This window comes from Ischnura elegans, chromosome 1 (genome assembly GCF_921293095.1).
Source record: "Ischnura elegans chromosome 1, ioIscEleg1.1, whole genome shotgun sequence".
Lineage (NCBI taxonomy): Eukaryota > Metazoa > Arthropoda > Insecta > Odonata > Coenagrionidae > Ischnura > Ischnura elegans.
In genome coordinates this window covers 109,973,117-110,117,295 of record NC_060246.1, presented here as the reverse complement: position 1 = coordinate 110,117,295, position 144,179 = coordinate 109,973,117, and the positions used below count along the sequence as shown (strand labels likewise).

At 39.9% G+C, this 144,179-nt stretch overlaps 1 protein-coding gene across 1 annotated transcript; it reads left to right on the top strand.

Moving 5' to 3' along the window:
- Positions 1-41,248: 41,248 nt before the first annotated feature.
- Positions 41,249-131,834, top strand: LOC124167908. The gene is made up of 2 exons (XM_046545978.1): positions 41,249-43,711; positions 127,332-131,834. Exons 1-2 carry the CDS (start codon positions 43,633-43,635, stop codon positions 130,148-130,150), a joined length of 2,898 nt encoding a protein of 965 aa, XP_046401934.1. The 5' UTR covers positions 41,249-43,632; the 3' UTR covers positions 130,151-131,834.
- The last annotated feature ends 12,345 nt before the right edge of the window (positions 131,835-144,179 follow it).

Here is a 144,179-nt window from a genome sequence, read left to right as displayed (position 1 = left end):
CTTCACAAATTGATTTTTAACTAGATTTGTTTTGTACGTTCCATTCATTTACTTATTTAGGAATATCGCTATGTAAGGAGCCAAATAACTTAGTTTTTGTGAAAATAATAGTCGTATCTGGAAAAAAATTAAAATATAACTTGACAGGTTTAAATAAAATTCTTCTGCTTACTAATCTTCAATGTGAAACTTAAATTGGAAATGACCTTTTCTAGAATCAAAATGAATTAATTTTTTTGTTTTTCACACATTAACTTGGTCATTTTCTTGAATTTTAAAAAATTGGGATTTTAGAGTTTACACTGGGTAAGAGCAGTTTAGTACTTCCAGAGCAGTTATCTCCAACCTCCAACCTCAGTTGCTATCGAAATGATCCCCCGACAGAATATTTTGTGGGTAGGGTGGGGAATGGTGGGACAGGAGGGTTAGGGGGAGGGGAAGGGTTAAAAAGATCTGAAATCGGCGAAAGAGCAATTAGAGATGAAAGAGAGTTCAATGGAATATTCAGATGGGATGCCTATTAGGAGATCGCGGGCAAAAGATATTTTTTAAATGTGGTGGACCCTCAAGTTTCCACTCACATTATGCCTTGAAAACTTACACGTAGGTTCATGAGTGCATCATTCGTATAAAAAGTAATTTTCTGTGTATGCATAGCGTTCTCTTGATTCTGTTTGGTTGCTCTTATGCTCAAAGTAGTCTTGGTGTTTTGATGATCGAGTTCGTACAATGTAAGTAGTTAGTACTATTGCAAGAAAAAGCATTGTTATCAGAAGGAGACTAAATATATTGTATTAAAAACAATATATTTAGTCTCAAATCGATCGAAGTTGACCATTAATATAGTTCAAGAACCAATCTCATGTTCCGAGGTAAGAATTTGTTGTTCTTTCATTTTATATTGACTTTCTAAAAATTTTTGAATTTTTTGTCCCTAGCTGCATTTACTAATTATTGCAAAATACTTCAATAATAATTTCGGCACAAGGCAATTTATAATTGAAAATAAGCAAATTTTACGATGAAAATATTTATCAATATATGAAAGATTTTCAGTTTAAAGCTATTTTTGTAGGGGCTTTATAATAAGTCTTTAGCTATAAGATAGTAAGAAGAACATTGAGTGAGGCATTAAGCTTGCTTGAGTGCTACGTCGTACGTCTTGTATTAGTAATCTTTTATCAAGTCCCCACTCTCCACAGGTTTCAGTGGTTTGATGGGTTTGCATCCCTATCGCCGTTTTGCGGGTAAGCACAGGGTGACGAGAGCATGGCTTTAAATCTGGATGTAGGAGGACAGGGGGTCGGGGCCCCGGTGGGAGGGTCGAATGGGACAAGGGCAACCTTCACCCCCCGAGACTCAGGCGGTGAAGCGGACGGGGCACTTCCACGTAAGCAGGAAACACTAAATGTATGAATATGGACCCCTGTGCAACAGAATGGTAGGAAGGAAATTTAGTGGACTTCGCATCCCTTGACTGAATGGGAATGTGGTCAAGGGTCACCTCTGCGGTGCTCCTTCCGCCCTTCCTGTTCAGCCCTCCTTCGTTAAGTCTCCCGCCCATTGCCATGTTAACACTCCTGCCGTCCCAAAATTCCCCTTATGCCTCCCTTGAGTCTTTATACACACCTCACATTAAACAATATATTGGTTATGTCAGCTCCTCTGGATTGCTTATTGCAATTATAGCTTAAAAAGGCATATCATTTTATTTTATTGTCCTTGTAGTGGTTGTGAAGAATAATATACTAAAATATTGGGATGTTATCATGATGGGTGATTAGATTTTCCTTTATCATATAAACTAGAGAGGTATCAGAAACCAGCTTATTTTCCATTAAGGGTTGATATGTTAACGAAATACAATTAAAACACTAAATGATGACCTTGGGCTTGGGTAATTGAAAAAAACTAGAAAAATTGAAGGGAAAAAACATTTGTTAATAGAATTTACACTCAAGTTATGTCATTCAGCAAGAAATAGTATTCCATGGAAAATGTAATGTCTTATTCTATTGAAACTTTCAGCTTTGGGTACGCGCAGACGTACTTCAACCGTAAAATGTTCTGTTTTAAACAGGTATAAGCTAAAATTATAGTTCTCTCATCCATTTTCCTTCAAGCAGTTTGTCTCACCAAAGTTCCTATAAGTTAGTGAAGCATATTTTCACTGTTCCAGAGTGTTCAAAACTTTGCAACTCGATCTGAGTTTTCAGCTAAGTGAAGCACGGCATTCCCCTGATACAATTTTTTTCGTCTCAGAAAACAGGCAGTTGATTAAGGAATAGCTCTCTAAGTTTACCTACGAGTCACATAATTCAAGTTAGTTTGAGGGAAGTTAGTTTTGTCAGAGGAAGAAGGAACGGGATTGTGCGTCCCTAGACTGAGCGAGAATGTGGTCAAGGTTCACCGCTGCGGAGCTCCGTCTGCCTTTTGTGTTAACCTTCATTTAATCTCCCACCCGAATGGACATATTAACTCTCCTCCCTTCCAACAATTTCCCGAATGCCACCTTACAAAATACGACTTCATTAGAAGCTTACGTTGAACATTTTCCCTGTTCTGTTAACTTCCATGGATTGCGAACAGTGGTGATGTGAACTTTAAATTACTTGTCATCCATAATAATTTAATAGTATTTGAAGAATGTAATAATAAAATGTTTATTCTTCAATTTATGAGTTACTTCATTATTCTATAAAGTATAATCTGAAGGAGTATAAATTACATAAGTTTTCTGCTGAGTTGTTGAGATAATTGATTTATTTATGAAAATGAATCAAAACGGTGATGAAATCCTTGTATGTAAAAAATGTATCACCAACAATGTTGAGGTAAAGGTAAATAAAATGGGGGCTTCCAAAAACCAAAAATGCATTACAACAATCTCTGAGTATTGAAAGGAGGTGACAGCTAGTTGTGGGAAATTACGTTGGAGCAATTCAAAAAACTCCTAAGCTAGTCGATGCATTTTTATTTAAACTTATTCCTCACTTCCCATCAGAGTATTAAGCAGGAGATACGAGAGAACGTTCGAGAAAATGACTCGCAAGGCGGTGAGGCGGCAAGACGTGCCACCTGGGTGTTTGGTGGGTTTTCAAGGATAAAGGCAAGTTGGAGATAAACTGTGGGTGTTTCTCCAATTTGGCGGGTGCGAGGACGATGACCGTCTGAGAGACAGCGGGAACAGCTACGAGAGGCAATTCCGGAGACTCAAGGGCCAAGAAGATTTTAATGACCAAAGTTTCGCCGCCGTCACAATAGTCCTTATTTACCTACTCCCCAAAAATATTACGTGATATCAAATTACACTGGGCAATATATATATTATGATACTCAGGTAGGTCGAAGGGAAGAAGAGTCGAAACTTCGTGCTAAGAATTACAGTTCAGTTTGGGCTTAAAATAACTAAATTTGGCTCTATTTCAGCGCAAAATAAACTTAAAACTATCATTTACAATACATTTAATTTTTTAAAGCATAACGTTCACGAATTTCAACGCCGTAGTGTACCAAAATATTCTTTCGAACTTGTGCAGTAAAAATAAAAGATAGCTTCATTTTAAACATGTCATCGGAACAAATATGCAATATTCCAAGATTTTAAAAAATTCCCCAACACTATCACATGTCTTTAAATAGTTTTAATTTTAAATGAAATTTTTATTTTAAAAAATTGTCATTTTTCATTTAAATTTTAACCCGTACCGAGACAAACATTTTCAATCGCGAGGTATAATGGTCAATGTTTGTGCAATAAAAATACAAGATAGCTTCATTTCAAACATGACATCGGAAAAAATACGCAATATTCCTATGTTTAAAAAAATATGGCTTATTTTGAATAGTCATCTAACAATTGCGTATCAAAGATTTTTATATTGATGAAAGAACTTCACCAACTAGATTCAACTGCTACCTTGCGTCTATAACACTATATATTTTGTGAGGCTTTATTCTCCAATTTAAGATTTAATTAATCTTTCGTTCTGCACTGCCACATATATTGCTCCTCTTCCATAGTTGTTTATGTTATAGATAATACAAACGCGTGATCCATCAAATTATTTGTTCATCATTCATTGTGTCTGATCCATCAATTCATGTTTGTGATTTAAATTCTCTAAAGTACATAATGATGCCGAAAGCAATTCACCGATTCGACACCGGAAAGAGCTTCAGTCTACGCTAACTATTTAGAATATTGCATATATCTATATCTTTGTTTGATATTTTAAAACTTAGGGCGTGCTTTATCCATTCATGACAATGAAAAAAGATATGTTGTTTCTGATTTTGCTGGGAGTTAATTTTCCCTCTTGCGTGATATTTTTACGTTTCAATTAACCACCGAATTCATGTTTGTGATTTATTATTTTGTGGGTCATGCTATCACGAGTATTGGTTGCTTAAAGTGATTAGGCTTTAAGTTTGTTGGCTTTGGAACGTATAAATGCCGAGAAACTGAAATTTAGCCGTTGGAAACAGAAATATCAATTTTTTAAGCCATTTAAATCTATCTGAGAGTTTTTAAAAGGAAATAATAAAAAAATAAATACAAAAATCCTAAAACTAAATTAGTTTCAATGTTCCAAAGAAATCACTGACATATGTTTATGATATAAATGTGATATTTCATAAGAAGAACCTATTGCTAACTGTAACGTACCATTCCTTTCGCAGACTCCCTCCGCCAGCTCCGTTGTGGTTTTGATCAAGCCGTGAATCATTGCGACCCCACTTCCGCTAACCAACCATTCATTTCCTCCAACTCACACCATTTTTCCTTTGTGACTCCTCCCCATACCTCTCACTCGATTCCCCCACCCGCCGTTTTCCCCAGCGATGTCGATAAATAAAATTCACCACTCTCTCCCCCCTTCCTCCTTCCGAAGCATTTATCGGAGAAAAATATGCATATTGTTTGCTTATCCGCTCTATTTTTCCCTATGGCAACCACTTCGAGAGCTAAAATACCTCCCTATTTCATAACTAAAACTATGCGAACACAAGCGAGCTTCAACCCTATCACTTCTAGAATCATGCATTTTGAGTTTTCTTGGAATTTGGTACTCCACATTTTAACACTAATATTTGTTTTTAAGCCGATTAATGTTTTTCTACTTCTTATTATGCTTTATCCTGCATTTTATCAAGACAAAAATTGGCTGAAGAGTAATGTATTGGAGAATGCTACACAAGTTACTCTCCTCCTGGTGTCTTGTCGTATTATAGAGAAAAAATGAGGCAGCCATTCCCTATCTCTCTATCCTCACCACCGTTGGCTCGTATATTCCTTGCTCCCTACGGACCCTGAATACCCCAGTGGTGCAGTCGTCTGGAGAAAGAGTTGTTCGAAAGTTAGGGGTAAGATATCTTATACTGATTGATTTTTCTCTTAATTTGCCATTCGCAAATGAGTTTTATCTTCTTTAATTGCTTTCTTTTCTGTGGGCTATATCCTGCATGCTAACGGGCTAATATCTCAGGAAAGAGCATACTCTGAACTAAGCCACAGACGCGTGAATTACATAATTACCGTATAGATGGGCCAATTCCTTTCCCTCGACCGTCTCTTATTCCGATAATTTTGCTTTGGGAGTGTCCGAAGGCTTCAGTCGGGATTTGAACCCGCGACTCTTCGTAAATCAGCCAAGCGCTCAACCCACTAGGCTCCCACATTCCACTTTTATTACGCATATTTATTGTATGTATACTGCCACGCGGGATGTTTGGCTGGTCTGTGAAGCGTGGAAGCTCAGCGTGTTGCGTTTACTTTGGTGGTCGGGCGTAGTCGGACGGCACGGGAGAGATGGGTATGTCCGCATCCCGCTGCCAAGAGGCTGGAAGCTACAACAATCCTCCCCAAATATTTCGGTGGTTGGCAAAAGGATCCTTATATTTCTGAGGAATTGTAAAAACTTGGGAAAAAATAGTAAAGCTTGCAATTGACATTACTTTAATGGGAGACATTTTCCTGCACCGGTAAACGGCTAACATGTAATTCAGTCATGAATGGAACACCCAATAAAAGAAACATCTTTATATTACGAATACTATCGTAAGAATTATAAAATAAGTGGAAATATCTTTCAGTGTGTTATCACAAGCAGTAGTAGCATCATTATATCAGCAAAATATGGCATTTATGATAGAAAATACATATTAACACCTTCATCAGTAATCACCGTTTATATTGCCTCCAATATTTCATCAGAATCTTCATTATATCGACTTGGTAAGCACAAAAAAATGTTTGCTACCTAGTCTCATTTAACAAGATTATTTTTTCTGCCGCGAGTTTCAATGGTTAGTATAGCTTGTATTTCCGCATGTTTCAGTTGAAAATAATGACTCAGAAAGTTATAATAAGCGTTTTCTTTATGTCAAAAAATCTTCACACAAAATTTAGCGGAGTTCAGTTCAATTTCTTGCATATTAACTCGCAATTTTTGCGTTTTAAAATGCTGTCAATCCATCTTAGTTTTGTGCATGCAAACTTTTACATGCATGCTTCGTTGTTACTTAAACCATAAAAGTGAATATAAAAACGTAGCATGCATGTAAAATATATTGGAGGGAGTACAGGGCAGTGCATAAGCGTTCCCGAGGCTTTTGCTCGTCCACTCTTTCGCCTCAAACTCGCAATCATTTAAACGCTTGGATGACTGCGTTGAGGGGGAGGTTGATAAGCGGCAGTGAATGAGAAGAGGGTGGAGGTAGGGAGGGAGGAGTTGCAGCGGCCGAGTGCAGGGCTTTCCCTGGGCAGGAGGATCGGGATGACGGGTCGTAAGTAATGTTTAGGTCCCGCAGCGCGGCAGCATCGCAAGGGGCGGTGGAAGTCCCTCATCCCGTCGCCACTCGGGTGCGTCGTCCCATGAAAATATCGCACAGCGACTAGGTGGCGCCTTTATCGTCGGTGGACGCCATGACGCGACGTCGCCTCAATACCCCGCCCAATCCTTTCCTCTCTCCCAAATACCCAGTATTCCTGTCGAACGTCCAGTTTTAGCACCACCCACACTCTCGCCAGCTCCTTCCCAGCGGAGTAAAATTTTATGCTCCGATTCGCTCCATTTTAAGTGGTCAGAGCATAGGAAAAGAGTTAGGCAATACTTTAGGTAGAATTGAAGCTAAAATGTGAAAATAATTAGGAATTCCAGAAACATTCAACGGTCTATTTCCACAGTTGATAAAATAAACGCATCAATACTGGTCGACCGGTCAGTATTTCTTTTTTTGAAAAAGAAATTATAAAAAAAATTGATGGCGGAGAAGGAAGGCTTCTTTCAGCTTAATCCGGTAGCTATTTTTCACTACTAAAGATATTCAACAATTCAAAAACAAAATTGAAAATAGTTGTTACTCCACCTCACATACCATCTAGCCATCAAAAATTTGATATTGGGCGTACAAAACACAGTAGCATAAAAATATTGTAACTGGAAAAAGAAACATAAGAAGAATAAAAAAGAATGATATCAATGGAAATGTTTTTACCAATTCATGCCAACATAATTTAGCCTAACCTACAGTAATAGAGTTGATCTCATTTTTTTCTAAGATAAGTGCTCACATGCATCATAATCTTCTTGGCTGTGAGTAATAGCTGTAGATATTACATTTTCTATCAATGCATTTCGCATAATCTGGACCAGAACATCTAGTCCAACCACAAATTCTATATACAGAGCGTGTTTATAAAGATCAAATGGTGGACGACCAACATGCCTTTAATGTAAATTAAAAGAGAAAAATTAATGTGTTATCTCCTATTAATGTCAATTTTCTTATACATTCATAAGAATAGATTAACTACAATTACAAGAGTCTTTGCATAAGTTTTATTGAAAAATCGTTTTTTAATTTAATTTTTGTTTACCTTAGATTCCTATATTGTGTAAATGCGATACCCCACGATTTTGGATTGTACAACATATTCTTGAAACAAGTAGTCATCTATTAATACTAACCCAACCAACATACAAGCCTCTAAAACATTAAAATGCAAAGTTTCCATACATAATGACAATGAGAATGAATTTAGTATTAAGAGCATCATTTTTTACGATTGAGATGACGAAGCAAAAACGGTTTAAGAAACCCGGAATATCGAGCTGAAGGAGAAACAAACTCAACATTTCAAGAGCATACATAGGTATTAAATCCGTTCATAGACATATGCTAACATAGGGAATGAATTAAGAAAGTCAATATTGGCAATATTAAGATAATTTACATCATGATTATGAGCCGATGAAGCTGGTTGAAGTTATTTGAACTATTACTTCTTTTTTTTTTTAAGTTTCCTTATTACTGCTAACGGAGATGGTTTGGATTGTTAAAAGCATTGAAACGTATGCGAAAGAATGCAATAGCTCTAAAATAGAAATGTGAGAAGTACTCTTCCCTCTTGCGTAATTGGCACGTGAACACTCATCTTCTGCGTGAAGTATATTTTGTCCGGTTCAATTCGGTTCAAAGAACCATATATTGGATCGCTCGGCCGATCGTTTTTTGCGCCTTTCTGACAGTGGTCACTGTGTAGAGGCTTAAATGCGTTGGTTTTACTACAGAGATTTTGTAAATGTTGACTGCGTCATAAAAACTTATTTTTCTTCCAACATGGCCCTTGGTCGCTGCACCAAAGATTTTACGAGTGGAAAGTCTAGCTATAACCAGCGGCCATAAAAATTTTACTTGGTGATCAGGCAGCTCAAGCGTGTGATCCTTAGCCTAAAAATTTATTTAATGCCTCAATTAATGATCGATAACCTTCGATTCGTTTTTTATAGATCCCATACCCTTACGGATGAGAGAATTCGGATTGGATTTAACCCTTCCTAAAATTCTACTAAAAGTTACTTAATGACTTACATGAATCTCGTTCTTATGTTAAACTCAAAAATTTATTTAATACCGCAATTAATATGATTTGATTCGTTTTTTTTATATTCCATACCCCTGCGATATAAAGATCATTTACATCATAAAATTTACATTACCGCTCCCTGGTGCTGAAATTATGCATTAAAAATTGACTATACATTAAATGGTTAAAGCAAAATAAATTATACTCTCAAAATATGTTCCGGTATTAATTTTGGAAATAGATTTGCCGTACAAACGATTTGAAGTTCATGATTAAATTTAATATTATTCAATGCGCTCCAAATTAAAAGCAAAAATATTTAAAATGGGTATATCCAAATGGGCATTACTCTCTAAAACTGTCTCTAAAGAAAATTTTTAGCTAAGAATATTAAATATGCAAGTAGAATTAGATATTTTAAGAGTTCTAAATTATATTTTACTTGGGCTATTTGATTCAACAGAGGATATTTAGTTATATCTCTTGATTTTGCTATCTCTCCGCGAATAATTCTTGTGAATTCTAACAAGGCTCACTTCGTGGCAATTATTTCCTACACTTATATGTGGTATTAGGAATACGAGAGTTTATAAGATTGCATTTTGGAATACTTTAAAGATTTTTAATGATATACTGCTTCAATATTTGCCCAAGGTATTGATTTTTTGAAGAAATGCATGCATGAAATAGCTTTTCTTTGTGATAGCACTTATTCGGGAAATTTGGGAAAGGTTTAGGATAACCAACTGCCTCTCTAAGGAAGAGATTATACGAAAACATCCTTCGGGCCATTCAAGATAATAACGTTTGATGTGTTTAAACAATTATTGAAAAGAAATAATTTTTGGAAGTACCAACACTTCTTATTTTCTCATTGCAAAGGTAACGCATATAATAGTCTTATCTCGTGATAGTTTCTCCATGGCACAAATTTAGTTCGTAGATAACATATTGCTGGCCCATAAATTAGAAATGATAAAAACATTAAGGGCTCCTCGATATGGGTCCGAAGCATATCCGTAATTATCCACTCGATATTTTCAAGGGTGGTAAAAATCATCAATTAATAGTTTAAGCTATAATTTGACTCATATGCAAATGTAGTAACTCGCACCGAAGCTAAAATGCGTACATAATTATTAAATTATCTCAATAAAATATATGTTAATGAGTATTTTATCGTAGGCCACCGTTCCTACGAATCTCATATAATTTCTATCCTAAGAACTCGATGTGAATAAACTTTATCAACACTTTTTAAAGTGGAAATATATTTTATACACTTTTGTGAAAATTACAGGAATGCACTTATAAAATATGCAATCGCTTTTCACAAGGGGAAAATACAAAAACAAATTTCACTGAAACTAACAAAAACACTATGCATTGATTAAAATATGGCAAAATAATGAGGTTTTGAGGGATAGCATAGAGTGCCGTAGGGAATTTACTCAGTACGGCGAAACATTAAATTTTGTCTGTTGAATTATTTTAGTGAAAACATCGTTTGAGACGTTTAATGGTATAAGAAACTCGACAGTATGTATTTCTTCTACTATTTCTACTACTTATTCCATAATCATTGTCACTTGCAAGTCTGGAAATGTATTTCATAGTTCTCATAGGCATATATCTCAGTTCTCTGGCAGTACCTCAGGCAGTTCTCTGGAATTATCCATTCGTGTGACAGGGAGAAATAAAGATCTCAAAATGGGCCAACGTATGAATTTAGAAGAAAACAGAAAATTGTGAGAGTTAAATTTTCCCTCATTGCCTGCCAACGATAAATATTTCAACTTGCGTCGGACGTAACAAAGAAAAGTAATTGTGAAGGCGACTGCGATTTGGAAGGCTGCAGTGAGGTAAACAAGGTCATTTGATGGCAAAGAAAGCGCGTCAAAATACTCTCCCAGCTCATTCAATTCATTATTCGCAGGGAAGAAATGAATCCTTGTCAGACGATCTGTGGAGATAGTACAAATCGCTTTGGAGGGTGGCCCACCGCAGAGTGACATTTCAGAACATTAAAATTAGCTAAGGGCGGCAAAAATGTGGTGTGTTGTTCGTGTGCCTGGCAGTACTTTCGCACACTCTCAAAATTCCCAACCGGAGTGAGTCTGGGAGTAAAATTGCCTCAGCGTCCGTACAGAGATGAATTCATGCAGTTCTAGTGAGAGTAATTAGCCACCACAATGCTACGGACAAACATCTCAGTCACGGGGTTCATTACCAGCCATAAAAATGCCAACTTATCTGTCGATTAGGTTGAATGTTATGCCCTAATATATTGTATACCCTCTGTGAATAAATTCGGTGATACTACTATATTGTGACGTTAAATTAGAATTTATGTTTGTGCAAAGCGTGAGTAATTCTTTTAAGATATATTTCACTTACATTGTAAATGATACGTTTTGGAACATTATCTTTTTACTCCATATCCTTTCATAAATTAAGCAAATTATTAAAGTTATGCAAATGAATTGCATGTGTTGGCTAAAACTAAGACTTAAACTTATGAAACTGCATAAAAATGATCCAGGCGGAATATAATTTCAAAGCTGAACAATGCTGAAATATGTGAGATTAAACTCTGTAGGTACATCCCTTCTCTGTTATTGGGAATGCTGACCTGAAATTTCATTATTCTTTTAATATTAACCATGCTAATCAAAGCCGTCAATCTGTGAATCAAATTAAAAAGGGTTCCGATAAGGTTTTAAATTCGTCATTTGACCGTCATTCGTCAAAAAGCCGATGACATTCAGTGCTTATGGTTGACGAAATATGTATCAGTGATTTTTCAACTTTTTTCTCTGCCATCAACATTGGGATCCTAGAACACTGAGATTAATGACGGCAGTGAAAGAAATTATATCGGAAATCCCGGGGGAAAATTCTCTTCTTGAGTCCCTTCAAATGGGCGATAAAAATTTCCTCTCCCATTTTAGAGGGTCTCCGGCGAACTCCCTCCACTCGACGAGGTTGAATAGCATCCTTAAGACGACTTTCCCTTTCCCTTCTACAAGCAGTTGCCTCGGTGTCCCGTACCACGGGAGGAAGACTTCGGAAAGTGCTCTTTCTCCATTTTCCTCACTGCTCTCTCCCCCAATCTTCCTTCTCCTCCGCATCCCAACTTTTCAAGTCCTCCGTAGTGAACTGAATCCTAAAACATACCTCACATTTTCCAACCTCCTCTACCAACGCAAACCTCGCGCCATGTTCTTAGATTTTAGGGGTCGGTATGGCTTTTCTTTTCGATTCGAAATTTCGGCAAAATATTTTGACGTAGATCGAGATTCAAGTGATTTCAGAGGGAGGTGGGGAGACGTGTGACCGAGGAGGCCCCTAGCGGAGGGAGGGATTGTGTGGGAGGGATATAAACTATATTTATTCGAGGTATTGGTGCTTGATGAAGAATTAGTTGGTTGTGCGAGTTTTTTATTTCTTTCGGAGGATTTTGTGGTGGAAGAGGCGGAGACTTGGAGGTTGTTGCGGAGCGAGAAGTTGTGGTATAGATTTTCCGGACAGCGATGCGATTTCTTTGTAGCGTGTGTGTGTGTGTGCGTAGTGTATTGGGTTGCGTGTTAACCAGGGACAAAAAATGAAACTTGTTGGGCACGATAGCGTAGTTGCGAGGCAGGAAATGGAAATGTTTGGAAATTGATATTTTGCCCCTCCTCTCTCTATTTATTACTTTAGTAAATGCATAATATCTTCCCTAGACTAATTATTCCCCAATTAATGCAGTTGAAAAAAGATTATCGATTTCGGGAGAAGTATGATTATTTGATAAGGTTGATAAATATCTGCCTGACAATTTTTTATCTGTTTATTAATTGTGAGAGAATAAAACTCAATTTACATATGATAAATTTCTTTACATGTTAAATAAGTTTTTTTTCATGGAAGACAACCGAGAAAAGTCCCCCAAATGTGAAATAGCATTCTGAATTCCGATTATAGTTGTTCAGATAATGAAAGGAAAATGTACGCTGCTTCCGAGGAAGCAATTAGAGTGGAAATCAACCAACCAATGAAGATCTCTGTACTCTTCAAGAATATATTTCTTGTTGAATATTATGAAATAGTAATTTATGCTTGAAACTTTAAGCAGTAGTTCCCATTAATGAGATAATTAGCTCTGATAAAATGTACAAAGAACTAATTATCGCAATAATGGGTACCGTAACATGAATTTCCAAGCTTATACAGTAAATATTTTATACTTTATTGAGAATTCTAAATTTAAAGCTTTATTGAGAATGCTAAAAAGAACAGTTCACTCTTTGAAGCAGCTATCACGTATTGGTAATAAAAGTTCCGTTTTATTAAGAAAAAATAGCTGAAGAAAAAACAAAATGACTTTTTAAATTCGTGCTTGAGCCGTGGTTTTAATTTCACACCATTTTCAAATATTCACCTTTTGTATCACAAATATTTTTTTTTTAGATATATTTGTATCGTGGGTGCAAGGATGCTGAGTGTGGTGCTCATTGTTCGGGGGAAAAGCCTGTTTGACAATTTGACGGATTGCGTCCCTCAACTCCGTCGGAATTTCCTGGCTTAATGCATCGCAGTCATTTGTCTCTGTGTGTTGGCCAACGCTGTCGCGCCTTCTGCGGTTTCACCATCAGCGTGCGAGACTGGGAGGGTGCGGAATACTTGGCCTGATCGGCGAAAAATGAGAGGGAGGAGAAGTGCACAATGGGAGAGGCAGAGAGAGGAGAAGGGAAGTGCAGAGAAAGGATAGAGGAGGAAGAGGAAGGCAGAGAGCGATAGGGAGAATGCGCCAGCCTTCGTGTACGTATGTGGAAGGAGAATAAAAAGAGAGAAGAGAAGCGACATTGAGAGCGGAAGAAAAAGCGAAAAAAAAGGGCCAAGTGAATGGGGTGATAGGCGGGAGAGAGAGAGGGCCAAAGGGATAGGGAAACAAATGAAAACGTGGAAAGATGGGAAAAAAGGGAGGGAGGATCATGTCTCGTGACATACCCTATAAAAAATCATAGATATAATAAGAATCATTTGTGCTATAAATGTGGACGGTCATTTCCCATTGATCGATTAAAACATTAACAGGATGGTATGAAAATTATTATCGGACCAATACGGTAAAATTCATTGGCAATTATATCGCCAACGGCTATTATTTTTTCCCAAAACTTTTTTTTTCAGCGAGTAGAGTAGAGCTTTTCAGGAAATAAATGAAAGAGCAAGGAGAAAGTGAATGTTAGGAAGGGAATCAGGGATTGTACTCTCAGTTGTAGGAAGGGAGGATTACTGTCGACGGGGAGATGATAGCAGAGGTAGCGAAGGGATTGAGACGAATGTATGTGAAATTAGGAAGAGATGCATGAGAAGGTGCGTAGAGGTAGGGTAGGGGAAGAGAAAGGCTGCATACTTTACAGCGACAAAAAAGTCTTGGGTGAAAGGAGGAAAGAATGGGGCCCATTATTTTCTGGCTTAGGCCCCTTTTCGGTTTTCTTTTGGCCGTAGTGTACGAGTCATTCATAAGATTGGAGAGAGGCAAGGATGGAGCATGGGGGTTTTTCGCATGCACGATGACAAGAGAAAGGATGTAAAAGGGTAAAGAGGGATGGAAAACAGAGAGATGAGGGGGATAGTAATAAGAAAAAACGCCCTTGTAAAAAGGGGAGATATCATGCATAAATATGATGCGGGGGGGGGGGGGAATACCGGGGATAGGAAGAGAGCATGCGTAATTTGCGGGGTTGGTAGACGAGATGCGCATTCGTTGTTTGGGGGCGTATGGAGGTGCGTTGGCAGCGGTGAATCCACGCTGCCAGGGGATTATGAGCGGAAGGCGACGGCAAAAGCTCGTGCTCTCCAGCGAGAGAGTGATAAACAATAGAGACGATAGCGGAGGAAAGTGCACGGGAAAAATTTGAAGGGGATACGTAAAATCAAAGCTCGCAATAAAGAGGACGCAAAAGATTGCTGGAGGGCGGAGAGACACTAAAGCAATGACCAAAAGGAATAAAACGGAGGTTATATTGAAATTGACCCGGGGGAACTGATGATAAGATTTTTCTTCCTATTTATTGAGAAAGAGAGCCAATTATGTCGCCATATTCTTTCCTGAAGAAGTTCAAAATAGGTGTTACGTTTGCGGAATTTTAATGGGAGTGCCACCGGAGTTGGAAGGAAAGAGTATGATGACTTGAATTGGATCTTATCCCTCGCCCAACCCTTCTAATCATTCTCAAAATACACGGAATTCCGTCACCCCCCATACCCACCAAACTCGCAGCAGAGGGCAGGGCTTCCTTCATTGCGCCCCGGCCAGCGAGTGCCACACTCATCCTCACTTATTTTATCCCTCCCTCTAGCTTCCTTCAAATTCCTCAAGCCCACCCTAAGGCATACTTCAACTCTTTTCAATTTCCTGCTCATATATTATAAAATTTCCTCTCGGTAAACGTCAAGTCATCTTCATCCCATCCATCTTTAAGAGCAAGATTATGCCTTTATTTGAAAATTTTATGCATCGTTTCTGAGCAGAACACGTCTTAAAATGTATTTTCCTTGCTCTTACAGGCTACACTAGAGTATTGATAAACATTCATGCATTCCCTCAGTGACGGAGGGCACCTTATCTTTGAAGTCACCTTGAGTTAGGGGCGAGATCCTGGAGTGTATGAAGAGGACTCCCCTTTAATATACTCCACCTATGCTCTGGCACTCATCCACCCGATTGACAGCGTCGTATTGCGACAATCGCATCGTTTCTGCTCCGGCCCCAGTGCGCGCGTGTGAACCCGGTTGTGTGGCCCGAATCAAATTCTCCCTTGCACCGTTCGAGTCTCAACCGACTTGGGGACGTTCAGCTGGGTGCTTATGGTACATACAAGCAAGAGGAGAAGGAGCGAGTGAATGCTCTTTGGATTCCACAGTGTGCTTTGATATGAGCACAGATGATGATGCGATACATTCACCCACTAAACCGACTGGAATTCAATATCCACGACGCGACGGGGGTCGAACATTTGAAGGGCTGACCAGATCATGGGACTTAATGAGATTTTCGTCACTAGCATGCGTAGGCAATCAAGAACGAAGATATTTCCTGGTTCAGAGTTAGTTGAATCATGAACTATTGGAATGTGTAGAATAAAATAATCTGGATTTTTCTGCCAACAATAACTACGAAATTTTAATTTATGGATGGGAGTTCAAAAAGCTGTTAAATTTTTTAACAGTAATAATCGGAAAGTATCTATATTTTGTCATAATAATCTAGATAATTTTTATAACCAGAGGAATTGGTGCTGGAATGACTCATTTGCCTCTCGGAATTTAAATTCTCAACCTCTTGCATCTGTATCATTATGATAGATGTTTTCTCAAGCCTTAATGAATAATAAATCTGTAAACAATTACTTTTAGCTATCAACATGCTGTGGCAAAAGACTTATGTTTTACGAATGAAAACTTTATTTGAGTTAAATTTATTATATTAATAACATTCAGATGACATTATTATTAATTAAATGATGAACAAAAAAGTAATTACGACAGTGATACTACAGCAACAGTGTAGCATATCATCACGTTGGTGTGGACTTTTCACCTTATAGGTGACAAAATAAACGATTACGTTGTGCCATAAATACTACGAGAATATAAAGACGTGCCAAATCTATTTCGAGGAGTTTCCATGACCTTACCACCACGATGCGCGAGAAGTCTTTTGTTTTCTTTATTATTCTAACTTCGTTTCGCTTCCGCCTCAATTTTTTCCTCTGAGATGTTTTTGTGTCCCGCGGCTAATTGGATAATCTCCCGTGGTGTGAGACCGAATACATCAGTGTAAACAAACATAAGAGATCAAGCGGCGGGCTTAGTGGAGTCTCATTAACGAGGCACTAAAACATCATTCCTTGGTCTCTATCTCCTCAGCTTTGCCTCCCCGATTTCCACACTTCCCCCTTCCTCCTTCTCCTCTCTTTCTTTTACACTGTTCCTGTCCTCTTCCTCCCCTTAACTGTTTTTTTTACCCTCCCTCCCTCTCTTGGCTCGCCACCAAAGTGTCACCGCTTGGCGTCCCGCAAGAGTGTAGACGGCGCCACCCTGGATCCATTCGCCCCTCTCTCCATTTTTCGCCCCTCTTCCCCGTCTCCCATTAGTCTCTCCCTTTTGATTCCCGTCCTTTCCTCTCAGATTTATTTTCATCCCCATCCGCCTTCTTCCCTCCCCTCCTCAAGTGTAGTACGTTTGAAGGATGGGCCGTGTTGATTCCTCACTTTGGGCTAAGTTGACTCCTCTCTAAATCCCCTCCTTATAGCCAAGGGGACTGCTTTTGAAATATTCGTGCTCACAGCGGAGCGCATGATATCGGTCGATTAGCCTCGAGGTATAGCCCCGGCCAATTTCTCGAAATGCCTCAAGTTGTCTTATTTAAGTCTGCGCCTGTGTGGTTGGGGTGTTTTTTTTTCTATTGAGATAAATACTTGCAGTAAGATGCGTGATGGAAATGCTGATGAGACTTGAAATGATGTCTCCCAAGGAAACATCCATACTTGGCAAAGAAATCCAAAAAGTTTTCCTATATTCGTAGCAAGTATCCTAGATATTGAGGCAAATTTAGCTTCTTTTCGTAAATGAATTTTTCCTTTCGAAAATTAATGAAATTTTCAATTCGCTATCCAATAAAACAGTGACAAATGAGAAAGTGGTTTTGAAATTATATTAAAAGAAATATCTATCTCGCATACATATGCAACAGAATGAGTTTATTTCCGCTTAAATACCTTTTATTAGAGCAAAATTTACTACCATATTTTCCAATAGTGTTCATTATCTCCATTAATTATTTTCAGGGCAGTGCACAGCAGGGAATAGTTATTGCTAATTGGGATTGTGGGGAAGTTGACGGTTAACAACGGCGCACTGATCGAAATTGATTCCCTACACCTGTGAAAACCATATGAAGGATGTTGAATTAAAACTTTTGGGCTATGTCGCCGCGTCAGATTTTGGGTGGCCCCAACGTTTCCCGACCGATGCTGGTCGCTTTCTCAAGGGAATCAGATTCCCTTGAGAAAGCGACCAGCATCGGTCGGGAAACGTTGGGGCCACCCAAAATCTGACGCGGCGACATAGCCCAAAAGTTTTAATTCAACATGACGAGCACCCGCGAAAGTTTTAACGAAGCATATGAAGGATAGTTTTCAACCCAAAAATATGACCAAAGGTTGTAAAATAGATTCCATACTGAAAACATCAAAGGAAAATGGAATGATATTTCAGATACCTTACCTTACCTATGTGGCCACTCAAACCTCAGGAGGTTTTTGGCCTCACCAACAACATGTCGCCATCTATCTCTATCCGCCATCCATTCTGCATCTGCTCTCATCTTCCCTAAGTCCCTTTTCACTTGGTCCTGCCATCTTAGTCGGGGTCGCCCAAGCGGACGTTTTCCTCGGGGTTGATTTTCAGATACCATTCTTAGCATTGACTCATCTTTTCTCCTCTTTACATGACCGGCCCATCTTAATCTCCTGCTTTTTATTTGCGCTATTATATCCGGATCTGTATATAATTCTCTGAGCTCTTTGTTGGTTCTGATCCTCCATACTTCATCTTCATTAATAGGACCATATATTGTTCTGAGGATCTTGTTTTCAAAAACTATCAATTTCCTCTCCTGGTTTTTTGTTAAAGTCCAGGTTTCGGATCCGTAGAGTATTACTGGTTGTATTATTGTCTTGTACAGTTTTGATTTAGTTTTTCTTGACAGAAGTTTGCATTTTAGCAATGATTTAAGAGCCCAATAACAGTTGTTCCCGAGAAGTAACCTTGCATTTATCTCTACCTCCTCTTTATTTTCCTGTTCTATGGTTACTCCTAAGTATTTAAAATTTGTTGTCCTTTCAAAGGTATAATTTTGGACTTTTAAAGCCTCTGCTTCTATATTTTCTGCGTGTCGACCAACAATTAAGTATTTTGTTTTTTCTTCGCTAATTTCTAATCCTACTTTTTTGGTTTCTTTTATCAGAGACTCTGCAAGAGTTTTTAACCCATTTGCATCCTCCGCCAATAAGGTCACGTCATCTGCAAAAGCTAGCAGATTTATCTTTTTGCCGACTTCAATCCCCGGTTGTTGCTCCTTTACGACTTTAAGTGCATTTTCTAATGACAGGTTAAAAAGCAATGGTGAGAGTGCATCTCCTTGTCGTACCCCCGTGACTACATCAAAACCTTCTGAAAATTCATTATTTATCTGTACTTTGCAACTTGAGTTTTCTGTACATATCTGAGCCAGTTTGACTAGTTTGTTTGGGATTCCCATTCTCCTGAGATATTTCCACATTTGGTTTCTGTTGATACTGTCGTACGCCTTCTTAAAATCAATAAAGAGGAGATGCGCATCTCTATTGAACTCCCAATACTTTGATAAGATTTGTTTAATGATATAAATTTGATCAATCGTAGACATTTGTTTTCTAAAACCTGTCTGGTGCTCTCCTATAATTTCTTCCGAGTATTCCTGTATTCTGTTATACAGTATTTTGGACAGTACTTTGTAAGCCGTGTTTATTAAAGATATTCCCCGATAATTGCTGCATACTAACCTGTCTCCTTTTTTATGCAGCGGGACTATTATAGAGAGGTTCCATTCTTTTGGTATTTTTTCCTCGTTCCATATTTTCACTATTAGTGCATGCAGCTTTCTTAAGAGAGCATTTTCCCCGGCCTTGAGGAATTCTGCTGGTATACCATCCTCTCCAGGAGCTTTGTGGTTTTTTAGAGCTTTTATCACGTTGCATACTTCCTCCTCAGATGGATCTTGGATCTGTATTTGAGGATATATATATAATTCATCTTCTTCTTCTGCTGGGATCCTGCCCGCATTAAGGAGGTTGCTAAAGTAATCCTTCCATATATTAAGGATATCTTTTTGGTTACAGGTAATTTTACCATCTTTACCTTTGACCCCAAATGTTCTAGGTTTAAAACCCTGTTTGAAATATCTCACCGAACGGAAAAATTCTCTAGAATTGTTATTTGTTCTGTCTTCTTCCGCTTTCTTTAACTGATCTTTCACAAAATTTCTTTTAGCGGTCCTCAGTGTCTTGTTTGTCTTTCTATTAATTCTTAAATATTCTTCCCTTTTTTCATGGTTGTCATCTGTAAGTAGTCCTGCCTTGGCTTTTTTTCTCTCCTCTATCATTTGCCGACAGTCTTCATTGAACCAAGTTTTCTTGTTCTTTCTATTATTTTGGAACCCAACTACTTCCTTCCCTACTTCCTGAATTGAATCTCGAATAACTTTCCATTTTCCTTCTATAGAATCCTCTTCTTCCTTTTCTAAGGCTTGGAACCTGTTAGAAAGTTTAATCATGAACTCTTTCCTAATATTTGGGTTATCAAGTTTTTTGAGATCAAACTTTTGTTTTGTCTTTTGTATATCTCTTCTGTTTTTGCACACTTTTTGCCTTACTTTTATTATTATCAAGTAATGGTCCGTTCCACATTCTGCTCCCCTCTTGCTTCTAACGTCTGTGATGCAGCTTTTATGTCTATCCTCAGTCAAGACATGATCAATTTGGTTTTTTACTTGTCCATTTGGAGAGACCCATGTATACTTATGAATATCTTTTCTTGGGAAGGTGGTCGACATGATCTTGAGATTTTTTGCGCTTGCAAAGCTTATGAGCCTCATTCCATTTTCATTAGTTGTTTCGTGCAAACTGTTTCCTCCTGTATATTGTTTCCAGCTTGGTTCATTTCCTACTTTTGCATTTGCATCACCAAGTAGAATTTTCATATCATAGTCTGGTATACTTGTCATCAGCTGATCCAGATTGTCATAGAAAAAGTCTTTTACATCATCCTCTGCATCCTCTGTAGGTGCATAAAAGCAAATCACAGATATGTTCTGAAATTTCCCTTTCAGCCTTATGTAGCATAATCTTTCATTTACAGGTTCAAAGGTCATCACAGATTCTATAAATGTTTTTCTTACAGCAATTCCTACGCCTGCGTAGTGATTACCATCGTCACAGCCACTGTAAAAAAGGGTATGACTAGATGAATTCAGCTTGCCATTGAATGGCCATCTTGTCTCTTGGAGACCTACTAAATCTAGTTGGTAACTATCTAGTTCTTCCATGACTAGTTTAAATTTCCCTGGTAAAGCTAAGGTTCGTACATTCCATGATCCGAATCTCAAATCCTTAAAACGAAGCTTTGGTCTAATTCCTTGATGTCCGTCCTTTTCCGAGGCTTGTTGTTGGTGTTTCTGAACAAGATTTTTTTCTGGTGTAAGGTTGTCAGCCTTACGTCCAACCCCCAACCTGGGGGACCAGGAGTTTGTGATCGGAGTCCTCTTCTCCTAGACCGATTGATTTCACTGCAGCTTGAAGACCTTGGTCTGGCCTCGGTTTTACCTGGGAGTGTCCTTCTCCTAGCCTTTGGGTACCCAACCCTAACGTACAAGGCAGTACGGCTTTTATACCTACAGCCAGGTTCATACTGCAGCCGGTCCTCACATGGACAACAGACGCTGACCAGGATGTCGCCCAATGTGGGAGCACACGCCTGGATTTTGGTTTCCGTTTTGGTCCGCGGGTGGTATTTTATTTCCCACCTACCCTGCATATCTGCCGAGCATTCCCCTATCCGCCACCTGGGGACGCGCCCGATGGGGGACGGAAAACCCCACACGGGTTTTTCGGATAGGCATAATTAATGTGATTTTAGGATGCGAGACTCCAGAAAAAAAACATGCAGCTTGGATTTGGCTTCTCAACTCTCTCTGCCACCGGAAGGCGTTCCTTCTTGAGTATCACAAATCGTTACGGCCGCAAAGCCAGCGGGCGAGTTGAGAGAATTGGGGACCGGATACGGTGCGGATTGGTCCCTGAGGTACACCCACACATGGATTAATGCACCATCGATATGGAGACGTCCGTCCCGCGGATGACTGTCATTTTTCCACCTCCACACTTTTGTACTCCGGGGTTGCTTTCTGGATCGGAGATAATTTCTTTACCCCCTCTCACTCTCCTCCTTTTCGCTCCCTCCCCCCGGCAACCCCTTTTCAACTCCCCACCTCTCTCGGCTCGTTCTCACAGAGCCGAGAATCTCCAAAAAATTTCCATCCCTACGCTTAATCTCCATTCGTCCCTACTGTATCCCTAGGCGTTCCTCCCTTCTAATCCTCTCTTGCCGTTCCCTATAGAGTCTCCAAGGACGGAATCGCACGGAAGTTGGAGGAATGAGAGTGAAAACAGTGTATTTCATCTCTAATCGCAGAAAAGGTACCTGTAATCATTCAAAGGGGAATATATTTTTCTCTGACATTTTTCCTACTTCGCACTTTCGTTATGAAGGATAATTTTATCAAGGTTCGTCTATAACATGAATAATAATATTCTAAGAATCCTCCCCTTCGAATGGTTAGTTCCGACTCCCGCTGATACTCAATATTCTTATATTTAGACTATATTGTTAGGAAAAATAGGTTATCCCGGACTTGAATGCAAAAGTTTCCACTTTCAGAAATGAGACTCATTTTACTGTCGGTGTTTGTTTACTCCTGTGTGGTTAGTGTCAGTGAAACTTTCCACCACTTCTTCCTTCCTTACCCTATCACTTACCCAGGGCAGTCGCATCCCCTGGACCCATCAACAACCCCAACTATTCCTTCTTACCAAAGAAACCCTTTCCCCTCACTCCACAAATGGTATCAAAACTTTCCCACCCTCACCCCTCTTTGACACCGTCGTCAACCACGACTTCTCTGAACCCCTCATCCTTCATCCCTTCAACATTCTTCTTTCTCCCACGCCCTGCTGGACGCAACCCAAACGGACTCTCTTTGGCGAAGACCAGAATGGGGGGAGGATGACGCCGCTATTGTCCCGCCCTGAAATCTTCTCCTGTTCTGGTGAGAGTGGCGCCACCCCCAGCTGGATATCCTGGCCATGACTGCTCGACTTGTGTCATCAGATCCTGTATCAAAATGATAAAGCCGGAGAGAGAGATCAATGGAAAATTAAAGGGCAGTGTAGGCCTCATCTTTCTTTAATTCTTCCCAACACGATCTCTAAGCTCTCTGCAAAACGTAATTGACTTAAGGCAAATTTTGTCGCAAAGAGCTAAAACGGAATTTTTTCTGGAAAACATTTGAATTCGAATCCCTCTCTACCCAATTTAATTGTCACTTTTCTTCGCCAAAGAGGTGTAGGAATATGATTTCCCCGGTTGTAAATACTGCTGCTACGAGCCAAGATATTTTAACCTTGTATTCTCTATGGACGAGTGATATGGATTGGTACGCATTAGCGCATCGTGGGTGGATTTGGGAGAATACGAAAAGATGTGACCTTCCTAAGAGCCATCCCGCCGATTGGAGTACAAATGGTGGTTCTTTCACGTCTTCTACCCCACTCTCCATACCAACATTCCCGCATCGGCGGGAAGGCGCATTAGCCTCGCATCACCATAATATTGCGATACTCCTTTAATTGCCTCCTTCCTGCTTTAATTCTTTCTAGGGAGGATGTGTTTCATTCGGGGCGAGGAGAATCAAAGGGTAGGGTTGATATCCTCCCGAAATTAAAGGAAAAGACAGAAGCAGGCCCCCTAATTGTCTCCAGCTGTCAATGCGTAGGAATTGAAATTCGACCTCGAGGGCCATCAGGGTATGACTTTCTGGAATGCAGAATTTTGAAAACAATAAAATTAACTGATGTATGGTACTAAGAGAAAATAATGAATTCATTTATAAATATGTTCAAGGGGTTCGACCTTTACCTTAAAGTACATTGTATTTGATTAGCAAAACGCTCATTAATTACACGAGCAACGACGGGAAACAATTGTTTGAAAATAAACTCCGTGTAAATATCCCATGCTTTTGTGAAAAAAGTTCCAATAACAGTTGTTTATGGCTGGAGTTCATTTACCTCAATATTTATGAAACAAGAGAAGCGATAAAATAATTTGATAAGGTGAGCATGTCCCTTACGTGAAGGCATGTTAATATAAATGGAATATTTAGAGGTATAGAACAAATGCAATTCCTCGATTAGTTAACTGTCAGGTGCAATAGTCAATAATTTCAATGGCTGTGGACTATGGTATTCATACCTTATGTGGACTATTGTGAATTTTGTGATATTTTAAATTTATCGTGGAATAAACTTTTGCGAAACTTATGAGAGTGTAATTTTTCTTTATTTTTTAACAGGTAAGAATTTCAATAATGGCCGATTCAAAAACAAAATCCTTAATATAATAAACTAGCTGACCCGGCGAACTTCGTACCGCCTAACATTCAATGAACTTATAGTTTAGTTGCACCATTTATAAATAAAGAGCGGCTGTATCGTTTTAATCATATTTGATTTATTATAAATGAAATGAGAAAATATTGATGAAATAAAAATTATACGCATTCAGTTGTTGGCTATATGAGTTATTAACCGTAAAAAAATGTTTTTAGGTCTAAGTCCGTAGCGTAAACTTGGCTCGTTCACGGGGCAGGTTAACGCAACGCTAGACCGACGCTTGACTGATGCTCAAATTGTGTAAGAAAAGTCCCTATGAAGCAACATTCCTATCAAATGACTTTAGGCGCGCCAGTTATGGTATCACTGTTTGAAAAAAATGCACTGCGTAAACGTGCTGCATGCGTAAACGCACCACGGTGTGCCCTACACATTCGCGTTTAATGTCTTGCGTCAAGCGCCTTCTGATAAACAACAGTTTTTGTTTTGTTATCAGGCGCAAGATAAAGCGAATGAAGCTAAATAAAAATAGCGAAGCGAAGCAGGGACGCAGCGATTGGGGTTTTTGGTGGTTAAAACCCCCCCAAAAGCTCAGAGAATCTTTTTATAAAACATTTGGTTATTAATATTAGGGGGACGGATGAGTCACAAAATATTTAACTGTTCACACAGCCGCAAAACCTACCATTTTGAACCTTTTATCCAAAAAAATGTCTGAGGAGGGCCCCCACACCTCTCGCTTACCTTGGCGAGTTTTCTATACCCTAGAGACCCGCCAGTATTAGCTGCGCCTATCCTTAATTCCTAGCTGAGCCATTGAAGCGAAGGAAGGAATACAGCGGATGGTTTACCGACTCGTAAACATACCACATATTGTTTACCATGATAAAATCATGGGTTTTCACTGACACATGAGAACAAACATCACAAAAACTGAAAGACTGACCATGCGATTTGTTAATCGTTATCACGAATGCAACACGAATTGGAAATTGAATACGTTTAAGCTCAAAAGGGCATATAAGTTGGGATAATGGAATCTTCGGATTGAGAACTTCCTCATCTTTGAATTTTCCTTTGAGTATAGTGGCGTGAATCGCTTTCATTATCAGTTTTTTAAATAACCAAACACGTTCCGTTGGATAGTTTTGGTTGGTTTAGGTTTCGAAAGATCATGAACACAGAGCCTACCTTTAGCTGTAAATCGTGGCGTGGTAAGTCAGGTGCGTCCAAGGACTTTAAATATTCAGATAGATAGTTGGTGACTTCGTCTTCGACTATAACAAAGTTAAAAGATTTGAATTCATGCAGAGTACACGGACATTACTGATAATTAGCAATTGCTTGGAGATTTGTTTACACACACGGTAGTTATGTGTTTGCTGACAACTGAATTCGAGCTGAGCTTACCTCTAATTCAATTATTTTAATACTATTTTAATATTACTTTAATATTTTTAACATGTTTGAACATTTAAGTTTTTTTAATATTGTTAAGAAGATCAGTCAATACATTAGTAAAAACGAAAAAAATCTAATTTTTTTGACCGTCTTAACTATCAACTCCTAAAAACATATCTCTAGGATAAAGTTGAATTTTTTTGTGAACTTTTCCTATTTTTTAATGTCCTATATGTTATCCGGGGCTGAGACGAATCCAAAGAGCCTAATGTCACTAAAATCGGTGCAGCTCGTTCTCGAGTTATAAGTGTTCTAAATAGCACGATTTTTTACTTTCTTTTTTTATATATATAGAAGAAGAAGATTACACTCGTAATTTAGAAAATCCTGGAAGCAGTGAGAATGTTGAAGAGTTAAATGCTGAAATGCCTATTCTGCAAATTAAATTTGCCTGGGATTCAATATACCTTGGCAATCATTATCGATAGAACTTTAAAAGAATGTGGATGAAAACTATTTTAGTGATTAAATGCCATTTTTTTTCGTTGAATGATTGACATTCTACTGATCGTATTTTAATCTTTTCATTGTCACAATGTATGACCCAAACCGTTACAAATACGCATACAGCATAGTACCCGGGACTTTCCCCTATTAAGCATGTGCCGTAAATGCCTTAAATATGTTTTTTGTAAAAAAAGACGGCAAACTCATACCAAATTTACTAAAATTACATAAGCTGATAACAAAATTTCAACTATATCATATCATAATATGAAACTATAAAAATGGGATGATCGCGCTATCTTTTATACTTGCAAATGCGGACTTGGAAGCTGTAAGACTGCTACAGTATCCTCGACTACATATCCAATATTATAGGTTTCATACGAATTCAAAAATCAAGATGATATTTCATACCTGTGTAAGGCATCAGGTTGATGGAGGAGCACTAAGGTAAAAGAAGCACCACACACTGCCGAGGCATAATCCTAAATAAAGCTCCCAGAATGTACACGCAGAAAACCATATGGCGACTAATTGGATTAATATCGGGTAGGAAATCAAATTAGCTTTGTCGTGCTCCGCACCAAGGCACAATCCCAGGAGAAACCCCATTGTACTACATTCCTCAGATTGCGTACAAATTGTTAGGACATGGCCGCAACTAGCATCAGCCAATTAACGTTGAAGATCAGATAGTAATCGTAATGGAAGATGAGTTTGAATTTTTGCTAAATGCGATGGTGGTTGGCGTAACATGGTGAAACTCCTTCATGATCTACAAAGGTCAAGAAAAGACTTCGCTGTTTCACAAAATAAAATATATTTGCGACCGGTTTCGATACAGCGTATCATCATCTGGCGAGCATTATTGCTAAACGTGTGTATTGTGCTTGAAAATTCCATTACCTGATATTCTAACGTTTTACTTACTGAGGGCAAAGGGGGTTGTGGTGACAAAATGGCTGGGTGGGAAAGAAGATGAAATTTTCCTTTGGGTGTATACAGCGAAGAAATGCAGCAGACGATATGGCAGGAATGAATACGATTAAGAGAGGAGGGTTGTGGATCACAGACGGGGCAGGACGAAATATAAAGGCAAGGGCATCAGATGGCTTCCGCTCCCTTCGAGACTATTTACGGAGGGGAAGAGGGTCTAAATCAGAGAGGAATTCCCGTGAGAAATACCCCGGGCCACAACCTTGGAAAAAGCTCCTATTGCACCCGATGCCAGCAGAAAGCAGGTCTGCTTCATAGTAATTACGCTGATGGTATTCGTTATTGCTACTGAATTGAGATTCCTATTCCAAGAGCCGTTCCTACTGTAGTCACCGTAGTGGAATTATTTGAAGCACAACAAAGATGCCGTGTATCCTAGTTCAGTGAGGTAATCATCTCCATCCTTATGGAACTCGAGTTAAAAGATATCCAATAATTTTAATTATTAAAAGTGTATATTCATCATAAGTTGGAGGATTGATTATTTATTCGTGCATGTTATTATTGCTGAATGAATAAGATTCCGAAAGGCTATTTAAATAAGAAGAGATTATTTTTTTTAGGAAATAGCCCAAAATTAGCTGGGGATACAACTTACTTGATTCATTCATAGATGAGTGTTCACAAATAACAGTTTTCTCTTGGAGTTCAATGCATACAATATCTACGTAACTTACAATAATATAATTAACTTACCAAAATAACTAAAAATTTATTCTTGGATAATTTTTCCAATTTTAGGTGGATAAAATCCGTAAGTCCGTAATCCATGATAATCACTATTCTGAGATATTTAGCGGGCAGTTTCCACACCTTTTTCTATTGCTGTCATTACTTTTATAATAAGTGTAAGGCTCATTTATTGTATCTCTCCATTTCGTATGATTTCATATAAGTCCCATTCTTTTTCAATGTTATTTTCCCCATGCCCTACCAACTTATCATAAGTACTGATCCACTGTTTTTCTTCAGATTTTTCTCACGATTGTACCCTTCATCTCTTGTTCCACGCGTATATGCTGCTGAGGATCATTGTGTAGCCAACACACCGTCTTACTATCCAAAATATTAAAAAATATTGATTGATACCGAATATGTTTAATGAAAATAAGGAGTAAATTATAATAATATGACACAAAGGGTGAAAATACAATGAAGAAATAATTTGGCTTAGCCAGGGTAGGAACTCGGATCTCCTTTTTGCTGGTCTCTCATACCCTGGCTTTCCTGGTTATCCTGGTACAACAAAATGATTTTCTCATGGCGAATCTCATCCTTGGAGCAAAGCACCCGTGCGCGTTACTGCCTACACAGGTACTTATTTTGTGCAATGCTACAATTTAATTAAAATAAAAAGAAATGAGCTCTAATTGCATTCACCCTGTTTGCATATTTTCCCATTTTACAATGTACATTTCACTTATAATCACTTTATTTATATTTTACTATACATCCTTAACATTCTATCACATTTGACCGATGTACCCTCTCGAGTAGTCCCCGCCTGGAGATCCGAATGGGGGACTAATTTACCTCCGGAATATTTTACTCGAGAGAATTCCATCATCTCATGATATAAAGGAAGTGGAGTAGCTGCGACCCTCGGAATGATAATGTGGTGGTTTTCCCTTGCCTTCCACATCGCAGTACTACAGCCGTTAAAGTAAATGTTACCACGACCGTAGTGAAATGTGTGTCACTGTAACGACGAATAGGGTGTCCACGTTCGCACATATGCAGAAGATCTGCTGCCCTCTCCCTCGGGTGATGAGGGGCATAATTGTTGGCGGCCCCCAGTCGCCTAGTCACGGCATCTTCACAGGTTCCGGTATCATTTAAATGGTTTACATTACCCAAGGATAGAGCAATACCCCCTCAGAACACCGTCGCTTTTTGACCACGACTTCTAATTCGACGAGAGAATTCGAGTATCTCGCAGCTAACCTTTATACTTAAAGGTCGACCCGCCATCCGCAAAACGGTGGACTCACCCGATAGCTTTAAGCTCAGACGCGAGATTTTTCCTATATTAAATGAATTCGGATGAATAAATACGTCTTCCTCTTATATTTCTCTCAATGTTCAGTCGGTACTAGCCGTATTTGGTGAATAAAGTTAGCAACTATCACTATCAGAAGAATTTTATGCCTAAAATCTTTGTATCTTGTTTTTTTTACTTCAACTATTCCATGTTAAGTATTTTGGAGAAATGAGTCGTTTATAGCATCAGCTTCAAAGACAAAATTCAAACAGTTGAAATATGAATCATTGTACCATTAGATATTTTTAATGCTTTAAAATGGTTTTATTAGCTGAAGTTACCATTATATTTTACTCATTTATGTGAATGTAATACTTGGTATTACATGAAATGTTTCCAATACCTTGCGAAAAATCATGATTGCTATTGCTTTTCAAATTAAACAGACTATAAACCTAAAAGCATGAAAAAGAACTTGTGAATGGCTTCTGGAGGAAGAAAAATAAGACATGGCAAGGGGACATGTGATCAGAACAAAGAATACTATCTATAAGTTGGAAACTAATTAAAGATTCACTAAAATGCAAACATCTGCCAACGCCTTGGTGTGGCTGCAAACTGGATGGATTGAGAGGATTAATGCGAGGAGGGCGATGGAAGCTCGAGACACGGAGAACAAAAGAGGGGAAAAGAAAAATGTCTAATTTGAAAGTCAAGGAGTGTATGGGGCGGGCAGAATTTATAAGAATTTCCCTTTTCTCATAAGGTCTCTTTTATTTAACGCAATGAAATTTCCTCTAGGTGTCATTTGGTACCGATTTCAGGACAAAAATGAATAACTAGAGGGATGTTTCAGATGGCTAATTGGAGCTTTTAAATCCTTAGCAAGTAATTATATTCGTAGTTACATAAGTATTGAATGCGGAGAAATTGAGACATGGTTATTTAAGATATTCGGAAATTTTCTAGGATTTCCTTGAATAAATTTGAAGTAGACTATAGGGGAAAAAACCGATCGTCTCACATATAAAGATATACCACAGTATTCCAACCTTAAGTAGGAGTAACAAGTAATGTGAAATAGAATCTAATCGTCACTTCAGTCAAGAGTATTGCGTGAGTGTCCTCTCACTTACTCTAACTAACAAACAACGTTTCACCGATCTCTGGAGAAGACCGGCATTGGTTGCCCGTACGGAATTAAAATTTGCGATTAGGGAAGCATTCCGCTAATTTTGTGGAAAAAAGTTGCAGAATGAACGGGAGAGGAGCACGAAGAAGATTGGGAGAGGATTGAAGTGAACGGAAGCGCTAGAGAGCACGGGAGGTCGTCCGGTTGTGGATAGACGCAAAAAGATACGATCTGAGGATTCGGCGAATTGAGGAAGCCAATGTATTCATTTCCAAATCATTTCTTTGGTCAGATATTTTATGGGAATCACCAAGTCCTTTCGAAATGGAGATGAAATAAAGACCTCATATTTAGTCTGCCAACGAAACCCGCAAAGTGAACGCACCTATTGAAACATTTTCCTCTTAACATTCAGTCTGATTCAGAGCTTTGCCGTATTCATTTAGTTAAAAAATGAAATGCTACGACTATCAGGAGACTTACTTATCCGCCATCCGGTGGTCATTAATCTCACGAGATAAAGAGATCGCCGAGAACAAAAGGAGACGGAGAGAGCATTAGTTCCAGCATTATAAAAGGGAGATGCAAAACATGGGGACTCGAGGGTTTTCCCTCAATGCTTGCGCTACTTCTGTTTCATCTAAGCCGAGTGAGGTACATACAAGGTAATATGATACATGGAGGGATGGAACGAAATGAAATCATTCGAAGAATGAAGATTATTCGTCGAATATAAAAAATATAATTCATTAATTTTATTGCGCATGCACTGAATTGCAAGAATGAGCTTTGATAATAGGAATTTAGTAATACTTTTTTGAAGAGTAACAATATTGTCATGAATATTTGAATTTGCCATGTCACTTAAAGGAAAAATGAGTGGGCTTAAATAACATAAAGTAATGGAGGCGATAGATGTTGATTAGTTACGACACTATTCGGTACAAGGAGAGTCGACCGAAACATAATCGCGCTTACAATGAAGTTAATATCCTGTGAAACTTATGGAAAACTTTAGAAGATCAATAATTTTATAATGCATGCAGTGATTTGAAAGCATGATCTTTGATTAGTGGAATTTATTCGATTTCTTAACGTTCTCAAAATTTAATTTCATAAAAATTCAGCCTCCAGTTTTTGGAAAATTATTCTGTTCTATGAAAGAATAAATTATTCTATAATTTATTTGGTGCGTCTCAAAGACGAAACAGATTGACTTAAAGATGCACAAGTGTTGAAAACAGCAGTTAATTGGTTCTCATTGTGGTAGATATGCATGATCTTAGGGTGAAATTTGAGACAGGGAACAGCCACGCGCACGGCGGCACCACGGAAAGAAGGATTTAGCGACGAATATAACTGTGGAAATAAATCTCATTTAATTTGACACTGACTTGACCGATGATAAGGTGTTCACTGTCGTTATCAACAATTTAAAAAGGTAATTTACTACGTAGCCTTCCACTTTATTCTCTCACCCTCTATTTTAGGTTTTGTTTGTTACCAAATACCCTACTCAAGTCCAAGAGTGAGAAACGTTTCTAGTCGGTGAAAATTATTCTTTACTATTCATACGCCTGGTCTAGTTAATAATTAAATGTGGGATAGGAAAATTATACGAAAGATCAAAAAATTATTGAAAGTAATATGTACTAATATTTTTATAACTCAAACGACTTACACTTTGCATTCCACAAAAATGGCATAAATTACGAGATTTTTATGTTCCTGAAATCATTTTCCAAGGCAACCCTCAGGAGACAGCTTTCAGCTGGAAACTGAGAACTCTAAATACAAGTGACACTTAGCGTAGCGTAGCGGTTGCTTGGATTTTTCCAACTCCAGATCTTCACACAGCATTGATGACATTCGTCATTTTCGCAAGAATGATATCACTTTACCAGAGTTATTTCCACGTATTCGTCAATATCGCTCGTTCGAGAAAACTTTCCTGCAGATGAGCTATGCATCATTCCCTTGGGGCTTTGCCTTCTTTCACTCCACCTCTTATCATCCGCATGCTCGCATCTTCCCAAGAATTCCGTCTCTCGTTCCCTTTTTCTCTTATTCCCGTTCCTCGCCCTCCTCCACACTGCCTTGTGTTTCGCGTTTTTCTCATTACCACGTTTATCTTACATTCCATATCCTCTTCTCGTATCCCTCGACTGATCTCTCCATCCTAGGCACAAATATTTTACTCGACTTTCTTCTATTACCCTTCGCCATACAAAAGAAATTGCCTCACGAATTCTTTATTGCAAATACAACCTTTCATGAATCGCGCTGTGTAGGTTCTGTGGGCTACCACAATCTCCAATACCAGCAATACTTCAGAATTGCACCTATCTCAAATCATTAGTCATGTAAACGTAACGTGCCTTATTATAATATTAATTAAATAAAAATACAAAAACTCTAGCTGAAAGAGATGTTGTTAAACTAATTTTTCCAGATGACTCTGCAGATATCAGATTTACAAATGAAGAACAGTAGCAAATACGTTGCAATAGTAAAGTACGAACAGTAGCAAAATAACTGAACATGCGTAGAACTAGAATGTAATGGTTATGATTCATTCACTTACCATTCCATTTTCCTCGCCCACATCCATTCCTCAACAGATCGCTTCATTCAAGGCACAAATATTTCGCTCACCTTTCTTCTCTTATCCCCCACCAGCCCACACCACAGATTTCCCCCACGAATTCTTTAACGCGAATCAATTCTCTGATGAATCGTACGCTGACTTCTATTTTGCTATCCCCTCTTCCAGAAATAATTCGGAATTTAATCATTCTGAAATTAAATAGGAGATAAAACAGTACGGGCCTGTAAATAATATGAAAGGTTAAAAATAAAAAATAAGTACTAATTAATATCAAGCTAAAATCTTTTGAAAGCCTCTATTACACATCTGTTCACAAAAATTTGGAACAGTAGTAAATCCGTTAAATTCTGATGGATGTAAAAATATTACTCTTGCGGCAAATATCAAGATGAATACATACATACTGTGTTAGTAAGTATTCACTGTAAAATAAGATCAACTTTGGTTTGAGTTTAGCGTGAGATTTCATTGCATAAACAATTTTAATATAACTGAATCATTACTCTCAATAAAATGGGGAATATATTAATAAATATTCAATTTCATTACGTTAACTCGATAATCCAAAATACACCACAATCGTGAGAAACTGGGTATTTAAGGAAATGAGTTAAGCGCTTAATAAGATCAGTGTATGGTAACCTTCTTTTATATGCTTTTACATTATTTAGGCTTATCTATATCCACATTAGTCTTAATGTGGAAGGATTTTCCTTTCAAGTAAATTCTTATCCAATATATTTTCTGCAAATAAGGATGGTCTAAAATCGGAGAGAGTTGTACCTAAAGCAGACTATATTTTGCTAGGATAGTTCAATGAATCGTGCAACGAATCTCTCTGGGAAATATCTGAGTTCCTTAGACCACAACAGTTGTAGAAGAGAAAAAGCTAGTGGTTTACTTCTGGCACTAGATGCCTCTTTGGTGAGCATACACGAATGAATTAGGAATTATTCGAGCTTTTCTCTGCCCTAAACATACTCGTGAGAGTAAACTAATAAAGTGCTCTTTCTCTAAGGATCGCCGATGTCTCCAAGGGTGACGGCATGGTGCTTCTCCGACGGCAGTAAAGGTCAACGGGTAACACTTGTAGCCGATTCTAGGTAAAAGGATCCAGATCGGCTGTCCATTGCAAAAACTAAATACCTTTAATAACACTTTATTAACTTCATAAAGTATGGAGCTACTTCCACAAGAAAATCCATTTTTCTCCTCTCAGTTTGAAGAAAATGTCAGTCACTTGATTTTCTGTAAGAAAGAATGTTTTTCAAGTGAATAGAGCTTACGGCAAAAATGATTATGTTATGCGAGGGACGGTGTCCTAAGAACCATTTAGAGAATCTTTTTGGAGATGCTGAGCGCTCCTTTAACCTCATCAGTTAGAAAACAGTGATAGTTGGTGGTTAACTTTTGAAACTGGATTCCTATTTTGTGAGCATTCAACGTATTTCATAAAAATTTAAAAGAGGCTGGAACTTTTCCCACTTCAAAACAAACGCATGGAAATAAACTAAAGAATTGCGCCCTTCTGACAGTGTCGACGAAATTTCGGAGGTTGATGGTGTGAAGGTTGAGGGGTAACGGCCGTAGCAGATAGAGATATAAAAAATAAATGTGTCAAAAGACAGTTGGGAGGAGGGCCTTCGTCAAAGCCATTTTGATGCCCATACCACGAGGGGAGATGGAACAAAACAAGGAACGTCGGACGAGTGACGTCGCTTCGCCCTGACAGGGATTTATGGAAAACTCAACAGAAACTCGTCTCCTGCTCTCCAAACTGACAACCTCTGCCCGTCGCCTCGCTATGTGCTCATAATTCCTTGTATCTCTGAAAATGACTTATTTTGGTCAACCAGGATGGGTATCTTCCGCAACAAATACCACCGATATCAGTTTTAACATTGCCCGTATCATTTAACTAATACCTCCACCACTCAATGAGTTAATTTGAACCTTACATTGGCACCATTTGAAGACAATGCCAACACCTTTCCTTCCAGAATCTAATGAACGGTATCCACTCTTTGTCGGTTTTTGACATCATTTCCGTAGAGTGCACTGCTCTCTACCCTAGGATCTTTACAATGATTGGTTGTCTATCTGACGTGAAACATTTTGGATTTAATATTATTTTATAACCATTCACCCTCGTGAGTTAAATAATTTTGGCTATATAACCCCTTTGGAAAGTCATTCTAGAAATAATAATAAATTTCCAAAATTTTTGTCGTCTCTTTATTTGCCTGGTACGGAATAATTATGAGCAAAAGATTGATGACAGAAAAGTATCGCTCAAATCGAGTCATGGTAGAAATATTTATGATCTTTCATCTTTTTCGTCGATTCTACCAATAACATTTCTTATTGCTATTAAAAATCAATACGAAAATATTTTATTATTTTAGCCACACAAAACACCTGTACAAAAATTTATATTAGCGTTGCACAAGGCTTTAGCTTATATGGGATTTATGGCCGTGGTTCATAGACTTTATAACCCAATTTTCCGTTCACGTTTGAAACCTTTCATGCATAGCACATGGAGCCACTTTTAAATATCCAAAGAGGATTTAAGAAGTAAGTTAGGATAGCAATCAAGGACTAATCCGATGATCCACTATATTTGGGCGCCTTATAAGACCCAAAGTACGTATATCGCCAGCATATGAACTAATAGTTCAAATGCCTGGGTTCTGAAATATATGTCTTTACAGTAAAACGACATTTAGCCTTAAATTGGTGTTGCATGATTGTTTTACACAAGGCATAAATGGAAAAGGCTAATTATAAAAATGAATGATGTGGACTCTTTTCGGTAGCATACTAGGCATGGGCAAAAAATACCGATATTCGGTAGTACCGAGTACTATTTATTTTCTACTTCGGTAGTACCGGCCAGTATATTTTTAGCGGTACTACCGGAGTATCAGTACTAGAAATACCGGTATTTCGACGGCGCTGCCAACTTATGTGTTATCAATGAACTACCTACCCAGCTACTTAAATAATTGAGTGTTGATAATACATCAAGCGAAGAAGGCCATTTCCAAGAAATAAACACCAATTCACAATGACTTTGAGAAGAAGTGTTTATTTAATTAATGTCAAGGATATTTCTCAAGAAATCATAACAAGAGACAAGAAAATGTAGATGCAGACTTATGCAATAAGTGCACAACTTGTATTTAAGCTCACTAAAAATAATACCATCTGTTTATTTTAATTTAAACTGATGGTATACACACTGATACAGTTAATCAACGTAGGAAGAGACTGAAAAATAGTGATCATGATATAGGCTAAGCTTGTTTACAATATTCATAAACTTTTTAATGTATTAAAAATGTTCATCCGTTTCTCGTTTTTTTTTACATACAACCAATCAAGTGCACCGCCAAAAGAAGACCAAATTAATTTTGCTCCTTAATTATTAAGATGTGTCCTCCTTCCTTAGCTTATTTCTTGTTTTCTCGTCATTCAGCGGTACTTTTACAAAACTGTGAGTTCGAGACAAGTGTTATCATTATTGATATAGAAGATATTTATTTACTCAAATAAGGCAAGAAAAGTCAAAGTTATATCGAACTCCACGTATGTATTTCTTTATCTGAAATAAATGGAACAGCGACCTACACGTCAAATTTTATTCAATCGCAGTATTTTAGCCATAACTAACACCAATTCTTGTTGTGTAAAATCATAAAATTAAATGTCTTATCATTATAGGGGCTTTTTATAGGTAATCTCAGACTGAAACGTAAGCTCTGTAAATAAGAAGACTTTTCATCATAAGTTCTCGGCAGAAGACGTTCTAATGTTGGCCTCGAGTCCGAAAAAAACCGTTGGCTTTAGGAAAACAAGTCATCTGATTGAGTTCCCGAGAGAACTTTACACTTCATATACGCCAGGAAAACACCAAAATTTAATGGTATGCACCAAAATCATTGCCTTTAAAAACTTCATCGCTATCACCCTTCTCACTATTAGAGAATCTATCCTCCATGTATTTTTCCGATAAATTTTCGAAAAAAAATCCAGTTAATGATTTTTTTAGTGTATTCTTGCTGTATGCTACGCTAATTTGCCGAAATACCGGATAGTTACGGCCATGCAAACGTTAAATCTTGACTTATTAACATCTTTTATCTATTATGAAAGCACCGGTCGGGAGAGTACTATTATTGCTTTTTAATACTCATCACAAAAATACCGATACTTTTTCAAGTACTGCCCATGCCTATTCGGAAACCAAATCACCACTAGCGGCGCTGTCGTCGCTGACGTCATAATCCAAAATGGCCGTCAGTCCGGGTATACTTCTCGTGAATAACAACACATTTCAATTGCAATCTCCGTGATTCTCCTTATTGCTATGGATTCGATTGCGCATATCGGCACCGTTCTTCGTTTTCGGACTAAATTATATTCTAAGGAACATGAGTAGCAAAGTTTTTGTGACCTATTAAGAAATTGTGTGATATTTGGGTGGAAATTGCAGCCAACGAAATATCTTTGAAGGGGAGAGCGTTTTAAACGCGGGTTTGGTGATCACTGCGGGGCTTCACCAAGGAAATGGCTGTGAATTAAAAATAATGGCTCTTGTTCTTCAAACAAGTGGCCTTACCAAGGAACCACTTCAAATAAACGGTCTCATTAGCCTAACAATTGATGAAAAAATCGAGATCCGGAAGTTTGATTGTTCTCGCAAAGCGGGAATTGTTTAGGAATAGGTAGAAACCATTCGTAGACAACCCAGTTACATTAGTAGCTATTAATGGTTAATAATTTTATGCTACATTAATTTAACCTTTAGTATTCATGAATAATAATGCAAAAAATGCCAATCATTTATTACTAGTTTGTGGAAGTTGCAGTTTCCATCAAGTCAGTGGTAAGAGTAAAGCAATACAATAAGTAAAATATGCCCAAGTGGTGTAATATCCAACAGTTATAGTTATATCTTGGATGATTTACAATGTTCAAACTAGATTTAGATTTTAATAACAGCCAGTTTGCAAAATGGAATTAATGATATTTATCCTTCTTTATAAGGAAGGAAAAACAATGCAAAAAATACACTTGATATGGAAGTTTGTGGTACATTAATGAAGGCAGAATTACAAAATATATAATACAGTGCAATACAATAAGTAAAATATGTCCAAGTGGTGTAACTCCCCACAATTATACGATGGTAATATCTGGGCTGATTTACAATGTTCAAACTAGATTATGACTTCAATAACAGCCGAGTTACACCATGGAACTAATGTCATTCATCCCCCTTTTTAAGGAAGGCAAAACAATGCAAAAACAAATAAGTACTGTAAGTAAGTATGCAAGATTCAAAACAGTACTTGGCATTGGTAAAAAACAATAACACGGAAAAGATCCCTCACAGGAGAATGGTAAATGACAAATGTCCTCAGTGAAACTCTTTCCAAATCTCTATGAATTCGGGCAATTGAGACAACTAAAAAGATGAGGCCAAAACGAAAAATTTCCTGTTCCCCTTCCTCATTGTTTGAGGTAAATGACGCATTAGGGACTTTTAAGTATAAATTCCATAAAATTAATAAAAGCTTTCAATGATTATCATTTGTAAGTAAAACTGAGTTTGTTACTGTGAGACACATGAAATGATAACCATCTTTCAGTGCTGAATTTGGTAATACTTAGCAAAGATGGACCAAAGAAACGACTGAAGATTCTGTTCTGAAGATTTAGTTCTCTACAGTAATATGTAAAGTGATCTTTATCCAAATTATAAGAGATAAAACGATAATATAATATATGAAAACATTTTTTTAATCCGATAAGTTGATGCCATAGAAATTTGGCCAATAGGTAAACAACCAAGTGTATGGCCTTAGTGGAAACTTTATTTTTGAATAACCATAAATACCATAATTTCTTATTTTTCTAACAATTTCTCTAGTGTTACTCACGCAATTACTCAAGATTGACTGTTCCCATATTTATCTAAATTACATGCCTCTAGTTGAAAACCTAAAATATCTAAATATGGTGGTGGACTGCAAGATTTCAAATCCATATACATTTTTTTCAATAGCTGCATCACATCACGCTGATATAATGCAACCTTTTGCATGATGTATGCACTTTTATTTTTCGGCAACGTTTTTAAACATCTATAAAAAAATAGGGCTGCACTTCCAAGCCACAATTCATTCGAAAAAATCACAACTTATGTAGTGTCCCAATATACTACCACAACCACTAAATACGAGAAAGATAGCAAGTTCAGCACTCTATAACCAAAACAGCTAATAACCACTTCCTTGTTATTACTCAGTTAGACAGTTGGCCCACCTATGCTCGCATTAGTTTCAGCCTTAACTATGGTTGCTAATCAATGAATTTTGATTTTTAATATACGGCTGAAAACTACAAGATTAAATAATACATTCCTTTGAAATACCTAGCTTAATTGGCTCTCCTCGTCGTCCATGCCGTCTGTGTACTCAAACTGGAGATTTTTCTATCGACGATATTGGTAAATTCATAGACAGGACAGCACATCTCTTCAAAAATCGATGTCTTGCTGGAAAATCTATTGAGAAAGAACACGTTAAAACATAGATAACTACAAGGAGGTTAACATTCGCATCGACTTCACAACGTGATCTCAGCCACGTTGAAACAAATTAAGAGAAAAAAAGTGAAATAGAAAAATGTATACGTACCCGGTAATATATAATCGTTCTTTATGAAGTGCAAAGAACACACCAGCATGCTCTTCGTCACCTTTTTCCCGATTTTCAGCCGGTGGATCCACAAATTCCGTCGATCGACCTTCTCCATCTCACACCAATCATTCCTGCGATAGAAAACATCGCCTTGCTTTGGAAATTCGTGAAATCGAACTACGGTGTCCCTACAGGCCTTAAAGAACACTGTGACACACAGCAATTCTTGTTAGATTTCCCTTTTATTGGAGAAAAAGTCATCGGAATATTCTCCATCGCAAGCAAACGACACTACTTCTCCTCAGAAGAACCTTTTCTGAATGAGCCGTGCGCAAAAGTATACCCGGACCAGTGATTCTACTTTCGCCCGGTAGTTGGCTTGTAGTTGGCTGGAATCACGAATAGCATACTAATATTGATATCTCACAGAATTGTCCTTCAATATTTTACCTATCATATGCAATCGTATAATTTTCTAATAAAGTGTTATCGAACATACAATTTAATGTTAATAATAATACAACCATATAAAAGTGTCAGCAAAATATTAATCTTCTATATCAACATTTTAACTGCAATTGTGCAGACCATTGTTTGGAATCATTTACTAAGGAACATGTTTTTATGATAATATTACGCGTTAATCAACAAAGATTATATAATTAAAGTTTTGTTACGGAACTTTGAACCCAAAATTCAGTATTACCCTGAAGAGAACATTAAATTATCCAACAAGAAAAAATATAGACTTGTGTCGCCATCTATGAAGTGTATTTAATTATGTGAGATTATACGAGAATATCTCATATTTTTACTTGTTTTGCAAATTTTGAACCGTGGGTGAGAGGCTCACAGTTCGATAACGTAAAAAAGCTAGTGAGAGAGATAGAACATGCGCTCCTACCTACTGCAGAATCCTCCCTCGCTCCATCTCCTACCTCACTCCGTACTCCCTTTATCGCACACACACAAAGAATCCCCTCATTTCCCGAATCCAATATTGACATAGTCATGGACGTGTGGTAAAAAAAATAAAGAACGCGTGGCTTTAGTCCGTGCAAAGTCAACTGCAAGAAGAGAGACAGTGGATAAGGAGTAAAGCATATGAAAACACTGCAAGTGTATTTCACTCTAAATACATACTATTCCTGAAGCTATGGAACTTACTGCATTTCCGTATGTTTTGAGGCTTTGGGCTTCACTAGTCCGTTTAACCTTTTAGTTTTTTCAAGTTCTGCAAGTAGAATTGACCATAGAATGTATGTGACTCAATATATTCCTGTTTTATTGAATTATTCCTTAAGAAAGGAAAGTGGAGAGTGATGTAAAGAGAAGCTCTTCTGCAGCCAGCCTGCCCATTGATAATGCATCAGAGTAAACATAAGCATGAGGGTAATGCAGTAAAGAAAGTCTGAGTTCAAAATTGAAATCTACAACTGCTATAGTATAATGGGGAAGAGAAAATGTTATCTAAATAAATACAACCTGCCCCCACCTAAAAAAACTCGAAAGGCCTACCACCATTCCTTACCATCTTCCACCTGCTTTCTCCCTCCCTTTATCCCCTATACTCTTCAGTCCTGCCTCATTCCCCCTTGCACTGCACGAATATATATCGCCTGTCGCCTTTGTTGTGTGTTTAGGGCGCGTGCGCAAGGACGAAGGGGAACGTGAAGGAGGGGAAGAAGACGGAGGGGAAGGGAAGCGGGAGTGAGGGGAAATGGACCGACGGATGCCATGCTCCTTTCGGCTGGATCACTCGTTTAGTGTCGGCCGAGGAGAGCGGTGGCGCGCAGTCGAGTGAGGTAACACTCGTCTCACTCAAAGTCTTCTCGCGACGAGGTACTCACGTGAATCCAAGTAGGAGGAAACGACCTTCCCGCAGACAGCGGTACATCCTCTCTGCGATGATGCGGCTGGTTCGCGGGGGATGACAACCAGTTCAAACCTAAGAGAACATCCCTGTCTTAAAGTTCTGGACTACATTCACGAGTTTATGAGTGTAAAACTGTTTCCGTGGTGAAAACAAGAGTGTGACCTGAGTTGTATAAAAATCTTAAGAGGATGAGTGAAATCGCAACCTCTTTCTGCTTTTCTCTGTCCTATTACTTTTACTGAAGACGTTACTTCCAAGCGTGGCAATTTGCCCTTTTGAAAATCTCCTTACGGTTCCCCTTCTTCCTCCATCCTCTGGATATGGTTACAGCAAACTAAAGAAAGTGAAGAACTCGTCGTCATTCGCAGTTCGTACTAATCCGTGGTGTGATAAATGATGCAATGCTAAGGAAACATACCTGTCTTATAGTTCTGGACTACATTCTCGTGTTTATGTGTTTTAAATTGTTACTGAAGGGACAAAGTGTGGCACGGGTAGTTACAAACTCTGTTTACGCTAAGTGAAATCGCAACGTCCATCTTCACCCCCTTCCGTTAGTTTGCGAGAGGCATCACCTCAAAGAGTAACAACTCGCTCTTTCGGAGTTTCTTTATCTCTCTCGGTTTCCCTCCTTTCCATCCCCAGGACGTGATTACTTTGTGACTGAAGAAAGTGAGAAACACGCCGTCATGTACAGTGGTTGGCAAGCGAGAAATTGGAAGCGAAGGTGAAGGCACACCTCATTCGCACCGGGGACTCCCCTCTCTGCGGACCCGAGAGAACTGTCTCTCCTCCGGCAGCGATACGCTCCGCCGAGCTCCTGCCGAAGTTTCGCCTCGCCCGGCCGCCAACTGAGCGGAGCCGCTCTCGGCAAATTTAAAGGGAGGATGATGAGCGAGGGAGGTAACGCCGGGGACAAAACGCCCGCGCTATTATTACACTCTAGCCGTTTCGATTTACCTCGTGGGTCTTTCAGCGCCAAACGAAATCACGAGTCCTTCATATTTAGCGAAGTACACACAGATCCCCGCGCTGGAATGAACTACTCAAACTTCACAAAAAGACTGAGGCGTGCATAAAACGATGAATAAACATGGCAATGGTTTTTGGAGGGGGAAAAATATCTTCTGTACCGATCTCCGGTATGGTTAATTGTGACGAATGAACCACAAGTGGCTCTGAAAACAGGCACGGGAGTGTATAAAATATTCACCACGCTGAGGGTAGCGAGGTAAACAAACTGTCGCGACGGGGCTCGTTCCTGGCGCCGGCGATTCCCACGTGGCCGCCGGGCAGTGAACACCACAGCATCCCGACTATCCTTCATCACTTCTCCGCATCAGTCGTAGTGGTGAAGAGTAGAAAGGCTATTGTTATCCGGCGCGCGCGGAGACCAACGCCGCAGCAGAAGGGAAGAGGAGGACTTTTTGTGTTTTGTGGGATTGATAAAAAAATACGAAGGATTGTAAGAGAAAAAAAGTAATTTTGGACGACAGGCGGGAGACGGGGAAGTATGCGGGGTGTAATCACCAGAACCATACGACGGCACTGGTTGCGGAATTGGTTTTAAATGAGGTTTCTTGTGAACCATGGAATAACTAGGGACAGGAGGACCGAGGTGTTTGTTTGGCCAGGCACTCTTTCGCATGCAACCTATTGTTGATTCTCAATTCATCGCGTTTTGGCGTTTTGAGCGAAGCCTGGTTAGAACAATAGAATAGTGCACAGGGGATAAAGTAGGACGAGGAGAAACGACGGTGTGGTGTGATACTCTTTCGCGCGAAACTTGCTGTTTACTCGCCACGTCCGACAGTCGCCTGAGTGTTTGCGATCGCGTGAAGAGTTTTGCTGCAGCACCGCTCGTAAAAGGAGAGGATATCTCGCCAGTTAAACGTCGTTATACGACACATAAGCCATAGCTTTGAAGAGAAGGATGAGAAGGAAGAAGAGAGGCGAAGGATGGAGGGAACAGACTAAACTTTGGCGGTCAGTGTGGAGCGGTGAGCACTAATGGACTAGCTAAGTGACATGATTGAAGAAGTGTGCCGTGGATAGAAGACAGGAAGAGGGGGAATTCACCGTGTGTACTCCCGTCATGCTGGCGGCGATTGGTCGGGGTGCTCTGAGGAGAAGTCTCTTCGATCATCGGCAGGAGATAGTCTAGCCGGGTGGTGGAGAGTCACAGTGGGTCCTGTCCCTCTGCTAGTCCGGTCCGGCGAGAGTGAACGGTAGCCAGCAATTGGCCGTCGACCGCCGCCGAGCGCAGCTGCTACTCGGGTCCTCGCAATGGCTCGCCTAGACTCGGTGGACCTGTTGCTTCTGATGCTGCTCCTCACCGTCGGAGTGCGCCCCTCCACGGGAAGAGGTGAGTTAAATACCTCGATATCGGGTTTAGATGAGACCTCGCCCACGGAATCATGGGGCATACATTCCACTGACGTATTAGGTGGTTAATGATGATCTCAGAACCTAAATTTTGCAAAAGCACTCCTAAATAGGAAAAAAATCTTGACATTGAAACTTGGTTTTATTTTACTCAACGTTGCAAGATTAATTACGCATGTTAGCCCTTTTAAGTTAGAACAAAAAGTAATATTTACTTTCATTGCTGCCTACGGAAAGAAATTCCTATAAACGGTGCCGGAGACAGTTTCTTCTAGCAAATCATTATTTCTAAAAAATGTTCCAAGTTTTTTTTATTCTTTACCACCTTCTAAAAAGACAGAAATTAAATTGTTTTATTAACCTGTTGGCTAAAGAATCGCAGTTACCTTCGAGGAACGAGTGCTTTGTGAAGATTTGGCGTTACAAACTTAATGAAAGCGAGTGTAAGGTAATGGGGGTATATTCTATCTCAGTTTTCCGTTAACGTTAATTTTATACAAGGAAACAGTGTTGCTTTATCCACGTACTATCAGACACTTTTGAGTGTTTTTTACGGTAGGTAAAATAGTGAAGAGAGATAGAAACGCAAACGTCGTCCAATGATCACTTGCGCAAAAAACGGAATTCTTTTTGCTTTTATTTATGCAAGGTCTATTTTGGTTAAAATCAATATAACATGCGTCTTTCATCCGATTCTTAGCATATGTGCATTGCATCTCAATATTATAAATATTTAACTGAGGAATAAATGAATGCAAAACTTTTCCCAAAATGCGCAATGAAACAATAACTCAGAGAGCTCAGGAACTCCGTGCTGTATATGCAAAGAAGAATTTAAAACGTTACTAATCGGCCCCAACCACCTGCTTTTCCGTGCATGTGACACATTTGATTTTACCAGTTTTACAAATCATGAATGAAGACACAAATTCTTGTTTATAAGTGCTAAATTTATTATATCTGTTTTCCATTTTGCCCTCGCCCTTTCTTCTCTCTTCACATTTTTTCAACCGAGGCCCGACTTTTAGGATTTCTTATGTCAGCGATTAGTGAGTTTTTTACACGAATACCTTACTTCCAGCGAAACTCAGAGTTAACGCCCCTTTACGGTTGGGTACATTGATGCTGAATTTGCCCTTCAAAAACCTCACCCATGTCTCCATATGCTTCTCCCCAACACCTTACCATCAATGCCTCATCAACAGCGTTCCCATCACCTGTGTTGCCACTGATACTGGTCCCAAACTTGGAATATCTACTAGGCCCCTTTTTCATTCTACACGTTTACCTTTCCAATTCCTTCCTCTAGCCCCGCCAATACTGTCCTCCCCTCCCTCTACCCAATACCCGAACACCAAACACCCTCCCTCCAATTTTCAATCAACCTCACCCCTCATCTCTCTTCCCGAATCCCCCCCACCGGATTTCCTCCCCCTCCCCACAATACAATGTACACCCTTTCCGCTCTGTACGCTCTCCCCCACCGGAGCGAAAGAAATAATGATATTCCGGGAGCACAAACGTCCCCAGTCCCCAAAAGTCATCGATGCCACTATTTCCGAATTCTTTCTCTACCCCCGCTCCCCATGGAGGACTAACTTTGACTTTTTACCCGCCTTCCTAAAAATTTTCCCTTCTCTTCCCATTGAACGGAAAAATCTCCCCCTCCACCTCTCCTGGAATGTTGGCGCAAAACTGTAAAATTTTTGCGGGATGAGCAGTGGTCTCAGTAGAGGGGTTACCCCGGGAAACGTTTGAAATTAAAAAGGGAACGTGAAAACAAAAGCGTGCTTTGATATGAAAAATTAGGAAAATTGGTTTGTTGCGAAGGTAGGTAGGTAGGCGGTTGCAGTGTTTGTAGAGAGAAAGAAAGGCTGGAGAAGGGGTAACTCTGGGCATTCTTTTCATGTTCTCAGTTTTTTTTTCGTTTTGAAGGGAAAGAAGAGTATGGGAAGAAAAGGGAAATTAAAAAAAGCAAAAATTATGATTGATCTATCTCTTGGTCGCGAGAGCGAAGCTCGAATTTCTTTCACCTGGGGGAGTGGCAAAACCAGAGTTAATGGGTTTGCGAGCACAGCGCAGCCGGCTGACCGCTTTTTGCAAAATCAAATGTGGAATTGAGGCCGTATGCGCCTGGATACCGGTATCGATGGTGACCTTCTCGCGGCATTGTATGTATTTCTCCCAAAAAGGCACGTTCCGCCAATAAAAGCGATCTCCCCACCCCTATATTCCGGTCCCTATGAAAATTAATTTTGCGAAACAATCGCGTACCCTACCTTCAGGGGATACCCTGGAACCTACTGCTGACCCGAGGCTGTACATTTAGGGGTATTGATGGCCTCTGAATCATGGGAGTTAATTGGAAAACAACATTACAGCAAAGAACGCACACAGTACTATGCACAGTTTAATCGGGCTCCATAAACCTGTTGACAGTGCTATTAATTTATTCAAGGTCCTTAATAAACCAGGAGGAAAAATTGCTACCTATGTTACATGCTTTCTATATTAAGAAATATTCTTTTTTCGCACCTAGAAATCATTATTACAAACCATTAGATGATACAGTTGTGTGTTTATTTGGACGTAAAATATTATTTTTCATTTTTTTTGAAAGAATGTTTGTGATTAACGTTGCAACTATTATCTACATTCACATTCAACTCAGTTCGTTAATAATTTTAAATGCTTTAGAGTATTAATAAGTTACCTAAAATTAAAGTTTTCCTAGAAGAATTAATTTTATTACCAATCGTCAGAGCAGTTTCATCAATTTCTTGTGAAATCCACGCTGTAAAAAATGTCTTTAAAATTGTATTTTTTGCAGGAAAAGCTCGTCTGAGTAATAACCTCCTAGGCAGTGATGCTAGCCTATGCCTGAGATTTTAATATAAAAAGTGAATTTAGAGTTCGTAATTGACATTGAAGTAACCTCCTATCAGAAGTAGTAAAGTTTATTTTTCCCTGGTGGCCTTAAAATCATACTCTTTTTTAAAAGTAAATCTTCAAATATTCCTCGTTGAAATAATTCATACACCGGCCCGTGCGAAATGCTACTAATGCAGAGAAAAAACATAAAGAGAATGCATAACGTGTAAGAACTCCTCAGATAATGATTGCGGCCCCTTTCCAAGGTACTAAAATCAAAGCAAGAATATTTTCTTCTCAAGGAATAAGTAAAATGAAGTTTTTGTATCAAAAAATTAAAATAAATTACTTAAGTGATGAATTTGATTTATTTGCCAATATTAAAGGCTGTAACACGCCATTGGAGAGTAGATGTATCTGAGAGAGTAAACTTTAAATGCAACTCTTATATTTATTTATTCCCAAACCAACGAATACAACACATAATGGCCATTTTACATCAAGATGTTCGACAAAACGAATACACACGCTTGAACAACCATGCCCAGGGGCAATCTATACAGACGGGACTCGAGCCCGTGACCTCTTGTTTGGCAGTGGGCGGTTTTACCCCACCGCCCCCAATAATACTTACAAATTTGAAATCCAAAACTCTATCGATATATTCCTTCTGTTTTGATTTGGCTACTTTAAAGTTTTGGTAGGCAAATTAAAGATTAAAAAAAAACATTTATGGTGGTGGTTTCTAAAGCACACCATTGAATCTATGTAATCTATTATTCCATGACATCTCTTAAACAAAAAACATCCGTAAGACTGAATACAGAAAACACTGTATTAGCGTTCATACAAAGTTATAAAAACTGTAGCGCAAATGAGTAAATGCGGCGAAGGAGCACCATTGGATTCACTAATTAGAGAGCATTAGAAAGTCAATTCCAAACTTGGAAAACCAACGTGAGAAAAGTGTATTGAGCGAGGAAGCAGTTATTCAAGAAATAATCTTTTTCATGTGCACGAAGTAAATATTTTTTTTCGATAAAAATTATATTCTTGAAATAAACGGCGTGATTTTATGAACACATATGTCCATATATATGCATAAAATCACGCCGTTTCTTTCAGAAATACGTTCCATCAACACCCTGGGAGGATCATATTGTGTAATGAATACTCCGGGAGGCGGGTTTGCCCAGTGGGAAGCGAAAATGGAATTGGGATTTATAACGCAAGTTCGGATGTAAATTAGAAAGATTTAATCGCGTAAAAACATTCCATTTCGGTTTGCGCGTCCCAAAGGAAAACAAACAAACCGCATGTTTTATTATTCCCACCCACATCCCACCCTTCGAACGATCGGTTTTCCAATACCCCTTCACCCTCTTCATCCCCTTCCCACAATTCACAAATCGCCTCCCCGCATCGACGGAGCGCTCTCATTTTATCCACGGATCCTTTTTGGGCGTAGGATTTCCGATATATTTTTTCCGATACTCCTCTATACATTATTGCACCCACAACTGACATAGGAACCGCTGCGGAAGCGGGAGAAATGGAGACCACTCGCGTAGTGCTATTTTTTACATATTGTAATCGTCGAAGGACAGGTGGAAGGCAAGAATGGAAAAGGAAGACCTCGAACAAAATATATGGAACAAGTAAAGAGAGGTGTGAAAGAGAAGAAATACGTAGGAGTGAAAAGATTAGCTGATAGGAGAACTGAGTGGAGAGCTGCGTCAAACCAATCCTTGGATTGTTGACCAGTGATGATGATGATGAGTGTGTGAAGCACCCAAAATGTTTTCATTATCTTCTATAGCATTTGAACGAGAAAAGTCCACACACAAATTTTATTTTACGTTTCAGACGTTTATTTGATGAATGGGTGGATTAAAGGAATGGATGAACTGTCGTTATTTTACTGTTATGACTAGAGCATTCCTTCAAACGTGGGTTTCCCACAGCCCGTACTTGTATCTTTTCCCACTGTCTCCACTCTCTGTACGCCTGTTCCCACCCCATTCTTCAAAGATGTTAAATCCTCCCCAATCCCCTTCCTCAAAGGCATAAAGGTGATTTTCAAATGTTTTGCGGTGTCTTGTACCAGATGATGGCTCTGTGAGCCGAAACACATTGTACTCAGTAAAGATTTTGTGGAAAAGTGCTACGATCATTTATGTATCTAAAAATGAAGAAACTAATGAAATATATAGGAAATAATTTTCAGAAGGCTATGGATGGAAATCATCATACCCTTATTGAACAAAAATGGCGTTTACGCTTATCTTCATTCGTTGCTTCTCTCCTATCATTTTCAAAAACGCTTTTGAATACATACCTATAAACTTCAGAGAAATAGTGGCATAAGATATTTAGATACGAAGTTTTTATTGCGTTCTATTCACAGAGAATTTGGTAAGAGAAGACATTAAATTAGTGAGTGTAAGAATTTTAGGAGCGTCATTTAATTCTTGTTTCATTTATCCTGGAAGGAATTCATCAAAAGAAACTGATTGTGAGCAGAAAACTTATCCAACGGTATGGAAGTACAGTCTGGTCAAAACATGGCCCCTGAATGCGTAGAACTCTAGCAAGGGGAGGCGAAAATAGCTGTGGTATGGGAACTTGGGATTGAAAGCAAAGCGCTTTGGATTGCGTCAAGTGTAGACCTCGAATGGAGGTAAGACACAAAAAAAATGGCCATTTGAACCAACGCGCCTGTGTTACAATACTTTTTCAATATATACTCACTCATACCCAAAACTGACGTTGTCGAAGGGGGCACTAAGTTTAAAGGGGACTTTGGTTTACTGTATTCAAAGAGGTTAGAAATTTTATTTTAAATTCTTGACGTTACAGAGTATCCCTCGGTATAAATTTTAGGTTTGATTGAAATTTTCAGCTAATATGAGAGATAATATAAACAGAAGAGCTCCATCTACAAACATACGATGTTCTGCAATTAGATCTCGTAGTCTGACCAGGTTCAAATTAATAACGCATTACAAGTACAAATACTTTGAACTGGGACAGCTAACATGAATGCTAAACCTCATAATCAACTCAACTTGCGCACTTTTAACCAATATCAGCAAATGGATGTAAAAAACTGCTATATAAATGTAATTTGGACTCTTTTATCAATAATTTCTTTTAAATACGGGAGGTCCGATAATTTACTGCCGCATCTGGTTTCAAGTATCGATATGTCGATCCTCAACTTTGGATATTCGGGAAAATTATAATTCCGTCACCAGTCTGCAATCTATGATATTTACCAAGTTCCTACATTAAAAAGTAAATATCGATTATTGTGCTTAAAATTAATAGATTAAGAGAGAATGAGGTATACTTAGTAAGGAAGAAGAAAGGGACTAACAAGTTTTTTTAGGGAATGGGGTTTTAACAAAAACAGGGGATGAAGACCACAAAAAATAATTTTTTTGGCCCTCAGAAATTCGCTACCTCCTTAATTTTTTGAAGTAGCAAGTGGCCTTTGCGAATTGTGTGTGCTTCCTGCTTGCACCATTGGAATCTTTACTGCCGTACCAAATCAGATTTCATTAACCACTAAACCACTAAATTCGGCGGTGAAAACAAAATTTTAAGTGGAAAAGCAAAAAGTGTATTATATACATTTAAAAATAGATACAGGATCATAATTACTAGGATACTGGTCAATAAGTTACAAGTTACATTAAGTTACAAGAAAGCCGTTATCTTGCTCTAAAGTGGTTAACTTTAAGTATCTTTTGCTCTAATCAGAATAAAATCTAAAGTCTTTTCTACATTTAAACACACTTTATTATATGTAATTGAAGATTTTACCATTACAATTAGTATTTTTATCAAAACTTCTAAATTTACATTTCATAGAAACTTTCATTCAAACCCTTTTTAAATTCTCAGAAACGCTTTCCATCGGTTCCATCCATGTTTTCCTCCATAAATCTCAGTCCCCTCCTTAGATTCAGAACAGATAAATTCCCAGCCAAAAAAAGAAATTGGTGGTCTCGGGGAATTTTGGACGGACGATTCATTTTTTTTTGTTTTTGTTTAAGGTGGAAAGAAGAATAGATTGGAGGGGCAGGGTAGGTAGAGAGGGATTGGGATTCTGGCTGGAAACGTGGTGGAGTGGAATAGGAGTGGGGAAGTGGGAGGGGTCGTAAACAGTGTTCGATGGGCGAGGGAGGGAGAGGAGAGCGGAAGGTAGAGGTGCCTTGGAGTGGAAGCCACGGAGGAGATTGCCCGGAAGACGTTTAAGGGACAGTGCATAAGCCCCTGGAAAGTCAGAGTGTGCGAAAACAGGGCACAGTAGAGGGATACAGGGCGCAGGTGGACATCGGTGTAAGTCAATGTGGTTGCATTGGGAGGTAGGGTCACTGAGCTGAAATACCGCTGGGACGTACTCCGACCGTGTCCAGCGAGCAAGCGCAGGCGACCAGAATAATCTCCTCGCAACAAAATTTAACATAGACACAAGCCTCTGTTGCGCTTCGTTGCCGCTGCAGTAAATTTTCATGCTCCAGACTAGCTAACACTGGAGGGAGATTTTCTACTATGTTTAGCGTTTTACACACACGGTAGAAAAACGCAAGCGAGGAAAATGTAATTCACAACTCCATGAACGAGCATGAATTCTAAGCAAATTATTGCGTGTTATAATTACTTAAGCCGTTAGCGGGAATAATATTTTTTATGAGACGGCAAAAACACTGGGGGTAAATGAATTATGGTGATAAATCATTAATTTCACCTGTTTCCTAATAGTGCCTCGAAATAGCAGTTCTAACCCTCACGCCCTCAATCACAGTTTGGTCACAATTTATTCTGAAACACTGTCAGCAGCATACGGAAGAACTTAAAGTAATTTATATTTTTCAATTCGAGTTGCAATAACTACCAAAGCTCTTTTCGATGCAATGAAATGGAAATGCATCTAAAAGAAGTGCAGCGAAAACGTGTATATTGGTGAGAATTTTGGCAGCAAAAAAGAACATTAATCCCACATAGAGCTTCAAAAGATGAGAAGATTCTAAGTCTTTAGAAGAGGTGCCGTAAACCTTGTTATTTTTTTAGGACAGACGAAAGACGTCAACGAAAGGAAAAACACACTCTTTTTCCGTCAAAGCCGACGGGTGAAGAATTGCCCCAACCCCTAGAGGTGGGAGAAAAATAAAGAAAAGGAAGGCTGAGGATAGCGGATTGGCCATTAGAAAAAGAAGAAAGGGGTTTGCAGAAAGGTTGTGATTGTACGTGGGGAGGGCATGAGGGACGAAGGTTCTTTGAAAGGGTCAATGGGATGAGGAGAAAAATCGACGAAGGGTGAAGGGAAGGACTGCGCGACCGGAATCTTTGATTTAGCCCACAATGCGACGCAGGCGACGTCCAAGGGATTCTCCCGAGTTATCCTTTTGGGATTGGACGGCGAACGGAAAAGTGCGCTGAGTCGCCTGATTTTCTGGCCTAAGGGATTACGGCGTTGTCCACTGAAACGTCGAGGTCACTTATTGTTGGGTTCGCCTGGAGAACTCAATCGTGTCCCAGGAGGTCTCTTCTGCTTCCTCTCGAGCGATCTTTATTTATACGAGTAGTTTCCTGGACTACCTACTCTTAATTTCCCAGTTCACTCGCAAAAAGAATGAAAGGAGAAGTTTGCCGAGCTGGAATTTTCACACAACTGAACTTCACAGAACTGGAATCGAAAATAAGCATTTTGGAGGTATTAGAAGTAGGGAAAGTAAAAAATATGAAGAATTTGAAGAGGAAACGTTTTATTAATTGGTTCAATGAGGTGAATAGTTCAATTTAGCCTTAATAAAAAAAATCCGTATATTAAATTTGGAAGGGTTTCTGTTATACCAGTTGGATGTTATTGGATGATAAAAGAAAAGAATGCTGAAAAGTAGCCGTCGATTAGGGAAAATATTCGTTTGACTTGAACCACAACAAATCGTGAAATATTTTCAGTGGAGATTTTTCTTATTTCCTATTAACAACGTTTAAACTTATAGAACTTGTTATGCATCCCATGCTTACGTTTTTTTATTTAGAAAAAATACATCAAACGTAATGGAAGATATATATATTTTGAATTCCAATCCGCGGCATTGAGATATTGTTAAAGTATTTTTATATTTATGTCCGTGAAACCTTGACTTAAACGTGCCTTGCTCTATATTATAGATGTGTATCTCTTCCATATCATCATTTACAATGAAATTGACGAGAATTCTCCGGTGGAAGTTCTTTCCGCTTGCATTAGTTACTATTCAAAATTGGAAATCTTCGCAGAAAAGGCACGAGCTGGAAAATAAAAATGCTAAAGAATGCTCGAGGCCTTTTGGTGGATGAGGAGAATTATTTATTCAATTCAAAAAGAGAATGTAATGAAGCATAATTAATATCCTTAGCTGGTAAAAAGCGACGGATAAAGATAGAGATATCAAGAAAAAGGATCGAAAATAATGAAAGAATTGCTTTTCTCCGCAAGTTGAAACACTGCCAAAGGAATATCTCCGAAGGAAGTAAGAAATGAGTGATAAATTGAAGTATATCCAGGAAAAAGGAATTCAAGCGAGGCCAAGGCTGTCTAAGGGCAGTAAGAGAGTTAAGAGGCAAAGAGTAAGAGAAAAAGAGGGTGGTAGTTGTTGTGTTGGTCCCCACGGTGCGTTTGACTCTGAAGAGAGAGAAAAAGAGTTCAGCTGAAGGGCACGAGCCGAGAGGAAAGCTAAGAGTGGGAAAGAGAGGGAGAGAGAGATATGGAGGGGTAGTGAAGAGTGGAAGCCAAATGTGCTCTCGACCACGTTCAGCTCAGTCAAGTTTATTCCTTCGTGCTTCTTCAAGGTAAAGATTTCTGCGCAAGGAAACGTCTTTAACCGTATGAGAGGAATGTGTCATGGGATCAATGAAAGAAGCACACAGAAATTGGAATATATCGATCTCAGATATGATGAAAATTTATTTTCGTGCAATAAATCAATAAAAATCTGTATTCATGGGAATAGAAAGTAGATTGCGGCTCATGGAATTTACGATCAAAGATTCTCTCGGAGCTTGAACGACTTTAACCATTGATTTCCTTGCGAACCGTTTCCTTTGCAGATATTAAAAGATAACAAACGATGAACATGGAGTTCATGGGCTAAAGTCTTACGACGATCTGGAAAATTATGGATTGAAGAAAAGAGATTGTAATGCATTAATACAGCCTCGGGAAACAGAGAACGTATTCAGAAAAAGCGCTTCCCCCCTTCACCTCGTTGGCCTCATATTTTCCGATTCCCCAGCTTCCTTTTTGTTATCTCTACGACATCGCTCTCTTCCCCTCCACGAACCTTTTTATCGTCTCCAATTTCTTCCGCGAAGTCTGGAATTTTACAACTCCCATCATTTCTTCCGACGATCCTCAACCCAAAACCGCATTTCCGTCTCCACTCATATTCCTCTCCTTGGGGAGAAAGATCCCATATTTCAAGAACGCGGATTTTTTCCCCGATTTGAGATCCCATGTATTTTTGATCCCTCCGTTCCTCACGTCACGACCCTCATCTGGCCTTGACTCGTGGCCCTCTACATACAAATTCTCGCCTCCCAAATCCCGATCTGTTTCCCTATTCGTCAAAATTCTTTGCGTGACCATAAAAGTTTTTTTTGCATCGTACCTCAAACATTCTTTGAAATTACTTTTGAGTCAAATTTTCTGTTTTGCGTTGACTTTAACCTCATCAGTCCCGAGACATATATATAGTTAATTTTTGTTTGAATTTTATGTGGTATGGTTAATTAGATGTTAGTAAAAACATCAGCTCTTTCTTTGAAGCATTCTTCTGTACGATACTGTCATCCGTCAGGATGCACTGAACAAGTCTCAATAACGACTTTTCACTTAGCTAAGCGGTGAAAAAATTCAAACGCTAATGTATTTTACACAATACGCAAGGACCGAGGAAGTTATATGAACGACTATTTTACTTACAGATGGAATTCACAATTCAGTCAAACTTTATTCCTGCTTTTACTGCGGAGGAATGATGCGTATCGCGAAGAAAACATGAGTATAATTAAAAGAGAAGGTTGATTTGAATAGACTTCAATTATTTATATAGCTTTAAAGGAGGAAGAGGGATTTTTAGCTAAGTTCGTGTAAAGGTTGCATTTTAATATTTTCCTTAGGTAATTGAAATATGAACAAATGATTGACTTTCAAGGAATAATTGCCGTGGTCTACATTTATTATGTTATTCCTAATACTTTAGCTCTAACAGTTAAAAAAAATGTTATTGTGTGATATAGAAAAGAGGGAAATATTCTTAGCATTTGAGTGCCTTAGAAGTGATCTATGTTACCAGAATGTGGGACAGAGGTATTACAACATTCATTTGTTTGCTTTGCAGAAATAATCAACGGTAGATTAAAAAACATTTGCTTTTTCTGCACTAATTATCGGAAACAACGGCGGTCCCCCGAGACTATGTGTGTTTACTTCCTACGTGAATTGAATCTTGAGTAGGTACCGTTCATTTACCTAGAATCAGTAATCGTTTTTTTTGCGGGCAAGCATGGACTCAGATTGTACTCAATGCAAGCCTCAGGTAAGAAGTCATGGATTCCGGATGGGGCATTGCACTGAGGGTGTATGGGTAGGGTGAGGTGGGGGTAGTTGTGGCAGAGGGGCGCAAAGAAAAGTCTAGGTGGGTCTTATCTCCCGCACACCCTGGGGAGCATTGTTAATTCAGAGTGGGGGAGTCAACTCTGAGAAGGGGTGAGTGTTATAAAGGGAAGGCAAGGAGGCAAAGTAGCCGAGGGCTCGGAGTCGAAGGAAGAAGCGTTACTCCGTCGAGTGTCAGGAGTGGTAGAGGAGGTAAGGGGATGGATTGCGAAGCATGATAGAGGCGTAGGATTTCTCTTTCTACCGAGATTGGGAGAATATGTAATCCCTCGTGGGGCCAACGGAATGAAATGGAGTTACGACTCACGAGAGTCATTCGTGAAAATTTTCTTGTCGCGGAATATCGTTTTTCATTGCACGTTTTACGAGTCTACCTCCTTTTTGTCTGGATGTGTTTATTTTCCCAGCATCCTTCGGGATTTTCAATCATTCCCTGTCCCATTTTATTTCAGCATCCTAAAAAAGATTTCAGCTTATCAGAAAACATCTTCCCTTTTATATTTTTCCCAGCATGCTTCTTCTATCTAACTCTTTCTCGTGTTTCGATTTTTCTACATGGCCATTTTGTAAGTAAATTTTTACCATATTCCGATCGGAGTCACACACGGCAGTAGAAAAAATAACAGTTTTTGGTAACCATGTGTACTCCCACGCTCTGTTCGCGGCTTCACTTTCGGCTAGATGAGCGTTCAACTCGCCATAGCCCTCGAGCTTTCTCATCGTGTGTATTCCCACCCAAGTTAACACCCTTGTCGAAGAACGCGCGAATTTCAGACATCTGTGATTCTCCTGTTTATTAGTTCATTTCATTTACGACGCCGTTTCCGCCTTCCGTTTATTTTCAGACTCGTTGTTCCTCTCTGCTTTTATGTCTCCCTTTCATGACCTCAGACGAAAGATCCCGGGAAGCATATTTTAAACAACTGCCTTTCGCAATATCAACTCGTAAGAATATCCCTCAAAAATACGGATATGATTATTTAAATATGCTGATACAAATTGCATTGCATCACTGATCAATATTAAATAACATGATTTAAATGCTTCTACGGTGCTACTCTCCGGCCATAAATCATTTTGTTGTTTAAAATCAGCCAAATAGCGAAGATCTTAGATACAGATTGGTTGAAGTGGAGTAAGGTTTGACTTGAAGACTTTTAAGGGACACAAAACTGTCATTTGTGTTTGTATAAGCTTATCGGATTAAAGTTGTTTATTATTTCATTACTTGAGCTAGCTAGAAGATTACGCTATTACAAATTCTCTCCTTTTTAAAAATTCTGTTTGAACTTTGCTTATCCATTTTATGTGAATATATTTTAATCGTTTTGACTTTTGCCAAAATTTTTATCTTCCGCTCTTCAAGTTTTGCCTGGGAGGTAAATTCAACCTGCATTGCCCGTAAGGTCCCTTAAGCATGAGGACCAATGCAGAAATTGGATTTGACCAAAATAATATGCTGCAAAGCAAAATATTGCCGCAAAATATACTGCCAGGTGAAATAGAATGATTGCTAATCACCCATATTTTTCTTTTTCATGTGCCCGATCTCCCTTGTTTAGTGGCCACATTGAATTTTTACGATAAAAATATTTTATTTTTGACTGAATATTACAAGGAAGAATTTTTATGACCAAGCTCCTTCCCCAATGGAATTCTTCCCGTTTAAAGAAAGAAAAAGCTGCATGCGAAACCGTGAGGTGAGTTTATCACTAAAGTTTAAATCATGACTGCCTCTCGCACCCGCCAGGAATTCTCATGTCCACATTCGATGTTGCCGTCATCATCTGATAGCCAGAGGGCCCAACATGCGCCGAAAAAAAACATGTCCATTTCAGCCCTTTTCCCGATACTGCCGCACACTACAACCTCGTATCGGATTTTGATCACTCGTTAATCACTGGAATCTATACACGGCTGAATCCACCCTCATTTATTTCCAACTTCATACTCTTACGCCTTTTCCAAGACCGCTGATACATCTTGTTCTTTCTCGCGCATCCCTTCATTCGCTAACTTCGACCGCGGATTCATCATTCCGGGCGAAAAATTAAAAAAAAACTCGAAAGTATTATTTCCTTGGCCCGCCGTATCGTTCGCGGGATTTACACTGATCGAACTCGCCGGACTCCCTAAATTCACCACGCCATGTCCCGCTGCACTGTATCACGCTGTCTTTTTTGCGACAATAGTTCGCTGTGGTTTCAAATATGGCTCCAGGAATGCACAGTGGCCCTCAGGAAGTACCTTATGCTTTAATTCTTATCCTCCGATACATTCGGATTGTTGAACACGCTAGGCGTAAGTGTTATGCGGGTGGCTTGAGTATACGGGGAAAGTAGAATTATGTATTTTTGTTGCATTAAATTTTGACTTAAGCATTTAATGAAGAGAAAGGATATTAGAGCGTAGGTTTCCGCGGCGATGGTTTGATCTCTGCATTTCTCCAGGGTTTTCTTCCGCGTCAGATTGTTGGTTGACAACAGTTTCGCTGGCTATCCTGCCAGCGTCTTCAGGTCGAAGGTGTCGGCTGTTGGTTTCTGCCTCGCTTATATACTGTAGGCTGGATGGGAGCTGCACTGTGATTGGCTGTCTGACTGGGTGCTTCTCTCTGGTTGGCTCTCTCTTTGATCACTCTTTTCCAGGCGCTGTGAAGGAAGTATCCATCTTCTCTATTGAAATTCAAAGGTGTTTTTTGAATTTCTATTGCTTCCCTGATTTGTCTAGGGAACTTCGTCTTATGTGAAGAACTCTGCTCACTTCATTGACATCATAAAAAATGTCTCCATCAAAGAAAGCGATATTTTAGTGAGCTTCGACGTGGTGTCGCTTTTCACCAACATTCCGATTCCAGATGCAGTTGAAGTTGTAAGATCGCTCACATTCGATGGCATTCCAAAGGACTTCCCGGAACTGGTCGAGCACTGCCTAAGGAACTCGTTTTTTCTATGGAACGGTTGCTACTACGAACAGACGGAGGGCACGGCGATGGGTTCACCACTATCACCAGTAGTAGCCAATCTCTTCATGGAGAAATTCGAAAAGGAGGCACTCAAATCCTGCGAAAAGAAGCCGAAGTTGTGGCTGAGATATGTGGACGACACGTTCGTCATCTGGCCGCATGGTGTACAGGAATTACAAGGGTTCCTTCAGCACCTGAACTCACAACATCATGAAATCCAATTTACTATGGATATGGAGAAGGAGCAGTCATTAAATTTTCTGGATGTCCTCGTGACCAAAAAAGACAACGGGAGACTCGGCCATGCTGTCTACAGAAAGCTTACGCACACCGACCGATACCTAAATGCAGCATCTCACCATCATCCCAGTCAGAAGGCCTCACTAGTGGCTACATTAATTAACAGAGCGTATAATATCTCCGATGATATCTCCCTCTCCACGGAGATAAAGCACCTCACTACGGCACTGCAGAGAAATGGCTATAGGAGAGAATTGGTCCTTAAAAGGACCACGAAGGAGGAGGAAAAGCGACGCAAGGCCACCATTGAAAACCAGAGTGATGACGTTGGAGAAGAAGAATCGTCAAGGAAGCTATACGTCACCATCCCTTTCATTGCTGGAACGTCAGAGAGGATCGCCAGAGTATTAAAAAAGCACGACGTGGTCACCAGATATAACTGTGTGATCAAGATAAGAGACTTCCTCCCCGGGCCCAAGGATATCATTCCTCAAGAACTGCATGAGGGGGCATACAAGGTGCCCTGCTCCTGCGGAAAATCCTACATAGGGGAAACTTGCCGCTCCATGCATGTGAGGATTAAAGAACATCAGAGGGCGACCAAGAACAAGCAGTTTCAACTCTCTGCCATCGCCGAACATGCATGGTCGGAACCCGGCCATGACATTAAATTTGAGGAGAAGAAACTTTTAGTTAAGGAGTGCCGATACTTCCCTAGACAAATCAGGGAAGCAATAGAAATTCAAAAAACACCTTTGAATTTCAATAGAGAAGATGGATACTTCCTTCACAGCGCCTGGAAAAGAGTGATCAAAGAGAGAGCCAACCAGAGAGAAGCACCCAGTCAGACAGCCAATCACAGTGCAGCTCCCATCCAGCCTACAGTATATAAGCGAGGCAGAAACCAACAGCCGACACCTTCGATCTGAAGACGCTGGCCGGATAGCCAGCGAAACTGTTGTCAACCAACAATCTGACGCGGAAGAAAACCCTGGAGAAATGCAGAGATCAAGAGAAAGGATAATTAAAACTAAATAACAATACGGTGGCCAATACATATCTAAGGTGATATATTATCCCATTTCTGCTTAATTTTCTCCATTATTCTATGATTTTCGATAAATTATAAATATTGATAAACTTTCACACTATTTTTGAAACTTTGATTTGAGTAATTCCACGTCAGATAAATTTTTAGTGGCCCAAAGTTACTCTAATTGTATTTCAACGCGGTAAAAATTATTTTTATCCAAGTAATATACTTCTCTGGACGCCTATTTACGAATTAAATAGGCGTGACTCATTCCAAAATGGAAAGTTTTCCCTTTTGAAAATTTTGTCGTTGTATTTTACAGAATAAAACAAGCGATATAAGGTGGCTTACAGATAATGTTTGCTTTATAGTTACAATCGATCGCATAATTGTTGTGAATTATGAGGCCTATAGGTTGATTTGACAATAAATATCTCCATCATTTGCATACCTATCGATACAATGGCATTGAAGGAATATATTTCCATCTAAATGCAAATATCACGTAAAATTTACGTTACCTCGAAATCTGAAGCCATTCCTGTCATAAATTTCCCGATCAACCTATTAGAAAGTTACGAAGTTCCGTGATAATATTAAGGAAACACAGAAGGCGGGCCATGCGAATCTGCTCGTTCTATTCGTTCGGCGAGGGCACAAGACAAAGCCGGAACTTGAAGGCTGCTTCAACTTTACTCCGAGACCAGAAAACAGGGCCACACGATGTGAACAAAAGCCTTCCCTTACCATGGGTTTGCCCCTTCTCTCCCTCCTCCACGTCACATTGCACGCGCTCGACCCAGTAAACCAATCCACTTTCCTTCCGTGCCCTTCGGCTGCTCCCTGTGGCTCCAGAAGGGGAATCTGTGATGAAGGCCGGCATTGCTGAGTGAGAGAGATGGGGAGAATTGCCCGAGATCCGGCGATCTCCAGTCCAACCGCTGTTCTTCTAACCCAATCTCACAATCGATCTGGGCTTCAAGAGCTTCGTTCGCAAATATAAAAAAATAGTCTTCCAACAACCTGGTGAGGGTTTTTTAATCTCTCCACCCTTGTTCCTAAGGCATTATATTTACCTTTTATTCAGGGTTCATCAACCTTTTGATAAGTGAGGTTAAAATCCTTATATTTTTCACTACCAAGCTTTAAAGCCTGATTTAAATTTCACGATATGTTTCTAAACATTGAAAATACAAAAAAAACTTTTATTTACCCCCTTATTACTCTTTCAGTAACTAAATTACTAAGGTGTCCATTGCAGCCGTAATATAACTTTGAGGGCACCTATGGGTTTTGCCTCTATTACTTAGATTTAACAATGGAGGAATGCATAACATGAATACAGAAAATAGCGTCTCTTTTTTAATCTTAATATATATAAGAAAGCCGAAAATCGTGTTAGTTACACAATTCATAACTCAACTACGCCAGAGCCAATTTGGATGATATTGTTTTTTTTTAATCGTCTCAGCCAGATAAAACCAGATACCAGAATAAAAATTTAATAGAGTAAAAGTTAACGGAAAATATTAATTTTGATCTTAGGGGTACGTTTTTTAGGAGTTGATAACACTGCAAAAGCTGTATATCTGTCGAAACAAAGTGATTTGTTTTGCTCTAACCAATTTAATGACTGAGCTTTGTAAAAATGTTAAAATCATTTAAAATAATTAGTAAGTTTATTTTACTTATGTAGTCAAAAATATTAAAATAATTCGAAAATTATTTAATTAGCTAATTTCAGCTCGAGTTGAATCGTCAGCAAACTACCGTGTGTGTGTAAACAAATCTCCAAGCAATTGTTGACTAACGATAAAATGGCCTAGTTCCTCCCGACAAATGGTGCAGATTATTTTCATTTCCACCAAAATTTTGCAAATTTTGTTTCATAAACAGATGAGCTCATCAACATAGTGTACCCAAATTTTAGATAGCAAAAATCATACCACAAAAATCACAAATGAATGAGTGAGCGAGCAATTTTGGATCGATTTTAGCGAGCAATTTTAAGAACGAAGATTTAGATGACTTAAACTTCGTCATTCAGAATCAAAGCGTCGGTATTCTGATTAAAATATATTGATTATGCAATAAACGAAGATGAAGTCACCAATTATCTATCCCAATTTTTAAACTTCTTGGATGTGCCGAGCTTACGACCACACAATTTTTACGTGAAGGTTGGCTCGGTGGTTATGATGCTTCAAAACCTAAACCAACCAAAAGTATGGAATGGAACGCGTTTGATGATTAAAAACTGATATTTGCATCTGTTCGAAAGAAATTAAGAAATGAGGAAGTTCTCATTCCGAGGATTTCCATGATCCCAACTGATATGCCTCTTGAGTTTAAACCAATTCAATTTCAAATTCGTGCTGCATCTCGATGACGAATAAAAAATCCTAATTATTAAAATCAATACAGCCTCTTCTGATTTATCAATGATGTAACTAAACTGTTCATTAGTTATAAGGCGTTACGAAGTTCGCCGGGTCAGCTAGTATAGTATACTTTACATTACTTTCCATTGCGTAGTAGTTAATTGACCCCTTCAAGTCACTGTAATACAGTACATTTGATGAAAATACGAAAGTTGTAAAACATTTGCGATGAAAATGCTGCAATGGATGCAGCTACAGATATTTGTAAATTATGGCTCATTCGGAAAATAAATGAATACGTATGATTTGAATCCATTAATATTACATAGTTTTCAAAATTCTAGAGTGGCTATTAAAATGTTTCGTTTGTTGATTGGTATCATGAATTGCTGATATAAAATGATAAATTGACAAGAGTTATCTTATGTACTCGTAGCATACTTGAACACAAATAGACTGCCTATTCCAGATTTGAATTTTAAAATTCCCATCTTGCCAACCTAATTTGTATGAAGCATAGAAAAAAAAACTGAATCACTGATATCTTTGAAGATAACATGATTTTCAACGCTTAACAATGGAAATAAAACGTCTTTGATTATTTGAAAAATTAAAAAAGCCTTTAAAATAGGAATCAGGTAACATTTTCTAGAATCTTGATAAAAAAAATTATCCGTTCAGAGAAGTCGGCAAAAAGAGCTAATCATATGCGATAGAGTTGATGAAAACTCGCATATTCGGTCATTTTCTGCGTGTAGCTACGCCATCGAATTGAATTGCTAGAGACTTCGAGGGAGTTGTACACGCGGTACCGCACAGTTTGTGAACAATATATATTTCTATTTGACTCTGTTCACTTGCATTCTCGCTAGTCTCTAATTTGTCGTTCCCTTTAAGTTTCGTAGCTCTCCCCTTCCCGTCATTCACTATTATCCATCCCTTCTCCAACTTTTCTTTCTCTCTCGCCAATCCGAGGCCGTTTTGCGTGAAAATGTCGAGCGCGACAGCCTTATACACCCACCTCCATTACCCATAGCCCCCTCACTCCCTCCACCCTAACGCCAACTTACTCTGCTTTCATCTATCCGCCACGCCTCCCGAACAAATTCTCCGTTATTTTCAGAACCCTTTTCTTGCCGCCCTAAGCGCACCTTCGAGAAATTCCTTATCCCTCCCTAAATCATTGTTTTTACCTCGCCCCAACATCCATTGTGCATTGCACTTCCTACACCTGCCTCCATAAATTTAGTACTCATGTGAATCATAAATAAAATATTGTTTTTTATATCACATAAATAATGAAATTTTTTATTCTTGCGCATGATCACTGCCTAAATTATCACGTAAATGAAGAAAATAATGTTGACGGACAGAGGATGAGTTATTTCGTTTCTATTTACGTTTTGGGAAAGCCATAAAGCGTATTAAATAGGCCGGATCCAAATTACGAAGCCTCTATTTCATAATGGTACTTAATTGAAGCCTTTACAACATTTATTTTATCACAATACGGCTTACATCTTTTGAGTTTTATCTAGCCTTCGTATTTGTGTTACGCCGAAATACGAATTAACTTCCCAGAAACCAAGCTCCTACAATGCGAGTTAAATACCATTTGTCTATAAATACACTCAATATAGCTTTTTACATTGGTATTATTTCACAAGGTATGTTAAATCTGATCGTGTGAATGTGTAAACTTATTCCTTAATGGATAAAAAATATGCCTCGTATTTATTTTACCACGTTTTTTGTTCTACCCAACATCGCTCCCTTATTTCTCTGTCTTTTACGTTGCCACCTTAACCACACTTTCAACAATTATTACCCCATCTTTTCCCTACTCCTCGTTCTTCACTGTCTCCCTTGAGAAATCCACCTATTGTGCCAACCTTACCCCTTTCCTTATCAAGCCTTCAACCATGAGTCCTCCTTCCCTTCCTGTATAACTCACTAATGCTCCCCGCTATTCCTCCGTTCCATTTCAAGGCTTCTACCTTCCAAGACTCTTCTGAAACTCATCTCCTGTCCATCAACATCATTTTCTTCCCATTCCTTCCTTTTCTCATCTCCTTCGACTTCAACGTGTTTCTCAGACGCCACGATTTGCTCCAATTTGTCTGTTGCCGGCTACAGTCTTTCCAACTTCTATTTCCTTTTCCTCTCGGTTGAGGTCAGACAAAGAGAGGTGGGATTTTGTCAGATGGCAAGATAAGTGAGGGTTCTGAGCGTGGAGCAAAGAGAGAAAATGAGAAGACGGAATGAGCCGGGAACATGATGGAAGCCAGCACGGATTGATGCGGCGGCTCAGGCACTGATCTCATTAAAGAACAGACTTTTTAAATCTCCTTTTTTGCATTTTTAGGGGTGAATATTGTTCACCAAAAGGCCCGTTTCCAATTCTGACATTTTTAAAAACATTGAAAGACTTTCAAAAGGCTATCGGATATTACGCATAGAATGAAGAAAAAACTTTCGTTTATTTAGGAATGGTGCATCTCGATTTGAATTTGCATAGATGTCTCTCTACTTTGAGTAAACATTGGACTTATCACATATCTCCTTCACTTAAAAGTGTTATGATCTCAACTCTTATTTGTACTTCAAGAAGAAAATTGCACCATTATATCTCAACTTATAAGTTATTTCCACATTTTGAATAATCGGATTCCCAAACACTGGTATATTATTGCATATCCAAAAGTTATCAAGTTAACAAGTCAATGAGGGGTCTGAAGGGTATTCCCAGTTCCAGATTTTTCTCATGGATTCAGGTCCCATCGGAAGCCCTTAGTTATTTGTTTTAGATTTAGCTATGTTAACGCATGTCTTAGGCATGGCCGTAGCTATAGGGATCATAACCGTCCCAGGAGACTCTTAGTCCCGAAAAAAAATCAAGGGAAAAGCTTTTTTCTGCTACCTTACACTAGTTATGCGGGAAAATCCTGCATAAATTAATTGCGAACGGTTGGAATTGATTATATGATAATGCCTACGCAGATCGCAGATTCCTGAACAAAAAATATTTTGCTGCACAAATCTTCGGAGTCACTCAAGACCTCGTTTTTGCTTGCCAAATAACCTGCTCTTATAATAACGAAAATAGGTGGACAACAGCAGCGATACTAGAATGCGAATTCTCTATGGAAAAAATACCTATATGTATATTTTCATTGATGCACAGCTAATAATAAATTAAACCCGCAAGTACTGACCGTAAGAGTACATTTTCATGACCATAAATTTACCATTACATACAGCTTACATTTTTGGATTTCTTTCATAAACAGTAATTATTTCAGCATTATTTTTAACGGAATTATGTGCTGTGGTATGGTTAACATTTGAGAACATAAAGATATTATGGCCGCAAAAATCATAACAGAACTAAATTTCATCAACTTCGCCATTTATGTTTTAATGGACAACATTTTTAGAGAAAAACAGCTCTTTTTCTCATTAAATGGGGATTTTTGACGTTTTATTTTAATTTTTGAAGAGATGGAAACTTTCCAAAGTTTGGAAATCTTGTTTTTCTATGAATTTGAGTTTCATCCTTCTCGAAAGGAGCAATGTATCTTGAGGATTAAGCGATTAACGAAAAGTTGCAAGGCTTTTTCTTTCAATAGGAAAGCCGGTTATTTTAATTAAAAAATCTCGCCATAAAAGGAAGAGTTTGATCATGGAATTTGTTACGGTATTCAAATGCTTTATATGTATACATCAGAAAGAGGGATAAAGAAATGATGTCAAAATTAACTATGGAAAAAATAAACAATAGCCAATGCTTCCATAGTATTTCTACAAAGATAGAATTATCACATTAGGAAAAATATTTTAACCTTAGTAACCGTGTCTGCAATGAAACAGAACTTTATTGAGGAAGATTATGAGTGAAGGTAAAGAATCGTTTCTTTAACTAAGCTGTGTAAATCCCGTGGATGGTAATGGGAATCCAAAATGTGAAAGAATATTACAGTTTCGAGTTTTAGATAAATTATAGTTTTAACACCTGGAGTCAAACAACTTCTAGCTTGAAATATTTTCATGTTAAATAGTTCTCAATAATACCTACTCTTATGAATATTATTATCACTTCTCATTTCACTTTATACATGGTGTTTATATATTTTTCCTCGCCATTAAAACTATTCTAATGCCTTATTTTTGCTTATATAATTAATGTTTAACCAGTTGCGGCTGAGAAGTGAATTGTTCATCAAAATTTCTATCAAACATTTAAAAAATATCTCGTATCAATTTGACAGAATCAGGGACATTCATTTCTCCTTTATCCTACCACGAAAAATGGCTGTTCAAGATGTTAATGCTTTTATTTAATTATTCAATCTAAGGAATTTAATAATATCTGGCGTTACTCAGTTGACCTTAAAATTTCATTATTTAAATTTTTTGTATCACAAATTTGTTTATCAACTGATACCCATCGTCTACTTCTCACACAAATTACAACCTCGTAGGTTAAAGAAGAAGATTTTGATGAATTTAAAGGCAGGGACAGATGAGAACATGGTCAGGGAGTCGAAGGAAGATATCTTCATGTGTAAAGCCTCATGATAAGAAATAAACTTGATACACTGAGCGATCCTGTAAATGCTTAAACATCGAAACGGAACGTTATTTTGCGGAGGCGATTGACAACTGAGATCATATGTACTATGAGAGAAGAGTAAGAAAATAAGGATGGAGAGAGAGAGACCCGGCGTCGATATTAGTCTACTCTTTAAGAACGTACCACGGCTTAACGTACAATGCGACTGACGGAGTGTTGTACTGGAAGAGACCTCGACAAAACGCACAAGCTGGAATCGGGAATTCTCCGAAAAATCTCCCCAGCTGTCGGTATAGAAACCCGGACCCACTGGGTGAAAAGCCCACACCGTAGTAATCATACCAACCAAAACCCCATTTGCTCCTTATTTAATTACTCACTTGCAAGATGTTTACTAGATTTGGATATCATTTTAATTTTTTTATAGAATCGCCGAATTAAGAACATATTTCCCTTAAAATCATTAGATGAAAATATTTACAGTGCCAATTCTTCATTATTAGTCCATTTTAAATCATACGTATGATATACGGAGCGGAGTCATTTTAATTCAATCCTTTTACGCCGTATTCCGCTTCGTATGCTTTCTCGTCCATCACCACTCATCGTTCTTCCCCATGTTAATGCTATTTGAGCATGGCGTATTTGGCGACGTTTCACGGAAAAATTTTCAAAAATATGAACTGCATGATTAGTAATCGTAATCTCAGTAGTTATAAATCTATCACCCCGAAAGAAACTTAAGTACAAAAATTTTTTATCAACATCTCTTACGGGATATCCAATTTTAATGATTAAGAGCAAGTATTAGAAAGGTATCTTAAGAAAATAACAAGAATTTTGTTCCTGAACAAGTCTCATTCTTCCCAAGAGAGCAAGCAAGCAAGCGAAGAACTTTAATTATAAAAATAGAACGGAAAAAACTGAGGTGCTGCAAAATCCTTGTTGTAGAAACAAAGGCTTGCTTATGTCCAGTGGGATTTCCAATTTTACGCTCGAAAGGGACATAAAACGCACCGAATACGGAGAGAATGTACCGGTTTTCACTACCTCAGACGGCCGTTAGGTTTGGAAGCCAAGGCGAGCGCAGCGGAGACGGCGTCTGGACCCTTTATTTCCCCAGGGTCACTCCAAACCCCTTCTACTCTCCCCAATGGATCCCCCCGCACGAACCGAAAGAAAGAGGAGAGCCTCCTCTATCCTCTTCTTCCCTCCCACGATTCCTAAACATTGTTGAAAAATACCGACTCAGGGATCAAGATTTGAGTGACGATGCGGTAGGCTCGTAGGAATATGGCGACCCCTTCCACGGAGGGCGAAGAAGGAAGTTTCGCGGGCAGAGGAAAGAGGGATTTGTCCCTGTATCATATTTTCCCTTGGGCTGCTCACTTTAAGAAGGGTTTTGCCTCTTGGCTTTCGCTGGATATGTTGCGTGGGAAACGGTGGGGGAATTTAGTGCGCGATTTAAGGGGATTTACACACAGTAGAGAGGGTGCAGTGAGATACATACTTGTCTAATATTACAAAAACTGCTCCAGCCCTGCTTTATCAGCTGGTGAGAGTGAATGAAATTTGTTAATAAAGAAAAGTAATCTAACGTTGCCCTTTGGAAAGACCACAGAGAAATCGATTATTCATATAATGAGCGCCACCCCTGGGACTACAAACGATTAAGCCTCCACACGGGAACCATGATTCCGGGCAAATTGTGCATTGCACGCGAAATCCTGAACTCAATACACGCGTTTCATTCTCCAGGATTGGGAGAGCGAGCAGTGAACGATCACATTTTGTCCTCTTTCCAGATTGAGTAAAACCTAATGGAAAAATAGAAAAATGTGGAAATTTAGGTGAATATTTAATAATATAGTGAAATTTAGGTGGCTTTGGGTGAAAACGTGGACTTTTTTACTCACCAAAGTTATTTAACTGACTACATATATTAATTATGACTAAGGCAGAAATTATTTACACTGTCCGCACAGGAGTAATTTTTAGCCCTAAAATGAACGAGCGATTTCAAGAAGTAACATAGAATCAGAGAAAAACTGAAAATAAAGTCTGGGCATTATTCATCATTGATATCATAAAAGGTTGTGGTTATAGTCCAGGAGATAGAATTTCAAATTCATGACAACGGATTCATAGCCTTAAGAGCAATAGCTTCCAGAAAATGTTTTCTCTTGGCTCCCTTCCATAAGAGAGAAAACATTCTAATGCGTAACAAGAAACATCGTAATAAGTTTATGCGATCATCAGCAATACCAGTTTCACAATTTCAGCAGTTTTCATTCTTGCCTCTCTTGCTCGTCTTGGGTGCTTACTGGCTGCTTGGATGCTTCGATTCCTTTGCCAAAATAAAATTGAGTGGAATCTTAAGATTAAAGAAGATAATTCGAGAAGATTCCAGTCAGTTTCTTCTCTCCCTTCGGTATGTATCTATATATTCCTGAAAAGTATTAAGTAGCGAAATGGAGGAACAATCAGTCATGCGTAGGTAATGCTAACGGATTTAAAGGAACCGATTCTAAAGGCCTGGTTACACGATACACTAGCCCGTAAAAGTTAATGTAGATTTGCGTGAACGATTTTGGTGGACCGGAAGGGAACATGTACGAATGCATGAACCAAATTAGAACAGGTTCTATTTTCTGTGCATGCATTCGCATAATTCTCGCGTTCATACATTTAGACATAAACCCGCACGTGTTAATGTATCGTGTAACCAGGCCTTAAGAGGTAGTGAAAGAGAGGGTGGGTTGAAAAATGGGATGAGGGGTTGGTGAGGGGTTGGGGATGTGGCAAGGAGTTGTTTGGGCATGAAGTGGCGAAAGATGTGGGGGGTTTTTAAAGGCAGTGGGAAAGGAGGGGGAGTGGCGTCTACGGCGTACGGCGCCAAGGAGTGAACGGCAAAGGAGCTTTGGTCGAGAGCCAAATGGGGGAAGAGGGCGAGCGAACGTAGAAGTGGTATGGGTTGAGGGGTTGATGGCAAGGAGCTCCACGAATGTGTTGGGGTTGGATTGTTGAGGAAGGATGGAGGAGAACATGAGTAAGAGGAGAAAGAATTGCGGTTCCGTCTCCGAAACATTACTCCATCTCCTTTGAATAATTTATTTCCGCTTTCATCGGCGCCAAATTCTACATGGGTTTTTCAGTAATATGAATGCTTTCTACAATAAGAATCGGTTTCAGTTTCTCCATAATAAGGTTTAATAGATTAGATGGATTTATTATATTGTCTTCATCCAATCGTACATAATGCATTTTTTTTAACGCAGAAAACTTTAGAATTTCTGCTCTTTAAATGTAAAATAATGTTTATTCGAACGAAAAAAATATGCAAATTCTTATTACACGCATTTATTATAACCATAGTTTTGTTTACATTCGTCAGTTGCCTGCTTGTCGTTTGAAAACGGTTTTTCTTGGCCATTAATATTATTTTAAGAAATCTTTTACCTTCAAACGAAAGAAAAAAACAACCAAATTTTTACTGCTAAGAATGAGAGTTTGTTTTTTTGATCTCAATCAATGCTTTCTTTACAAACCCAGCAAATAAATCTGGCTTCTTTCTGTAGGCATCAGTTTTCACTCTTTCTTTGGCCATAACATTTTTGATAAATGATCAGTAGTTTGCTGAGAAAAAGTGGAGCTAGTCAAATACTTGAAGAAGTATTAGTGAGTAAAAGTCAGTCTAAAATATAATGGAAGTCGGTGCAATTTTCGATAGTGCACCCCTAGTTGTTGGATGGTGAATTGGGGATTTCGTAAAAGTAGGGGTCATTAAGCCAAGCAACTGCGAAAACCGTATCTTCCTATGGTTTGCACTGCGGCAATTGTGAACACTATCCCTCTTCTTCCAAAGCGCTGCAGTGTCTCCAATGGAGGAAATATAATGCTAAGTAAAAAATCTAGCACTAAAGTATCTACTTCTCTCTCTGTATCCTGTATTTGTCCCTGACGATGTCGACGAAACTGGTTGTTGTACTAAATTCATGTATGATATTCAAAGTTTTTTATTAAACACGAAGCAATTTCACCAAGTCACGCCTCAAACCATCAAATGCAATGCTTTCCATCGCGCTGTGTCGCAGCTCGCACAATAGAGTTCGTAGCGACGCGACGGCGGAAAAGCTTCGAATAGGACGTTTTGACAGAATGGAGAGACACTGATTGGGAGGAGACATTGATGAGTTTTGAACAGGGGTTCACTTTTTGTAGAATAATGGAAAAGGATCATTAGTGTCAGTTTCAATCTTTGCATTCATTGAAAACTGGAATTGATAATATAGGATTACTTCATGGAGTACAAAATGAAATGTATACAATATATGAAATGTATTTGGTACATGAGAGCGATAGGTTTTCCACTTCAATTGCAATATAATTAATAATACGAGTGGTAATTGATAATACAATTAATGCGGAAAGTATGCAATGTATACAATACAATATATGCACTGTATTTGGTACATGCAATTGATAGTTTTTTTTGCCTCACTCACACTTCATCCCTCTTTACATTTCCCGTTCGTCCGATATGCAGTCCGTTTCACGCCTCCTTCCATTTCCAATGCGGTCCGAATATCTACTGCGATAACAGCCATCTGCCCATTCCTACACACGCATGTGTACATCTCCTTGCCCTCTAGAGCAGTTTCCTCTCGTACGACACACAGTGGGAGGGGGTGAGAGTGGTGGAAGGGACAGTTACTCGAGGCTGGTTTCCACACAAGCACGTAATTTGGCGTCGCGTCGCCCTTTCGAGTGGATCTTGTCAACCCTCCTCCCCCTAGCAAAGACAATGGGGAGAAGAAACGCCACGGTGACTACTCGGAAAAAGAGAACTGCTACCCCGTGAGCGAGAGACTAAAGAACGTGCATAAAAACCGTAGTAGTTTAAAGCGACAGAGAGACGTATGTCCACCAGCACTTGTCTTGAGAAGAATTTGGACGTGACAAGGGACTTTTATTATCCCGAGGTTTTGGTCGGATTATTTAGTGTGTCTTAAAATTTTCAAAGATAGCAAATTATTAATAGATATTTATTATATAATTATATAATATATATTCAATTACGAACGGGAAAAAGAATTGTGTTTTGTTTAACGAATGAAATAAAGGGTAAGCAAACACTGATATCAGGCTGAGAGGAGACCCTTTTGATACTCAAGTAAGCTAAGTATAATTGAATCGTAAGAAAAATATATTGTGGAGGATGTATAGCAATGAGGAAGATATAATTCTTATTTTAAAATGATCTAAAACATATACTAGGAGCACTTTTTAAATTATATTTAAAATGATTTTTTTATTCACCTTCATTACCCAGCAAACAGCGAACTTAGAGCCTTTAAAGCGGGAAAATCCAAAATACAATGCTGGCTTTGGTGGCGGTGGGCTGAAACCCTCGCGAACCAAACAGAAGATCGCGGGTTCGAGTCCCGAATGGGTAGGTTGCCCCTATTCTGGGTATGATTGTTCCCGCACGAGTAATTGTTATCTTGTTGGAAAATCCCGAAGCAATAAGCCAATATGTGCTGTTTTCGGTGCAATAGGAATTTAAAAAAAAATAACATTCGTCGTTCAAAAAACACTGTTGCTCAGGATAAGGGCTTCATACCCAGATGAGCCTTGAGCTTGCGATCTTTGATTTGGCAGGCGAAGACTTTTCCTCGCCGCCACGTAAGCCGGACTCAGCCATTAAGTTTAGTTTTTGCTTCAATAACCAGGAAGCGAGTAACTGCAATGGCAGCTCACTTTCTGCAGCAAATTGCTAGCTTTTCTGAATTTGTTGCGCAAAAGCGTAACTGACGCAACTCATTTGCACACACAAGTCCATGGCCACTGTGATCCGAGCCTCTCTCTCCAAACTCTACCTTCTTAGCTTTTCTCTCAAGCTTCTTCCTTAGTCGCCAGCTCGTGTGCGCGCGCAGCTTCCTTGTCCTTCGCAATTCCTACGACGGAAGATCCTTTTATGGTCTCACACAAATTCGCGCACAACTGGCCCCCACACGCCCCTACAACGTCGTGTATCTTCATCAACTGCCTCCCTTAACATTCGTTCGTTAAACTCTAAGGCTACCCAATGGAAATGCGTATCTATCGATGCTAACTCCAGTACTAAATAATTCAAAGGTATTCCTTTGCTGATGATATGAGATGATTTGTTGAGAGATAACTAGCTGAGTATATTTAATGGCCCGGTAATCTAAATGAATATATCATCTAACTTCGTCCCTGTTCCTCCGCACTTATAACTAGAAGAGAGAGAGAGATAAATTAAGTCGAAAATTAGCCATTTTTCTTTAATAATATATACCTGGATAGCGTCAAATTCCGTGTAAATGGATGACGCACATGATTCTACGGGTTATAATATTTATTTGAAACATTTAGTGTACGAAATGAAGTTTTGCAAGGGGAATGATCAAGAAGTCTTTCATTTTAGATAGCACAATCCCACATTCTGATAACAGCGCTCAGAAACTGGTGATATTAAGCTTTATTTAGCCCTCTATTAACTTCAAGTAGGAGAACACGGGGTGGAACGGGGACCAGGGCAGAATGAGGTTCAGGGTTTTTTACGTCTAGGAGGTGCTGTCAATTATCAGAGAGTATTGGAAATAAACTAACTTGTTATTGCTCATATTCTGTAGCCTTGTTAGTGTGGTTGACTGAGTGTTACCTCGTGAACCGTGAGTTTAGTGAATTATAGACATTGTTTTCTAACCTCGTAAGATTTTTTATCAATGGTAAGTCATATTTAAGAGTTTAAATTGCAGTAATTATTAGTATGTGTTTGAAGTACGTCTGATTTTCGTTAGTTTTGTTCAATTGAACGTCTGCTTAACGTTGTTTATCAGCTCTTAAGTAAGAGTAAAGGTGTGCTTGGGGGAGAACGGGGAAGTAAGACAAAATGGAAAAAATAGTGATGGGATTAAGAGACAACTTTATGTTCATACTGCGACAATTTCCATTCAAAATCAGGTGAGGGCTGAGTCTTTCGCTCCATTTGCAATAAATTGGCTGATAATCCGTGTACAGGAGTGGAAAGCGAAGCAGATGATTCTGTACTTGTAAGTGAACGTTGCGATGAGGCTTCAAAAAAGACTAAATAAAAGTGTACTACACCTAAATATTTATTCACATTAAAAGACAGGAACATGCAAGTTGATATTTCCTTTTTTCACATATTTTATTTTTTTTGTAATTTATTATCACCCTGCATCATTCCGCCCCCATACCTGAGGCAGAACGAGACAGATGATATTATTTTATGCTTTAGGGAAAATACATCATTTATATTTTTCCTCTGTTTCATTCTATTTTTTGTATTCAATACATTTCAAAAGGTCCATTAAAAATGTGAAGTGATTTTATTAAACCGTTGTGTCCTTGTTTTTAATGCTTTGAACTTGATACACCATTCTGCCCGGGTTACCCTATATATGCGTCTTTAAAATGACAACTATAGGTATTTTTTACTTTATAATTTTGCATAAAAACAGTCGTAGGGCTGGGAATATCTATTAAATCATATCTGAATCACAACGTTGTGTAAACATAAAAGCACTGTTGGATACCGCCGTGACGTCCCATGGCATATATCCGTTTGAGGACATCGTGAAGATAAGGGAAGCAAGAACGGATGAGTGAGGCTGCGGAGATTGCATTCCCAGGGTTGGACACGTCTCAACGAAGGTATCCGATGATAGCCTGGAGGAAATGCTTGGGTGGCCCCGAGGTATTGGCCGAGAATGACGACGCATTGACATGGTATGTGACTCACGACCAGAGGATAGTGACGTTCCGCGGATGTTTTGACCAATCATCATTCCTCAAATAATTACTTTGGACCCCTCACATTCTGACGCTTGAAATTCGTCAAGATCCCGTTCAAATTATATTATTAAATTACCTCGCAATGCTTTTTTTGTAAGATAAATTCTTACCATCGATTTATTTCTCAACTAAGAACCTTTATTTGAGCAAATTAAAACCAATCTATGGTTTTCTAAACTAACATAAGTTGAAAGCTAATAATTTTTATGACTAATGAGTGCGCTTTTTAAATTGGAGAAATTATGTAAAGTATTCGAAAATAAGGTTTTCCGTAATTTTTTATGGGCCCACAAGGAAAGTGGAGAAGAAAATTCAATGAGATCAGAGAACTCAACAGGAGTGATGATATTGTTGGTGAACTTAGGGGCACAAGAATATGGCAGCTTGGCCAAGTACTGAGAAAAGAAGAGAGTGATGGAACAATTCTTTACCTGTATTCGTCATCCCAGCCACCCAACCCTACCCCTTGGTTTAACTGTGAGAAGAACGACTCAATGTTTTCCTCTGTGGACCTCAAAAATCATTCCATTTCCTATGTAACTGAATATGACTTCTCAATTTCTTCCATGCTCCAGCATCGCCTATAGTGCAGGCTCTAAAACTAGCATTTTATCATTTAAGGGCCCATAACTGCGTGAGTAGTTCTTCCACTGCCTGTTAGAGTTCCATTTTGAGACCCGATAATCTAACGCGTCGCGCCATAGTGATTCACTTCTCACGACTTGATATTACGACACTTTCCCGCAAATGGAGTACGGTTCTTCTGATAGACACTTATATATAAGCGCTCGGCCTACACAGGAATGGACCTTGGAAACGGAAAAGTCAGGAGTTTGGATAACTATTTAATTGCACACAATTTAATTGCCGGCCTCGGTGGCGGCGGGGTAAATCCCTCGCCTGCCAAACCAAAGGTCGCGAGTTCGAGTCCCGCCTGGGTAAGTTACCCTTATCCAGGGCATGGTCGTGTGTGAATGCCCTTCATTGTTAATTGTTAATTCCCCATTGTAAAGGCCGTAAATGTGCTGTTTATGGGGTAATGGAAATAAATAAATAATCAAATAAAAGATAACCGCAGGCCATCCCACTCAAGACTTCCAAAGTCGTTTGCGTCTCCACGATGCGTTAATCTCTTAAGTTACCTCGAGGGGTTTCCATTGGTCATCAATCACTATATAATGGAGTGAGATATCACGTGTAAGATGTCTTGGCTCTAAAGGAGAGAGGAGATACTTACTGGTGAAAGGAGGAGATGCTAACTAACCAGTAATTTTTTTAAGTCGTTGATACTTATCAGTGTCCGCCTAGTGGGAAGTGCTTAATTTTTTTCATTACCAATAACGAAAAGGAAATTCGTTAGCTCTGCCATCAACATCATATTTCTTGTTACTAAGATTTATATTATCTTACTACTGAGTAAATCATTTACCCAATAATAGATTTACTCAATATAATAATATGATTCCCCCCAAATGCAGAAGTTGCTTTCACTAGGATCAGGTCAGTTCATGTCAGATCGGAATCGATAAACAATCCTTGTATTTACGGAGGAATCTCCAGCTTATTTCCACCTCTCTCTTAGAAAGGGGTCTGGTACAATTATTTCGCGTTTTTAACTAAACAGTTTCAAAAGAAGCTCCCGTTTTATGCTTACCCTGAGGTTCTGATTCAATTTTCCCCCTCTTAAGAAATTTTTTAAAATACCTAGTTTTTTGTACTTTCACACTGGTTATACGAGTGAGAAGGAAGGAATGGATTCCATGATTTAGATTTCTTGGGAGACAGAGGAAGGAATAATAAACAAGCACTATTTTTCTTGTTTTTTATTTTTCCCTCTTCTCACCATTCCTTCATCTTCCCTCGTTAAATCTTGTTAAAATGAATATCGAACACTATTTCCCTAATTCAAAAGAGGGGAATCGGATGAAGAAATAGGGAGTTGGGGTGATGGACTAAACTGTTACAGAGACAGAATGAAGAGAAGAGCAAGGAAGCAAGATAAAGGAAAAGGGGAAATGGAGAACCAGCAAAGAGACAAGAGGGTGTGGAAGGATAAATGGGCCGCGGGCGAAAGGGACTACCCCACGTCTCCATACAAGAGAGTAAACAAGACGGAGATATTGGTGGGAAATTCAAGCGTTCGTTGGAAGGAGAAGAGGAAAGGATAACAATTAAAAGGAGGAGAGAGACACGCAGTGAGGGTTGGCGTCAAAGGTTCAGATGGGTGGGCGGAAAACGTTGCGTAGGAACAGCTGCCGAAGAGGGAATAGACATTGGGAGTGGGGTTCGTGGGACCAATGGAGAAGGCTTAAGAGCGAGACGAGACGGAATTTTCGGAACAAGGCGGAGCTGATGAAGGGGACAAGTGTGCATGTGTTTGGGGGAGGAACACTATTGGTGCGCAGACTAGGAGGAGACGATTTCTCTTCCTAATTTCGTGCGTTCGTATTAGGGATGATTGGAGTTGGCAAGGAAGAGGGAAATTAGTATAGGTACCAAATGTAAGTCGGGAAAATCTCAGTAGATTCTTTGGTTTGAATGTGGCATTAAGAAAACTCATCGCTTAACCCCGATCGGTCATTTTTCCTGAGGTGATAGTCATCCTCATTATCGACAACACTCAACAATCCTGGAACGGACTTGACGTATCTTTCTAATCAATTATCCAATCTGTCAATCTTTAAGCATATACATAAATTAAACCTTCAACATTCCTCATAACTTTCCCAGTATATATCCCATGATGCTTTCCACTGTCGATATACCTCCAACAAATATCTTCATCACACCATCTTGTCTCATTATGTGCCCGATTAAGTTGTGCTGCCCTCTTCTCGAGATTTTCAAAAGTCTTATTTTTTCTCTCATTTCCTTTTACACTGAAACATTATTTGCACGATCGATCCATTCGATATCAAACTATTCTCTGACATGTTTGTAGCACATTCACTACGTGGTATTTTATGTGTAAAAATAGTTTACACTAAAGTGATGATAAGCGTTAGTGTAGGTACTTGCATTACCTCTCATATTAGTCCAATATTATCCCATCAAAATTAATGCCTTTTATAGGAGGTAATTATCTAATGAACTTTGAAGATGATTGAGGGAATAAATTCTCAACGCTAAAATCAATCGGACTTACAGGTGAAAAAAATCTTTGTGTATTCACCATCAAAATTTTCTCTTTGGAACTTTCTGAATTTAATTTCATCTACTACTTTTTAGATATATATACCCCTCGAAAATTGCACCACCAAATCCCTTACAGTTAAGCGAAGGCCTACTTTAGAGTAGAATCTCAAAGAGAAGAGTAATAAAATATGCTCTGTGGAGTGTCTTGAGAGCTAGAGGAGAAAGATGATCTTTATAAAGAGAAGAAAATGGGCAATTTAATCAGAGAAAAGACTCAAAGTTCTCTTGACCCCGAATCTTACTCTCCGCTCTAATTTAAGCTTAGAGTTTCGGAGAAAAGTAAATTATGATAGCGTCTCAATGAAGTCACTCATATGGGAACTTAATTAAATTAACTCGGAAAGGCAGCGGATTATTCTACTCCAGAGTTTCCCAGTATCCGTCATTTATGAGGTTCTTTAACGTGAAATATGTGAATCGACTTCTCTGGGTTGTTAAATGGTGGCTTTTTCTCCTTTCCTCCAGCTGATTATGCTATGTCCTCCCTCTTAAGTTGTATCGGATAGTAACAAAACAATGTCTCATTCCACTGCAATTCTTAAGTAATGAGCACAGGTGCAACTGATATGAAATATTTATTTTTCCCTGCAATAAAATAATTTTAAAGACGTGAAACGAACTAGCAACCATTGAATATTTGATCAAAGCAAATGTGATTAACCTAACTAAACATCTTATTTGATTTTTGACGCCAGCAGTTGCTTTTAACTTATTGATCAGCGATCTGTTTTTTTATAAATTTATCCTAATATACTCCAAGCAGCTAGGGAACAGGGATATAGATTTTTTTCTTAATAACGAAAAAATTTCTCTCTCCTGACGTTATTAACTGAAATTTCGAGTCATGCATCATCAAATATTTGACCTTTTTCCACCCTTCATCCAAATAGCGCAGTATATTTCCAATTCTCGCAAATAAAAGTAAAAATATAATTTACGTAAATGTTTCAAACTTATGGCAATTTTTTTAACTCTTATTAAAATTGGGATCAAAGGAACTGTCCTTAGATTCACGAGCTCAAAATATAATCAAATGTAAAAAATATTCTTTAAAGCTGAGATGGAAATTTCAGAGTCGTGCAATTCAAAATATTTATGCAAATTCGTCGCGAAGACGTTCCATGACTGGGAGGAGAGGACGGCACGTCAAATAAATGATGGGGAGGCACTTTTATCCGTTCAGGATCACCAAGATGGACGGCAATATGCCCTCCATCTTGAGACAGGGAACCATTTAGTCACTGAGAAAGGAATAGAGAAAGCAGACGTAGCAGGTGTAGAAAAATTACAAAACGCCAAACCTCTCTCATTGGTCCCTTCAATTTCACCCCGCAATTTCTCTCCTATTTATTTGAGGTTGTCCTCCCGTCCTCCCTACTTTCACCCTTGCGCTGGAAGTGCTTTCCTTTTTTTCCTTCAGCGCGCTGAAGACGGCTACTTTGTGCGGTTTCACCCTTAAGTTCAAGGCAAATAAATTTTTTTAACAATGTAATTTCCCAATGGAAAGAAGCAATTTAATATTCTTCATAATAGAATCATAACCATCGTCAATATTTCGCTTCAATCATGACTAAATTGAAAAGAGAATAACTTTTTTACAAGAAATTGCCTGATGAGTTGCATTATCGGAACTATTACATTAACATAGGTAATAAATATGTGTCATTTTGTGGAAAATTCAATAATACTTGAAATCAATAGGAACTAGTTACCCTAGTCACTGTACACCTTCTGGAAAAACAACAAACATCATTATAAAACACGAAATTTTCCGAGTCCCCCACCCCCCACAGAGGATCGCAGAGTCCTTTTAAAAGTGTATATCTGGGTCATTATTATGCACTGGTACTAAAAAAAATCAAATAATTTGAACTGCATGAATGTTCTCATTAAATCCTCTATGGTACGCACAGCATCCGGCCGATTACTGGAACAGGCCAAAAGATTTTTTTTAATCAGTTATTTTCCGACTTTGGTGCTCATATCTCTGCTGTTTTTGCGCGTGGCTCCATAAAAAACCACTTGCATATATTCAACACGTCTATTTTTCATATTTTCAAGGGAATAAAAAAGTTATTTGGTCCTTTGTTTTCTGAATTTTTCACCATAAATTGAAGGTAGCTCTCTCTGCCCGGCCCTTACTAACTCTGAGAATACAGAGGACGCAAGGGGAGTAGTAGAGATGTCTGTTGGAGAGGAGAGACGGAGTAAGAGAAGAGGATGGAAATTAGAAAATGGAAGAAAGAACCTCGAGTCGCTTTGAGAGAGTGAGGGGGAGAGTCGTTTTCTATTTTAGCAATTGGGTTCCAGCAGAAGAAGAGCGGCTCAAAGGGCGTGCCCTGGGGGACGCCGAGGGAGAGGAGATCACAGAGGGTCGGGACGAGTGTGAAGCAATGCCACGCTGAACACAAAGAGACGAATCAAGACGAGGGCGAGGGAGGGAGAAGGGGTAGACGGACTCGACGCCCAAACGAAACCTATTTCATGAGAGATCTTTTTTCTGCAGGAGAGTATTTGGAATTTTCTCGAATTTTTAAAGGTTTCCCCGAGATATCATCCATTTCACCCCCACCATCCCTGCGCGCTACTTTGCTGAGCAATAGAAATCAATATTCATATTTTTTAAGGTCATATTTATCATGTTACTATGTTGCACAGAAAAAATGTAATCCCTCGGCATCAATATTGTCATTACCTTGAAAATGTTTCAAAATAAAGCATTTACATCAATAAACAAGGCTATAGAGCATATTACGCGGATAAATGGCAATATTATGAATCACTTTGATAAATTTGTTCAGAATTTTAGTATTAAGCCAAGATTCCCCATCATTTTGGAACACTTTAGGGGTTTTCCGAATTTTGACCTTTACGATTTTTCACCCATTTTACTTTCTAAATAATAGTATATATGTTCAATGGCGCTGCTATCAATGTTAAATTAATTGTAGAGTTGTATTTATCTTAATGAAGGAATGGTGCTTCGTATGCATCGGCTTTCATAACATCAATAGTCCAGACGACGAGGAAAACGTGTCCTTTTCACAAACACTTTGCCCCAACCCAACTCACCACACTATATTCCGACACGCCAACATCAAAATTTAGGTATCTATTAGCTCGGATTTTATATAATTCATAAGAACGAATTATTGTATGAAATAAAGGAATGTTAATTCGATTGTATTTTGTCATCTTTTGTTGACGCCGATATAAACGATGTACCAATGTACCATTCCCTCACTAAGATAAGTACCATACATGCAATTAATGTAATTGTCGTTACAGCGCTTCCGTCCATATCTACTATTGTTATTTACGATTGCAAATAAGTGAAAAATCGTATGTTTGGTGATAATCCTACAAAAATTGGCCATTCTTTAAAAGTAGACTGTTACCACTTTTTCTTTTATTTACGAAGGTATATGCAGCTTTGTGAATGATCGCAAATCCATTTATTTTTTATGGACAGTAGGGTATTCCAGGTCCCAGAGGAAGTTCTAAGTCTGTTAAAGAAAGTGTTATATTATATTCAACTTTATTTTTAATGATATATCAAGTTGTATTTTGTCTGTATCTACATACCTCCCTGCATATTCACGGTTTATCTGCGGATCGGGAGCTTTCCTATTTTACTTTATCGAAGAAGTGTCTGATGTTATTTATGAAATCCCTGCTATAGAAAATAAAATGAAATAATAATTATATATAACTTGAATTTTATGATATGCAGAGAGATATTATAATTATTTAAGATAAAGTAAAATTTTCATTTCCTTAGAGATGTCACTTCAGGCTTGTATGCACATCAACCGATCGTAAATTGCATGCCCTCATTTCACTGCCGCGTGCTTCGTGTCTTGGGAATCAGCGAGATGGACGGGAGCATCTGCGTGAGGAAACAGCATACGGGACGGCTCACGCATTTCCCTTTGGATCTACGACTGTGACTCTTGTACCGTGACAACAGAGAAAAAATAGGCGCGAGGGCTAGAGACTGATGTGTGAGGATGGTCCTCTTGCAAAAAGGGGCGTTGTTGAAACCATGCCACCCTTCTCGTCCAACAAATCAATTGCGCGAGGAAAATGCCAAGAAGAGTAGCACAGAGCGGAGTAAAGGGCACAAGCACATTGTGAAATGGGAAATCTGAGTCACGCCCACCACCTTTCGAAACGACCTTTTAGCGGCTTACGCTAGGATTTCCTTACCGAAGTGCGAACCTTTTTTTTTTGTCTCATTTTAAGGATATTATTAGGTGTAGCATAGCATAGCTTGAATGAACTTTAATACAACCTCCATATTTTTATTTATCACCATCTATTCCCCTAAACATTAATTATCCACTTTTTGATTCACTCTCCACGCAAAGTAGGTGGCCCATTAGTTAGATAAAATACGCATAATAGTTAAAGATGTACTGAATAATGTTACAAGTAATTATATTGTATAGACTGCATAGTATTCGATCAAGATTCGATCTCTGGAGAGTTAAAAAAATGACGAGACAGCTATCATTGATCGTCTACGCTGGTTTCAGACTTAAGTTTTCCAAAAGACAGATTTAACAATTCCTCAGCAATTTAAGGGGCATTAACGGTATAAAAAGAGCTAAAGTACACTGTAGACTGCTGATGGTACTTATTTCTATGTTGTGCTGTGTAATGCAAAGTGTTACCTAATTACTAAAAAATTGGATATATATCAGGGTCGACTGTCGTAAATTCCATGCGCTTGCATGAGAAAAGGATTGACGTGGATATTTTATCGTATGATTTTCACGTGCGACTATGCCAGTGGATTCTCAAGGCCTATGATGCCACTTGGGGACGCGACGTTTGTATGGGTAGGAGTTACGAAGGCAGGGTGCGGGCAATTACTCAATACAATAATACGAATCCCCCCAAGTGCAGAAGTTGCTCTCGCTAGGATCAGCTCGGTCTATGTCAAATCGGAATCGATTAGCAGCCCTTGTACTTACCGAGGAATCTGCCGCTTAATTCCACCCCTCTCTTAGATAGAGGTCTGGTACAGTTATTTAGCGTACAGTTATCACCAAGAAGTTTTGATTCAATGTTTCCCCTTTTTATAAATATTTTAGAAGACCTAGTTTTTTTACGATCCTACTGATTATACGAGTGAGAAGGAAGGATTGGATTCCATGCTTTAGATTTCTTGGGAGATAAGGGAAGGAATGACACACAAGCACTATTTTTCTTGTTTTTTATTTGTCCCTCTTCTCACCATTCTTATTAATCCCTATCACCAGATTAGTCCACCTCACGGAGGAGGCTTATAGACTTGCTTTCAACTTCCTATAGACGACGTGAATACTTGATCACTTAAGCTCTTAGACACTTTAAAAGGACGAAGCCGAGAGAATTCCTTTAGCCTCGGATTTGCTGCTCTATCGCGGTGATTCCCACATTCCTTCACAGCGTTTCATGACAAAAATAAAATCTCTTAAATTCCGTATCGCCTTTTAAATTCGCCATGCTTACTCACTTACTGATCATAATGGATTAAGGTAGAATGAGCTACATCAGATTCAAATTAGGACGGCTTCAGTAATACTCGTTATTCTTATTCAATCACTTAAACAAAAAGCAATAGTAACAGTCACATATCAATAGGAAAGATTTTCATTGGGAGAATAAAACAGCTGAATCAGAAAAATTGGAATAGTATTTTTTAACTTAGGTACATTTTTTTCAACAAGTCCAACCTATATTTAAATTATGCAGCTATACCGTGAAAATGACACTCTGAATGGATGGCTTTGTTGAAACAAGTTTTATTATACAATGAAGTTTCAATGAAAATACTAGTAAAGTTTTACGTTTATGATTAATGGTTCTGAATATATTTTCACAGGCGTAGATAAAAAAGCTAACTCTACGTGAACGATATGAGCACCAATAATGATGAGAAATGGAGAGGGTAAATAATCCTCACTACTTGCGAGTGTCCCCTTGGATTTAATAGAATTTGACGGAGGTCGCAGGTGCACGAAAATTTTGAGGCTATGAGTGATGATGTTTTCGAGCCTTGAAGTGAAAGTTGGCTTGGCTTCGGAACATTTTGGTTGGCTTTTGAAAGCCGCTGGAGCTCCAGAGTCAAAACGATCCCAGATGGGTTGTATGTGGGAAGTTAGCGCACAGCGCTAAAACAAAGCCCTGCCATAAAAGTTGGGTCGGGGTGTTATAAATTCATAACTAGCGAAAGATAAATTCATCATAATGGCGTCTGCCTGGGGATAAGTGAGAGGATGAACGTGAAAACCATAGCAACCACATGGATAGGTAAGCGTAATGACGTAGAATATAGGCCTAGGCTTTGAAAGTTACTAGCGAACGAAGGATTTTATAAAACATTTCTTTCGTTAAGTACCGTATAAATGCCCTCGTATCACCCCGATATATATTGAAAACAGAACTTTCAGAACATAAATGGTTTACTAAAACCATCACTTCACGGTAGCATAGTCAGGCAGGGAATACTTTGAGTTAGTTTTGTCAAAAGGTTTTTCCCCTGATTTAGACCGCGTCACTCTACTTTTGTATGTATCAGATTATCAAAGCATCTATGTTTCAAATTTAAGTACAATCTGTAGTAGTTTTCTTAATTATGTGATTACAGGCCACACTATTCGGATCTGGTATCTAGTTTCACCTTTATAATGCTTGGAATAAATAGTCTCAGTTTTTTAACGAGGCACAAAATAACAATAATATCTTCCATAATTATCATATTAATACTACGATGGATGAAATAGTAATTTATTAAATCTATGCATAGCAATAAAATATCTGAACAGAAATTTTTTCACAGAGATTCACAGCTATCAGAACGGAGGATTTACACCCTAAATGTCGAAAATATTGCAGAAAATGATTAATTTCGTCATTTTCATAGCTATGTCATCAGTGGAGATAGGCAAAAATCGCACTTTCATTTTATTTTATCGCACTTTCAATAACATTTTATCGCATTTTGTAGCGTTTATTATTTATTGTCATAATAAGGTAGATGACGATAAAATGTAGTGAAACACAGGTATATGACAAAATACAGAATATTTTAAATAATTATGCTGTAGAACAATAATAAATTAAGGAATAAGACGTATAGTGGCGGAGATGTAGCTTGCCCGCGCCCACTTGTAGTTCGCGGCCACGTAGAGCCCCAGCCAACTAGCAGCTGGCCAGTCGCTCACATGCTCTAAGCGGCGAGTGTCGGCGAAGTATTTAAACTGCGCTTGGCACAAAATGTACAAAATTTTGCCGTCGAAAAGGCAAATTTGCGTAAAAATATCATAGAAGTCCAGTCATCGCATCTATATCGCATTTATTTGCGCACATCGCATCTATATCGTATTTACGACTTTCACGCATCTCTAGTCATCAGAAATGGAACACAACCCTTCGATGGTTTGCACTTATTCATTCAACTTTAAATTTGTCATGGTATGGAGTGTAATTGATTTTCCCTATCTTATAATCCTTTATTTATTCGTGCAAACATTTATCACCTTTACTTTCTTTAGACATAAATACGTGTACATCTTGATGAAAGACAGATTTGAGACTGATACACTGCTTCCATCAATGCGCATTCCCAGATGCAAGACGCCCCTCTCAAGTGGATGCTCCACGAAAGTGTTCGTGCTTTTCAAGAATCATGCGAACTCCATTCATCGACTTTTGTCATTCCTCCCCTTTTCACAATTATTCTCAAGCTTCATTTTACACCCCTATTGGACTCCCATCATGCTTCTCGGTTAATAACCCCGTTCATCAGATTCTCCAAGCAATTGCGTCTCCTTCACGACCACTGCCTCACTACCCTTCAATGCTGAATCCTAACATCTACCGCTGAATGGCTGATTGTTTTTCGGGTTCTTTCCGCGTTCACTCATATATACTGCGGACGACAGAATCGGGCGCGTTCCAGCAAATCCCGTCTTCGGGTCCAAATGATTTGCAGAGTTCAACAATGGAATTCAAATCAACGGCCGCCTGACTAGCCTCATATATAAAGGATTGCAGCTCTGCAGATCATTCGGACCCGAAGACGGGATTTGCTGGAACGCGCCCGAAACTGTCGTCCGCAAAATATGAGTCAACGCGGAATGAACCCGAAAAACAATCACCTATTAACTCTCCGCGGAAGCCTCCGTAATAATTTAATCTACCGCTGAATGCCCACAATTTTTCTACGGGACTACATTCCCCCCCACCTCCACCCTCCCTCCCATACACCTTTTCCGATCATTCCCCTTCCCCCCCCCCCCCCCCATAAGGCACTTATTTCCGATCCCCCTTTGGACCTCTAATAGCCGAGGCAACCAGACGCGCCACCGGTGGCGCGTCCGATGGAACTGGTCAGTCGTGGGGTATAGAATCAAATAAGTCTTATTAGCCGAGGCAACCAGACGCGCCACCAGACTTTCCACCGAAACCAGTCGCCTGAGCCCCGCAACCGCGCCCTCCACTTTGGCCCCCATTAGCCGAGGCAACCAGACGCGCCACCGGTGGCGCGTCCGGTGGTGCGTCTGGTTGCCTCGGCTAATACGGGCCTTATTGTCTACCCATCTCTTGAACTCCATCACCCCTCCTCATCTTCCTCTAAACCATCGGAAAATTTGAAATTTCTTAAATCGCCGTACAAGGATGAAATGAAATTCGACCCCCTGCGGAGGTTTTTCGCGTCGTCGTCTCAGCCTATCGGAATTCCTTCCATTTATTCCTTCTCAATGTCCATAAAAAAGTAATTCCCCATCTTCAGCGACGAGAAAAAATATTTTCTAGCACTCGGAGGATACTTTGAGATCGTAGGTAGACGTATGGCTGGCCCATTCCGAATCTCAGAAAGAATGACTCCGGTCTTAGGTGGATTTTTGAAAGATAAATTTTATTTTGCACCTGGAGAACGTTGAGAGCAACCTGTTACGTCGTTCGCTGTTAATATGACCAGAGAGCATCGTTGTTTGCAGTACTGGTAAATTTCAAAGTAGCTACCTCCAACAGATACCTATAGTTTCCTCCCGATAGAAATTCTGAGTAATTGTACGCTGAGATGGTATCGTTATGTAATGCATTCCCTGCAATAAATTTGAAGGAGTTAATAAAAATACCTAATCTTAGCATCCACCGTTACAAAAAATTAAGAAATAATGTCTTCTAACATTAAAATACATCTATAAGAGCTCAATTAAGAGCCATTGTGATGATGAAACTGAATATGGGTTTTATTAAGCAATTAGTGGGAAATATAACAGTTGATTTCTATTATAATTCAAAATTTGAGGGCATTAAAAGTATGCAATCATTTTGGTTTTCAGCATAAAATGCGCTGCTCAAGATATATGATCATAAATTCAAGGATGAATACTATGTACTATTTGTTATAGTGCCGAAAAATATTTTAAAATTGTTGGATGAAAAAAATTAAAATTAGTGTAAATAACCCAAGTGCTGGGTAACTCCATGAATGAAATGAATTGTTAAAATGTATCTCAATCGCAAAAAACATAAGGAATACAATTATATTGAATAAAATATAGCCTGTTAGCTTAATGCATTACCAAAGTTTAATTTATCAACAGCTATGTATCTTAAAATAAGTCCGTCTATTATGAATGATATACTCTTGGAATAAACTAAGGTGTAAAATTTTCCCTTTTCCGATATGAAAAATGTTTATTTAAAAAATTGAAGATCGTAAAAAATTATAAAGCTCAAACTTCCGGCATGTTTCAAATGAGCTCTCGCGCCCATAAACTCACCAAGTTTCCCATTCCAGGAATAGTTATTAAGAGGCACACACAAAAAACACTTATTACCACTCATGACATTTAGGGAGCTTATACGCGCCAAATAGTTGGCATTCCTCTCATGGCCCCGAGCTTCAAAGGGCAGGTGTATGAATGAGATGGAGGGTATTTTGACACTGAGCTGGAGGGCGGCTGCATTCCAGCAAATTCTTGCATAGCATAATGAGAACACCAAAATGATTTCATTAGGATGAAACCAGAGCGTAGTTGAATGGGTTTCCTCTATTATGCTTACAAATTTACTCCACCACGCCGGAGAAATGGCCATTCAAATAGACGAATTCATGTTATATCAATGAATTCGAGTGTGGAAACATAGCCTGAAGCTCTTCCTCAGCTCATTTTTATGAATGAAGTACCTACATCAATGCAATGGTGTATTTTGAAAAAAATATTCTGAGGTGTACATATACATACTGTATCTATAATAAAACTTAAATATTATACATTTTGATTAAGTGACTTAATATGTTTTATAATTAATAGATGCTTAGCGAGAAATATAATAAATATATTGTTATTAAATTTCAATTTTTACTGTATTAAAAATATGCAATCATTTCAGGGCTTAGCTTAATTATTTTTTATAGTGATATTTAGAGCATGAACGCTTTTTAATTCTGGTTTCGATATCGTGAAATATTTCAAATTGTGATCTGTGCAAATTTAAAATTAGCTAAATAATCTAAAACGGTTTATTTTCCAACAATGGAACAAACAATTGAAATTTAGCAATGAAGAATTCGTATGCAATAGGATAAACAGAAAAAAATATATTCACCGAGAGAAACTTCACTGGTGAGGTTATGACTTAATTAATTAGCAAAATGTCCGTCTGTTGAATGCATACACCAAGCTAAAATTATCAGGAACTGAGAATCAAAATTTACTATCGTAAATAAAAACATTTGTATAAACCTCTAACTTGTGACTAATTGAAGGAAGTTGTCACACCCTTCAAATCTCCTAATTTCACATTTCAGGAATGGTAAAAAAAAGGCACTCACAAAAAATCATCAGCTGCGCCATTTAGGGGCCTAATGCTTGTCAAATAGTTGAAAATCCTTTCACGGCTCGGAGCTTCAAAGGACAAGTTCATGAATGAGATGGGGGGTATTTTGACGCCAAATTAGAGTTCTGCTGCAATTCAGCACACTCTTGTACTACATGATGAGAGCCCCAGAATGATTTCATTAGGGCGAATCCTGAGCGTACTTGAATGAGATCTCTCTATTTTGTGTCCCAATTTCCGACACGCCAGTGAAATGAGCGCCGGCCATTCAAATTGACGAATCTAGCCAATATAAATGGCATTAAGTGGGGGAATATAGTTTCAAATCCTTCCTAAGCTCCCCATTAGATTTTTCATTTCATCTTCTAAGTCTTACCAGGTACCGAAAAATTGGGTAGAATACAAAAATTTCAAAATTATTCGTTAGTGGAGCAATAGCTCTGTCATTATGACGTGAAAATGATGTGTTGAAAAAATAACCTACCATGATTTTTTTGGGATATTTTGAGAGAAATAAATACATTAATTGAAGTGACGGTGTCTTAACGGTGTCTCCGCATTTTTAATCACCCCATCAGCGAAAACAGTAACGATATCCTTGACTCAAGACCAAGCAACTCGCTATCGAGTAATTACAATTCGAAGCAACCATAACTGATGCCAGAGGGAGAGATACTGAGGGCCGTATTCCAGAACGTTACTCATCTTTTGATACCGACTCTTGCTGACTTAAGTTGACATCTAGCATAAGTTAAAATGAATTTTTTTCTCACAAAAATACTTCCATGCGTGAAAATTCTCTAGTAAAGCTAGTTTTTGCTTAGCAGTAGATCATGAATAAAAATAGTTAAGGCAAATGAATTATTTTGTAAATTTGACTACAGCAACATTTTCAAATTTTTTCTGTACCGCGGTACTATAGTAATTCGATGGTTTGAGTCATGTGTAATGGAAAACTCGCTACCCGGTTCCCAGTTTCATTCCACGAAAAGGCTGAAAACAAGTGAGCTGCTCACACCGCAAGATATATTAAAGGGGCGCTGAGCAGAGAAGGCACTGCATGTCCCTCCGAACTCCATTGGGACTCCGGACTCCGAAAGAGCGCATCAGCATTTTTTATTGCTCTTCCGCCTCACCTGTCTTAATACTAGAGATTTAGATGGAATATAAAATTTTAAAAACCTCAAAATAAATGAAAATCAAATCTTGACGAATCACACTCTTTTCTATATGTTAATATTTTCAGTTAAAAAAATACAATAAATTGTGAGATATGCTTGCTCTGCAGACGAAAATTTTTTAACACTACCTCACAGAATTGGACTGGTTGTGGGAATGGGTTTTAAGAGCATCGGTGACAGAATTTATTCGCTAAGACATATTACGCATTATATTATTACGTATATATTTTTTTTTTAACTTTGTGAAATAATTTGTCAAGTTGGCTAACAGGCAGGGCTAGCCTATTTCAGTGGAATATGATATTAGTTTTCCGATGAGGATACATTTAATCTATGGGAATGTTCAGAGCAGAGCCTTGTGGAACGGCCTAAGTTTTGGACTCAATGAAACCTCTTTGGGTGGAATGCAAAAATTTTGGCATGACTAATGAATGTAATACGGTCATTTAATCCTCCAGTGCTTTTGCCTGAACACCCTGTCACTCTTTGCCCAATTTGTGCCTCTACCCATTTTCCTCCATGATGTGGAATAGGATAGGAAAGTCAACTACGATAGTATCTTTTCCAAGTAGGCTTCCGCGGAGATTATGATGATATTTAGTGATTTTCCGGGTATTCTTCTGCGTTTATCCATTTTGTAGGACAATATTTCGCCAACGTTCCAGTTGGCTTCCTCAGGTCCACTGAAGACTTTCAGAGAAGAGAGAAGACTTCTGTGGACCTGAGGAAGCCAACTGGAACGTTGGCGAAATATTGTCCTACAAAATGGATAAACGCGGAAGAATCCCGCGGAAGATATACCCGGTAAAATCACTAAATACGACACTATCTTACCTGAAGTTGTCAAACTGATGAAAACTTGGGCCACATTTTTATTATATTTTAATGTGGAGTTTCCGCCGTATTTTCTTATTCAGGTCAAGAGCACGAGTATTTATCGAACAACCAAAGTAGCCATCACATTACGGTGGGATGGAAGGAAAGCGTGACCGTAATTAAACTTTCTTAAAATAAATATTCAGAGGAAAAGAACAACGCTTTGAACATATTAGGCCGATATGCCGGATATTGGCCTTCCACCATCTATCCAGCAGCGCCAAGTGCGACGGATATCTTAGTTCCTCCCAGGTCAGGATACAGTAGAGTAAGAAGGTAGATGATTCTTGTTTATTGTGTATGACACCAAAGTGACTGGAAAAGAAAGTTGTATTATAATTATATATATCCATATTGAAACTAACATCTATTATTTATATAGTAACAGAAAATCGAAATAAATTAAGGCTACATTTGGTGGAGAATTTTGAACGAGGTTTATTACGAATGGTTTTTCTAGTAATTAGATCCTCTAGAGAATTAAGTCTCTAGTAATTAGAGCCTCTAGTAGAAGAGAACTATACAAACAAGTAAAAACCGTGCTTTTGGATTTAAATAATATATTTAATGTGATATTCAAGAAGTTTGAAATTAAAAGAAATATGTGGAAAATTTATTTCACATAACTCTACCCTATTTCTTTTTGTATAAATTTGATGCCGGAATGCATGAAAAAATGACAGATATTTCCATCAGGAAAGTAAGAAGACTCAAATACATAAGTCCACCAAAAATATTGGAATAAAATTTAGCTAGCTTATCCCAAGTGGAGTGTTAAAATCATATCTTGATTGAATATCAAGCGAAAATATAAACCTAACTAATTTGGCCAACAAGCAGTGAGAAAGGGGAGAGTATCTGTTTCTAAAAATAAAGCCATTCTTTATCTCCTTTCTCACATACACATCCCCGTATTTTCTCTAAGATAAGTCTTCCATATTTTCCCTCCCTTTCTTTTTCCCCTTTGTCTTCCCTCGCCGTGGCTTCATTTGATCCTCTCCTTTGAGCAGGCATCGGATCTTTTTCCACGTGAGTGTCAGTAAATCAATCCACCACCCATTTTTTTCCTTATTTCCCTCTTATTTTTGTCATTAAGTTTTTCTTTTACCTATTTTTTCCAGAATCTTTCCTCTATTTTTTCCTCCAAGTAAACACTATGTCTGATCTTTATTTTTTATCTTTACAAAACCTCATTGCTCTGCCTTGAAACGTAATCTCTCACTTAGAGGTTACTTCTTATATCCCTTGTCACTTTTCTTATGTTCGGTTCTTTCAATTCTTTTGCTTTTTGGTACTCTAGAAGAAGTTAGGCTCCATTTGAACTTCTCGTCTGCATCTCTCCTCGACCGATTTTTTGTGCGAAAATAAATGACACCCTTTCGCGCGTGAACTCTTAGTTACTATTTTATTTCTTCCGATCAACAAGATTTCTGATAATTATTTTTTTCATCACGAAACCTCATCGCTCTCACTTGAAACGCTATTTATCACCAAGAAGTCTTATTACATCCGTTTTTACGTCTCTTGCGCTCAGTTATTTCACTTCAGTTTCTATGTAAAAGTTAGCAGCACGGACTTGGGTAATAAATTCTCAGTACCTAATGCTCCCGAAATGGTAGTGATCTCCAAATCTCATTTGAATGATCTAAATAGCCAGTTAAACGTTAGTTTGATCATATAAACCTCCATCGTGAGTGTTCACTCTTGCTTTAACTTTGGTAATCATGTCCAAACGTCAAAAGTTTTCCTATGAGTGACATTTAAGCTTTTTAAACCGACTATTTCCCGCTATTCATTTGTTGTTTTTATTCATCAGAAAGCCACAACGCGCCGTAGGAAGTTAGCGAACATCATGCATTTTCCTCTCTTCCATTCGTCTGTTCCTCCTCCCCTGATCCGCGATTGATGGTGGCGACGGACTGCTCGCCAATTTGTGTTTTTAGTCACGTCGCTCGGGCACATCGGGTCGCGGTGAAATCACTGGACATGAGCCTCGGCTCAGACAAAAGACAAATGTGGGGATTTTCTTTTCCCCATTCTCCACTTGGCGATATTATTAGCGCTAATGGCCGTCGAGAAATCTTCCGTCACATTCTTGCGTCTCTCCATCACCATCGAAGGAGGGAAAAGGATTTGCTTCGACGCTTGCTTCCGGGAATCAGTTCAAGAGGTGACTCGGTGGCTAACTAATGATGGCTATGATCTCTCCCGAAGAGATCTTCTCCGTGGAGGCGATGATTCCTTTAATGACGCCCCATTGCTGGCGGTACATTTCTCGTGTCCTCACGGGAAACATTGACTCCAAAAAAGTTGACAAATCGGCAGAGGAGTTCGCTGGTTGGTGTGCGTAAAACCAAAATGAGAAAGAAAAGAAAGCCTATTTCTCTACTTAGCTTTACTCCAATTTATTAATCTTTTACTTAGCATACTCTGATTATCTTTCTTGAGTCGATCAATATTTGGTCTAATTGGAAGCGCATATTCCTGGAAATTGAAATTCCTTATCAATCAATCTTTACGAGCACCAAACATTATCATAATCATAGTACTTTTACAATATATATTTCTAATAAAAAAAACACTCATATCGCAAATAATCCACACTAAACGTTGATGCCAAAATGTGTGACTGAATCCATCCAGTGCTTTGCATTACGATCTGATTGATGCGTTAAGAGATTGTAGGACGTTCTGCATTGGTTAGCTACGTAAAAGAGGTTCGATTCATATTTAATGCAGATTTAACAAAAGTTTTGGAAGTTGTGAGCAGATCTCAAAATTGATTGAAGAAAAGTTTTCCTTTGAACCTGTAATGGCTTTTACATGAATAAGAAAGTGACTTATGGGGAATTATAGCAATAATTTTTGCATATACGACACCTAGTTGCAGTATTAGCCACCAGCCAAGATGTTCTGTTAATGGTGCTGTGATATGCAGAGTTCTGTAAGCGCATCAATTACCATTACTTCCGCAACACATTCCCAAAGCGTCGTTATGTCCTCCCGAACGACCTCCGACATTCAAGAGAGAGTGCAATTGAAGTGAGCGATGAGTGTATTTCCATGACAATGCCGCAAGGAGGAAGAATAATGCCGACCCTGGTGAAGGCACATGAATTCTATGGGTGATGCTTTAAAGGTCGAATCATGCGTAATCTGAGCTAAATTAGCAAACTCAATTCCTTGCACCCCGGAGGCGATAGTCCATTGTGCTCCGTTGGGCCTCAACCCCCCTCTCCGACCCTCTCCGAACGAGTCGGGTGCACGTGGCGTCCGAGATAAATTTCCGAACCCCCCCTTTTGTTACGCCCGTTTTTTTTACGACACCGGCCCTCTTTCGCAACTGTCACCTATCATTACTCACCCTCGACCGTCCGATGTCCAACCCCTTTAACCGTCTCGCACCACCAGCGACCCACATCACCCTTGATGCTCACCCCACCTTCATTCTTCCCCTCCTCGCCCTTGACTCCACATCGTTTACTATCTTACCACTCCCCTCTACCCACTACATTCACCCTCCCTTCCCCCTCGCTATCGAACTATGAGCGTACCCTTTCACGGTTTCGGGTGAGCCATTTCCTCCGCTTATTTCTGAGACGCCCATAAAAACATCCTTTGATATAAAACGGATTTCTCATCCCATCCATTCTTTGAAATCTGTCCTTTTCGTAGATCCCGGGAATGGGAATTGGAAGATAAATTTGGCGGAAAAGAGAGAAATGGATGGAAACAAGATATGATTTTTGCAAGAATATAGAAAGAGAGGATACAGGTTGTCTTAGAAAGAGTAAATGGAAATAAAAAAACCATAAATAACCATGATGGCCCTAAAAAAAACCTTGAAAATGACACAAAGTGTCGAAACCATGGTCGGTTAAGTTTAAAATAAAATAGTGTGGATATTACCATTCGTATTTTAATCATGGATATAGCTTTATTCCGCAAAATTAACCCTTAAACGATTTTATACGCAAAAAACTGGTATTGAATGAAGGATACTAAAAATACAAACATTGTTTGCAAAAAATAAGAAATTCAGTGCAGAGATAAGGTAATAATCAGGCATAAAACGACCCCTTGTCCAAAACCAGCCTTAGAGTTTAAGACCTGTGGCGATGTAAGTACTTTCATTCCATTGTCTATAGTTCTCATACCTCCTCCTTCATCCTAGTTTACTATCAATACAGTTGCATGTTTTCATGCATAACGATACCTCCACTGCAAAAATGCTCAAAAATCACCCACCGAATCAAATTCGCTCATCTAGTAGCCCAACAATACGAATCCGCTCAGCTGGCAGTGTCCGGAGCATAAACGCTCACCTCCAAGCTTGGAGAATAGGAGATTAGCGGTTATGCTCCGGACACTGCCAGCTGAGCGGATTCGTATTGTTGGGCTACTAGATGAGCGAATTTGATTCGGTGGGCGATTGTTGAGCGTTTTTGCAGTGGAGGTATCAATAAGCTACTTCTCTGCAAAGTGATAGGGCCATCAAAATATTCATGAAACTGCGTGGATCGATTAAAAAAAATTATTACAGGTTTTAACAATGTTGTTGAGAAACTACGAAATTATCATTTTCTCCAATTAAAAATATTCAATTGTACTGCGAAATTTAGGTACTCTTGTTGTGTCGCGGTATGCATATTAATTTGCAGAAAAATCATTTCTCCATCAAAGAGTGCAAAACCAACCACGATAATAAATGAAACCAGTATACGCAGACGAAGCACTCTTGTAAAAGTTTATGTCCATCCAACTGCATGGAAGATAAGTTCATCAAAAAAATTAAACATCTTTTTTCAAATAGCCATGTCATTTTAATCACTAAGAACCAAAAAGTCTACGAAAGAGATATCATTCCCTCACTTTTTCCATTCGTAACAGTCTTTCGCCGCAGAATGAGCGAGGAGGCATAGGCATAAGAATGGATCTTAAATCGAAGTGCGATGCGTTTGGAGCGAGAAATTGGCTTTGGAGGAAGTGCCCACGCCCCTTGCTCGCCCGACTACGGATTGACAGTGTGCTTTCCTTCCCCCCATTGCCACCACCAGTCCGACTCACCCAATCTTAACCCCCCGACACCCTTTCCTTCCCGATGGGAATGTGGACCAGTCGCGGGTGTGATTTCATTCAGGGGAGCCGGAAATAAACAATCGCTCCCCCCCTATGACTTCAAGTCCCAGCTGTCGCGCCCAAAAGGTGACATGGCATATCCCCCGCTGCCCTCCCTCACTGCCCCCAACCCTCTCCAATCCACCCTTGCGGCACGTCTCCTCCACGCAGTTCCAGGGCCAAATTATTCCTCCTACGGAAGCAGTTTCCATTACCTTTGCTGCGATTGCATTTTCAACTCCATCACCATGTTATCATGATTCGATGACAATTGACATGACATTGACTGAAAAAAAGAGGTAATACTAAGGAGTAGAACTCAGGAGCATGTTACCCCGTTCACTTCAATGGCTCAAAATGTAGTGAACGGCTTAGCCAGAAAGTCGAAACAATAGCGCTGGGTTTCAACGAGAACGCAATTAGAGACGTACGTGGGAAGTCATAAAATTTCAGTTTACTCTAGAATTTTGCATTATTTTGTTTGGAAATATATCCTATAATTAAGGAAGTTAATTAGTGAAGCTCATAAGACGACAATTTCTTTTGAGATTCCACTGAAAAAGCGCATAAAAAAGAAACATCGTAACATATCTTCCTAATCACGCACTTGCATTTAAATTCTAAATAAGACGGTTTATCTTTCGGCTAGTCACGCTGAAGGCCTTTTTAATTCAACTGGTTGACTATTTGTCCTCTGTCACACCATCAAAAGTTATCATCATTTGACGAGAAATAGTTTTGAACTACCACGTGAAGAATTTGAATATTTTTTCCTATGGCAGAACGAGGCAAAACACCAACACAAAATCAGCTTACCCAAAACGAAGTGACACCGCGAAAGCTGACACGCATTATACATGCAATATATTCTCTTGATTCTCTTAATCTCAATTCAATGATTGCATTATATAACTTATTTAAATTAAGCCACCTGAGCGTGTTGGTAAAAAGTATAAATATTTATTTCAACATGGAATTTTTCATTCTCTTAATCCTCATGAAAATTTGTCAACGGAGAGCTTACCTTTCCTATTCTCCCTAGCACATGTCTTATGCCCATGGAGACCAATGCAATTCCTTCCTCTTCGACAATGAGACCCTCTTTTTTCGTCACCCTATGACTTCAGAGATCCTCCTATTCCTTGTTTCCCACCACCCAGTTGGGAAGTAGAAAGGGCACGATATCAAGGGGAGTGTTCGCCTTTGGATGGCTCACATCAGTCCCCTCTCGCAGTTCCTTCCTTTCCCCGTTCATCCTCGTCACCGCCTACCACCCTCCTTCTCCCTGCACTTGTGTGCTATGTGCTATCAATTTTAGCGGGAGAGGACCATTTTCTTCAGGTTTCACCATCTATAAGTCCCGCGGAAAGGTTAACGAAAGCATTTTAAATAACTTTAAAGATTGATTTTAATTGGGTAGGGGGCAAATCATTAGAATTGACGATCTTCGAGTCAGCAGTAAGGAAGACCACCTCCGAGGAGCTCTAACGGAAGCACAGCAACAGGCCTAGTGCATTTTACGGTGTGTATACGTCGCGATGTCTTGTTAATTTTGATGCAGGTTTTGCTGGGGAAATGTATTATTAGCAACCAAAAACAAGTGATATACCTTATCATTCCGTAGTACCCTATTACTACTGTCGACGTCAAATTGATTTGCCACTGTATTTTGCAAATTTATATCTGGACTTCAGTGCAATGTGCTCGCCTGTTCACGTTCGTGCGATGAACTGGGTCGATGCGTGCAGGTAAAATAGTGTGGGCTCACTTGTGAGTTCTATACCAATGACATATGGATTCTATTGACAAAGAAAAAAAATTGGAAAGAATATCCGCTGGCGTGTACAATGGAGGGGACAGGTTTGGGGCACAATTAATCATAATTTTTATTAATTTATCATATTTTTAACGCTTACTTTTGCGTTTTCTTCCTTTGCTTTGTTTTCCCAATCCACTTAATTTTCAATTGATGAGGCATCGAGTCACAACACGAGCTATCACTATAAAGCTCTGTATTTAATTATGAAATAGCATTCGCCCTACTTCGCCAAAATGATCTGCAAAAATGTACTCATTTCCGGCCATGCTTCACAAATAAATTGGTGAAATATTATCCATATTTATATATGTATTATATATCCATAGATTTCCTGATGGAGCTAGATAGACAAAGGACTTGGCCTTATCTTCTGTGATGCAATCTAAAAAAATACCTTCCAATTCGAAATGGCAGCGAAGGATAAACATTTAACTGATGGTGTCAATATTGCGTAAGACCACCGTATGTACATGAGAGCACTGATTGGAGATTCAAAAGAGGAAAAGGATAAAAGTTTGCAGCGTTTTTACATTCTCAAAAGAGTGTTGAAATGAAATTATGCATACAATATGCGAGTAAAAATTAAGCTCTAGTGTATTCAACTGTGGATTCTACAATTTTGCATAATATATGGAGTACGCTTATTTAATACTAATTCCTAATGCTAATTCCCAATCCCCCTATTTCCCTTTTATAGCGTCCGCATCGATCCTCCATTTCTTCCTTTTTGATGTGCACATATTCGCTCCGCTGATAAATAGGGCATGAAAAAAAGTCCCTGAAGACTTTCTGAGATTAGAGCAACAAGAAATTAGCCGTGGTGGAAAGCAAAATCATTCATAAATATTTGTAACATAGAAAATGATCTTAAAATAGTACCCATGTCGTAATACATGGCTCCAAATTTTTCACAAGAAACAGACTCTCGAATCTTGCTATCCAATATGGTGCATCATGTGTATTTTTGAAATAATAACTCAATTCATGGTGAAAATAATTTTGAATCTACATGTAGCGATGAAAGCAATTTTAGTGCTTGCTAATTGCTGATCTGGAGTGACCCCCGAAAAGAGACCCCATCACATCCTCTAGTCAACGCCTCGCTAATAGCTCACCACGTAATCTCACGTCTCTCCATCAAGACACGCCCCCTCTCGCCCTCTATCTAACCTTTTATCCTCGCCTCGAGTGCCACGCCAATAGCTTCCCATGTTCACTCCATTCGCTCCTTCCAATTTGCTTCGACAGAACTTAATAAGCCGTGTAATCAGTGGCGCGATCGTCGATATACTCCGACCCCAATGGGCTTGCAACGCCGCTCCGGGGAACGCTAACTTTCCTGTCGTCACCCCACCTGCCCTGAGGGAGGCGACGGGGTGCGGAGATCGTAATTGAAAATGGAGAGGGGCCGAAAGTGCGCGTGTTTTAATGCCCTTGTATTATGTTATCAAATTTTGCAAATCATAAGCCTGCTCATTATGCATTAAAGATATGGATCACTTTCATGCTTGAGAAACTGGATTCTTGGAACGGAACAGCCAAGGATGTCAGATTTACAGTGGGCAAAACATTAAAAACGAAAATAGCGCTCATATGAAGCCTACTGATTCACTAGAGAAATTTCCCTCGTGACGTAATTCATAATGTCATAGTCCCTCGAATTTTGTCTTTCAATGGATAGATTAGTTTGATACCGTTGAGAGGGCACCCACAAATTCCTTTCAAAGCACATCCACCTCTATTGGAACAAAGTGACGGTTTCGTGTCAACGGCAACGAAAATACACCATGCATTTATCGTTTCATGAGACATACAGCGTTAAATCTCATTCGATAGACGGTAGAGGTGGTAAAGGATCTCGGTAAAATGAATATTTCTAATATCCGATACTCTCTGCATCTGTCAATCAATATTCCAAAGTATTACATTCCACTTTCATGTTTCTAAGGAGCAAATAATTCTAGTATTACATTTTTACTGAACTTAAGGCCTGGTTACACGGTACATTAACACGCACAAGTTAATGTACGTTTAAGTGAATGATTTTGTTGGACCGGAACGAAATGCGTACGAATGCATGAACCAAATTAGAACAGGTTCAATTTTCTGTGCATGCATTCGCACAAGCTGGGTGGTTACACGTGCATTTTGCCGTTCATTCTCGCATTCCTACATTTAGACATTAACCCGTACGTGTTAGTGTATCGTGTAACCAGGCTTTTCAAGTCAAACTATAATACAACTCATTTTCAGAAGCTTCCATGTGGCATCTGGTCATCCTCCTTGAACGCAAGCAACTCCTTCCTCTTCCTATTGTTCGCCTTCGCATCATTTGACGACTCATCATTTGGTATGAGGAAGCAATTGCGGTGCGGACCTTTTCTCACTCATTACCCACCCCACTCCCCTCCGGACGATATCCGTTCCAGTCTTTGCTGAGGACCAACGCCACTCCCATTATCCTCTTCATCCCATTAGAGAAGATGCCCCCGCACCACCCAATACTCCCTCTATTCTCAAATGGCAAACACCACCGCACAACATTTTATTATGCCTCCACGGCCTCTCGCCGCCGCAATGCCGGCCGTTAAACTTTCCACCCCCTGCCTCCTCCCTTCTCCACCCCCGCCTCCCCCAAACCCTCCTGCAACGTTCCCTGCACTTCGAGCCAGCCACACTCATCACCCTTGCGTCGATCCTTGAACGATAAGGGAGCCACCCTCTCCCTACCACATAGAACTCATCTCTCTGCCGCACGAGCACACAAATTTCCCAGACAGTTCTCCTCGAGGAGAGGATCTTCCCCCCCCCCCCCTCTCTCTAAGTGTGTTTCCCTCCCTTCCGATCGCCATTTCTTCACAGTCAGCCACTCCACACTCTCTCTCCCTCATATCCTGTCCTCTCTAAGTGGTATGGACCCAAACTCCCTTCTCCCGTCTCAGAGTACGCTGCAAACCTCTCTCACACTCTCGGTGGCGTGGCCAACTTTTCTTTTTTGGCCGCCAGCAGCCGAGAGGGCCGAGTGGATGGGTGGGTGGGAGGGAGAGAGAGAGAAGCCGGATCATTTACAATCCGGGGGAAAAATGGCATCTTTTTGCTTTAAAATGAGGTTCCGCACATAAAATCGTACCTTCTGCTTCCCGTCTATTCTAAATGTCGAGCAAATGATGGCAAATTCTAAATGTGGGTTGGGGAATTTATACACGCATACTTAGAAGAGACATGGTAGTTTCCTCGTTTTATGCATGTAATATCTCCAGGGTGTCCAAGTGCAATAAAAATGAAAAGGTTAACTCAATTATTTATTCCGTATTACCTTCTAATTCGAGGAAAATGCAGCTGGAATTTTAATGAGTTAGAAGCATGATGCACTCTCCATTCATGACCTAATGCGTTTTCGAACGCATGAATTCACCCAAAACTCTGGTAAAAATAATAAATATGATTTCTGAAACTATTAGGACTTACCAAATATTAGAATGGAAAGATTTTGCAAAAATTATAGCTCTAATACTTAAAGTGTGTTATGCTTTTTGTAAATAACCCAACAATTGTGACTTTGTAGTTATTATCACAAAATACTTTTCAATATAGTCTGCAAATCACATTTAAACGACCCTGGCTTCATAAAATATTGGATTGCTAAGGCTGCTATTTCAAATTTTGATGAAGTTAGCAGGTTATATAAATCTTCGACAAAAGAATATTTCAAAGTGTGGAAAATTTAAAGTTGTTTTTTACTAGTGAAAATCGTTCTAGTTATTCAAATCATCGCCTAGTAATTTAATCTTTATTGTATCCTGTAGTACTTCATCAAATAACTTGACATATACCGCCAAAAATATCAAAACCATTTTATAAATATAATATCAAGTATTTCCTGTAGCACTTTGAATGTCGGAGAAAGATCTGCGTATTTGAGCATCATTTTAGATTATACTGTGTTATGTTACTTAAGGTACTAAGGTCGATATGGTGGTGCTGCTCCATCTTCTACTGTTTAATGAATTTTGATGCCACATCGCGAATTGACAATAATGAAGTGTATCGAAACCAATCCCCTAAATAATTTTAATATAAGGGTCAAAGCAAATATTTTGAATTTAGTGGTGTCAATTCCTGAGCACTATGACACAAACCCAGTGAAGTGGTGCGTTTGTATCAGTTCCTTAGGTGTGGTGCAGTTGTAACTGGGTGGCATGTTTAGTCAAGTAGCATATAAAACTAGGAGCCGTGGGGGTGATGGAAGACTCAGGCCATTCATTGTGATGGATAGGTGGGCTATCGCCGTCAGAGAGCCACCTGGTGATTGATGCGATCCCTAGTGGAGACGAAACGATATGGCTAAAACGAATCGCCTGTGCGACAGTTAACGCCTATTCCGAACAGTTCAAAAAACAGGCCTATCACTGGAGTCACATGGCGAAAGAAGCAGAGAGAAAACGGTTCATCTCTATAAACATGGATCACCAGGTGTAGGAGAGCGCGGTCGACTGCTCAGGGCATGGACTCTTGGGGGAAACCCAAGAGGTGGGGGCGTGAAGCCCTCAACGGAAAAAAGGCTTTCGGGCCCGTTGTAAAAGAGAGAGAATAAAGCAGTTGTGGTTTGAACCTCGAAGTGAGCGAATGTTATTTTGAATATCCTTCTCCAGCGAACCGGCGCTACATTGGCGCAGTCGGTAGGATTGTGTTCTTGATCCTGAGATTTTGCGTGCGGTTCGGCGGCGGCAGCCATGGCGGGTATGGTGATGCCGGAGAAGTTTAGTGGTGCGGAGGAGTGGGAAGACTGGGTCTTCCAATTTGAGACAGTGGCGGAAATAAATAAATGGCCTGAGGAGCAGAAGACGCTCTACCTGAGACTCTGCCTCACAGGAAACGCTCTCTCGGCGTTTCGTGATCTGCCGGAGGAAAACAGAGGGAGCTATGAAAAGGCGCGGGAGGCGTTGGGGCGGCGCTTCAACCCAAGGGAAGCGAGCGAGAAGGAAAAGGCGCGATTCGTCCAAAGGGCGCGCAACCCCGGAGAAGACATCGCCGCCTTTGCCACGGACCTCGGGCGCCTTGCTCGGCGCGCATACCCTTCCTGGCCCGAGGATGCGAGAAAGGCCGTAGTGCGCGACCGCTTCCTCGATGGGCTCGACGGGAACATTCGGGTGTGGGTGAAGCAGGCGAGACCTGCTAGCCTCGAGGAAGCAATCGGCGTTGCAATCGAGATGGAGGTAATCCATTTCGCCGAGTCATCCACCAGGGGAGTGAATGCGTTGGCGCCGGCGACGCTCGTCAGGTCACAGGATATCGGTGTGGGGAGTCGAGGGTGTGGTCGCGAGGACAGAGTGGAGGCCGCGTTGACTCAGAACTCAGAGACAATGAGAGAGGTGTTGCAATTTCTACGAGGGATGGTTATGTCGAGTGGTGAGGACCACGACCCCGCTCCCGCTCCGGAGAGGCGGCGCCCTAATTCCAGTGTGAGGCGCAGAGATCGGCCGCGCTGTTGGATGTGCGGCGAGGAGGGCCATCTGAGGGCCGAATGCCCACGGCTTTCCTTCTCGGGAAACGATGGGAGGCCGAGGAGACGGTAACCTTCTCGGCCGCAGACGGAAAAGGAAACCGAGACACTACTTCACCGCTCGAGGGCGTCGGAGGACGCGGAGTAAAGGAAATTTGGACAATTTTGTCCGAGTCAGTGCCCCTGGTGCGCGGATCCGTTTCGGGGATCCCCGTAGAGATACTAATAGACACGGGAGCGGCAGTGTCACTGATATCGGAAGAAATATGGAGCCGCACCGAAAATTCGGGGAAAATCATAACAGACAATGTGACACTAATAACGGCGAATGGGGAGCCATTACGGGTGCTTGGGAAGGGTGAAGTGATACTTCAGATCGGAGGGGAAGAGTTCTCTCATGATGTGCTCATCGCCCCGCGCCTATCGAAGGGATGCCTCTTGGGTGCCGATTTTCTGCGAGCACATCAGTGTGACGTGGCTTTTTCCCGGAATTGCATTCTTCTCCGCGGAAAAGCGGTGCCTTTTCTCTCAAGTGAGGGAAAGTGCGAGTGGGGCTGCGCAGTGACGTTGAAGGAGAACGTTGTTCTTCCTCCTCACCACGAAGTGGTAGTGGAGTGTTTGGTGAGCTCGGACCCGGGGTTCAAAGAAAAAGTGGGGATAATCGAGCCAAACCCAAAACTTTTAGAGCGTTATGGCGTTTTCGGTGCGCGGATTTTGCATAACGTGAAGGATACGGTGAATATGCTTTTCCTGAATCCCTTGGGAGAGACAGTGACTCTATACAAAGACACGAAAGTGGGCGTATTGCACGAGTGTTGTGGAGAACAAGTGGAAACATGTCAAAAGCCCGTTTTTAGTCTGGAGAACGCGCATCTCCCCCCAGCATCTTCCCTCTTTGACTTAAACTGTGCCGATATTAGTGAAGCGGAAATAGAGGAACTCAAAACAGTGTTGAATGAGTTTTCAGATGTGTGCTCTCGAGGACCCTACGACTTAGGGCGTACAAACATTCTTAAGCACACAATAGAGACTAGGGATGTGTCCCCGATTCGGCAACCTCCCAGGAGATTGCCAATCCACAGACGCGGAGAAGTGCGACGAATCGTAGAGGAAATGATGAGGGACGATATAATCGAAGAATCATCATCTCCTTGGAGTTCACCGATCGTTCTTGTGACAAAGAAAGACGGATCGACGCGATTTTGTGTTGATTATAGGCGTCTGAATTCCGTGACTCACAAAGATGCTTATCCCCTCCCCCGCATGGACGACATTCTCGATTCGCTCGCCGGCGCAACAGCTTTCTCCACAATAGATATGGCGTCAGGATACTGGCAGTGCGAGGTCGCGGAAGCTGATCGAGAAAAGACAGCCTTTACCACTGGTGACGGTCTATATCAGTTTAAAGTGCTGCCTTTCGGATTGTGCAACGGACCCAGTACATTCCAAAGACTAATGGACCTAGTGCTCGCGGGTGCACAGTGGAGGTCTTGTTTGGTGTACTTGGATGACGTCATAATTTTTGGAAGGGATTTTAGGGAGCACGTAGAAAGGCTAACAGATGTGTTGATACGCCTAAAGAAGGCGGGACTGAAAATTAAGCCTGAGAAGTGCCAAATCATGAAACCATCTGTGAAATTTTTAGGCCATATAGTCTCCAAAAATGGTGTCGCGACGGATCCTAATAAAATTGCCGCGATCACACAATGGCGATCTCCAGCATCCCTTGAGGAGCTTAGGGCGTTCCTAGGAACTGTGTCTTACTACAGGCGGTTTATTAGAGACTTTTCACAGATAGCCTGCCCCCTTCACAGGTTGACCGAAAAGCATGCCTTATTTAAATGGAGTGCAGAATGTGAAGACGCCTTTCAGACTCTTAAGCGAAAGCTAACGTGTTCACCGATTTTGGCCTTCCCGCGGTTGGACTGCGAATTTACGCTCGACTGTGACGCTAGCGGGATGGGTATCGGGGCCGTACTCAGCCAGAGACAGGAAGGCGAGGAAAGGGTTGTGGCCTATTACAGTCGGACGCTCTCACGTGCCGAAAAACAATATTGTGTGACGAGGCGTGAACTTTTGGCGGTAGTAAATTCTACCCGCCATTTTCGCCAATATTTATTAGGCAAACGGTTTGTAATGCGCACCGATCATAATTCCCTACAGTGGTTGAGATCGTTTCGAGAACCGGAAGGACAAGTTGCTCGCTGGCTTGAGCAATTGTCGGAGTATGACTTTTTAGTGGTGCATAGGCCGGGAAACAAACATGGAAATGCCGACGGTTTATCCCGGTCTGTTTGTAAACAGTGCCCTCGGGGAGAGGGGGAGCTGATTTCAGCGGAAATCGACGCCGTCTTAGAGGCCCCCAGTGAAAGCGTGAGAGACAGACAAAGCAAAGACCCCGTGCTGAGAAGGGTAATGGAAGCACTCGAAGCAGGAACTCGGCCGTCCGAGGGAGAGAGGAGGGGTGACTGCCCGAGGGCGAAGGCTTTGTGGACACAATGGGATAGACTAGTGTTTAAGGATGGGGCTCTCTTTCGAAGGTGGGAAGAAGAAGGAAGGGACGCCTTCCGTCTCCAGATAATTGTGCCTGCTGAGGCTAGGGACGAAATTCTTCGGGCTTTGCACGATTCGCCCGTCGGAGGCCATTTAGGGTATGAGAAAACTCTAGGTAAAGTGAGAGAGCGCTACTATTGGCCCGGATACACAAAAGACGTGGAAATTTGGTGCCGCACGTGTGAAGATTGTTCGCGTCGGAAATCCCCGCCTCACCAGCAACGAGCACCACTGGGTCATTGCCCGACGGGAGGACCGATGGAAAGGATTTCCATGGACATTTTAGGACCACTTCCTCAAACAAAGTTGGGAAATAAATATATATTGGTGGTCGCTGATGAGTTCACCAAGAGGACCGAAGCGTATGCCATGCATAACCAAGAGGCGGAAACAGTGGCGCATCATGTTAAGGGCTTCGTGTGTAGGTGGGGAGTGCCACGGGAAATCCATACTGATCAAGGACGCCAATTCGAATCCCGCCTCTTCCAAGAGATGTGTAAAGTGATTGGGGCGGAAAAAACAAGAACATCACCCTACCACCCACAGTCGGACGGCCAAGTCGAGCGGTTCAATAGAACATTATTAGCTATGTTGAGCCAGTGGACGGATATGGAATCCGAATGGGATGAGCATTTGGATTCCGTCATGCTAGCCTATCGGTCGGCCAAACACAGCAGCACAGGATTTACACCTTATTTCCTTATGTTTGGGAGAGAAGTGCGCCTCCCTATTGAGTTAGAGTGGGGGATCCCTGACGTGCAGAGGGGGGTGGCGAAAGAAGGCGACTTTGTGAGACGCTTGCGAGAGAGCCTCGAGAAAGCCCATGATCTCGCACGACAGAGGCTTGGGTCGGCCCACCTCCGGCAAAAAGAACAATACGACCGCCGGTGTCACGGTGCACCCTTTGAGGAAGGGGAAAGGGTATGGCTCCACGATCCCGCTACGGCAAGAGGGAAGTGTCGCAAATTCCATCGCCCCTGGACGGGTCCTTTCCAAATCATACGGAAATTGTCCGAGGTCACGTACCGAGTGAAGAAGGTGGATAATCCTCGCCGCCGCCTAGTGGTACACTTCAACCGACTCAAAAGGTGGGAGGAAAGACCGGGAGGAGACACGGAAAAGGAATGTGATAATACGGACGGAGTTGAGGAGACAAAAGATGGGCCAAGAGAGGCCGAGACAGCGAGGGAAAAACCTGTCGTCCGCGGAGGGGGTGGATGGAAGTTTTTCTCCATTCCACCAACATATGAGGGCCAAGCGACTCCGGCAGCGAGAGAGGGGCCACCAGCTGAAGCGGTTATTGAGCCGACCATGCGATATCCCAGACGGGTGACAAGGGAACCACAAAGGTTTCAAGCTGGACTCTGAGGAAGGAGTAATTCCGGGGGTGGGGGGGTGGTCTCTTTTCTTTTCCTTTCGTTTCAGAGGTAAGGAGATAAAGGCGCCAACTTTCCCAGGTCCGAAGACAGCGAAGGTTCCCGCTATGCTGACCGTCGCGAGGGCGCGACGCCTTTGAAAGGAGGGGGCCGTGTAGGAGAGCGCGGTCGACTGCTCAGGGCATGGACTCTTGGGGGAAACCCAAGAGGTGGGGGCGTGAAGCCCTCAACGGAAAAAAGGCTTTCGGGCCCGTTGTAAAAGAGAGAGAATAAAGCAGTTGTGGTTTGAACCTCGAAGTGAGCGAACGTTATTTTGAATATCCTTCTCCAGCGAACCGGCGCTACACCAGGGTATGGGAGGGTAACAGGTCGAATTACCATCGATTTATACACTCACGCAATCTAATATAAAAAGTGTTAAAATAGTTTTAAATATTGTCTCTTAATACGCTAAACCTGAGATTCCATGTAAATTTAAGTGGTCATGCACTTTTACGAATTTGCTAAATTTATCACGAATACCGTGATAAATTTAGCAAATTAAGGAAATAAATCGTAAATGAGATAACAATTGTCTTGATACACGTAGGAAAACTTCTTGAAATGTTTAAGCGTCATGTGGTACATCTAAGAATTTGTGGTTGAAATGATTTACCAAATCATCATTACCGCACTATGAGCTCATTCGCTGGAGTTCGCGCTTCGCCAAGAGGTGCCGCTGCTCGAATTCAGCCAACTCATTCATGGGGAGATTCGTTTGATTTTGCATGATGTGCCTTTAGTGGAACGCATGTAACGCCACCGCCATTTGTGCCGTTTCACTATATACAGTGGTTAGTCATAGATGTTTTTTTTATGACGCTCGCCCCGGGAATCATCACGATGTTAAGCTTTCCATAGGTTATGAATTTACACTTTGTTTAAGAGAATAAAATGGGGTAATACAGTGCTCAGCTGTTGACATTCTCATCCATAACTTCAAGGATAGCTTTAAAAATATACAGGCATAGTTGTATGGAGTTATCATCATAATGATATCTTATGATAAATGAAATAAATCTATTACCTAGGATGATAATACGCATGACTGGTAAAGTTAGTGAATTGGCGGGTGAACCCTAACCTAAGTAAATGATTCGCAAAATTTTCACAGGTGAAAAAACATGTTACAACGCCACTATTCGTGCATCACCCAGAGGCACGACTGCTCGAGGGTAACAACTCACCCCTCTCATTCATGCTTTAGAAATCAGCTGCTCTTGTCCGAGGGAAGTGAGAGTGAGAGAAATGGATGGGCGATGGCGGGGGTCCTTGAGGGACGCAATCCGACTGCTACCGTATCGACTGGGACCTCCATCAATCACTTATGGACTTACAGCCGAGCTCCTTAATCTAATCGCGCATCGCTGACAGCATTCACATCCCTCAGTGCCCTTTTGATGGAGAAGAATGGGGAAGGTGATGCAGGCGAAGAAGAGAAGGGACGGCGATGTGCTTGACATTGAGAGTGAGGAGAGTCAGCTTGTAGGTGAGATAGGGAGGAAACAGAAGGTATGAATGGAGCGTGTACTTAGTGGGGAGGGGATACCGCTAAAAACTACATTAGAAGGTAAAACACAAGATGAACGTGGAAGAGGAAGGAAGATAGTAGGATTTTAAATAGAATGAAAGGCATCGGGCTTAATTGTGAATTGAAGAGGTAAGTCCACGAAGGATGGGGAGGCATCAATAATACTTCTTAAACACCCAAGGAAACCTACCTAAATCGGTAGAATACTTTAATAATAACACTGCTATTTTCCTCATCCTCCACCACTCCATTCATGGTCATTCTATAGCTGTGTAACAATCTACCTCTACATGAAAGAGAGGACATAAAAATGTAAGTTAATAAAGGATTCAACACCATTTGGAGACGTACTATCTGGTTGCAATGCACACTATGTGATCAAGTGATAGCATTGATCCGGAAAACTCGTTGATTTATATTTTTTAAGGCCAGCCCTTGATTCCGTTGAGTTTTCATTTCAGGACCATTCGCATTCCATTCTGATCACGCTTTGTGAACTATCCGATCTGAGGACTAAATAGCAATCAACAGAACGCGACCGTCCTGCGACGGCTACGTGTTTGATAAAAATTCATATACTTAGGAGTAAAATATTTCACAGAATCGAGGAGATTCAAAACTCCATGGTATTGTATACAATGACCGTAGCCTCTTTCGATGATAGCAATGGGAATATTTATTCATAATTTTCCTCGTGACTATGGGAAAAATCAATATATACCGTGCACTAAAAATAAAATGGTTGCCGTTCCTGCTTACCCTCGTTTTCTCCTTATTGGAAAAGAAAGAATAACTCTCATACTTATATTAACAAAGGAAATTGCCTCATTAGTCCACGAGAAGCACAAAGCACGATTCCCCAAATGGAAGCCGTTGAATGGAATGACCTGTGTAATGCCCAGGTCATTTCGGAGGCACTCTTTTAATCGCCCATCTCACTCATTCTGGAATGGGCGTTCCCCGAGCTGAAAAGAGGCGAACAGCGCGGGCGTTGCGAGCGAATAGCCCGTCCTAAAATACGCCGAGAACATCGCAACGGCAGTAAATTGGGACCGTGGTTACACGAGCGGCTGGATGTAGACTCCCTCTCTATCCGGACAATCTCGCAAAAATTCCACCATCAGACACTCCCACACACGGCGTCGGCTAAATATCCTTGTTCGTCTTTCCTACATCCGCGAGGGAACATCTCCTTATAACGCTCGACTCGAAGCTAGGGTAACAAGGTAGGAGTGAGAGAGATAGAGGGGTTATCCCGAATGAATACTTTAAGTGTGTTTTCGTGCAGATATGGGGAAGGGAGGAATGTTAATGAGGAGTGTGAAGTGTGTGGAGGGTGTGTACGGAAGTCCGGATCGAGACTCGGATGCTGCGGAGTGCAAGAGGGAGGCGAAGGATGAGATAAGGGGAGGATAAAGAGGAGATATGTGGAGGAGATCCGTAGGGGAAGAAAGAGCAAGACGATTCCGCCCTCCCGCGAGAGTGAGGCCGCAGACGTGTCAAGCGCCCACGAAGCCCATTCACCTTGCTATCACCACTCCAGCCTCTCAATCACCACTCCTCATTTACGTCGGAAATCAGGCGAGGCGAACGAGGAGATCCTTAACTATTTTTTTAAATTCCTCTGCGAGTTATTTTCATGCTTAAAGTCTTCCTTGTTTTTTTTTCTAGTATTTATTAGTGCTCCAAAATCAGCCTCTCAGTATGCAGTACTACTCTTTTTTCCAACCGCTATCACCCGAGGAGAATTGAGGAGTGCATAGGCAATAATTTAGCTTCCATCGGCTATGAATTACAAAGGCTTCCCTTGTTGGTGTAACGGCGACAGTGACGTAGCCAGAGGGGAGGTCCAGGGGTCCGGACTCTCCCGAATATACAAAGACATTTACTTTTCTCTGTAAAATAATACAAAATATTGAAAAATCATAAATTTACAAAAAATTTCTTTGACAAATTAAGCTTTTTTGTTTATGAAAAGTGTGATTTTCAAAAACTTTCCCCCAGATTTCGGACCCCACCCCCCGAACGAAATACCTGGCTACCCCACTGAACGGCGATAATCCACTTTTATTTTTATCATCGCGTTCGCGTAAACCATCCACATACTTCTAAACGGATGAGAAGTTCATTTTACAACATTGTGTTGCACCATATATCGCCTCACTCCATTGATTTCTTAAGCTTCCCCTATCTTGCAGTTCTGCAGGCAATGAAGAAAAAAAGTCTTTCCTTGTCGATGTTACTACAAATATACACTTTTTATGTTAAGCTTCCAAACATTTCTACCTCGATTTTCTCTGAAGTTAGAGCACCTGTATGAAAGTCTGACGATTAATAGGACAAATATTTCCTAAATTTAAAGAATGATTTTTATACCAATTTTCATTGGTTTCAGAAGTAACCTAAATGGAAGTGCTTTAGAAGCATAAATGTACGTGTTGAATGTACATATATTACAATTTCATTGTCTCTACATCTCCAAATAGTATTTTTAATGGCTCTTTTTGCTTAGCTTGAAAATCTGCTTGGTTACTCTAATACGTTGGATAATTAAAGTTTGAGTGGAATTCAAGCAGTTGATTTTGTTTACTTGTCTTAAGGAATAGAATTGCTGGCGAAAATTGACGATGAAGACAATTTTGTGTTATTACGCATGAAATAACGCTGTGAAAACCAGGAAACCATCAGCATCCACTACCCATCGCGGAAGCCTTCTCAGGGAATAGAATTGATCCATTTCAAGGAAGACCACCCAACTTTCACATGAAAATCTTTACATTTAATGATTAATAAACAGGTGAACTATTGGCATGTGGAGTGGATACATCAAATCAATCATTACCGGAAGCCATTTGACATCTCAGAAAATGATTGGTGCTAAGTCCATATTCTGCACCAATGTAACTTCTCTCCTCGCAACTTTCCGCGGAAATTCTCCCGAAACGTCTCTTACAGCAGAACCCTCGTTCATCCCCCTCTTCCTCCACCCTCCCTTCTTCACTGCACACCCATTCCCGTGTCATACTCTCCATCCTCACACAGATTCTCCCTCCCCTTCTACTTGCGAGTTCCCGCTCACTATGGGCACATCCACTTCAACTCACCCTACGAAACTCATCTCGCAACCACTCAACCCTCTCTCGACTGCCGCCACCCTCGCCTACGTTCCCCGCACTCTGCCCTCCACGCTCACTCCATTTGCCACACGGAGTCAGACTTCTTCGCCACCGCTCCAACACCACACGCTTGTCCCCGCGAGGCCACATCGCTCGCTCCCCTCGCCATTCCACCTTCGAACCCACCAGTCATCTCTCCCTCTTTCCACATCAACCTCCCAACCGTTCTACCTATTCTCCACGTGAACCCTCCCTCTTCTTTCTTTCTCCCTAGTCTCGGGTACTTCTTCTCGTTTTAATTACGTTAATCATAGTAACTTTGTCTCTGTTTGCTTAGCTCTCTAGAGAACTCCACTCGAGTGTTGGCCATAGATGCTGAAGGGTAGACGAGGCTGGGAAACGTACGGAAAATAAGCTCATGGTCAACGACGTTCTGTGGGGCTTCCCAAAAATCGCCAGGGAACAGTTGAAATCCTAAAACTTTTCCTTTAGCCACGCGAGTTATGTGTCGGTGCATACGTCAAGGGGAGACAGTTTATGCTACCTGTATGTTTTCTGTTCTGAATTTACACTGACTTAAATTTATGATCTTTGCGAAATACTAAAAAGACTAGTATTTGAAAAATATTCACCCACCGTATGTAATAATGGATCGGTGACAATACAGTAATTTAAAATGCGATAACATTCGACCGCATGTGTCAATCTTTCCCCGAGTTTTCTTGGTACCCACTGCTGTATGGAGATGAGATCCTAATGAAAAAAAAACAGAAAAGACTGAGCATAGACTTTTCGAAAAAAAATAAAAATAGAAATATTGAAAAGGGTATCAATATATATGTGTAAAGCAAACATTTCGCCGCAGCAAGTTCACACATCTACAGAGCATGAGTTTGTGGACAGAGCAAAGTTCGTTGCAGAGAGGCTTCGAGAGATTGCTTGACTTGGGCTCGAATTTTGTTTTTGGATTTACGAGCAGCGCGCTTTGCTTTTGGACGCAGAAAGTACTCAAACTAAAAAGAGAAAAAGTAGATGAAAAGTAAAGTCTGGAGCAAATGCCTCTCCCATATTCAAATAGTGTGCACTTCAGAAAAAAGGAGAAAGTATCTCGGATTCTCGCCCTCATTCCACAATTTTTCAAAGTTTTCTTTTCTAGGAGCAAACAGAGAGTGTAATAAAATTCTTGTTTTTTGATGAAATACCTCTCATCGCTTGAAAATGAATTCCAGAACTATATTAATCTCATAATCTTTCCAAAAGAAAAATGCAAACATATCATTTTTCTTTAAAGATGAAAATGATTTCTTTCATTTACCTCTTTGTAAAAGAAATATTTAAATCACACTAACCCAGGCAGAAAATACTACGCTTAATATACTATTGCAGTATCCAAGTCAATTTTAACAGGATATTAAGAGCTTCCTATCCAGTTAATCTGGGCTTAATATCATTTCTGGAAGCATTGAGCTCTGTTTGCTTAGGAAATACTTTTCAAAACGCAATACATCGCTTTAATACACTTAATCGCTATTTTTACTTTATCTGAGAGAAATACTTAACGTAAAATGCCCAAAAAACAATTAATGTCTTACTACGAACTATTAATTCTAAAATCCATTTCTAAAGAATGAACCCTAAGCGAATGCGAGTTCGGTCTTCCCTTTGACATTAAACGCATGTAAGGATACCTCTCAATAACCTGTTATGGGGAGCTCACCTCTCGATTTCGTGCTCCACCAATATTGGATAAAACAAGCCTATCATAAGACCTATCAACAGGCAAACATTCACGAGCGATCGGATACAGCTACTGTTTACGGAAGAAGGAAGTTACCGGCGAAAGAGCGTGTCCACAACGGAGATCGTCCTATTTTCCTGAAAAATATTCATACCAGAAACATCGTATTTGTTTACCTCGAAAAACTATTGAGGTCATACTTTTTTTCCATTTTTTCTTTGGAAAAGGGTAACGATAAACGCGCCTACCTAAGCAGAAAATGTTAACATTAACCCTGAACAGTCTCGTGGCTACCCTACATTCGTGGTTTGAAAAGGAGAACTTTCGCGTGTGTTAGCGGTGTCGTGAACTTTCCTCGTTAACTCACCATTCAAAATTCTCGGATCACTCGTTCCCTTCCTCCGCTCCAGCCAGGGGAGAAATTGGCCCTTTGACGGGATGGAAGGCTGGAGGGTGCAGAGGGAGGCTTGGAGCGCAGGGAATAGGGAACAACAGACTAAGGCCTTTCGTGCCCCAATTAACCAACCGATAATGATAGTGGACAACGAGGAAAGTAATTTAAGCACGGTCTTTAATGGTCGAGTCCTTCTCTTTCCCTTTTCAGTTCGTCTTGATTGCCTATTCCTTTTAAAACACTTCCCACCCAGCAGTTTCCTCATCCTTCCACGCACATCTTTCTCTTGCTCTCTCTCACTCCCTCTTCGTGTGAACGAAAGTGAAGGTCGAATCAGGAGAAAAATAAGAGGCAACAGAGTGGGAAAATTACCAAAGTAAATTCAGCCCTTGACTGGGAGATGCGAGTTCAGCCCCATGCGAGGACAAAGCAATTGTGGATTAGGGGTCGTCCATCAGCCGAGTCGCAGTGATAAAATGATTCGGGGGAAAGCATTTTCTTTTCTTCTTAGGGATTTTTCAGACTGCTTTCTTGAGTACACACTCAATGGAATAAACACTTCTCTATAGGGCTGTCCACAACTATTGAAAACGGCCCAAAAAATTGCAGTAAATTAGTAAGGATTCTCCGGTTATTATAGTGCCAAGTTTTAAGGTCAAAGAGCCTATCATTAGTTTATTGCATCCCCCAAAAATTTTTTCAGACCATAAAAATACGAGGCAAAGTCGAAAATTCACCGTGACGTCATCTGGCAGTACTTAAATGCTTAGATGCAGAGTACGAAATTTAGCCACTTGGGAGAGATTTTTAATATACTTATAGAACGCAGTAAATAAAATCAACTCGGCTATCATTCCTCTTTTAGCTGAGTCTTTCAAATACAGCAATGACAAAAAATTAAAAGACCAACTACCTCGCTGTCTGCCTGTTTCCTTGGTCTACTCCGCTCCATCCCCGTGTCTCACTCGGCTTCAGAAAAAGCCTCACCGATCCATCTTGCGGACGTCCCCCTCCGTCAAAACCACCGCCGATTCTCCACTTGAACAATCTCATACAATAATCTCCCCCGAAATAACACTGTCCCACCACCGACTGCCAATGCTTTCCCTATCATCTCCAATCCCTCCCTAGCCCGCTACTCACGAGTCCGACGAGTTAACACGACAACATCTCCTCCACTCCTCCCGCGTCGCTAGATGCCCCATCCTTTATGTCTCCTATCAACTCTTTCGGGACCATTTCGGCCCCGCATGAAATTTGAGATCACCCGTTTCGCTTCCGTATCCATTGCCAGTCAGTATTGCTCTACCTTTATTCGAGCTTTGATCGTCTCAAGCTGATTGAAGATCTTCTAAGGATATAATACCATATTTAGAGATAACACATTCTACATGTTTCAAAGTGTTGGATGAATGAGGAAATATATTCAACATTCGTACAAAGACACACTAATTAAAATCGAGAAAATTTAGAAAAAACTGCTCCGAAAAAAAAGTAAGGATAAATTAGAGGAAAAAAATCTAGCTCCTAATTAATGGTATTCCGCAGGATCTGCATGATAAATCATTTCAATCAGAGAACAATGGTTCTATATTAAGTTATTTTAGTACCGTAATTTTATCATCGAAATTAGATTTTTTACCAATTTTTATTCTAAATTTCAGTAGAGAATAAGCACTTAACATATTTCCAAGCCAGAGTTTTATTGTTTTTTTCAAATAAATGTCATAAATAGCATTTTTGGGAAATGGCCGTCAGACATTGCAGGGACATTTAAGGAAAAGATCCTTTGATGCCCCTAAAAGTCAATTTTATTGAAACAGAAAATTCATTGTCCACCTTCGGCAAGTGAAAAAACTATTTAGCTATTATACAAAACGACATCTATCTTGGTATCACACTCGTCTATTTCAGCGAAATCTCCTTCCCAGTCTCGGCTTGTAATTTTTCTTCTTCCTTTGTATTCCACCAGATTTAAATTCCGTTGATCCATGTATCTGTAAGGAGATTCACCATTTATTCATTTATCTTCCACGTAGAGTCTGCTTACCTTCATTCATTATTCATCTGCATCTGTCGTCCACAGAAATCCGTATCCTCCTATCTGTCTCCATCTCTGCTTTCTTTCTTCTTCTTCTTCGCTCTCTTCTCACCTGTTTGTGCCAAGAAACGAAGGTTCCAACAAGAAACCAATATTTGCGTTTCCATCAATCTTCCTTTCCCAAAGTCTACTTTTCGTTTAACGCATCATTAAAAAGGATTGACTACCAAATGCTCCTCGTGAGTTTTTTTCCTCCCATTCTTCACTTCCCCTCTTTCTCCCTTCTGCGAATGAATTCATTTGTTTTTTTTTCTTTCCCTTCAGAGTCTCCCATGCTGCAAGACAGCTTCTTCGTTCGCATCGCAAAGCACTCCTAAAGAGAGAGAGAAAGAGAACGCAAATATCGGGAAACCGCTCAAACAGTGGCGAAACATTCACTCGTCGCCCCTCCAATGCCGTCAATTTATCGCATCGCCGACGGAACGAAGAAATGTTTCCTTAAGCAAAACGGCAAAATTTCATCTGATTAACGTACCGACTGGATTAATTCATCCGTCGAAACGATGGCGTAAAAAATCAAATATTTCCTCTGCTTTAGAGCCCAACTTGCTGTAATTATTAGTACGTGCTTTATGATTCCCGTAAATCACCTCTCTACTTATAATCTTTCATCGGAGGAATTTCTAATAAAAACATAGGAAACACGAGAAAAAATATTATGCCTGTTAAATGTGCTACTATCCTTCTCTTCGCTTGATGTGAAGCTCCCCTGTGTCACTTGCAAGGCTTGTGGGGGGAACTGAAGACATGGAGATGCTAGGTTTCCGTGACTCCATTTATTGCTCAACTGAGGATAGGTTAGACGGCAGGGTAATTTGAGGTAATGGACGTATTAGTAGTTTGCTTCAGTCGTTTTTATGGTCTTAACACGGCGTTGGCTCCATATCAACTTTCCTTTCCTTCCGAATAGAGGTTGGGTTGGTACCACTTTTTCCCCATACTCCTCCACATGGCCAGATTCTGATTCTCCACACGTCCGCATGTTCTTGCGGTTGCCGACATAAGTTCGAGATTGCTTTCCTGCCGAAGGGGCAAAACGATCGCTTTTGCCGACGAAACACCTCATATGAGCACGGTGTTGCGGTGCATGAAGAGGGGAAGGTAGGAGGAGAGGTGGGTGGGGGAAGAAGAGAGGGGTCGTCATGGAGATGGTGCGATCGTTTGTGAGGAGGTAGAAGAAATGAACGATACTCCAGCCATGCAGAATTGATACTAAGAATGGCTTGTTGATTTGATCTAACGAAATCATTGTCTTCTTACTGAGATTAATATATGCAAAAACCTTGCCCTGGCCCAACCCAAACCCACCCCGGCATATTCGTAATTTGCTGTGTAAGCGAGGAATCACTGCGCGCAGTGAAGTACCAGAAAGTAGTTCCGGCTTGTAATGCGTGATATTGAGCTTATTTTACATTCGATTTAAAAAATATTTGCATGACCCTGTTTGGCATAATATTAAAAACATTTTGAGTACCCTAATGATAACTTTTTATAGAATTTTTTATTCCCGATGTTTTCTCTTTTTAGGTAATTGGCCGGCTTTTCCGCCACAAAAAATTATCGTTTTCGTATTCGGGACACTGTTGTTAGACGAAAAAAATCGCAGAAAGACGCGTGTCCGGAAAGTGCATAAATACTGCTTTCCTTAAACAAGGTCCATTTGACTGACTATCATATGATTATAGCCGACCATCTTTATTGTAAGTAATGCTAATACTGTCACTCTCCGTCTCCCCAAAACAGTTGAACCAAGATTGCCGCGTCGTACACTCTGGCTATTCCACCCCTCACTCCCTCTTGGCGCCACCTTGGCACACCCGCTGTGCTTCAAACGAGGGAAATCATTCTTCGAAGGGGAGAGCCAGTCTGTGTCGCAGCTCAGGAGGCACCTCTATTTTGCGAAGCCCAGCCCTCTCTTACCTTCCCCTCCACCCCCCCGGAATGTACTCCACATATAACCTCCCCCTCCTTCTATACCCGCGCAACCCCCAGTGGTGTTGCGAGACATGAGAGGTCTGGGGGCGGGTGAGCAGGAGGAAGCATAACTCGTCCACCCCTTTTCCCCCACAACCCGCCCCCGGGAGACAATGAGTGAGATAGCACGGCCCCTTAAGGAGATCCCATGTTTCACCCCAATCGCCTTGTGAGTGAAACACAGACCGCCTTTCCAATACCGATTGGAAGTTTTTATAGGGGTACAGTTGGCAGGGGGAATAAAATCTCAAAATAGAGATTAAATAATTCCTGTAGTATAGGTCATAATTAATGCAAAAGTTGCTATACAAGGCTTCGGTTTATTTTAAAACCTTCATCAGGGCTAAGTTTTTCACGTACTTGTTTGTTTCTTACTATCAATAAACAAATATGTGCAAACCTAAGCCCTGATGAATGTTTTAAAATAAACAGAAACCTTGGCTAACAACGTTTTGCATTATATGTGACCTATGACCTATACTTCAGTAATTATTTAATCATTGATTAAATGATGTCAAGATAAAAAAAGAGAAAATAAAATGGAGATGGAGACAGACTTAAGGTGCGTGTTGCACTAAAGTAGGTGAAATAATTTTGTGTGAAGAAAACATTTACGATGTGGAAACATGTGATGAGTATAGAAAAATGAAAGAATTATTCGTTTTGCAACGTGTGAGATATACGGACGGTTTTAAATTTTTCCGGATACAAATTTTGATAGTTTCCTCACAGGTTAGCAATCTTACTTCACATTTAAAAAATCGAGTAAATGTTAGTCTATATGCTTGACCCGCTTGGAATTGCTTATCCATTTTCATAATGTATCATTAGGCATTGTTATTCGTAGTTCTAGTTGCTGAAGGTAAACTTGATTATTCAACCAACGTTTTAATACCTTAAAACGCTTGAGGAAATGACATTGGTATAATTTTTAGCAAGCGTAAACCGGTGAAATAATGCATACAAATCGGATTAAGGGAGGGGCGGCCGAACCTCTCCGAAATTTCTGAAGAATCTGGAAAGATAGTAAAAAACAAATCATGGTAATCAGTTGGCTCCTCAATGAAAGTTTTTACTTCTGTAGATCAGTATACAATGATTGAAGATATTTAGGGAAATTATAAAAGCCACTTATCTGTCTTCTCTCAAATCAACGTTGATAACCACCAAATCGCCTCCTTAAGAAGTGAACTGCCTTAATCAGCCCCTGAATAAGCAACGGTAATACTATTTTCTCTTTAAATCAAATTTGCTATATTGTAAACATGGCCCATATCAATCTATCTTTCATTGTGATATTTCCGGTAAACATGATTTTATTCCATCAGCAAAATAAACTTTCAAGGGTAAGAAATAGAAGCGATGACTATGAAAACGAAAGAATGTGATGCTTTTCCCATAGAAATCAAACGTAACTCTAAAGGCATTGAAGAATTATCGCTTGAATGGCACATATGTACCTCATATGCGTCAGAGCTTCAACTCATTTCATTGATCTCCTGTCGATATTTCTACCCCATCGCTCAAACTTAACAGTTTTCAATCAAATGAAAATTTAAGCCGTGGTTATGTACCAGTGATGCAAATACTCTTCAGGCAAAGGCATTTTCAGTCTCATCCTCCTAATTGCATTCTGCGTCGCCTCCTCTTCATCTTTAAGAATGTTTGAGGTTCTGTTCATTTTCGTTTTTTCCGTTGCCCACAGCGATAGTTGAAATCTTTCATTGCGAGTGACAAACGCCGAGGGGATCAGAGAGAACCCTTTCTTGATCCCCTGCCTCGCTCCCTCTTTTCTCTCCCCATTTTCAATCCTTTTCCTTCTTCATCTCTTTCCTCTTACCTCGTGGCCCCACTTCTGTCCCTGACGCGTGCGTTAAGGCGAAAACGTCATAAGAAAAGCACGCGGGTTCACTCGCGTACAGCAATGCGCGAGCACCCTCCAAGTACGAGTTACTCCTTTTAAACGCCTCGTTAGTCTCTAGAGTGCTTGCGGGTTTTTTTGAGGGAAAAGACTCATCACGCGCTCATTAAACCGCGTGCTCTTGAAAATTATGATGAACGCAAAGAAAAGGGAAAGAGGTTGGAATCCCAGACGACGATTATTAACGCGAATAAATAAGGGGAGAATCACATCAGCGAAATGAAATGGAGATAAAGGAAGGAGATGAATGTGTGAAGAAGCGCTTCTTCTATTATGCCGACCACTTCAAACCCCTCTTTCCTCCGTCTTTACCTCTCCATTCCCCCTCCACTATTCCCACTCCCCTCCATCCCTCAAGCTTTTTCCTTTTCAAATGAGAGAACTCGAGGGTGTCTCTGATCCACAATTCTTGCCGACGCTCCCGAGGACAGCCTCAGCTCTTCATATCTCCTCATCTTTCTCTCTCCTCAGTTCTTCAAACTCTCTTCCACAACCCATATTCTTTCTCATTTTCTCTTCCTTGGCATTATCTTGCCCATCTACATTCCTGTCTCTCTCTTCTCGCATCGCAGCGCTATCGCGCTCAGTTTGGTAGGAATAGGGTGGTCCTCGTCTCTCAAATGCACTCTCCCAATGCTTTTGTTTTGCATTTGAGAATAGCGTTGTTCCTAGAGGAATCTACATCTTCCTCGTAGTGCGTCTTCAGCTTCAACATTGCCTTGGCATAAGAGTGGAATTGTCGAAATATTTAAATAGAAACCATGCGGAGGAATAGGAGACGAGGGGGATCGTATGTTTTCGTTTCTCCTTTGTCAACAAAGATATTGTATGAGGTGCCAATTTGACGCCATAAAGATTACTTCCCTGCCGAAAATGTCCTATATTTTGGCGAGCGATCAATTGACATATATTAGGTTCCAGAGTGACTTGAAGGTAGATTCTACATTCGCAAATTGTAGCAACTTTAAGTCATGTTTATGAAACAAAATAACCAATTAAGAAAAGTAAAATTCAAATCTAGATCGCCCTATTTATGATCCCAATCTATTTTAAGTTGAGGAATTGCGTTTTGGAATAGCAATTTTAGCTATTCACCACTGGAGCGGAACTCACCATTTACGAAATTCAATATATTAAATTTAGCAGTTTCTCAATAATGAACGTGATTTTGTGGGCTTATTCACGTCTCACTTTATTCCCCACCCACACTATCTTAATATGTTTCCCCTTTTAAGTGCCTACTAATATGAAACATTTCAACTAGACTCAACTCCTGCATAATTTGTCGCTCGCTCTCATAATATCTCTGTTTAAGCAATGGTTACTCAGGCATGATTTTAAGGCAGATATGCATTCAAAGTAGGAGAAAACTTTTGACTGAGAATAATGCTACAATTTTAGATAAAATATAGCAATCAAAGTAAATATTTCATCCAATTTAGTGTGCATAATCAGTGAGTTATCATAGCACTCGAACACTTAAGGTCCCAACACATGTATGAAAATATACGAAAACTTACTATGTGTTCTACAAAAAATGTAATAGACTGCATTTGTATTTAGAGAGTTCAGAGATGATCATTATTCATGGATTATATAGAAATCAAAGCCTTGAAATCGATACGTCATTAAAAAGAAGCAAACTAAATCTTACTCTCACTTTCTATTCGATTATTTTATTCTTTAAACAGAGATCAAGATTTGTAAAACTGAGATTTTCTTCCTTCCAAAGCCTTCCCTTCCGTCCATTCCATATTTCAACCCGCTCGCAAGGTGGCCTTATCTCTCCTTTAACAGGATGCCTCCTCTCAGTCCACCTGCTAAACACCACCGAAGGCTACCCCGTCAATTTCCTTGTGGACGTCTACCGTATAAGCCCCTCTCTCACCTACAAATCCTCTTTCTCCTGCTCACCCTAACCCCCCATTAACAGCAAAACTCAAATGAACCATTCCCAAGCACAACCCACTCCTCCAAACTGTCACTTCCCGCAGCTATGCCCGCACATGTGCACTGTCCGGCTTAACCCGCCGCCATATAGTATTCCCGCGCAGTCTTCACACACAGCAGTCGCCCCCTCCCTCCCCCTCCCTTCTTCCTTCGGCCGTATTTAATTCCTTTATCTTCGATCTCCATCTGCCACTCCGCCCCTTCCCTATTCTGCACTCCACACCAGACAAGGGTGCCCATCACACACCCCCGCCAAACGCAATGCCTCTGACACCCCGTCCTCTTCCAACTCGTACGCTAGCTTCGCCAATGTCCCTCCTCTTGCCCATTCTTCATTCTCTTTTACTCCCCTCCCACCCCCACTTGGGAGTCCCCGTGTCTCTCCCATTTATCCTTCCAGCTCACCCACTCTCATCCCTTTTACCCAACAGTCTTATTAAAAAAAACTCGCCTTCCCTCCATCTGCATAATCCATACACGATTATGCTTCTCTACCATATCTTTTCATACAGCTTCACTTCCTCTTATTCCTGATTATCTTCCCCTTTACACTCAAAATATTCTCTGTTTTTTCAATTTCATCCATCCAATCTCACCAAAGCACAAGAATTTTCTATTAAAAAATTGCGCGATTGACTTTTAAGGGGAAATTTCAGATCGACAACGTTCAAAGCATTTCTCTCGACAGAACGCTTAACAGAGTTCAGCCTCGTACGACCCTCACCTTTGTCACACGGGTTAAAAAATCAGTTCCCCCTTCTCTCTCTCTCATGAAAAGTTGGACTGCGGGAAATAACAATGAAAGGATCGTGAGCCCCAGAGGCTGAATTGAGGGCAAGAGAGAATTCTCCGAGTCGTACCTAAACCTCAGCAGAAAGAGGTGCCCCTTTGAAAGGCCGTGGCTCACGATCGACCCCCGAGTTAACGGGGGCCGAGCGACTAAGCGCCAAGAATGCAATGGGGGTATCAGTCTAGGGTGGGGCTGTATCAGCTGGCACGAAATGAAACCAGTTGAGACTGTATCGGTTTTGGGTCTGGGCACCACGCTTGAGACAAACACGTGGCTAACTGACGCTGTGGCCCTTACACATATACCTACTCACCACGTATTTTGCCGCTTCGATCCCTTCACCTTCCTCTCCCTCTGCCTACCACCTGTATTTTCCTCTCCTCGGCAATTGGCGATCCGAATAGTTCTGTTAATAATTCTGTGAATGAAATATTTTGGCCTAACTAGAAGATTCTATTGTCTATCCTCACCGCAGCGCATCTCGGAGAGAATTGGAAAATACTCTTCAAACTAATTTTTTCTTTCAATTGACCATTGCCTTTAGCCAACGATACCTTAATAGTAAAACAAAATTCAGTTAGCTAATAAAATAAGTCTAAGACAAAAATGTTCCCGCAAGAAGCACAATCGCATGAACGAGGGAGAAGCATGGCAAATTTTTAGAATTATTTTCATCTACAGATACTGACAACTTATTCTCCTTGTTATGTTGTGGATTCAATTCCGTCTATATGTTGTTTGGGATTGAAATAAACCAACAACATTCAGAATCGCTTCCGCAGCTCTAGTTAGATGCGAGAAAGTTCACCATGCACGCGTCTCGGCCGCAAGTGATCCTCTCGCAAACGCAATGACAATAAACGCATATATTTTTCCGGATAAAGAATTAATTACGCTCTCGTTGGCCATCACGAGGGGCGACGTTAATCACCGGCCGAACGCCGTCCTCCCCACTCTGCTGCCGAGAGCTCGGAATCCACCCACGCTCTCTTTTTCTGCTCCGCGAATCGGATATCGCTGTACCTGCGCAACTGAGGCTATCCCGCGGGTTAGATCCGATATTAGCACACAATATACGGTCGAGAGGGAACACGGTCGCCCTCACTTCACTTATCTCCCATCTCAGACGTGGGAAATGGGAGATACTTAGGGGCGTACATACGTGGGGGGTTCAATAAATGAATAACGCCAGGCATATATGGACTCCAGAGAGAATCGTAGAGATAGCGCCGTAGATTCATCATAGTTAGTATGACATTTGGCAGACTATTAACGGATAAACACTCGATCACAGCCTCTTAACATAGTGCTCTATGGAATAAAAGGTTAGCCTAACAATGGAATCGTGTGACACGGGAAAAATGGTGATACAGCCTATTAAACTACCAGAATAAAGAGAATGGAAGCCAAAGTTTTATACCTAAGTAAGCCTTGCATCATTAGATTAAAAATCGAAGTGAGGTTTTGACCCAAAACGAGTCGTCCGTAAGAATTAAATTGATGCTATTCATGGAACCAATAGACGATTTTCTTGTCACGAAGATGTCGGGGGGATAAGGGGAAAAATGTGGTTTTAGACGTTATATCCAAAGACAATAATTCTAGCTCTTTTCTGTTCGTGCACTAAGATAAATTGTTTTCTACCGTTATTTATTACAATAAGGACAATAAAAATTAAATCTTTTGTCACTAAAACTCAATTTTAGTCCATTATTTTAAAATTGGGTAATTTGATAATGAAATTTTGAAATCAGGTCAAATTTCTTTCTAAATACTTTTCCATATTCCTTAATCGGCCTCGGAAACACGCGAAAGAGTGGTAACTCATTTTTTTGGAAAGTGGCCCTGGATCTCCAGGTTATTATAGGTTTTAATTAGTAACCAAATATAAAAGTATTTAGATAATCAATCATCAATCTTGCGAAGCAATGGCTTCCTTAAAATATAAAGGCATTCCAAAAATATGAGGGAACACATATTTTCTCCATTTTTTTTTCTATAAGGCTTTGTATATTTTTCCTCCGAAACCAATTGCTAGCTAGTTTTTCCTGGTATGTCAGTCTAGAATACAAAGTATCCAAAAACGATTACTTCATTCACATCACTGTAATCCTAGAGTTGTTTTTTAAAGGCACTTTATTAGTCCCTCCCCCTAATGCTACTGGTTTAAGTTCTTTTAAAATCCTTCTTGCTTCCTGCCAGAATAACGATATTATCATCGCAGCGCAGCAGGTTGAATTAATCCGTCCTTCTTAACTCCTTTCAATTCTTTATCTTCTATTCTCTTTCTTCTAGTCACGTCTAACAGTGTGGTGGCGATAGATTTTTATCATTATTGAACCCCTTTGTAAACTTTTGTCTCTAAATATTTCCCTTCTAGCGCCCGATTTGTGAACACTTGGTCACAGTAAAAGCGGTATACGATTCTTCTGCCACGATAGTCCAAGCCAATTTTTCTACAGCAATATAAAAGCAGTGCTAAATAACATCCACACCTCATGGCAAGGATACTCGATTTTCGCGTTCCCTCTTCTTCATTTTTCTCGGCAGTTTTGGAGGTGGTTGAATGTAAATATTGAAATAGTGTATTGATTCCCATGTTACACGGTCATCCCACTCTGCATATAGAAAACCGCATTATTGGTGGGATTTATCTCGTTCCCGTTTTCCTTTGCATCCGTACATGGGATCTCTTTGTCTCTCTTTCTCCGAATTCATAAATCTCATCCTTCCCTTGCATTTTGGCGGAAAGTCGCCGAATGCGTCCTAACCCTCAATAGCCTCCCACCTTGATATTCCCCCACGACCCTTTTCCTTGCTCGCATGATCCTCCGACGATAACGGAGAGAGGGGGGATCTGCCCCCACACAAACTAGGCTGCCGAGGACGAAAATAAACACAATGGCGGACGCTCAAAGTCACGAGTAAATGAAGATTATTACAAAATTTCAGTCTAGCTATGTGATTTTAGATCTAGGGGGATGATAGATGATCTGCTGTGTCTGCTACCACGACCCTCACCAGCAGAATAGCTAATGATCATCCATTAACGGCCGCAGGCTTATCATAGCGATGACGTGAACACGTCATCCACAGATGACGCAGCGTGTCAACCTAATGGGCTCCCTATCTAGAGACTAATTCCATAGTTCGTAGATTGTAAAACGAGTCAAGTGATGCAATAGTGAAATATAGTCATAGTACGGGAATATAAACCGGAGGTATAAACAAACTTGTATTCACGCCGTCATCGTGTGACTGTGTGCTCAACGTAGCGTAGTCATTAGCATAGGTAACTTTTATGCAACTTAAGGAATTTAGCATCTTTAACAAACAGTTCTTTTGTCATTGATACATTATTTCAGCGTTGAATATTGATCGTATAATATATCCAGTGTACGTCTTACAATAATGTAATATGTAAAATATGTAAAGCAAATATCTAATAATGTGAAAAAATTTTTATGATTTGATGTCACAAAATCTCCCATAATTGTGCTTTTACTAGCATTTTTAAGTCACAATCAATGGGATACGTGGGCTGTGGCTAACAGCTTAGCTAAGGCTTACCAACACGGACGGAAGGGAGAATGAAAGGGACGCCCATGGGGAGGGTTAGGGAAGTGGAGTCACCCTACGTGAGAGCGAGAGGGAAAAGAGCGAAAATGTTTTTGTCATCTCCACTCGATTTGACACGCTCAGTGTGCTTTCCTCTCTCCCGCAGTCACTCTTGTGCGCCATACAACAAACACACTCTCCGTATTCCCACGACTCTACCCTCGCACCGCGGGAGGCCCCCCAAATATGAGAATATAGCATCTCGAAAGGTTCCCCCGTCAGAATAGGAGTGGGAATTTTTTTTATATCAAAAACAGACGAGTAAAAGGTGGAATACTTTGCAATTAGGCTGAGTTCAAACCGATTCACCACCAGTGTGCCGATGAAGGAAAGAAAAACAGGTAGGATACGGTTAAGAGCAAAATATTTAAGAATTCGTTGATCAATGAAATCGAGGAGATAAAATATTTTTGGCGCTAAATTGTGGAGTTGGCCTTAAAAAACCGGGAAAGAACAAGATCCTACAATAATTAAATAGTTAATAGATGTTCATCTTTCTCATCACATCAAAGATTCCATGGTGGCCGGATATTTGTCTCATCGCTTCAGCAAAATTCCCAAAAACATTGGCCTTCATCGGGGATAACTCATTGTGGATAAATATTGTGCCATAAATTGCGATCTCCGACAGATAAAGCATTCGAAGCCATGAGTTTCCCAGAGCATTCGACAACAGGGCATACTCGCGGACAAATGGAGCGCTTAGTTCAAAGTTTTTGCAGTTAATAAATGGCGTGCTTTGGATTTAAATATCATTGACAATTTTGGTTCTCACTTCCATCAGCTATCGAGGGTTAAAAATGCGTGAACTATTATTAATTTCCACCCTTTATATTACAACGGAAGGCTACATTGTCCAAAATGTGACTTCATGCGTGTTATTCACTAAGCGCCATATGAAAATATTGCAATAAAATTACTATAATTCCAATGCCCGTAATTTATTTTATTCCAGAATATCTGTTTACGATATAACAATCCGATTAAATTTGAGACATTTGTCAGAAATTAAATGGAAAGACTGTTTCACTTTCGGTTCTCTAAAGTGAAAAGACATAAAAAAGACGCATGGTCATCATCACACATATAGTTAAGCATTAAAAAATTTATTAAATGAAGTTACTCATTATAAGGTATGGCATTTTGATGAAAAGAAATTGACTGAATTTGACGAAACGTAACATGCTATTAAAATATAAGTAATTTATACTAATACAATTATATTGACGAAGCGTATATATTCGTGAAAATATGTGATCACAAACGGTATTTCATTGCTTGTTTGACTATGTTAATAGATACAGGTGTTTTAGACGTACTAAAAAATTGAACGAAATATTTTCGAAGACATTTATTCACTGGATATCATTTTCATTCCTTCCACAGGCTGCAACAAGACCATCCGAACCTCCAAGACCATCGGCAGTCCTCGTCTCACAATTAGCAACAGGGGGAAGCCGATCCACTGCGTGTACCGACTGGCGCCTCCCACGGTGGACCCCCGGGATGTGTTCGAGATCGCCTTCCGCCACTTCAACATTCCCACCGTCTCGTCCGAGGCTCCCGTCGATCCCTGCTCACCCGCCGCATATCTGCGCATCGCCGACGCCGGACGACCGCCCGACCAAGTGGGCTCCTACTGCGGCAACCTGCTCTCTTCCTACACTACCCGCGCCTCTCACCACCCCAGCCGTCGGCGCTTCTTCCTCTCGCCCGCGAGGTTCGGTCCAGTTGTCATCGAGTTCCACGCAGAAGAGTTCGGCCCGAAGACCCGCTTCGAAGCTGCTGTTTCGGTATTACCGCGTCGCCTAGCTGTTGAACGGCACGAAGAACTCGCCCTCCCGCAGCCTGGAGCCCTCGTGTCCGACGACAATGGCAACTGTGACCGGATTTTCCTCAATTGCCGCGGCCCCTGTGACATAACATCTCCGGGTTACCCAGGGTTCTACCCGAGGAACGTCACCTGTCGCCACAAGGTCATTTACAACGAAACGTCCGAGATGGGAGGGAGGATAGCAGTAGGTGGGCAGTACTTCGACGTGTTTGATGTCGGGACTCCGGAAGCTCGTCACCTACATAGGCTCAGGGGATGGAGGCGTAGATGGAGCGGGGAACACTCAGAAGAAGTAACGGTAGACGCGTGCCCTGGTGATTACGTGGCGGTCAGGGATTGGCTGGAGGGCACTTCATCCTCTGAGGAGGTGGCTAGGTTCTGTGGCAAGGGCCTCTTCCCGTCCGTGGTCGCCAGGGGTCGATCCGTCATTGTCGAGTTCCATTCATCACCACACGGGTCGATGGACCATGACGGTTTTTACTTGACAGTGGGAATAGTCAGGCCGAGCCCACGACCACGTGTCGGCGAGGTAATGCCGCTATCTGGGTGTTTTTGGAAGTTCACAGCGATGAAAGATGGCTCCCAGGGCGAGTTTCACTCGCCAGGCCACTGGTATCCTCCAGGTACCGAGTGCACTTATGTCATAGAAGGTAAGACGGGGCAAAAAGTGCGCATATACTTGTCTTCCTTCCAAGCGAAAGGAAACACTTGTGATTTGGATCGCCTAACGCTGTACGACAGCGGCGACCTCGTGGGTTCGTACTGTACTGGTGAAAGGACACCTAAGAAGAGACTTAAGGGAATGGCCAGCAATTCTTCGCACAAATCTAAGGGAAAGAAAGCGAAACACGTTCCTTCGTATGGAAATTCCCTCTCGTCGGCAGAACCTTACGTGTCCCATAGTGATGTAGTGAGATTAGTTTTCCATAGTGAGGGTGGTTCCTTTGACGGGCGCCAGTTCGTTTTCACCGTCTCTTACGCTTTCTTGGAGGAAAAGAGCATAGGCAATCAAATGCTCGTGGGTTCCAGTGGTTGCCAGATGTTGGTGCGAAGCGAGGACGCTATTTCAGGTCCTTTCTCACTGTTGGCAGATAGACTTCCGCTGCTGCTGGCGACAAAGACTAGATCCTCAAACTCCTACAATAGCGCAAACGAAAGCGATGGAGACGAAAACGACTCAATAATGGCCCATTCCGGTGGCTCTGTAGACTGCCATGCCCGTTTCGTCGGTAGGACGGGTGAGAGGGTTAAGCTCGAATTCCACAAAGTGACATTCGGCCACAACAGGTCCGCCACCATAACCTCCTGCGATAGCGAAGACTTTCCTATCACGGACGATGTGATATATGTAATGGACGGTGGTCAGCACCATCCGTCAAGGCCACTGGGCTGTATTAGGGGCTCTACATTTTTTGACACGCATGACGCTCCATTCGTATTCTACTCCAGCGTGAATGAGATGCGACTACGTCTCCAGCTGCATCGGATCTCTTCCTCCGCCCACGCGGATCTTTCAACCTACAGATTCGAGGGTCTCTATCACTTCCAGAGGGCCGATTCCGGCTGTGGAGACTCCTCCGAGGTGTCTCAATCTGGGCATCACGGAGTCATCAGATATCCACCGTTTCTAGAGTCCGCCGATGCCGACGACGCCGAAGCGGACGGACCCTTGCACTGTTCGTGGTCGGTGCAGGTCACTCCGGGAAGGCAAGCGATTCTGAAGCTCCAGTACTTGTTCCTCCCATCGGACTGTCACCTTAACAGGGTAACGATCAGGTTCTTCGGTGAAAACTCCTTAGCCGAGGGCGAAGTCGTCCTCTGCCGACAGAACGCCACTTCGCTGGTGGAGATACTGCCACCAGACTGGGGTCGACCCTGGCCGGCGGGCGTGGAGAGGCGCGGTGCCTCAGTGGAGCTCTGGTCGCAGTCTTCGAAGGCCAGTTTCCGCTTCGCTTTGAGGTGGAGCGAGATCTCTCCGAAGAAGCTGATCGTGGTGAGGCGACTGAAGAAAGGGCGGGTGGTCTGGGAGGAAGAGGAGATACGTGACAATCCAGACTGTGATTTCGAATGCCCAGATGGCATCTCTTGCCTCTCTTCGAGGGCGATATGTGATGGGTCAATTGACTGCCCCCAGACGAACTTCACCGGACTCCCGCTGGATGAGCGCTGCGACGGGGGCTCGAGCCCAACAAACGGAGAGGTGGATATCGGAGCTACTTTCGCCGCCCAGTGGGTTCTCTTCGTCGCCGCTTCGGTCGGAGTGGCGTGTGTGGTACTCTTGCTCGCGCTATCTGTTGTCATGCTGATGCCCAAAAAACAAGGATCGCAAAATTTGCTCCTGAGGTCCTCGCTTGAGGGCCCTGTGAAGTGACGAAGACTGATCAATTCCGACCTGCCGGCTTTAGTACTGGCGATATTTACTTAAACGTTTTGATGAGATGTTCTTCCTCACTCTGGAGTCAAGCGTGGCTATTGAGTGGCACGTTGGTACATACGGGTGCAAAATGGCGTTCTAGCTAATACTCCTCGAGCGTTGCTTGACAAATCTTCTTGTTTTTATCCCTGAAAATCTTTGCGTCCGAAAATGTTGCCTAAGATATTGATATTGTGCGTCAGGGACGTAACTGTATCATACTCAAAATGAAGTAAGTTATTTCCCTAAATGTTTCCCCGACAGAGACCACAGTTTTACATATTCGGAATATCATTATCCAATACAATTGTAAAAGCCGTTTTGTCATGTATGGGGATATTTTGTGAGATGAACACGGGTTCTGACAGCCGGCAATAGCAGAAAAATTATATGAGCATTCAATTCGGAAATGATAATTTTTTTCATTACCATTAGATCAGTATATTTTTGTAGTCCCCATTATACCATCGTTAAACTTCTTTACTTTTGTTTTACATTAGCAATGTTTTTCATGAATAAATTGGAATATGCCAATCCATTAGTGATGCAGGGATTCTTGATGTACTACGAATCTATGGTAGACATGAGCATTTCATTACGTTGCAAACGGCGCATCAGGTTTCTTAGATTTGTTAATTTATTCCTTTCGGCAAAGAAGTTATCGCAAAACTATTAGATGCTTCTATAACTGGTAACGTAAAGAAATAATTATAAGTAAAATGTGACTCTTGAGTTATTTTGCCCTCAATGAATTTACAGAGAGAATCTTGAGTCTCGATTGAGAAGTTTTATTTTTCGAAATTGAATTTTGAAGAATAGGTTACATAAAAATTTTTAATTAAAAAAAAAACAGTTACTGTGCGAGAAGGTTAAAGTATTCTCCAAGAATTTATTATACCCACAACTACATAACAATCTTCCTTGCAGGATACTTCATAATATCTTTTTCACATCACCTCATTTCCAGCTCACTAGTGTAGTCTTATTCAGAAGTGGTAATGTATTTGGTACTAATCCTATCTTTCTGGAAGTTCTTCTCAAACAAAACATTTATGGAGACTACTGCTCCTTAAGTGGCGTAGTAATCCTGCACTGCCAGCCTCGTCATTTCATAGAAGCATATAATACGTCCAAGAAAGACGTAAGCAATCAACTGTGATGTAGTAAGAGCTAATTTTCTTCGAAACTAAGAGTTGAGTACATGATTACCTTGATTCGGTTGAGTCTAGTTCATTAAGTGCTTAATCTTTGGGAGGACACCATGAGAAGAACTACTTTCATGTGAGAATTATTCATCCATTACACCAAGATTAATTTTTTATATCAATCTTATTTGCCACGACAAGCAAATTAGAAGTATTAAATAACTTCAATAAACAATGGACTCATTGCAAAAAATTTGAGACAAAGAACCCCAATTAAAAGACCAAAAGAATTTGCAAGCTGATTATAGTGCCCATACGTGATAAGATGCTTTACAAGTTGTAGAGGAGGAAAGCAAGCAATAAATCAATCAGACATGCTCAAAACATATTTGAAAAAACTTTTCTGAGGCAATATTGCAAAGGTTTGTAAAGGAGAGAGGGAAACAGAATTTTCAGCAACAAATATTATAAGAATAGTCTGGGCTAGTCAAATCTTCCTCGGCAAAAATGTTTGCACTATTCTATGATGCATTGCAATTGCATCGAATGTTAGATGTTGTTTCAAATGATTCGAGGAATGAAATTTATTATGAGAAAAGACGATGAATATATTATCAAATTAATATTGTACATCTTCATTTTATGAGTTGACATTTGCCAGTGTCAAAGTGTGGAAAAGGGCAGTATGAATTCAGTCCCAATAAATTTCAACGTGCCAAATGTATGAGCGGTCCCTTAAAATATTCAAAAAAAGAAAGTGTGGACTTAAAAGGATGTGAACTTCGTACTGGACGTATTGTGAATACATGTATGAATCGCTCACTCACAAAAATGATATGATAAATATGTGATGTGTTTCAATGTGATGCGAATAATTATTTTATATAATTTATGCTCGTTAGTTGTACATAAAAATAATTTTGGCAAATTTGTGATAATAATAAATGGAATTAATGAAATTTTGAAGCATGTATTTTTTGAGTGAAGAAGTATTTTTAGATACTTCTTTTGGAGCGGGAAATAAATGTCTGTCTCTTCAATCATTCTGATTAAAACAGTAGTTGCATTTACAACGGCAGTGATTCACCCGCAGCCATCGAATCAGACGATTAATTGCAAATAATGTTTTATGTAATCTTAGCGATTCAATTCTTGAATTAATTTATGGAAAACAGGAGGATTTATGGCGGCTGTGTTTACCTCAATAATGTATTCAAGTTGTTAGTAACGTGACAGCCAATGGAATTAAAGTTTTGAAATATATTTATTGAAGATTGAAAGTCGATGGGAATAATGAAATTCCTTTCAGGGCTGCATAAGATGGCTATTGATGTTACTCATTAAATCAATGCTAAAACTTATGGAGGGCTATTTCATTAGCAAAAAAATTCTTAAACTAGAAAATTTATCAACCTATATGGCAATTTAATTAAATTTTCAAAGTTATGTGTTAAAATTGTTAACACAGAGGATGAATCGCTTTGCTGAAAGGCTACAAAAATGTTTTTTTTCATAGTCACAATTCATCAAATGCGATTACTAACGTTACTGATCTGTTTCCCTTTACCACCGAATTGGTATCGTCTTTTGGAAAAGGTAAGTATCACTCATAGCTGGGTATATTTAATGCGTTATTTTATTGATGGTGAGAGGTTTTTTTTTTCGCTACATTCGAGGACAATTATTTCAGGAATTACTTTCCTTGTTACTTGGTTAAATTAATCATTTCTAATAGTAATTCATTTATCGTACATTTTTCCCAACCTATTTTATTTGTTCTCCGAGCAGTAAAACTGCTGAAGCTTGGTATTTGATTAGAATTCTGTAACATATAACGTGTAATTTTGTGAAATTCAGTGTACAAATAATGTTTGTCATAATTTCAACTGAAAATCGTAAATTAATCATTCATTTCTTATGATTATTATTTCAGTAAGAATCCGGTGTCAGTTATTATCATGGTCCCGACATTAGTTTGGAAAAGATCCTTATGAAGAGGTGGCATCAATTTGAATGAAAAATAACGCCTCTCATACCCTTTCCAATGGGCAGTGTCCATGTGTTGAAAGCAAAGGATATATTCACCGAATGTTGCCGTAAGGTTTGAAATTAGAATAATAAATGCTATAATTAGCATCCCTAAAGCCAGGCATTGGCTTACTGAATTTGTATTAGATTCTTCTCGCTGCCAAAAATATTCATTTCTTTTTTTATGCGAGAGGTTTCAATGCCTGTTTAAGTCGCCACTTATTCTCCCTGGCACTGATATTTCTTAATACATACTTTGTAAGAAAATACTTTGGCTAAGGAGCGGATAACCCACGGAGCTGATTGGAAATAAAATCTCCTTGTCTAGAGGAAGGGCGGCAGAAGATGCTCCAGAAATGCCGATAAAGCCCCTCTCTATTGCGTGTTGTACTTCCACAATAGGGCCGAGGTAGTGGGAAAAGTTAGGATAGTGTACTAAGAGGGCAAAACAACGTATTATATCATGAATACGTTATGAAGCAGGAGATGAATCAGGGCAGGGAGATCACTTGACGGATGCATTTGAGTGGAAGGGTAATGAGCTTATCCAATGAGGTTATGAGGAGAACAGGTAAAGTGTCCGGATAAGGTATATTTTGGCAGAAATATAAATAAGAATCGACTGCGATTAAAAATCTTCCTTTTTCTACGATAACTAAAAACTTCCCATTCCACCACTCTGGCTCATCTTTTACATTCACATAAGAATATAAAGACTAATTGCTTATGAGAATTGACTATCGGAGTCAAGGTTTCAAGGCTTAAGAGCAAGGTTATTGCTAAATCAGCTCTTAACTTCCTCTTTTTCATTTGGTTCTTGATGTAAAACAGTTTAATACTTTCCCTTTAACAAAGCTTCGTTTTCAAAACAGCATATCATTCAACATATTATAATTTGCTATTATTAAGATCCCATAAACCTTAATGGCTTTAAAACTGTATTTTTAATAATATACTTAACAATAAGATAGAGGAGGATGCAATTCATGCGGTTTAAGAATTCCGAAAACCGTAATCAACGTTAAAAAATCGCTGTACGCGACTAAAAAGGTAAAGAAAACATCTGACATTGACACAAAAATGATGGAAAATGACGGCAGTAGTGCAGTGCTACAGCAACACTTAGTGCCCCATTTGAATTATCGAGAGCCAAATTATAAAATTAAATATATTATATTGCTGGAATGTAGAAAATACCAGCTATGGCATGAAAATAATCATATGTGGGACGTTTATCCTGGCGCCAGTGGATGAAATTCGATAAAATAAAACATAAACATAGTGTTGCATCAATCGCTCACTTTTTTCAAGGAGATCTCTGGTTTGATTGAAATAAAGACGCACGCGCGCATACCAAACACTGCTCCCCAACTACGAACGGGGTAAGGCAAAACGAATTTTCGGCGCTCACCTAAATTAGCCAAAACTAATTAGCTGCACGCAAACTTCCCTCCCTTTCATTCCCACAACGCAGCCTGCTAAATTCTTTCTCACCCTCCTAGCCCCATGAAGAGTCCCTTTGCTCCGCACCTTTTATTTGCCTTCCGGAAACACCCTACGCATGGAAGAGGGAGTCTTTCTTCGTCTTTGAGGAGTCTTAGCGAAAGGCTCTCCTTCGCTACTCCTCACCTTTCATAGTCCTGGAGACACCGTCACGCAGCCATCCTCTTTGCTTCCGTGGTCTCCAGGTGAGCCTCTTCACTTTCCCTGTGCTTCTCATTCACTTCCCTCCGAGTCCCCTTTTGCCGCTTCCTCGGCTGCTCCCCATCAACCCGCACCCACGCTCCTTTCTTTTCAACCCTCTTTCTTCCCAGCGTGCTCCCCTTTTATCCCTTCCCCCTCAGACAACCCACCTGCCGGACCAAAAGGGTTTTCTCTCATGAAGGGCGACAGTGTGACGCGGACCCAAGCTCATATTACACCTCTCTCTCTCTCCTTCCTCTTCCTCATCCTGTCCCTACGCCCTCTCTCCTCTGTTTGCGTCTCTTTCCCCTCCATTTTTATTTTTCACCCCACCACTCCCTCAACTTTCTCTCTCCTCCTTCTGCATTCAAAACTGTGTCTTCAAGTTTATAAGAATAATAAAATGCTATATTTATTTAAATTTTGGTAATTAATTTCAATTGAAATATTGGATGAACTAAAAGTAAACACCGAAGAAATATTAAGTGGACACGATTACAGCCCGAGTTTTAATGCTTCAGAATTATCTTATAGTCACCTTCCGGAAGCCTGGGTCGTATTGTTTTATCACTCCAATTTTATATGCGATTTTAGCTAAAGTTTTTAACTATCCGTTATTATATTCAGCTACTCATCCATTTTCACTTTTACTCATATTTGTCGCCCTTTTATTTATTCCGCAAATGTATTTTTCAACCCTTCTTTTTCTCTTTTATTTCTTCTCTCATTTTCCATCACCTTTCCTTTTTTTCTTTCGCTCTCCATATAGAGTTTTTTTCCTTTATCTTTTTACCTCACATTCAATTTTTACATTCATTCCATTCAAGTGATTGTTTCCCTCTCGGAAACTTTGAGTTCCTTAGTACGCGCCTTTTCGCTCTCCTGAGATCACTTTTTTACCATTTCTTCTTCCTAAATAAATCCACTACGATTAACGCTTTAACTCTTCTCCAATTGAGCATTTTGAATCAATTGCCTTTTTGGAGCTTTAATTTCATCCTGTTCAACTCATGTCATAATACAATGCATATTATATAATTTTTCCATCCATTTAAAGGTTTTAAATTTTTTTACTGCAGTTTTAAAGGCATAATAAGAGGTGTAGATATAGGTGTCTAGATGTACGTACGATCAATAAAAAATATTATCATGGAAAACCCACTGAGTCGATAATTGCGAGCATAGCCATTTTTTAAGACCAACAGAGAGCTTCAAACATTTTCGATCTTGTAAACCATAGAAATCTAGTTTTAAACGCGAGATTTCCCTAATACCGTATCCAAAGGACATTGCATCAAGGAAATCGAAGCCGCAAGGTGAAAACTCAAAACAAAAATTCACATTTCCTCTTCCTCCATCATTGAACTGGATTTCTTTAAATTCGCATTTAAAATCAAAGCTCCCGACGTCGCGTGGGAATCGCCATAGAGGCATAGAACTCCGTTGATGTTTGAGTGAGAGTCCTTGTACTGAGACTGCGAGTGGGGACAAAACGGGGAAGGAAGAGATAGGAGGAAGTGAAGGGGATGGAGAAGAGTAGGGAAAAAGGGGTCCAATGGAATAAATCATCCCTCGGAAACCATTATCCCTTCCAAGTCGAACGGCATCGATTAAAAACAACGGTAGCGTGGGTCGCTCCTTTTCCATATGAGAACGAATGACGGGATAAGACGAGAGAGATAACCGATATTATAGTTGCTAGGGAAGGGAGTGGATGTAATCCACCAAAGCCATGCAAGAGTGAGTTTAATGGGAGATGAGATTAGTACATATTGTGCAATAAGTTATCAGGAAGTTAAGGCTCAGGAGAGTGAGTAGGACGTGAGGCTAGATGGGCCACCAAATGCAAACGAAATCGAGCCAAAGTTATTGACATTCATCCCAAGGTGTTACATATAAAAATGATGTTAAAATAGCCACAAAAATGGTAATAATATGGAAAGTTATTGTTTATAATAAGATATTAAATTATTTATAATATTTTTTTATTAGTTAAGTAAGGCTTTACAATACTCATTACATTGTATCATTTAACTCATATTAATAACTTCCATTAGCGTAAAAGTATGAACGCTCATGTTACCTGTAGAAATTATTACTGTTGAAATGATTATTATCATTTAACGGAGGAAATTTTTATCAATAATTCGATACCAGTTTTTAAGCACCATTGGTGTCTTTATTCAATTGAATAGATGGAGATAATGAGAGATACGTGGGGTAAGAGAAATAGGATGGAAAACGTTGTCATGGCGACGCGAGGGAGAGTTTGGCAGCAGTCAATAGATCCAGAGTCTAATTGGAAGTCTGAAAGGCAAAGGGTTGAGGGTGGAAAAACAGGAGAGGGGAGAAGGGTTGGAGATACTAATATCAGCGATAAGGCGGGTGTCCCTCTTTATAGTTGGGAGTCAACCCAGAGCATCAGCCCCGAACACGTAGGGGAATACGCTGGGCCAAGGGTACGATATCCCTTTCCGCAATTTATCTCCATATGCACGACTTTTCCGGCCCCCGTTTTTGCTCCGAACAGCATTTTTCCTCAGTCTTAAGATAAGGAAACACCAGCGTAGGTAGAGACGTGGGGTTTACCGCAGATGGAAGAGGGAGAGCAAAAAACGGATATCGGAATTCATTCCTCTGGAGCTGAGCTGGTACTTATGCGATCACTAATCAGCCTCTCTCGGAATTCCAACGTGCATTGCAGCTTTATTTAAAAATAAATGACAGTACATTGATGCAAATGTTTAAAAAGAATATTAGTCCAACAGTGTTTACATTATCCATAAAGGTAATCACAAAAAAAATTACGTATAAAATGAAGATGATGTGTAGTTATAGGTTACATGTCTCTCTACTTCTCAGTTTATATCGTTATCGAATATATCAAAGTGCACGTTGAACCACAAGAAGACACTATTGCAAAATTGAGTTTTACTATATAACTGATAACTTCAAGATAAAGTATGTGAAACCTTTCCATTGTGGAAATTACAATTATTTAACTTCGTTAGATTCACTTGTATCAGGTGAACTTAACCAAGCTAATACTTTTATTTTTCATGATTCTTACCTTCGTCGATATCAGACGAAATGAGATGGGGACATTTTCCTGACATGGGACACATAAAAAATGAAAAACTTAGATATAGAATAGATTGAAATGTTTATGAAAATCTGAAAATTATTCTTTCAAAAAATACCCTTCTTTTACTACTTTCAAAGTGAAGTTTATTCGTGTTCAGCCTATCATGAAAACTGTTATGCCACAAGAACTATACAATGAGACGGGTTGGAACTTAGTGAAAACAGCACGGACCCTATCATTCACAAAAGACGTGAATGCAATAACTGCTTCAACTGAACTGTATGTCATCTATAGCTGAAGATATCTTTACAAATTGGACGAGAATCTTTGTCAGTTGACAATTGCACTTGAAGAGGAAAACGTGTGACACGCACTTTTGTAGAAAATATTTCCTACTCATTCTGAAGTACTTAGGGATAAGTACTTGAAGTGGTTTAATCCAGATCGCCAATTTTCATTAGAGTGTCGCGCTGTTTCCGGCAATGATGACCGTTTGGAAAGTGTCAAAAGCGTTGGAAATTTCTCGGCGAATGGCGTTTGAATTGAGATCAAGTTGGGGGCGGACCTAATTGGATCCAAATGCTCACACACTGTCCCTACAGTCGCCTGACCCCGCACCCTCCGTACCATCTCGACGCCATTAGGAGTCAACTACCGGTGTCATTTCCTCGATTCGCCAATTCACACACATTTCAGTCCCACTAAAACCTTTGAGCCACCATCTCCAAGTCCTGGTCCGTTACGTTGATGATACTTCTCTCCCAGAGAAACGATTTCTCCCTCTATTAAGGTTGAGCAATATAATCTGTCATAAAGTGCAAAAGTATATCTATGATATAGGCTTATAGGATATAGGCTAGGATATATTCTTAGTCGACCCTATAGGCCTAGCCAACCCTGGATACGTCATTAGCCCCTACATAAATCAATCTCGCCCAACATACGCCACACCAAGCCCATCATATGGCCATTTTTGGAACTAAACGGGCCCTCCTTGATGTAGGGTACCCGAACCAGCCCTACACCCGACTAAAACATGGCGGCCAAATTTCGTCTGCTGATCACTTCGATTAAAGAATCTACGTTACAAGGGGTATTAAGGAAGAAGAAAGCTCACATGAACCAGTTTAAAATGTACAGTAACACAGAAGAAAGGTAATATTACTACCACATTATGTCCATCAAGTGAAATAAATAATAAAATCGGCTGAAGTATAATAAGTACAATATAGTGGTATACATCACCTTGTTTCTGCGGATATATATTAATATTTTTCACGTTTGGCACTTGGTACGCTTTTGAGAAACCAATATCGTTTACGTACGTAGAATAAATATTTTCATACCGCTATTCGCCAAGTAATAAACTTATCTACGGAAGGTAAAAGCGAATGACGAACCGTTATGACGCAGCGTAAGTTCTCACGGCAATGATCATATATGCCCCGTTCTCATCACTATCTTTTAAATACAGCTTTTGAACTAATTTAAAGGCAGTATGATTCTAATTTGGGCTCCATATGAGGGTATTTGTAGCGATAATTTATGTACCGACGCGACGATACCGATTGTTTATTAACCTTGAGCTGTTGCCCTAACGATACTCCCGAAAATTATCGGGCGTCTTTCCTTAGTTTCATAGTTAGGTCTCATTACGGAACCAGAGTGGAACCAGAGTGGAAGGGAACTTGGACGTGGGTAGTTCCGCAGCGCTTAACACAAGCTATGTTTATGCGAAGACTGCCATGAAAATTGAAACCTCAAGAATTTTCAACTTTTATTTGCAAAGTTATTTTTTCTGATGTTTTTTTTTTGTCAATATAATACTGCCACTCATATTTGGACCATTTTTCATTTTCGTATCCATCAAAAAGATTAAATGCGATGGCATTCGAGTTTTATCGACTTATCAACAGCAGCTCCAACGTGATAGAATCCAAAACTACCTGACAAGGGGTCGAAAAGAATAATTAGCTTAAATTTAATACACTCTAATATGCCATCTATCATGCAATATAGTAATTTTCTAGCCAAAGCAAAAATATCCAAACCAAACTTATATCTACACTAATTAATTCATTAAATTCTAAGAATGAGTGACCGAAATCAATCGTGCGACTTATTTTCAATGATGATCTCCTAATGTATTCTTGATTCAAAATTTTTAATCACAGATTTTAATTTTTTGCTTTTTCCGCTCAAAGGAAAACATGATACATGCCGTGAAAATTGTCTAGAGGATACAGCTTTCAGTATACTCGAAGTTTTAAAATTAAAATCTACCTTTATACTTATACTAGCTGACCCGGCGAACTTCGTACCGCCTAACAATCAATGAACTTACAGTTTACTTACAGCATTTATAAATCAAGAGCGGTTGTATCGTTTTTAATCATGTTTAATTTATTATAATAAAATAAGGATACAAATTCAATAAAACTACGCAAATGAGTACCAAAATTGCTTGTCAGAAAGACATTTTCTTTATTGAATCTACATAGGGAGGATCGGAGCACGTTTACGCGGATTTTTTTCAACAAATTTTCTTACGTTTTAGCTTAAGATATTTTGGGTATTGTGGTTTAATAAAGCAGTTCATGAAATAAAAATTATACGCATTCAGTTGTTGGCTATTTGCGTTATTTGCTGTAAAAAAATGTTTTTAGGTCCAAGTCTGTTGCATACACTTGGCCCATTCAGGGGGGAGGTTGACACAACCCCAGACCCACGCTTGACTGATGCTCAAAATCGTGCAAGAAAAGCCCCTATGAGGCAGCATTCGCATTAAATGACTTAAGGCGCGCCAGTTTTAGTATCTCTGTTTGGAAAAAATGCACTGCGTAAACGTACTGCATGCGTAAACGCACCACGGTGAGCCCTACACACTCGGGTTTAATGTCTTGCGTCAAGCACCTTCTGATAAACAACAGTTTTTGTTTTGTTATCAGGCGCAGGATGAAGCGGATGAAGCTAAATAAATATAGTGAAGCAAAGCAGTGACGCAGCGAGGGGAGGTTTTGGGAGATAAACTCCCCCCCCCCCAAGAGCTTAGAGAATTTTTTAATGAAAGATTTTGTTATTAATATTAGGGGGACGGATGACGAACAAACAAAACATATTTAACTATTCACACAGCCGCAAAACCCACTATTTTGAACCATTTATCTTAAAAAATGTCTGAGGGAAGTGCCCCCACACTTCCCGCTTACCTTAGCGAGTATTCTATACCCTACAGACCCGTGGTATTAGCTGCGCCCAAAACCCCCTATCCTAGCTACGCACTTGAAGCGAAGGAAGAAATACAGAGGATGGTTTATCGACTCGTAAACATAGCGCGTTAAATTGACCATGAGAAAATCATGGGTTTTCATTAGTACATGAGCACAAACAACACAAAAACTGAAACACTGACCATGCGATTTGTTAATCGTTATCACGAATGCAACACGAATTGGAAATTGAATACTTTTAAGCTCAAAAGGGCATATGAGTTGAGATAATGGAATCTACGGAATAAGGACTTCCTCACCTTTGAATTTTCCTTTGAGTAAAGTTGCGTGAATCACATTCATTACCAATTATTTTAATCGCCAAACACGTTCCGTTGGATAGTTATGGTTGGTTTAGGCTTCGAAAGATCATGAACACAGAAACTACATTTTTCTGTAAATCGTGCCTTGGTAAGCCAGGTACGTCCAAGGACTTAAAATATTCAGATAGATAGTTGGTGATTTCGTCTTCGTTTGTTACACATTTAAAAGATTCGAATTCATGCAGAGTACGAACTATTTGAATTTACCTCGTTTTAGTCATCCACATCTTCGTTCTTGCTCGCTAAATCAACCATCTTTGATTCTTTTGGCGATCAATCATATTCTGAAACTCTTTGTTGATGAGCTCACCTTCCGCTGAAACCAATTTGCAATCATTACAAGGAAATGAGTTAAAACGGTTAAAACTACTCGATTCCTCGACAGGAACACGGACATTACCGTTTGTCAACAATTGCTTGGAGATTTGTTTACAAACACGGTAGTGAAGTGTCAACTCGAGCTGGGCCAAGGCTGGGCTTACAATCAGCTCGAATTAAATTTTTTAAATGTAATTTCAATTTAATTAATATTTTGAATATATTTAGTAATTAAAATGTTATATTGTTACTAAATTCAGTTATTAATGTGGTAAAAACAAAACAAATTATTTAATTTGTAGTTTTGACCGACTTATCAATTGTTGTGTTACTATAACTCCTAAAAGCATGTCCATAGGAAAGAGATGAATTTTTTTTGTGAAATTATCCTATTTTTAATGGCCTATATGTTAACCCCGCCTGAGACGAATCCAAAGAACCAAATCTCATTGAAATCGGTGCAGCCGTTCTCGAGTTATAAGTGTTCTAACTAACACGATTTTCGACTTTCTTTTATATATATAGATTACTACTGGTGATTTTTTCAGTGAATCAAAAATTCTTAAATTGCTCTTTTATTTAATTTTGGAAAAGATATGCATAGATTATGACCGTGGGAATTTCAAGAAAATTGACTGAAAATAGAGCTCCAAGGCAACATAGTAAATTTTTGCTTTTTGCAGTCTAGTGAATGTTTTGTTCCCTAAATTTACGAAACCTATTAAATGATGATTAAATGACAGAATTTTTATATGGCTGAAGACACTGAGCCTCAAGATATGGAGAATAAAATCAACGAAAGAGACCAGAGGGTGTTTTATTTAGTCGTTTTTTCTACGCATGAGATGGGCTAAATATGAGATAAAAAAATGGAAAAAATATATGATCATAAAAAAGTGCCAAAATAATGAGGTCACTTTAAAGTTCATGAATGCAAAGTGATTGAAAAATCTAGATAGTGAATGAATATTACATTCAATGAAAACTTTATACCTGTATGCTTTCTCAAAGCCTACCTCTTTTTGGGCACCATGAATTTAGGACATCTGCTACAGAACGTTCCAAACCTATAGCGTATTGAAAGTTACTGAACAGATATCAGCACTAAACGATAGCGTTCTTGCATGAAGGTAAGTACTGGGCAGGGGAAAGGTCATGTTTTCTCTGGATTCGTCCATACGTTGGAAATCTGCCATCAAGGACGTCTTTTCAATCCTCAGTTTTTCATCTCAATGGAACGCGTCTCCTGGGGCTACGCATCGCTTCACTTTCGTCAATTTCTCCTCTCCTCATTCAGTAGAGTCTCAATGGAGTGAAATGTCTTCAGACAAACAACTCACTCCCTTCAACGTCAATTATGAAAATGCCCGGCACTCGCGCTGATGAGGATAAGAAAAATTCAGAGAGGTGCACACGAGTGAAACGGATCTCCATGGCAATGTGAAGAAAGAAACGATTCATAAGAGTTAAAATGGAGGAAATGTTTCAAGAATGATTTTGATTTCAAAAAAGATGCAATCTCTCATAGCAAAACATTACTACAATGTGACGATTCGGCAAAATAATGATATGTTGGCAAGATTTGTGACCCACCTCAAAGATCTTGAAAATCGCTAGAAATACACTTATGCAATTGTCTTCGTGACATCTAAAAAATAAAAAAAAATAAAAAAATAATTAAGGTTAAAAATAATTAAGGAGCTTTCCATTGATATGAAGCGGCGGGATTCAGCCTTCGCATACCACACTTCGCGGCTTCGAGTCCCGAATGAGTAGGTTACCCCTAAACAGGAACATAGTTGTCGGTCGTTGTTACTTGATGTCGCCTCCCGATGTAACGGTCTAATGGAGATGTTTTTGGGATGGCGGATATACATAAAAATATACTTTAAACGTTAACTAGAGATGAATTTTTGGTTAAGTTAGAAATAAAAGTATTCATGATTACTACTTTTCTGTTTTATGAAAATACTAGTGATATACTACATCGAAATAGCAGCGATTGGGTAAAGCCGGTTCAGACGGAGTGGCTTGTTTACATGAGTAAAACTATATAAGAGACTGCGACACTACTATGTATAGAGTTGGGGTGGATCTCAAAAGAACTTGGAGCCTAAAACTTGAAATAATAGAAGT

Bases quoted from the DNA above. Each gene is read 5' to 3' on its own strand.
- LOC124167908 (XM_046545978.1), top strand. From the start codon at position 43,633: ATGGCTCGCCTAGACTCGGTGGACCTGTTGCTTCTGATGCTGCTCCTC. The intron at 43,712-127,331 runs GTGAGTTAAATA...TTCCTTCCACAG, and splicing joins GCGCCCCTCCACGGGAAGAG to GCTGCAACAAGACCATCCGA.